A 144179-nucleotide genomic window follows, 5' to 3' on the forward strand; every position below is an offset into this window, starting at 1 on the left:
TAATCAACCAAGGAAACTGACCTCAATTGCCCAGACAAAAAAAAAAAAAAAAAAAAAAAAAAAAAAGCCATGTCTTTGTTGAAGAATCTTCAAGACTGACTGGCTGATTTGAGCATCATGATTATGAAGACTGGTATTCGCAGGTCCAGAATTAAATTATGTTCAGCTATCTTCAGAACCTTAACAGGCATTTTTGGTCCATCTCCCTGGCTAACCTACTTTGTGACTGTCAGGTAAAACCTGTTGGAAGAGATTAACAGACTACAAGCTCCCACTAACCCTGAACTAAGAGTATCTTTAGACATCATCTGAGGCCCATACCTCACCTGCTTGATGCTCCCACAAACAAACTTGAAAATATCTTTAATTATTGCTTTCTTTTGTTAGTAACTTTAGGAACTCCTCAAACTCTTTCCATGTTAGAATATATTATTTGGGGTAAAATTAATCCATGCCCTAGGCCGTGGTCAGTCATCTTAACTACGAACAAAGTCTTATTCTCTTTGAACCCTGAACTGATATTAACAGGTGACCACACAAATCACAACACTAAGAAGTGGATAATAAGACTGTGATGATCACTTACCGTGACTGTCTTATACCTGGTCCTAGGCCCATGAGGAGCTTCATGCCTAACATTAGATTGGGATTTGAGGATTCTTCCTCCGTCTTGGATGAGGAAAGGAATCCCCCAGACAGCTTACAAGTGATTTACTGTTTTTCCCTCACATCTTGGGATTCTAACTTCATTGGTCAATGTCTTAATACATGTAACAAAGTACCAGAGATCTGGCAAGTTAAAATCCACAGAAATTAGTTCTTCGCATCCTCAGGGTGCAGTGCCTAAAAAGCAAGGCTTTGGCAGAGTCAGTGTCTGGAGAGGTTCTGGTTTCTCATCTTATACAGCCATCTTTGTTTTATCTTCTTATCATTCTACCATGAAGGCAGAAGGGAGCTCCCTCTCTACTCTTTAAATGGTCACAGCTTGGTATATGAAGACTCCAGGTATATTTCAAAAGCCCCAACCCTCACTATTCTTACTTTAGGGGCTATCCAACAATGGAATTTGGGGTCCCCCAAAACTTTATCAGGCAATTTAGTTACTGCCTTGGTGTTTAATGGTTGGGGGGTTAATTAAGGGACCTTAACTGTGACTTCTCTTTAGATTGGATGGCTGCAGAAATCAGGGTCACTTAAACTAAAAAATCTAGACCTGTATCTTCTTAAGGAAGACCTTTAGGACCTTTGGGGCTGGATAGAAGGATTTGGACTGTAATTTACATATAGTATAGGCCTTATGCTGACAAATTTGGAGCTTGGAAATGATATGATAAGAATTGAGTTTCAGGGAGATAAATTTGGCTGTTTTGTGCAAGAGTGGTTAGCTGGAAATCGGGGACCAGGGAGGAAGCTATCACAAAAAGAAATGTGTAATGAAGGCATTTAATGCAAGACAAGAGCCAGGGGGAGATTCCAGATCCTAAAAATACTTCAGCTCAGTAGAGCAGGTGCTGTGGTCTGAGTCGCCTGGGGGCAGGAGGCAGCAGGCTTATAATTAGTCTGCATAAGTTCTTCCTGGAGGACAAAAGCAGCTGGTATTTTCCTTTCTAATTCTGGCAGTGACTTCCCATTTCAACATAACAAAAGGATTCATTGGAAGGAGAGTGGGACTCCAGAGATGAAAGGCCATGGGCGGGAGTGGGGAGGGTGTCCAGTTATTCAGAGGCAGGCCAGATCCAACACAAGCATTTATAGTGAATGTCAGTCAGGGGGCTGCAGCCACCTCACCTCAGGCTAAGTAGCTAAATTGCCAGGGTTGTTGGATTGTCCCTCTTCCCTTTGATCATAGCAAATAAAAATTGCTGTTTATCTTCAACAAACTTAGACACAGGCACACATGCCCATTCTCATGGTGAAGATATACTGTTTGATTTCTTTTATGTAACACTCTTAAAATGGTGTGAATACAGGAATGGAAAGTAGACACCTGACTGTGAGGAATAAGGCCAGGACTTGGGGGCAGACACTGCAGGGAGGTGTCGGTTAGCATGAAAAGCCATGGGAAAGACCCTTGTGGTTCTTAACATACTACACAATATGCATGGATAGAAGAATCACATCCCTCAGGATTACAGGTTCAATCATTATATTTCATGTGGCATTGAAGACAAATTTAGTTTTTATAAACATGCTCTGTCTTAATTATGGTGATAGACACATTAACTAGTATGTGTGACAAAAATCAAAGAATTAAATGTACTCATACCAGGATGTGTGGGGATATAAGTCAAACTGGGAAATACAAGATTGGTGGGTTCATAGGCTCCAATATCAACATTCTGCTGTGATTTCATGCACTTGTTTAGCAAACTAGAAGGAAACCAGATAAATGGAATTCTTTGGTTTTATTTCTCAGAACTGTTTGTGAACCTACAGTTGTCTCAATAAAAATTTCAGTTTAAAAATCAAGCAGAGCCAGATGTAAAAGTGTGTACCTGTGATTCCAGCATTTGGGAGGCAGAAGAAGACATCACAAGTTTAAAGCCAGCCTAGGAGTAGATTTAAGACTAGGCTGCATAACAAAACTTCACTCCAAAAACACCAAAGTCTAATAGAGTAAGATAAGTGTCACATGTTCTCTTTTATTTGTTTGTCCTAATGCCAAATCTTTAGATTTTTTTTTTTTTCCGTACAGAACCTGAAGTAACAACAGAAGCCAGGAAAGTAGCCAGGAGAAGAGGACCACAGGGGAAGGGGGGCAGAAACTCTAGAGACGAGGATAGTAGCTATATATCTGGAGTCAGGGTTAGCTGTTTGGGTGAGTAGGAGTTATCTGAAGTGGGGGACATTCCTGCTGCAGCAGGAACAGGTGGCAATGGGCTGGGTGCCCTTTCCTCTGGAGTCTTCCAGATAAGCCAGTCCTATGCAGATGAAACAGGTGGTATAATCCATGGCAGGATGAGGTCTTCTGGACTAACCCCTCTTTCTTCTTCGGAAAATGTCTCTGAGGGATGGATTCTGCTCCCGTATTTGTTTGTTTGTTTTTGTTGTTGTTTGTATTGTTTTTGAGACAGGGTTTCTTTTTTTTTTTTTTTTGAGCTGAGGATCGAACCCAGGGCCTTGTACTTGCTAGGCAAGTGCTCTACCAGTGAGCTAAATCCCCAACCCAGAGACAGGGTTTCTCCATGTAGTTTTGGTGCCTGTCCTGGATCTCACTCTGTAGACCAGGCTGGCCTCGAACTCACAGAGGTCTACCTGGCTCTGCCTTCCCAGTGCTGGGGTTAAAGGCGTGCGCCACTGCCACTTGGCTCTGTTCCCATCTTAACTAGCTTATTCTTGAGGATTCATTCATGTTTGAGGCTGCATGTAGCTTTCTGGAAACCATTGTCTCCATTACCCATCATTCCTTGAGTGGACAGGGGCTGTGCCTGTGGTGGCATATTTTTCACTGGTGAGCTGCCACTACCTATGATGCAGTCTACATAGGCCAGCAAGCTATTCTTTGCATCACAGATGGTTCTCCTGTGTGGCAAGGATGGCCCTCTGTGAGTGTGATCTTGACTCTGTCCCTGGTGATAGATCAGACCCTGACATTTTTTGTGGCTTCTTAAGGTTTGCTGCTTCACAAGTTGCACAGCAGCAGTCGCCGAGTTTCCTTTGCCAGGCAAAAGAGGAGCGAGCACAGAGTCACTGGGGTAATTTGTGTTGCCAGTTCCCCTTGTTGGGGTATTAGTGGGAGTAGTGGTGACAGGGTGTGTATGATGTCCCTTACTGCATATTTGTGGAAATAGCTTCCCAAATTGAGCTCTAAACTGCAGATGCATAACAGGTCTTAGGGTGTTCTGAGGTTGTGGGTGTCCTGTCCTCTGCTCACTCCCCTCTCCACCTTCTTCTGTTTATAAACTCATGTTCTCTTCACGAGAAAGAGACTTTGATCTAATTGAGTTGCCTGGTGTGATGGAAGCTCTAATTGTCAGCTTGACACAACCTAGAATCACTTAGCAGGAGAGTCTTAATGAGGGACTGTGTGCTGGGTTGGTTTGTGGGCCTGTCTGTGGGGATTTTCCTAATTAAGTTAATTGATGTGGAAAGACCCATCCTACTGTGGGTGGAACCTTCTCTAGGCAGGGGTCCTGAACTACATAAATAGAGAAATTGAGCTGAGCATAAACAAGCAAACAGCCAGCATGCACACACTCATTTCTCTCTGCTCTGGACTGAAGATGTGATAGGACCAGCTGCAACAAACTCTACAACCATGACTTACCTGCTATGATAGAATCGTAAGCAGAACAACTTCCTTCTCCCTAAGTGACCTTCAGTCAAAGTGTTTATCACAGCAGCAGAAATGGAGCTAGAACCCCAGACCAACCAGTTACTTGTCATTTCATACAGCACACAGCGAGTCAGCAAAAATGGCCTCAGACAGAATTGCTTTCCAGGTGTTCCTGACTCTTGGATCATGGGGTTTAGAATAATGTGACAGGAAGTGGGACCATTTAGTTGTCTCCATCTTTCGTTTTGTTTTGTTTTGTTTTGTTTTTTCATAGTATTTGTGGACATCTTTTAAACAGATGTCAACAGCAGATCCTAAGATTCTGACTTGTACTTTGGCCTGGATGACTTTGGGGTAGCTCTGCAAAGGAGAAGCTTGCTTCCCACTCTGTTTTCTACTAGCTAAGGATTCAACAAGTAGATGGACTTCCACAACTCAGAAGCACACATGCACTAGAACCCAGTCATGCTGGAACCTGGTAGCAGACTTCCAGCCTCTAGAACAATGAGAGATAAAGTTATGTAGAGCTGTAAGCAGTTAATCACAAGTAATAGTACATGTGAGGTGGGCATATATGTGCATAATACACAATGTCCTCATGATATCAGCTAGAGTTAGGTTATTAAGGAGAGCAGCATGTCTCACCAAGGGAATTTCAAACACCCTCCCCTGCTCTGTCAGGCTGAAGAAACCAGCAAGCACCCTTTTGGCAGGAGAGACAAGACCCTCTTGGAGAAACAGTCATGAAGCAGTGCAGTGCTTGGCATTGCTTGGGCCACACCACATGGAAATAGCACCACCCAACAAAAGAAAAAGAAATCTGACACATGGAAATATGATCCCTGCTTGATGTCGCTTAAGAAAATAACCATGCTTCAAACCACTATCTTATGGGAATTTGTTACAGCACGGTTTACCTGGGGTTGATGTATACACAGAGATGGCATAAGTTACAGAGACACTGTCCCTCCTCATGTGTGGGCTGACTGTGAAGATGATTGTGCCTGTTGCTGCTTCCCCATCTTCTCCTCACTCCAGAGAAGGCCAGAGGTACTCTGCTAATCACAAGCTGCAAGTTCCTTCCTGGCTCTTTAGAATCAGACTGAGAAAATCTCCCTGGTCACTGGATCCCTAATAATATGAGCCTAAAGTCTATTCTCTCAGTTTCCCTGCCATAGACTTCCCTTTGCCTAGGAACCAGCCAGCAGCTCAGCTCTCTGAATAGCTCACATATGTATGGTGTCTATGAATATGTATATATGTATGATTTTAATGTTTAATATTTTATATTTGTTGAACATATTAGCTGAGGCCAGAAATATTTCAGGACATGCATATAGAATGTATTGATCAATCTAACATCCACACCCATAGACACCACCTTTCTAATCTCTAAGAATCACAATTATATATTCATACAGGTGTTTTTCTATCTTTCTTATACGAACAAAAATATGCAGTGCTTGGCTTTCTGTCTCTGACTTACTTAATTTAACATAATATCTTTAATTTCCATCCATTTTGCTGGAAATGCCAGAATTCTCTTTTATGTCTGCATAGTACATACTGTCATGCATGCCATATTTCCTTTATCCACACATGCAATAATGGGAATTTATCCTGGTTTCATATCTTGGCATTTCTAAATAGAGCTGTAATAAACATTGGCATTTAATGATTTTTGTTTGCTGATTCATTTCCTTTCAATATATAAGGATATGAATGGTCATAAAGTAGTTTCAGTTATTGTTTTTGATAATGGTTGTGCTGATTCACATATCAGCAACAGTGTATGAGAACCCCATTGTCTCTAGATCTGAGTTTGAGAAGTCAATTCTCCCCTTCTGTCATGGGCTCTGGGGACCAAACTCAGGACATCAGGCTTGTTTGACAAGTGCTTTTACTCATGGAGCCCCGTATACTTTGTATCCTGCCTTCCATGTGCATACGTTTTTTTAATGAGTTTCTAACAGAAAGGTCCAGAACATGCCAGTGGGGGTGAGGAGTGAGGGGTGTGGGAAGGAATAAAAGAACCTTTGAGTTGTGTTCAAACATCTAACTGCTTTAGGCTGCCTGTGCTTTCACTTCAAAGGACACAAACATTTTCAAACTCTCAGCCCTAGCCATGGTAGTGCTGGGACAAACTCACAGCTGCATTTGGCGGTGATGAGAAGGAGGTGATGAGAAGGAGGTGGTCCATTCCCTGTGCTGACATCCAGGCCTGCTCTTATCTGCAGCTGGAGCTGTGCCCACTGTTAAGTGTGTCAATTCTTACTACAGAACCTGAGTACTTAGAAAGTTCTCCTGGAAATATACCACTTCAAAAAAAGTCATCCTTTCACTCATGTGTGCAATATTGTGGAGACTTGTATTAGTGAATAAAACTGTCACTCCACACGCTATTCTTGAAATACTTCTCTTTTGATGTCCTAAGAATGTCTGATATAATCTGCCCCTTCCTGTTTGGGTGTCTTTGCTTGAGTCCCCAGGGATGGGGAGTGCCCTAATTCATATCCTCTGCTTTCTCTGCTGCTGTATATGATCAGAGAATAACAAAGGTTTGCTGGACGTGCCCTTCCCCTTGATGTTCTCTTTTTGAAGATTTTAAGAATTATTTAATGATTTAAGCTGTCACTCTTTGAGCACTGTTTTTTTTTTATGAACTACCCTTCAACTTCTCTGGTCACAAAGAAAACTTCAAGAGAGCCTTCAGGAGTATGAGTTGTACAAGCAAGGAACATAGTGTTCATGCAACCCAGTCATCAAAGAGAGCTTGCTTCATGCAGCAAACAGTCTGGTATTTGGTGAGTTAGTTTTGCCCAGAGAACACCTCTTTAATCTTTTCTTTGTACTGTTGTTTCTATGTTTATTTAGTGATGCTGCATTTCCAGATGTGGTAGATCCAAGGGGAAAGAGAGCTAACATGCAAAGGTCTGCTCACATCACAGTAACTTGAATTTCATCCAGCCCAAGATCATCTCTAAATGTAAGCCTAGGCAGTGAATGTTAATTTTGCAGCTTCCCTCAGAGGAAAATGAGAAGGGTGTTGAGTAGGAGGCTGAATTAGCCAAATCCCATATCTCTTATGCCACCAAGGGCTTATGTTAATCAACAGAGGAAATGTATTTATGTTTAGATAAATTGGTAGAAGATATGTTTGGAAAATAACACAACTAGAAATATAACTTCTTAAGCATCATAAAATCTAGTCATTAGTAGCCAAAAATCTGGAATTTAGATGAAAAATAACATAGTTTCCTGGGAAATAATTATGATACATGTTCTATGAAATATGCTAAGCCCCCTCTAACCCATAAAATTTTGAAAGTTGAAGTCACAGGAAGTTGAGAACAGAATGGTAGTTACCAGAGGCTACAGGAGGAGGGTATCAGTCAGCAAGTGCAATGTTATAGTTAGGAAAGGTCTGTGGTTTGCTGCACAGAATGGTGATGGCATAGAATGTTGTTAGTGTTGACAATTTCAAAGGAAAACAGAGAAGAAAGGGGTTTCACCATAAAACATGATGCATCTTTTTTATGTGGATTAGGATGTTACATGATGTACACATGTATCAAAACATTTCATAGCTGGGGAATGTGAATGAGAACAGTCCTTGTCCTGGACAACATATGTATCAATTTAAAACTTTTTAAAAATTAAAGGAGATAAATTTGCTTTTTTAAGAAGTCAATGGAGCCCATAGAGCTCACAGCATTAAATAAGTCTTGTGAACACCAAATCCAGAATATAAAGAGAGTGCTGTATGCTATCACCAGAGAGAAAAGCATGCAGAGTAATCAGTGTTATACACTAAAAACATCACTTTAACTTTTCTCATAGAAAAAATGTAGAAATAACAAAAACCCTTTTACAAGGTAGTGGCTGTTTAAGGGTCTGCCTCTTGAGGCAGGATCGTTCTCCTGGCCTTCACAGGCGGTCCACACAGACCTCAGAACATTTTTTAAAACAGGTGTGGTAGCTCACCAACTTGGCATTGTAGAGCCTTCCTGGCTTTTTGGCTATATCTGATGAAGATGCTGAGCCCTAAAGATCAGCCTTAACTTTTGGAATCTGGTGCCTGTGGTGTGACACCTTGCACAGCCTTGGCGCAGTGGGAAGGGGCTTAGACCTGCTTAGGCTCAGTGTGCTGGGCTCTGCTGACTCCCCATGGGAGACCTCGATTTGGGGTATGTGGGGATGCAGGGTGGCTTGGGAAGGAGGGCTGGGGTGGGAGGAAGGAAAGGGGGTCTGTGGATGCATGTGGAGTGAGTAGAAAATTTCTTAATAAAGAAAAATGAAAAAAAAAAAAAAGATCAGCCTTGAATCATATGGCTCCAATCAAGGATTCCAGGGTGTGAACACTCTAGATAAAAGGTGAGTAATGATCTCCACCCATTTACCTGTGGATTTTGGTTTCATTTTTCTTTATAGATGAATAATATCTCATTTTGTAAACATACCATATTTTCACTATCCAATCATAAGCTGATGGGCATCTAGCACGTCTCCTGATTATTATTACTAGAGCATCAATGGAAAATATGGAAAGGTAGAGCACTGGTGATGTGCTATTCAGTTTTTGGTCAACTTGACAGTATCTGGGTTATCTAGAAAGAGGGAATCTCAACTTCTTTAAAAAATGCTCCCATCAGATTGGCTTGAAGGCAAGGTCATTTTTCTTGATTAATGGTTGATGGTGGAGGGCCCAGCCTACCGTGAATGGTGCCATTCCTCGACATGTGGTCCTGGAAGGTGTAAGAATGGTAGATGAACATGAACCTGGAAAGCAAGCCAGGAAACGGCATTCCTTTGTGGTCTTTGCTTAAATTCCTGCCTCCAGATTCTTGTCCTGCTTGAGTTTTTGCCTTGGCTTCCCTCAGTGATGGACTGTGATGTGGATAGGAAAGACAGATAAACTCTTTCCTCCAAAACTTGCTTTTGCTCATGGTGTTTAAACACCGCAATCAAAGGTGAATTAGAAAATATGGTATGAGGTGGGGAAGGAGAATAGACAACAACAGAAAAGAAGGGTTAGGGGGGAGGGAGAGTGAAGGGGAGATAGAGAAGAAAGTATGGGAAGGAATAATGAACATAAATGACCTTTGAAAATGCAACATGGCAACCTACTACTGTAGAAACTTCCCAAAATATACATGTAGATAGGAAAATGAAGTTTCAATAGAAAATTCAGATTATTGTATTGCTCTAGGTGGCCCTTCTAAATGTAAGATCTGTTGCTGAAGTCATCATATACTTGATATGGAGAAATCAAAGTGATATGGACCTTTTGGTCCATATGGATGGTCAATATGGATGACTCACCCCTATTGGCTAGCTGTTTTTTTCATAGTACTGGAAGGTGCTTTTTATACCATTGGAGGAGAAAAAATTATCAACAACCTTTAAAAGCTGCAAAACCTGTATGTAAGCTACAATAACCCCTGGCCTATCAATGTCTGCCCACAGGTGAAATAGCAACATGGCCTTATGAAAGTAATCAACCACTTTCTGGTTGGATTTAAGGCCTGCTCCATGAAATGGAATGCTGATCTGGCACTGTTAACAAGGTGAAAAACAAACAGATAATAGGTCAGAGGCTCTAGGGAAGGACATACTACTATTATCTCCTAAGTGTATATAGGATTTAACTGATTCCTAATGACTCATGCTATACCCATAGATCAGTGCATAAAAGAAAACTCTCACAAGAGAAGTTTCTTATTGTAGTGTATGATGATAAACAAGAGACCAAAAACTGGTCAACATGCAAGGAGACTTAAGAGTGTTCAGTTCTAAATGTGATATCTATATAACATGGCTTCCCTCAAATTTCAGGATCTTCACAGAGGAGTGGGTGGAAAGATTATACAAGCTAGACATGACTTCAAGAACATAGTGTTTTCCAAACACAACAGGGCATTTGTACATATAATTCATAGTCATTGTAATAGCATGCATAAGACCTACAAAAGCTTAAACAAGAAAAAAAAATCTTAGCATAGAGGGAGGAATAATGTCTTACTCATATCCAAGGAGCTGTTGAAATTCAGTTTTCTTCAGTGGTGTGACAGATACCTGGCATAACAACTATACTCCAGGGCAGATATCTAGTAATTGAGCCACACAAGCTGGACTATGTAGGTTTTTAAAAAGAGAGAACATGAAGTTAGGTGGATAGGGAAGAGGGTTAAATCTGGGAGAAGGGACAATACGATCCAAATTCATTGCAAAAAATTCTTTAAAAATTAATAAAATTTGTATTTAAAAAACACAGTCTAAAACAATTTTGTCTGGATGATGTTTTGTCTGATGTTCTATATGTTTCAACTCAAAAAGAAGGAATTCAATTTTATCTCTGACATGTTAGTGACATATGCTAGTCCATAACATTAGAACCTATGAGTAGCTCTGAAATCCTCAATGTTGCCATTAAATTGGGCATCAAAACCCATGAGCTAGCTGAACCCAACATAACCAATTGAAAATCTTCCTGAAGGCTTTATTATTACTGTGTTGAATATGGACAATTTGCAGTGCTGCAGAAATACCAATGTGTTTGATTATATGGTATTTGCCTAGAAACTGCTAGACAATACATGTCTGATTGTAAACCTGTGTTGTAAGTTTGGCATGAATAATGCACATTTAGAGATGACAATAATAATATCTACTACAAGATTTAGTTATCTGCAAAGTTATATTTACCTGCCATCTACAGCTGATCATAAGTATTTAATGCTGTAAATTGTCCCATAAGAATGAAAAAGCAATTGTGAGCAATTTTGCATGTTAATGATGGTTGGTCACTTTTCTCATTCTTATTCTACAGTTAAGTAGAAGTAGGATTAATCTGTAGTAAAGAAAATTGTCTTTGTGTAATGGAGGAAGTGGCTTATTGTATAGCATTGAACATACCTTCCTAAAAATGCCTTTTTCAGGCACCATTGGGAAAATACAAGATTGCTTACACAAGCATTTGGACAGAAAAATCATTACTGCCATGAAATGTTTAACTAAAATGAAACTGTGGCTCACATATATTTGAATCCATTCAGCTTCCTCACCTCAGTTCCCAGTGGCCCAAAAGCATGTTAATAAAACTCATGGAGGTTTTCGTACTTTCACAACCATCATTTCTGTTACTGGTAAATGTGTTGTTCATTCTATTTTCTGAAGCTTTTGTTAGAAAGCTTCACAAACTTCTTTAGAAGGTTACATTAGAAATTTATCTTGAACTGGAAATGTACCGCCCAGTGTTTATCAGAAGTCCTTTGATCTGACAGTAGACTGCACTGGTGAAAAGCAATGGGTCGTTTACAAATATTATTTCTGGTAGGATCAAGAGTTCCGTGAAAATGGAATTTTCTCAAGAGATTTAGAAAAGTTTTCTTTTTCTAGCCTAGGTTGAAAATGCTGTGAAATCCGCAGGAAATGGAGCATGCTTTCTAAGATGTCCAGGAATGTGAACAAAAACTCCCTCATCTCGAAGACCATGTCAACAGCCTCCAAGCCAAATCAAATAGCCAATTAAAACACACACATAGGCTTCTATTCTAGCTTTTTTTATTGAAAATAGATTTCATCATTTCAAAAACTGTGTGATGCCCATCTAAACAGAAGACAAAGGTTATCAAAAGTGAAACAGTGATGCATTTTACCATCTAGACATGACATCCTCAATGATGTGCTGATACATCCTTAGCTTTACAAATGCACGCATGTATGTCATTACAACTGTACTGAAATGAACCTCTTAGTTAGGCTTCCTATTGCCACAATAAAGCACTGTGACCAAAAGCAGCTTGGGGAAGAAGGGATTTGTTTGGCTTATGGACTACAGTCTATTATCAGGAGAACTCAAGAACTAAAGGCAGGAACTGATGCAGAGACCACGGAGGGTGCTGCTTACTGAATTGTTACTCATGGCTTACTCAGCCTGCCTTCTTAGACACCCAGGGGTGTCTTCGTGCCTAGGGGTGCCACTGCTCACAGTGGGTTGGGCCCTCCCATATCAATCACTAACCATGAAAATGACCTATAGTCTTGCCCGCAGGTCAGTCTGTTGGATACATTTTTTCAGCTGAGGTTTCTCTTCCTAGATATGTCTAGACTATTGACAAAAAGAAAACAAAAGGAAAAAAAAACAGCACATAATCTAAAAGCTGACAATAAACATTTGACTTTTTAAAATTATACCTATAAAATATCTAATTATTCAATTGTCTGAAAATTATCCTTTATAATTCTTTTATTAACTTGGACTCCAGATTCACATGCATGTGTTAAACTTAGTGGGAATGACTAGCTCCTCTCTATCCATTTGAAACAGTGTACCTCCTGACCATATTTCTTTCTCTTTTTTAACAATTTACCTTTATTTTATGTGCATTGGTGTGAAGCTGTCAGAGCTCCTGGAACTGGAGTTACAGACAGTTGTGAGCTGCCATGTGGGTGCTGGGAATTTAACTCAGGTCCTCTGGGAGAGCAGCCAGTGTTCTTAATCACTGAGCCATCTCTCCAGGCCCTGTACTTCTTTCTTTATCAATAGATATTTGATTTTCTTTATGACGCTAATCTATGGAAGAAGAAGTTCAGTCTGTCTGAAGTAAATATTCAGTCTTCTGGATTAAATGTGGAGACCCAATCGTCATCATGAGTTCAATCTCTGGCTCTGGTAGTTTCTGTAAGTTGGAAGCTAGTTCTGAAGATCAACAGATCCACACAGAGATGACTGGCTGGCCTTTGTCCCTTCATCACCTCAGAAGGCATGACATCTTGCTGACCATGGTTAGTTAGTGATGGAAACCAACAACGGAATTAGAGTGTGGACAAAGGAGCCCAGAAGTGCCATTCACAGAGTCTAACCTCCCCACAGTCTTTGAAATTAGTCTCTGAGGGTTTATTTTAGAGCCACTGAAGCACCAAGTTATCCCCAACAATGGTTTTAACACTACTTAATAATCTTTAGGATGAACAATGTCATGAAAACAGTTTTAAAATTTTGATTCATTCTATTTGCTGCCATCTCATATAAATTAAGGTTTTGTGCACCACCTAAGGGCTTCAGTCACCTCATGCACAGTTCTAATGGAAACATTAAAATGAGGAGACCAGTTTTGAAAACAGTGGTATGAGTTTTAATTATATTCTAGCATTCCTTTTCTGAGGTTAGTGGTTGAATGTGTTTCCTTTTAATATAGTAGCACTTGGGTCCTTTCTTTGTGAGTCCCTCAGTCTGTGAATGGTTTTTATGTTGTTTATAAATGGTACCTTATACCTTCTGATGTTTCTTATACCAGCATTTCTTGAGGGACCAGATATTTACTGATAAATAACTGAAGGAGATTAAGTTAAACTCCCAAGATCTTTGATTAAATGGTAATTTTTAGGGGCTGGAAAGATGGCTTAGTGGTTAAGAGCAACAGCTGCTCTTCCAGAGGTCCCAGGTTCAATTCCCAGCACTCACAACTATCTGTAACTCTAGTTCCAGAGGAACTGGTACCCTGGCAGAGACAAACATACACACACACACACACACACACACACACACACACACACACACACACACAAATAAAATAAAATCAGTGCATATAAATGGTGATTTTAGAACTAAATCAATAAGAAGTTACAAGTTATCTATGTCAATTTCTATCGACTAAGGAGGCCTGAGGTGCAGAAGGGTTAGTCATTACTAGAAAACTCAAGTTGATTATTCAGAGCAATCTCATCATATATACTTAGTAAATTCAGGGAAAATTAATATTTCTTTTTGCTAAAAAAAATTTAAATTGCTTAAGAAAATTCTAGACATGAACCAGTTTAAGCTCAGATCTTTAATTCCTCTCACTGAAAAACTGGATATAGACTCCCACAACTAAATGCTCAAGTCCATCTGTCCCACCAACGTGCTTAGAATATTGAGTTGATTTAATGGGAGGCAATTTGGAATAGTGCAGCCAGCTGGACGTGGGACCCATGAGAAGCGGAAGGCAGTGCTCTACAGAAAGGATTGTCCAACAGGACAGAATTAGCCAAGTAGCTCCTTGAAGTCCACAACATCCCCAGTCTTGGCAACAGATTTCATTCAATATTTGGAACATAACCTTAAAAAATGGGGTTTTATCTGAATTAAAATGCTTCTTGTATATAATCTGACACTACAAAGCTCACATCCTTCCAAAGTGGCAAGGAGGAATCTGGAATCCTGTACAGACTCTGACTGACTCAGCCACCTACCTATCAGAAACTTTCCCTGTCTGCTGCTTAGGTCTCTCTAGTTGCCAGTTCAGTGGGATCTAATGTTGGTATTCACAGCTTGTCTCTCTTTCCTACCTTGATTTATGCACTTTCAGATCCTATGACCCTAAACAGTACACCCCATCCCATTTTTCTCTGTCCCCAGTTAAGCACATTATTGGCTCTAGCTGTGCACAACCTAATCCATATTTCTAGTGTTTAACCCACATATTGGTAACCTAGCTGAATTTTACTTGTGATATATGCTGTGTTTATCCCAGGAAGAGTAACAGATTCTGTTTATATGTCTATTCTGCCTAGTGACAAGTGTCTTTCATTATAGTATGTCTTGTACAGGGTTTTATTATTTACTTTTTATAAGCAATAGGTCAGACTGTCTATGTCCAAAGATAAATAAGATGAATGGCTCTGATGTTCGGTCTGCTCACACGGCAACTGAGTCAGCTTGATGGACACACAGTAGAGTTACTCAGAGAGGTGCTGGTTCTTTATTGGCATTGTTGCTTTTTTTTTGAAAATCATTGCCATGACCCTAGAGTGTCTGATTCAATTTCTGTGGTATCTGACCCAGACAACTGTGTATTTCCAAGTTTTCTGGCCATCCTAATGTGTCTCCCAGTTAAGAACTGAACACATAAAACTGAGTAAAATTCCATCTAAGCATTATACACAAAGTTATGGGACATCCAAATCCAGCCAACTGAAAATGGAAGAAATTAATTCTGGGGTGGAGTGGGAGTGGAGAATTCTTGATAGGATTTTTAGACAACTTTACCCTAAAAACAAAGGGGATTATGCACAGACAAAAAAATTGTAGCATGAAAGGATACATAGCATGTTCCAGAACTGGCATGGCAGAAGGTTCCTCAGACAAGGTAGACATGAGCTTTTCAGCCTGAAATGCTTACACTGGCCCACTAGGTCATTATAGTTTCAGGAATCAAGCACAATATAGTATGCTACAGAGTGAGTTCTGTGCACATTTTTGTTTTATTTGGGAATATGTAAATAATGATAAATAATCCAGAGATGGCCTAGATTAGGATGGTACAAGCTTCTGGGAATCACAGATAATTGATAGGGATGAAACACTGAAGGATGAGAAACAACAGCAGCCCACAGATAAAGATGTTTCCCAACTGGACGCTATTCCCAAATCAGATGGCACATCAATTTCCACATTCCAGAACAGTGTAACTTTATCATGCAGTTGCTTCCCCGTGGCCAAGGTCATGTGCACATACAGATCTCAACTACACCGCACTTCCTTGCTCTTATGCCTCATAGCTTACTTGGCCTTCTCTTCCTGGTAGCTGAATGGCTAAGATAATTTCCTCTATGAATAATGTAAAGAAACCTGAGAATACAACAGTAGATAGATGTTGCTGAAATTGTCTTCATTGATGATAATGTGGCAAAACAATTTTCTTCTGTAATTTCTTACCAGACAGAAATGCCCTATGAATATTTCCTTGTTTCATCATACCATCACTATGATCATCACTATACTTAAACAACTTTGAGCTCACAGCAAGATGTTGGCCACCCTCTAGAAGGCCTTAAAAATGTGATAGACACATTTGCCCTTTTTGCATGCAGATTTAGAATCCTATAGGCCACATTCTCACTATGGTGATTATTGTGTACAGTGAATCCGTGGTATGCTCCATGGGCAGTTCTGAGGATATAGGAAGAGACAAGAATGTGGGGAAGTTGAAAATCAGAGAATAAGATGCGGGGTACACTACAAGCAAGAAGTCACTTACCCAGACAGCTCTGTAGGTCACAGATGAAGTCCTAAGTAAATGTATATTATTGACAAAGACCCCAATGCCTCAGTCCCATGGAAATGGAAAAGCTTCCCCCTGGTCTGCGTTTGGATGTTGACAATCTGTGCAGAAGATGTTGAGTGTAGCTCCCCTTTGCCTGATGTTTATAGCCTGAGACAGCTCTCCCTGCTGAGATCATTGAAACCTGCCTCCTTGTTCAGCTATGTACATTAACCCACTTCCTCATTCAGCTCTGTACACTAACACCACCTCCTCAGTTCAGATCCACAAAATAAACACACTGAGTTTCTGGGCTGCACTTGATGCCTAGACACCAGAATGTATGACCCACCCAATTTCAACTTTTCTGTCTGTCTGTCCTGTCTTCATTCTCTCATTGCCCAGGCCAGGGTTCTAGGATCTAGTCGCTTGTGTCACAGCACCATCTGCATGAAGGGCTTGCTTCCAAAGAGGCACAGAAAATCTGGAGAGACCCTTCACCCAGCTGCCTTCTACTTCAGCAGTTTCATGCGTGACAACCTTGATAGAGCTGGAAGTATAAGAGAAAAAATAAAAGGAATATCGCAGATAAATGTGGTTTTTTTTTCAGTAATTAAAAAAAACATAATAAATAATCCTGTGTAAAGTTAGCAGGCTTCACTTAATCCACAACAATCATCTAACTGATGACATGAAAATTAACATATTGCTGGATTTCTTCTTTACTATTTTGTTGAACACACAATCCTTTTTTCATAAAATACAAACCACTCATGGTATGTTGAGTTGGAATCAATATGAATTGAAATTAGATGTCTTCTGTGTCGTTCTATGTGAACAATTTACAATGTTTTCAGCTAACCAACCAGACCCATTTCCAATGCATGGATGATCTAATGAGTGGCTTTACAGATGATAGGAAAGGAAAGGGCTCACCACGTGGTCACCTCAACTCATCACAGTAAACTTAAAATGTTACCAAAAATAGCTGTCCTCTTTTCCTCAGTGACCCACATGCCCCAATTTGTACATTTGCATTTCCAGGTGCCTTAATGGGAGGCAGTCTATTAGCCTGAGAAAAGATCTCTTCAGGGAAGAATGCCTGACAAGGACTAGCAACCTAGAATCTGGTGATGCTCTGAAGAGAGAGGCACATCCCCTGTACAACATGAACTTCTTCCCCAGGGGATCCACTGGCCAGGAAGCTAAGGTGGGGGGTAACTTGTACTAATATTAATATTCCTGAAGTTCAGTGAAGAGCTTCTTCAGTCTTTTGTTTTTTAAAGAAGCTAAAATGAGCTCTTTCTTCACCTCCAAGATTTATTTATTATATATAACATGTATGCCTGCAGACCAGAAGAGGGCACCAGATCTCATTATGGATGGTTGTGAGCCACCAAGTGGTTGCTGGGAATTGAACCTGGGTCCTCTGAAAGAGCAGACAGTGCATTAACCGCTGAGCAATCGCTCCAGCTTCTTCAGTCTTTACAGTATAGGAACCATCTCACGATTTCCTAATATACAAAAATACAATTTGCATCTGCCTCAGCTGGTTGGTAAATTAATAAAGTACATGGCAGCAGCTTCAAAGTGAGACATTTTTGTGTGATGTCCTTGCCTCTATTTTATTATAATAGTAACTGAACAGATGTGCCAAGCTTTGAGGCCTAGTTTCCCACATCTGTGACCTGGGGCAAGGGGAGGTTACATTTACTACATCACAGGGTTCTGATGAGGAACAAACAAAATAATGTGAGTTCTTGTTGTAGCTCTGAGAGCCTGTGATGTACAAGGATGCCAAGAGCTGGATGTGGTGGTACGGCACCTGTAAGCCAAGCTGTCAGAGGCTGAGGCAAAAGGATCATGAGTTTTGGAACAACCCAGTCTATATGATGAGATCTTTCTTCAAAATGGAAGGGTGAGGACGAGAGGGAAGAGAAAGGGAGGAGGGAGAGGGAGAAGAAACAGTGGCTATAGGTAAGGAAACAGAAATAAACAGAAAAGTAAGCCCACTGCCACACTTACAGGTTCTGAGAATGTTCTCCATAAGCGCAATAACCTCTACATGCTGAAAGTCATGTAAGCTATAGGGGAGAAACCCTGTCTCAGCTATGTGAATCTCTCCATCTTGGTTATGTGAACACCATTTTCAAATATTTGTTTTGTTGCTGTCTCTGTTTGAAATAGCCTCTGTAGGGAAGTATTCATGATTTTCTTGAAAATTTAATTCCCCTAATTTCTGTTTTCTTATGAGGATGATACTTATATATGTGTACTAAAGTTTTAATTGAGAATGCTACAAAAACTCTTTCAAGAAACTTACAAAGCACTTGGCAGGATGGATTGTACAGTGAGCAATTCAACTGAAAGCCCAATTTACTTGTGCTCACTGCCAAAGGGATGTTGCAGAATAGACCACACAACCCTACAGAAGTAAGTGCTTCTGACATGTCTCATCTCAAGATAGATTCCTAGGAACTCAAAACATGCTTTGACTTGTTGTGACAGTACATTGTATCCATGGTGTATTAATCAGACAAGGTAGGAATAAACAGCTCAGAATCCAGGAAATATTTGTCACCATCAGCCTTTTTGGATGTCAGTCAGGCTAGCAAAAATTACACTGATACCTCAACTCAAGCTACATAGTCTGTTGTGGTTGGGAAGCAGTGTGTTCAATATTTGTCAGTCACTCTTAAATACATAGCATTGCCCCTGACACCCCCTCAGCTCATGTTTTAACAATCAAAGCAGGCTACACTGCCATCCTAACTTCCAAGGATGGAGATGTACCCGGAAGAGGGAAGAATTAATCATCAATTAGTATCTGTCAGAGACCACTATCTGTTACGTGCCTCATTCTACACAGAGAGTCAACACTCAGCTCCTCTTGACAGGACACCCAGTACCTCGGTGTAGCATCAAGGACAATACACAATGCTGGCTTCATCACTTTGAGCTCCAAATCCATGAGTTATTGAAAGTTTCTGTCCTCACTGAACCATTGCATGATGATATGACATGGTCAGGACCCATGGCAAAAATTCCCTTTTGGAAAATACTCGATGACTGGTTCAGAATACTTTTGATTCTGCTGAAGAGTCATCTGAGCTGTGAGCATGAACATGGTAATTCTTCCCTCAGGAAGAAATCTACACTGCTCTCCTCAGAACAGCCTCTCCTCATTGTCCCTGACTTTAGCTTGCAGACTTTCCCTTTTTATATCTGACCTCAACCACAGCAGGAGAAGTGCTGAGGTGGAGTCCCTCAGGATGGAGGGAGTTAGGGATAGTTGTAACATGTTTTACATGCCCTATTTAGATGCTCAGGCCCTGTCTGGCTTTACATCTAGAACAAGCCCAACTTTGTGGTTCCCTTGCCTCAAAGTAGCTAATTTCCCTGGTCTTGTATACCAGCAAGGATCTGTGTCATTTGCCATGCGTGTTGCTGTTGAGACGGTCTCCAGAGTTGCTCTCCAGGCGATACCTAGCTTAATGATGCTTCAGTGTATGGTTTTGTTTTTGTTTTACTTTACAATGATGTAAACACACATAAGCTTGTAGTGGGTAGCCATCCCAGCATTGGCCTGGAAGTTCCAACCCCCACTGAGGCTTCGGTAATGGTCACGCCCACAAGGCGGAGCAGAGGAGGAAGCGGAAGACAAAGGATCGGGAAGAGCTCTGTCTCTTGGTTCTCGGACTCTGGACGCTGGAGGTAGACCGAGCAGAGTTCTCCAGAGAACACCGCCGGACTGCGCTATACCCTTGCCAGACCCTGTAACCTACCCCTTCATTTGTAAGTTACCCCACAAAATAAACCTCCCTTTTAACTACGTGGAGTGGCCTTAATAATTTAACCAATATAAGCTCATCTCATTGGTAGTATAATATTAAATAAATTGCAGAAGACATTTTATAATTTGTTAAAAATAGGCTTTGTATGAGGTGATTTTACTGTTATAGAATAATGTGAGTGTCCAGTGTACTAAGGCAGGCAAGGCTGCTGATTTCCTACACATTTTCCTGGCTTAAGTGACTTTGATGTCTGCAACAGCAGGAACGAGGTCTCCAAACACGGCAGTGATGTGCTACACACACACTGAAGAACAAAGGGCAGTGATGCCTGGATTTAAGAGATGCAGAACTCAGTTTTTATATGTCTCAGTCCACTTTGGATTTGAGTCAATTTATGGTCTACTATGCATCCAGGTAAAGGAATATCAAGGTATCTTTTAAGTGTGTTCTTCATGTCTAAGTAAAGCATGATTGAGAACTTTCATCCTGTCCTTGATGTGTGGTCTTTATATGTGCATAATATCACTTATGGCCACTGTAAGACATAAACACAACAGAAGTATGTTCTGTTATGTCCCTAGAGACAGAAAACCAAAATCAGTAGCAATGAGATAAAATCCAAGTAGCAGGAGGGCTTAACTCCTTCCAAAAACTCTGGGGGATGCTTTCTTGCCTCATTTGGTTCCAGGTGGCTGTTGGCATTTCCTGGCCTTTGTTAACTTCCATCTAATCTCCAAGGTCAATATATTTAGTTCTCTTTCTGCTCCATCTCCTTTCTTCCTTCTTAGGATGGGAAGCTCAAAAATGTCACTGCTTCCTTTTCATAGGGACAGTAAGCTGCATTTGGAATCAATCCAGACAACCCAGGATGAACTTCTCACTGGTGCCTGTATTTTGGGGTGTTTGCTTTTGTTTTACATTGTTTTCAGTGGAGAGGCATAACAAACAATACTCTCAAATTCTAAGGATTATGATATGGGTATCCCTTGGGAAGGTTTTTTTGTTTTTGTTTTTTTTTTTCTACATAGTGTGGAGTTTCTCACTGCTGTGAAAAGACAGCCTGTGATCTCACATTTCGGGGCAAATACCTATAATCTTAGAACTCAAGAAATGGAGGCATATGGACTGTGAGGTCAGGCCAGTCCAACCTATGTAGTTAGAGCCTGTCTTCTGACTCAGAAAACCATAAGACAAATAACAAAACATTTTAGCATAATTTCAAAGAATACAAGGAATTAGGAATCAAACTGTTAGTATTTTTATGCAAAGCTAAGGTTTTTTTCTTCTCCAAATATATTTTCCCTCCAACACTTTGAGTTTGGTGACATCCAAGGGCAAAGGTTAATTATAACTGCCGCTAATGAGAAAGACTATTGGCTTTTAAAATGCCAACTACAATTCAATTGCTTATAGTAATAACGAAATTAGTTTATTTTAAAGAGGAAAGGGCATTTGGGTTTCTGGTTTCACAACACCCATGTTTTCACAGGGCAAAAGACTTTCTAATACAAAGGCTCCCTTTCCTTTCTGTATGTAACTGAACTCAGAAAGCATTCTCTAAGCAGAATACTTGAGCTGTAGTACAAACACAACTCTACTCATTCTGAATTTTATCTGTTTTACTTTTGAAATAGAGCCATTTGCATCTATTCATGGGCTGTGGATGTGAGAGGCACTGTGATTCTTCAGTGTGTTAGGAGAGCAGAGTCTTTCCATTAGCAACAGATTTCTCTCTGACAAAATCATGGGCAAGGAAGCAAAGGATGCTGTGAATAATACCGAATGCTCACAGAGATCCAGGAAAATCTGCAAGTGCCATACATTTCCCATGATGTTAGACTCTTTTTAAAGCTCTTTGGAACATGCTTTATTTAGAACACCATCCTGTTATTTTGGGGCAGAGAGGCATTTCCACTGAGAGTGAGGAAGAGAAAAGAAAACAGTGAGGAGGCGCCTTTTGTCGACACACTTCTAACCTCACTTTCCTTGTCAAGTGTTAGTTGGTCTTGCTTTCCTCACTCCCAGGCTTCTCAAAATCTCCCACTCCACATTTGCTCCAGTTCTAGGATGGGTGTTATTTGCATGTCGGAACATTTCGGAAGTTGAGAGCCTTCTGTGCCTCTGTGCCATAGGGAAAGGAAGGACAGTGATGTCCCAGGCACGTTCTCTTCTATTTGTATAAAAACAGCCAGGGATAAGGCCTGGTTTTCATTCATTTCTCTTGTTTTGCTTTGCTTTACAGATTACCATTGGATTTATGTTGCCTTCATTGGCCGTTTCTTAATGAATTGGCTTGTAAAGCTATTTTCTAACGCTACTTGTTAACTGAAATGTCCTTCAGGAGAAGACATTTGAATTCTCCATGGGAACCCACTGGCTGTGTGCAATGCTTCACACCATAAATCACCTGCATCCCCACTGTCTGGTAAGTGTTGTGGAGGTTCTTGAAAAACAGCATAGCTATATTGCTATCCAAAGAGAATTCTGCCACATGCCCTTCTAGCATGGGAAAGCTCTTAGGTTTCTGTATGAGAGCTGACAATCACCCAGGACTCCAGTCGCTGGACTGTATTGCTGACCTGAGACTCATGGATGGATCTCAGCTCAATCTCTGCTTTCTAGCCAGAGCAGTCATAGATGAGAGGATCACTCTTAGATGTTCTCTCAAAAGCCATGGAGCTAATTGCTAATATATCTGGCTCAAAGCTAATGCTTCTGCTGCATAGACAGGCCCATAGGATGTCACTGGCACGAGGCTGCTGGAATAAATTATTTTTTTCACTGATTTAAAGAATAAAAAGCCAGGAAGAGCCAAGCCTCAGCACTCAGCCAGACTGTCCTGAGAGTCAGCCCGGGCAGAACAATCAAAAACGAATCATGGACCTGAGTCCACTAGGACGTTAAGTGGTTTTTCTGGGTTTCGTTTTTTATGTTTGAAGAGAGATGAGTTCCCTTTCTTCCTCGGATTTGGCTTGTTGGGCATTTTGCGGGACAATGAATAATCCAGACAAGCAAAGGGGATCTGGTTCTTCCCACAGAAGCCTCCTTCCATTTGAAAAGTGGGGCGGGGAGCAGCTGCCAAATCTTTGTCTCAGAGAAAGAACATAGGCAGGAAGTCAGCTGGATTAAATGTTGAAGCGAAAGGTACATGAATATTCTTAGCTCCTTTTCCCCTGTCCGTCTGCCTGCCAGGGATCTGTTTAATTCCTCGTCTCTCACATACAAGAACTCAAGAAAGAAGCCACTGTGCTTCCTTTTCCCTTTAGTTCTTCAATCCAGATATAGCTTGGGTCAATGCACAGGTTGCTTTTATCTTGTCTGATGGGGTCCTGTTGGCAGCCTATGTAATTAAACACTGAACAGATTTGTTTTCGAACTCTGTCACATCAATCAGAGTGCCTGAACCTGACATACTCTTGAGGTACAGAGCCAAAAGTCCTAATGATGAGGCTGTGAAAGGGAGATCTTGCTAGGTGACATTATCCATGCTTTGTCAAGTAGTACATTTGTTCATATCTTGTGAACCAGCCAGTGCTGTCCTTGGTTGGATTCTTTTCAAGCTATTTATATAGCACTGTCATGGAAGATGGCAATCATGGGTATGCGGAACATGAAAAATAGGCTAGATACATAAGATCCAGTCTGAGAGACCATCACACACACACACACACACACACACACACACACACACACACACACACACATTGGTGTCACTTGGCTCCCAAGGCTCAGAAAACTATCACAGAGATGCCATACTCTGGCTGCTGCTCTCTCTGTGCAAGATAGATGATGTGTCTCTGGTTGGGGAAACTTTGGCACTCTGCCAGTGTATGTCACGCTACACAAAGCCAGAACGTAAGTTTGCGAGTATGGGGAAATCTTGGGTCCTTCATAGTTCTTGATACAAAAGAGAAGCACTTTGGCTTTCAGAAACATGCTATGCAGACCCAGTTCAAGAAAACTGAAGCTGAATTTAGCATGATGGAAATGCAGAGAGGGTGTTTTTTCTAATAGTCTTCAATATGTGTCAAAAATTATACTATTGTAAAGGTGACAGTTCAAAAATCTTTAGCATTAGATATGAAAACAAAGGTACATATTTGTGCTTTTCACATCTGATAATGGTCAAAAGAAATTCAGAAAAACCTTTAATCTGAAAATGCCAATGAGATTTAGACTTCAATGTTCACTATAGAAATGAGGAAAAGGGGGAGAATTTGGAAAATATATATTGTCACTATAAATATTTTAAGTATGAAATATCTATTTTTGTCTGAAAGTTCTCGTTATCCTAGAAGTAAACCACATAGTAGATATAATTTTGGATTTAAAGATTCTAATTTTGTTTCAAAGATAACTGATTGGTGATATCTTATATCACCACTGTTACAATGTATGATATTATATATCATACAATGATGCAATAATAAGCTTGAGACTTCTAAATCAGAGAAAGAAAGAGAGAAAGAGGGGCAAGAGAGGGAGAGAGGGACAGCCACCATAAGCTCCTTTCTTTGCTTCCTGCTATGATGTGAAGCTCTGCCTCAATGGTGCTTACCACACTGGACCTCACTCCTTTCTGTGAGGTCCTCATTTTGTTTATCTGACAATGTTTTTTCTCTATACAGCACCCACAAATGTTTCTTTACTCAATTACTGGTAACCAAGCAAAAGAGAAAAACATAATGCAGTCAATTCCCACTTTCCACTATCATTACATTCTTCTACATCATACTATCACCATTGCTTTCAGGGGAAAGAAAAGATCAAGTTTCTACAGACTTCTGCTCACATTTTTTTTTTTGGTCAACTTATGAATACATCACTATTTTAAGTGAGCATTTATTTATATATGCCTCATTTATCAAGCCCCAGAGGACATTATGGGGGAAAAAAGATATAGAAAGATTATAAGGGCTGGAAGATGGAGAAGAAAACTAAGAAGCTCAGACTTCTGACCATTACATGGCCATCTCATTCACAAGCATACAAAAGATGATGCACACATACACAAGCCATGGCAATGGGAGAGAATAGACAGGAAGGAAAGGTAATAGGAGAACAAAAGAGGATCACTGTGAACTCGTTACTATACATTCCACACATCTTTATAGTAATCAAAACTAAGAACTGAAGAAGGGCAAAATGTTCTGGTTTGAAGTGCTGAATTTGGAGTCAGATAGCATCAGTTCTGCTTTTGACACAGTTCTCTTAACCACACTTATCTTCATAAAAACTGACATTAAAGAAATGTTACAGCCGGGCGGTAGTGGTGCATATCTTTAATCCCAGCACTTGGGAGGCAAAGGCAAGCGGATCTTTGTGAGGTCAAGGCCAGCCTGGGCTACCAAGTGAGTTCCAGGAAAGACACAAAGCTACAATGGAGAAACCCTGTCTCGGAAAAAAAAAGGTTACTATGTTAAATAAAAGAGAAGCCTTATTTAGTACATGGGGCTGATTTCTTAACACTGAGCTTCTAGGTAATGGTCCATAATACATGCAAAGTCAAAAGACTTTCAAAATTATGGATTTTCTCTGTGAAGCACATCAAAGCTTTTTTGCACTCAAGAACACTCGAAAACAATTTTGGTTGAAGTCAGGGACTAGGAAATGCCAGACAAGTACCCTATACCTGTGTTCCAGATCTGCCCCAGATCACAGCTTCTGAAACATGATCATGAATGCACTTAGGATCTGAGAAATGAACGTGCGAGCTGTCAAGACTTCGGCTGTCAAGTGTTTCTGAAAGCACAGGGGCCAAAGAGTAATACAAAATAGAATTTATAATAGATTCAAAGTTTTAGCAGTACTTGTCTATGTTTTATCAGGTACCTTCACTACAGCCTGAGTTTTGAACACAGCCTATGGCTTTCTACAGCACATGACTTCACACCCCAAAACACCAACGCATGCTGCCTGAAATACCTCAGTTCAGATTTGAGAATATAATACATTATACTATTGTTTTATGCACAAAAGCCTTCTGCTTTTATAGAAACATAATTACTTAATTGTAGAAACAAAGTTTTTAGTATTTTCTACCATCATTCCTTAGCATGTATGGATCAAATCCAGTTTTAGATTCTGTTAGATTGAAATGTTTTATTTTTAAAACTTAATGTTTCAGTTGTTGACTTGAGTTTACTTAAAAGGCATTCAATAAAGTTTGCTTGAGATTAGGACAACATTCCCAATAATTCCTGAAATGATCTGAAACACAATTTTCTCATTTTATACCATGTATATGTGCAAAGCAACATTTCCAGAATTAACAATTACTAGTGAAAATATCAGTCAATTCTGAAAACAGTTAAAGATACTCCATATCTCATAGCATTCAGTATTCAGCCAAGATTTCATTCCTTATATAAAAATAAATAAGCATATTCATCTCCTTAATCAGTAAATATCCCTTCATCTATAATAAATGCTAAAATTATATATTTTTAAAATAATTATTTTTTCTTTTTTGTGATTTAATTTTACATATCAGCCACAGATTCCCCTGTTCTCCCTCCTCCTGCCCCACCCCACCCTACCCCCATCCTCCCGTCAATCCACCCCCCCATTCCCATCTCCTCCAGAGCAAGGACTCCCCTGGGGATTCAGCTCAGCCTGGTAGAGGCAGTCAAGGCATGTCCAGTTGTAGTTAGAGTTTTCCTGCCTTGCCCAGTCAGGACAAATCTCTCTTACCTGCCAGTCCCACAATCGCTCAGACCCAACCAAGAAAGCACACAGAAACTTACATTGTTTAGAAACTGTATGGCCATGGCAGGCTTCTTGTTATCTACTCATTCTATCTTAAATTAACCCATTTCTGTTAGTCTATACTTTGCCACATGGCTTGTGGCTTACCAGTGTCTTTACATGTTGCTTCTCATGGCGGCGGCTGGCGGTGTCTCTCTCCAGCCTTCTACTTCCCAGAATGTTCTTCTCTCTTGTCCCACCTATACTTCCTGCCTGGCCACTGGCCAATCAGAACTTTATTTACACAGAGCGATATCCACAGCACTTCCCCTTTTCTTTTTTTTTATTTTTTAAGGAAGGTTTTAACTTTTACATAGTATAATTACATATAACAAAACAATTATCAAGCAAGAATTACAGTTACAATATTAAAGAAGATATCCTATCTATCTTATATTTGTGAGTCTAAGGTTTTATATCTAACTTATCTTTTATCATAATTGAGGAAATTATAACTATCTAGCCTTCAATCACATCAAAGACCTCAGAAGGATATATTACCTGAGAACCGGGAAAAGGATGCAAGCATTTTTCGGGAGTCTTGCAAGAGTAGACAGAGATGGCTGCCAGCCTGGACAGTCACCTAATGTTTCTTTGCAAAGTTGGGGCATTTATCTTCAGCCCACAGGGCTAGAGTCTCTTGGTCACTTTTCTCAGTGTCCTATAGAATATCTGGCAGTTTCCTCTGTGAAGCAGGAACCTGAAGGACCATTTTGTCAAGCAAAGTTCAGTGGTCACCTTTCTATGGGTCCTGCATGTCCAGTTGATCAAGTAGTCCAGGCAAGAACAGTTTCTTGCCCAAATGGCTATTTTGGCCAAGGTGAAGATAAACTCCATATGAAGTGTCTTCAATGCCCTTCCTCCTCTCTGAAGTAAATTGGTGCTGCCAGGAGCAGACATGTTTCACTGTCCAGAAAGTCTAAATTTTAAGAATAGTTTAAATGCCATATTCTGTAGACCTTTGAAGTGTTTGAAGATTACCTATCTATCTGAAATATCTCTGTGTATACCTAGAAGACTTAACTAACATGGCTACGAGTATGATTATCATAGATGACTAATTATTAATCTATTTTTAATTATCGATTATAATTTTAAATGAGCTGTACAAACACAATACTTTAAACAAGAGTAGAAATATATACACAGTATAACAAAATTAACTTTAAGTTTATATCAATAGACAAAAATCTATACCAATGTAAAACATTTTAAACAAGTTGTTGCTCTTTAGAAGTTCCTTAATCTACCCTTTCAGACTATTATATCTATATCATATCCCCTTTTCTTCTTTAGAAAGAGATCACGTTTATAATCAACCTGCTTTAAATAAAAATATTGGTTTTTCTCGGTCCCACACCAGAGGGCTCTTCTGATTTGGGACACAAGAAGCTCTTAACCTTTTCTTTTAACAATATGCCTGGGTTTAGAGAAGGAGTGAGCCAATTCCATCTCCAAAGCCAGCTGGGAATTTGGGCATAGTTTCTCTTACTACTTCCTGCTGGAGTGGGGTACTGTATCTTATGGGAACACAAAGAAAATTTTAGGATTATGGAGTAGTCCATGAGGGTAAACCTCTGAGCCAGTTGCCTTGAAACCATTTTGGATGTTGGATCATCTGGGCCATGGTGTCATCGGAGACCTTTCAGGTGGTCTTGGCTGATCAAACCTGATGTATCTTAATCTGGAACAAATCCACAGCCTCTGGCTTTCTGTGGAAACAAAAGCAGAGACTCTTTTCCAAAGCAACATATCCTTATATTCAAATTTTGAAGTCAAGGTACCTTTAAAATTTACATATTTGTTTAACTCAACAGCTTTTACAATTAAATCTTTTTCTGCAGTTAAAACTCCCAAAGACAAGACAAACCAGATTCTCTGTGTAATATCCATCTTTGTAAGACTGAAACGCTGCTCCACCCACCTCAGCTTCCCAATATGGCGGTGGTACAGTTTGCTACCAGCTCTGGGTCTGGAGCCATGTGTACCATCAACTATCAGAAGCAGTTCTATCAAAGCAGCACATAGCCCAGAAACCATTTTTTTTTTTTTTTAACTCGCAAAGGCTAAATCCACCATGCAGCAGAGCAAAGTGCTGCTTGTAGACTTCTCATTCCCACCACAGGGCAGGTCAGACAAACATGCCAGAAACCCGCCACAGTAGCTCAAACCTGCAGGCTGCCACTAACTTGAGAGAGACAACTAGGAAGCTGTTTTTAGCTCCATTTTAGAATATTTTTTTTCTCAGGTTTTAGGTGGAAACTCTTGCCAACAAGTTGGGTGCCATTTGTAGTTAGAGTTTTCCTGCCTGGCCCAGTCAGGACAAATCTCTCTTACCCACCAGACCCACAGTCGCTCAGACCCAACCAAGAAAGCACACAGAAACTTACATTGTTTAGAAACTGTATGGCCATGCAGGCTTCTTGTTATCTACTTCTTCTATCTTAAATTAACCCATTTCTGTTAGTCTATACTTTGCCACATGGCTTGTGGCTTACCAGTGTCTTTACATGTTGCTTTTCATGGTGGCAGCTGGCAGTGTCTCTCTCCAGCCTTCTACTTCCCAGAATGTTCTTCTCTCTTGTCCCGCCTATACTTCCTGCCTGGCCACTGGCCAATCAGAACTTTATTTACACAGAGCGATATCCACAGCATCCAGTCCCCTCCTCCCTTCACCTAGGCTGATCAAAGTGTCCCAGCATAGGCTCCAGGCTCCAAAAAGCCAGCTCCTGCACTAAGGACAGGTCCCAGTCCCACTGCCTGGGGGCCTCACAAACAGTTCAAGCTAATCGACTGTCTCACTTATCCAGAGGGCCTGATCCAATTGGGAGCTCCTCAGCTATTGGTTCATAATTCATGTGTTTCCACTAGTTTGGGTATTTGTCCCTGTGCTTTTTCCAATCATGGTCTCAACATCTCTCACTCAAACAATCCCTCCTCTGTATTGTTGATTGGACTCCTGGAGCTCCACTTGGGGCCTGGCCATGGATCTCCATGCATCTGCTTCCATCAGTCATTGGATGAGAGTTCTATCATGAAAGTTAGGGTGTTTGGCCATCAAATCAAGAGAATAGGTCAGTTTGGGCTTTCTCTCAACCATTGCCAGTAGTCTAATGTGGAGGTAACTTTGTGAATTTCTGGGAACCTCTAAAGCACTTTGCTTCTTCCTATTCCCATGGGAGTCTTCATTTATCAAAGTCTCTCTTTCCTTGTTCTCCCTCTCTGTTCTTGATCCAGCTGGGACCTCCTGCTTCCCTATGCTCTCTTTCCCCTTCATTAACCCACCTCATGTCCAGTTTGCTCATGTAGATTTCATCCATTTCTCTGTCATTGGGGGATCCTTGTGTCTTTCTTAGGGTCTTCTTTACTAGGTAGCCTCCCTGGAGTTGTGAGTAGCAGTCTAGTCTTCCTTTCATTTACATCTAGTATCCACCAATGAGTGAGGACATACCATGTTTGTCTTTCTGAGTCTGGGTTACTTCTCTCAGTATGATTTTTTTCTAGATCCATCCATTTGCCTACAAATCTCATAATGTCGTTGTTTTTCTCTTCTGAGTAGTACTCCATTATGTATATGTACCACATTTTATTTATCCATTCTTCAGTTGAAGGGCATCTTGGTTGTTTCCAGGTTCTGGTTGTTACAAATAATGCTGCTATGAACATAGCTGAGCATGTGCCCTTGTGGTATGATTAAGCATTTCTTGGGTTTATGCCCAAGAGTGGTATAGCTGGGTCTTGGGGGAGACTGATTCCCAATTTTCTAAGAAAGCACCATATTGATTTCCAAAGTGGCTATTTTGCATTCCCACAAGCTTGCATTCCCACCAACAGTGGAGGAGAGTACCCCTTGCTCCACATCCTCTCCAGCATAAACTGTCTTCAATGTTTTTGATCTTAGCCATGCTGACGGGTGTAAGGTGGTATCTCAGAGTCATTTTGATTTGCCTTTCTCTGATAATTAGGTATGTTGAGTAATTCCTTAAATGTCTTTCAGTCATTTGAGCTTCCTCTGTTGAGAATTCTCTGTTTAGCTCTATAGCCCATTTCTTAATTGGACTGTTGGGAATTTTGATGCCTAATTTCTTGAGTGCTTTATACAATCTGGATATCAGCCCTCTGTTAGATGTGGGGTTGGTGAAGAACTTTTCCCATTCTGTAGGCTGTCGCTTTGTCCTGTTGCCCATGTCCTTTGCTCTACAAAAGATTTTCAGTTTCAAAAGGTCCCATTTATTAATTGTTTCTCTCAGTGTCTATGCTATTGATGTTATATGTAGGAAGTGATCTCCAGTGTCAATGCATTCAAGGCTACTTCCTATTTTCTCTTCTATAAAGTTCAGAGTAACTGGATTTATGTTGAGATCTTTGATCAACAAGTTTTGTGCATGGTGACAGATATGGATCTATTTGCAGCCTTCTACACATTGATATCCAGTTATACCAGCACCATTTGTTGAAGATGCTTTCTTTTGTCCATTGTACCATTTTGGCTTCTTTGTCAAAAATCAGGTGTTCATAGGTGTGCACATTAGTGTCAGGGTCTTCAATTTGAATCCATTGGTCCATATATTGGTTTTTATGCCAGTACCAAGATGTTTGTATTACTGTAGCTCTATAGTCAAGCTTTAAGTCAGGGATTGTGATGCCTCCGGAGGCTGTTTTATTGTGCAGGATTCTTTTGGCTATCCTGGGTTTTTTGTTTTTCCATATGAAGTTGAGTATTATTCTTTCCAGGTCTGTGAAGAATTGTGTAGATATTTTGATGGGGATTGCATTAAATCTGTAGATTGCTTTTGGTAAGATTGCCATTTTTACTATGTTAATCCTGCCTATCCATGAGCATGGGAGATCTTTCCATTTCCTGACATCTTCATTTTCATTTTTCAGGGATTAAAAGTTCTTGTCAGCCAGGTCCTTCACTTGCTTAATTTGAGTTACCCCAAGGTATTTTATATCATTTGTGGCTATTGTAAAGGGTGATGTATATCAACCTTTTTTGTCTAATGTATATTGGAGGGATACTGATTTTTTTTTTTTTTAGTTAATCTTGTATCCTGCTACATGGTTGAAGGTGTTTATAAGCTGTATGAGATCCCTGGTAGAATTTTTGGGGTCACTATGTATACTATCATGTCATCTGCAAATAGTGAAAGTTTGACTTCTTCCTTTCCAATTTGTATCCCCTTGATCTCCTTATATTGTCTTATTGCTCTGGTTGGAACTTCAAGCACTATATTGAATAAGTATGGAGAGAGCGGACAGCCTTGCTTTGTTTCTGATTTTAGTGGAATCACTTTGAGTTTCTTTCCATTTAATTTGGTGTTGGCTGTTGGCTTGCTGTAAATTGCTTTTATTATGTTTAGGTATGTTCCCTGTATTCCAGATCTCTCCAAGACCTTTATCATGAAGGGGTGTTGGATTTTGTCAAATGCCTTTTCAGCATCTAGTGAGATGATCATGTGGTTTTTTCTGTCTGTTTGTTTATATGGTGTATTACATTGACAGACTTTCATATGTTGAACCACTCTTGCATTCCTGGGATGAAACCTACTTGATCATAGTGGATAATTGTTTTGATGTGTTCTTGGAGTCTGTTTGCCAGTATTTTATTGAGTATTTTTGCATCAATGTTCATGGGGAGATTGGTCTGTAAAAGTGTCATGAAGATCAAGGCAAGGATGTCAGAGAATTGTAATGGTTAATCTTCATTGGCAACTTGACTAGACCTAGTATCTTCATATAAATATACTGTGGTTGGTTGTTTTTTTAATCTTTTGGGGGACCTTCCACCCAGCTCCGAAATAAATCACACATGGAGGCTTATTCTTAATTATAAATGTCCAGTCTTATCTTGACTTGATTTTTGTCAGCTCTTCTTAACTTAAGCCCATCTATCTTTTGCTTCTGGGTTTTTTCCTCTTCAAACATCTATATATCTTACTTTCACTCTTATTCCATGGCTGGCCTCTGATGTCCTCCTCCTTGATCCCTCTTGTTCTTTCTTCTTTTCCTCCCAGATTTCTCCTTCTATTAATTATCTTTGCCTGCCAGGTCCACCTATTCTTTCTCCTGCCTCAATATTGGCTATTCAGCTCTTTATTAGACCATCAGGTGTTTTAGACAGGTAAAGTAACACAGCTTCTTCACAGAGTTAAACAAATGCAACTTAAAAAGATGTAACACATATTTGCATCATTAAGCAAATTTTCCACAGCATAAACAAATATAACACGTCTTAAAATAATATTCTATAACAATATACCTCTTGCTATTTCTAAATAGTATTTCCAGAAAGAGTCAATGAAGGAAGGAAGGTAGATAGCACCATGCCATTGCCTGGGGTCCAGGACTGAATAAAAGGAGAAAGTAGGCTGAGCACCTCTTTCCACTTCTGCACTGTGATTGCAATGTGAGCAGCTGTCTCACACTTTTGCTGCCATGACTGTCCCCTCATGCTAGAGTGTGCCATCAAACTGTGAACCAGCATAACCCCTTCCTTCCTTAAGAACTTTCATTGGGAATTTTGACACAGCAGCACGGGTAGCTAATACAGAAAATAAAAATGTCATGGTCGTAAAGCAGTTTCTGATTTGTGACTGACTTTTCAGTGTATGAGTTTTTAACTTTAAAGAGATATGTATCCCATAAAGTCATACTTTGAATTTGAATCTTTTCTTATACTAATGATGTGCAGTCATGCCCTTCTGTGGGATGATGTGAATGTGTCAGTGTTCTGAATTTGTTGAAGGCAGGCTTGGCTAGATTGTGATGGTTGGTATGTCAAATATATTAGTTTTTTACTTAAGAATCATTCTAATCTGTGGGTTAATCAGTATATAATTCTGTTGTGGACATATTGAGAAATATACTTTGAATCTGTGACAACGAGGACCACACCCAAAATAGAGGATACACATGCCCCAGGCCTCATCCAGCAGGCAAGAGAAGTGCTTTGTTTGGCCAGTCCAATCTAAGGGAACAGATGGCAATGGAATTGAAACTGAGCACCCCAAATTCATTATTCTGCAAGGAAAAGGCAGAAAAAGCTGTCCACCACAGTAGTTGGGATGTGAGGTGGGACAGGATGCTATCCATTCTTATAGATGCAGATGGAAAGGAAAGATACTGTTCCTATTGAAAAGAACCAATGCTGACCCATGCGTTGGTTCACCCCTTGATGAATGAAACACAAATAATCACAACCAGGAGGTAAAAGATTAAAAAACAACAACAAAATGGACTAGTTGTAACAAATAAGGAAATACTAGAAATATTTACCAATGCATTGCTTTCCCAAAAGAAGCAAGGGACTTTTACTGGGGTAACCTCACACAGTCCTATAGGAAAGAAACCACCAGCTACAGGGCCTAGCATGTTCCTGAGGCTTTATAGTTAAAGACTTCTGCTATATATCCCACATTTGAAATTGGCAGCCAAAATGCTCCCAGTTGGAGAACTTAGCATTGCAATGTGATTAAAATAAGTAACATTAGCTGTCACCTGAAAGAATATTGGATAGGAAGGACTTCCTTGAGCCAGGTGCTTGTGTTTGTCTCTGGAAAGCCTGAGCCAAACAAACCACAGCTCTGGACTGTGAAGCAGACCAAGACCTTTATTTAACCACAACTTCAAATTCTCTGGACTACAGTCATGGGAGTGGGGCAGAACTGCAGATCTGGGAGGTACAAGAATGGAGTTCTGGGCAGAGGCAGGCAGGTCGAGTGGTGGGATGGTGACTGCAATTGCAATAAAAACCAGAAACTGAGCTACCTACCACCCGCTGAGGAATCAGTGAAAACAAGCTCATAATCAAGAGCTTGGAACAGGGATGCCTTTAATCCCAACACCCAGGGAAGGAGGCATCTCCATGGGACAAGACCAGAACGGATCTATACACTGTCTGAGGCCAACCCAGGGCCAAGCTGCCGATCCTGTGAAACCCAACAACTTGGAGGTGTTGCTGAGACTACCCTACTCAGCTGAAATCCATCTGGGAGAGGAGTCAGAAACCTACAGTTTGCAGCCTGAGGAAACAAGAATAGCTGAGAAGTTGGCAAATGAGCAAAACATGACCTAAGAACACAATAGAAGGCACCACCCAGCCACCGAACCAGATCACCAGAATGCTAAGTATACACTTCACCAACTGAGAACAGGTAAGCTCCCATCTCCACACCAGCAGATCAGGTCTCTAACTCCTAGGCCCTACCCAGTGGAGACCCAGCAACCAGACAGCTACCTTTCCCTACCCCCCCCCCAAAAAAAACCAAAACCAAACCAAAACAAAACAAAAAAACTAACCCCTATGAACCAAACAATCACTGAAACCATAAGCACACCCTATACCAACCGGGAACAACTGCTCCCAGAGACAGAACCCACTAACACTGATTTGACTAAGCTGATCCCAAAGAAACAGAGCCCAACAGCACCAATTTAACAAAGAAATCCTAGTGAACCAAGACTAACAATTAGAACAAGAGAGGCACCTTCAGACACAGACACTGCCTTCAACGAACACAGGAAGAGATGAGTAGACTCCAGTGCCAAAACACAGGTAACAACATGAAGACCTATATGACAACGTCACAACCTAGCGATTCTACACTTACAAAACCTGAACATACCAAGGCAGAAGACACAAAAGAAATCAACCCTAAAAATGACTTTATGAAGATGATAGAGGCCCTTAAAAAGGAAATGAAAAACTCCCTTAAAGAGGAAAAAAAATTCCCTTAAAGAGGAAGTAAATAATTCCTGTAGATGTAACTGGCTTGTTAAATAAGAAACACAGAACCGATTGCAGAGTTAAAAACCACAAGGTCAGAGCAAGAGTGGAAAACCTTACCCTTCACTGCTTCTGCTGTTCTTCTTCTCTGCCAGAGACCTACTTCTGTGTGTCCTGTCTATTTAAAGACTTTCTGTTCTGTTTTCTCATTGGTTGTAATCCCAGCCACATGACCTCCTTGTCACTGCCTGTTTGTACAGACCTCCAGGTCTTCTATGGTTGGTATTGAGATTAAAGACGTGTGTCTGCCATGCTGGCTGTGTCCTTGAACACACAGAGATCCTCCTAGCTCTGCCTCCCAAGTGCTGGGATTAAAGACATGCCCCACTACTGCTTAGCTTCTGCTCTGGCTTGCTCTGACCTCAAGGCAACTTTATTGACATACAAATAAAATCACATTTCAATACAAATAAAATATCACTAAATTTCCCCTTTTCTATTTTAATAAAAAGAAAAAAGGAAAAAGTTACAACTAATATAAGAAAAACTATATACAAAAGTACAATAACTATATATACCGTATATACAAACAATAAATACCTAAACAATGTCTAGTCCATTTGTATTTGACAAATTCAGAGAAAATAATTCCATTATCTATCCTATTTTGGTAAGTCCAGAATGTACCTGATTCACTTTTTATCCTAACTTATATAGCTAACAGAACTGTCTTATAACGTCTTTCAAATTTATACACTTTACAGCTCTTAGTGAGTTTTTCTGAAATCCTTAACAAAGGTAATTATAACTATAACTAACTGATCTTCAACTCCCTCAGAGACCCAAGAAGGAAATAATACTACGTAATAAAAAATAAAAACAAGAAGTGCATGCAAGCAGCTTCCAAAAAAAAAAAAAAAAAAAAATGTGAGTTGACAGAAACAGCCAGCTGCCTGGACAGTCACCTGAGGTTTCTCCACAGTGTTGGGGCATCATCTTCAGCCTATAGGCTTTGTGTATCTGACAGACTCTTTTGTGAACTAGGATGTATACAAGGTCAACAGTTTGACCTCACATTTGGTGAGAGCAGTCCATGTACCAGAAACACCTGAATTTCATTAGTGTCATATCTGATTAAGGATTTTAAATTCTGGAAATTATTGATGTCTTTTCAATTCAGCTGTCCATTTTTCTTGGCTGTGTATATGTGGCTTCATCTTGGCATCCTGTTCTTCTCCACATCGCTCTATTAAATGCCAGTCTACTATTGAGAGGGGTGAGCTTAGTTATTCTTCAAGAATAACTGTTTCATCTGCTGTTCCATTGCACATCAGAAGCCATTGGCCCACTCCCTGTTCAGCTGCCTTCGAAGAAAAGGGCACGGTACCTTTTACAGATTGCAAAGGTCACTCACTTCAGAGATGGTGCCATATTGTCCTGGCTTCAGAAGATGCCTTTTCTTAAAGCCACAACCACACTTGTTTTGGCAAGAATTGGTAGTCCTTGGTTTAATGTCCTGTCTGTCCTGTTTGTCAGCAGTTGATTAGAGGATACTTTGTTGTCCAGTGGCTAACTTTTGCCACAATGAAAGTTAATTCCACATGCAGTTTCTTCAATGCCCATATTTTCTCTGAAGTAGATTGGTACTGCCAGGAGCCGTCATGTCTCATAGTCATAGCAAAAAAGAAAAATTCTTAAGTTATTAAAACATTTTAAATGCCATATTCTGTAGATCTCTGAAGGGTTTGAAGATGACCTGTCTATCTAAAATATATCTGTTTGATCTTGAAAACTCACCTAATATGACTACAAGTTCAATTGTAATGTCTAACCACTAATTTTCATTTTTACATATCCTAATAGTTGGTAATACTAACATTCAAGGATTAGCAAATTGTATTACATTGTTAAATGAATAGTATAAATACAATATCTCAAGCAAGATTAGAAGTACATGTATGGTATATTCTAACAATCTCAATCTCAATAATAATTTGTATACAATATAAAAAAATCCAATTGAATGTAAAGTATTTAAAACTAGTAATTGTCTTTTTCTTTTTAACAAGCACCTTTTGCCTAGCCCTTTTCCTAACCCTTAACAACAACTTGTAACCAACCCTCCTAAACAATGAAAACTATCCCAGACCCAATACCCATAAAAAGACCAAAAAGCCACCCACCCCACACCACCCCTTTTGGAATGTGGGCGTCGAATTCTTAAAATAGCTTCCTGCTGGGTATGGGTGAAGTTATCTTTTATTCTGAAAAGAAAAATTTGGGGTTAATTGACAAATTCTAGGAAAGGTAACTATATTCTTTGTTATCCATAATGCCAAAGTTCAGGGTTTATCTCAAGTCCTTATTCAAGTAGTCTTTGAAACTGGATCATCTCAGCTAGCCATCTCAGAATTGCTCTAAGCACTTTGTAGTCCAAAGCTGAACTGTAGATGATGTTTGTCAGCTTAGTGATACTATTTTCCACGTGGAATTGTCATTGTGGGGCCCCATCCTCTTCCTGGAGATTTCAGTTGAAGTTAGGCCTGGCCGTGATTTCCTGCAGAAAACTGAAAAGAGACTTGAACACAAAGACATGTATAGGCAGCTAATCGAAGGCTTTTCTCTAGAATTAATTAGTGCTCTATATGACCATTATTATCTTAACAAAGTTTAATATATATATATATATATGATATAAAATTCATACTTTAAGAAAAGTTTAAAGAATCAGAATAGAATCAAAGAATTGAGATTAGTAGTAGACTAGTCCCTTAATTAATTTGGTTTTTCTCCTGTCCCATGTCAGAAGATGGCTCTTTCTTCTGGTATGATACAGGGAGTTTTCATTTTCCTTTTAACAACATGCTTGAGTTTAAAGGAGGAGAGAGCCATTCTCCAACTCCAAAATCAGCTTGAAGCTTTAATTGAACTGAGACTACAAGAAGACTAAGAGTATTAATTTTTTAGAGAAGAGCAGAAACAAACATTTAGAAAGATTTATGAAATTTTGTAGATGATATACCAATAGGCCATTTTACTCTTTTTCCTGGGACAGATGATTTGTCCTTTTTCTTCAGTTGTCTCATTTGTCCAGTGTTCTTCAGATTCCTTAGCCTTCATTCTCCTAAAAGACAAAAACAAAAACCCTTCCCCAAGACTAATTTTGGGGAGGTCCCTTTTGGCAAGTTACATCTGATTAAATGAAAAGGCATGTATTGATGGCATAAGTGAGTTTAAACTGGATGGTCATGTTGGTTGATGAACTACCACCTCCTCTAATTAAGAGGTCTCTCTTGTACAAATCGAACCTTTATCAGTTTTGATGGTACCCACAGCTTATCTTCTCCTGCAGAAACAAAAGCAAAACATCGTCCCCAACTTAACACATACCCTGGTTTCCATTCTGAGGTCAGCACATCCTTGAAGTATATAGGCTGATTTAATTCTGTTGTTTTTTCTATTAACCAATATCTCTCTGCAGCTGTTGTTCCTTTCTCATTAGCATTGAGAAAATTCAAAGTTAATAGAGCATTGTGCAGTCTATTTCTGGGGGTTTTTGTTACCCCTTTCTGTTTATTTATCATGTCCTTTAGAGTTCTGTTGGATCTTTCTATAACTGCTTGGCCTGTAGGATTATGTGGTATACCTGTAATATGCTTTATATTATAATAAGCAAAAAACCGTTTCATTTTAATAGAGACATATGCTGGAGCATTGTCAGTTTTAATTTGCGCAGGTATACCCATGATGGCCATAACTTCTAGCAAATGAGTGATTATAGAATCAGCTTTTTCAGAACTCAAAGCAGTTGCCCATTGAAATCCTGAATAAGTATCGATAGTATGGTGTACATATTTCAATTTTCCAAATTCTGCAAAGTGAAACACATCCATCTGCCAGATTTCATTCCTCTGAGTACCCTTTGGGTTACATCCTGCTGGTAATGGTGTCTGATTGTAGAAGGAACAAGTAGGACATTTCTTTACAATTTCCTTGGCTTGTTGCCAGGTTATGGAAAAATCCTTTTTTAAACCTTTACTATTGACATGATGTTTCTTATGAAATTCTGAGGCCTCCAGCACATTTCCTATCAATAATTTATCAATCTCATCATTACCTTGTGCTAGAGGGCCTGGCAGACCAGTATGGGATCAGATGTGAGTTTTATATAAAGGGTGACTCCTTTCCCTGATTGTATCTTGTAATTGAATAAATAGTGAAGTTAATTCTGAAGCATCAGGGATAAATTCTGCAGTCTCAATATGTAATACCACTCTTTCAGCATACTGAGAGTCAGTAACTATATTGAGAGGTTCTGAAAAATCCATTAATACCAACAGAATAGCATACAATTCCGATTTTTGAACTGAATTATAAGGACTTTGAACCACTTTACTTAAATTTTCTGATTTGTAACCTGCCTTTCCTTGTTTGTTGGCATCTGTATAAAATGTCCGAACTCCAGATATGGATTTTTCACGTACAATTCAAGGCAAGATCCAATCAGCTCTCTTTATAAGATCAATTCTATTGCTTTTAGGATATTTGCTGTTAATTTCTCCCAAAAAATTACTGCAAGCTCTTTGCCAAGGTTCACTTTCTGTCCATAATTTTTCAATGTCCTCTTTAGTTAAAGGTACAACAATTTCTGCTGGGTCTATTCCTGCTAACTGATGAAGTCTCAATTTTCCTTTCAAAATTAAGTCAGAGAATTTTTTCACATAAGTTTTTAATTTTTTATTTGGTAAAAATATCCATTCCAACATATCTTCTCTCTGCATTAATATTCCTGTAGGAGAAGGTAAAATAACCAAAATGCAATCCAGCTTTGGATCAACACGATCTACATGTCCTTCATGTACTTTTTTTTCTACCAAGGCCAATTCTTTCTCAGCCTCAGGTGATAATTCTCTTGGACTATTTAAGTCCTTGTCACCTTCTAAGGTTTTGAACAAATTATTCAGTTCATCATTTTTTACCCCAACAATAGTTCGTAGATGAGAAATGTCCCCAAATAATCTTTGAAAGTCATTAAGAGTCTGTAGGCGATCTCTCCTAATTTGTACCTTTTGAGGTCTAATTTTCTGTAGCTCTATTTTATATCCTAAATAGTTAATAGAATCTCCTCTTTGTATCTTTTCAGGAGGAATTTGTAATCCCCAGCAAGGCAATATTTTCTTTACTTCTTCAAACATTCTTTCTAAAGTATCTGCATTTGAGTCAGCTAGTAAAATATCATCCATATAATGATAAATTATAGATTTAGGAAATTTTTTACGTATCACTTCCAAGGGCTGTTGTACAAAATATTGGCACAGGGTTGGACTATTCAACATTCCCTGTGGGAGGACTCTCCATTGAAATCTTCTAACCGGTTGAGAATTATTGTAAGTAGGCACCCTGAAAGCAAATCTTTCTCTGTCTTTTTCTTGTAGGGGTATTGAAAAGAAACAGTCTTTTAAATCGATAACTATGAGAGGCCATCCTTTAGGTAACAGAGTAGGCAAAGGAATTCCAGATTGTAGAGAGCCCATTGGCTGAATTACTTTGTTAATTGCTCTAAGGTCTGTTACCATTCTCCATTTACCAGATTTCTTTTTAATAACAAATCCAGGAGAATTCCATGGGCTAGTAGATTCTTCAATATGGTGAGCATTTAACTGTTCTTCTACCAGTTCTTTTAAAGCCTGGAGTTTCTATGTTGTTAAAGGCCATTGATGAACCCATACAGGCTTGTCTGTTAACCATTCTAAAGGCAGAGCTGTTGGTGTCTTTGCAAGATCATCAGTTTTTGTGCCCTGTTCTTGTATAATATGGATGGCTGTTGACCACTCATTAGAATAATACCTTCTAATATTTCTCACAGAAACATGTGCTAGTTTATGATTTATTTCTGAGGGTGGAGGGATGTTAATCTGAGTATTCCATTATTGTAACAGGTCTCGACCCCACAGGTTCATGGCTATGTTAGCCACAAATGGTTTTAATCTGCCTCTCTATCCTTCTGGGCTTATACATTCGAGCCATCTTGCACTCTGTTTAACTGGAGATAATGTTCCAATTCCTAACAGTTGAACATTTACTTCCTGAAGAGGCCAAGATGGATGCCAAAATTCTGGTGCAATTATGGTAACATCAGCACCTGTGTCTACCAGACCAGACAACAAAACACCATTTATTTTTATTGTTAATTGTGGTCTTTGTTCATTTATAGAAGTTTGCCAAAAAATATTCTTTATGGTTTCTCCTGAATTTTCTGTTTTCTCTGTCTCAGTTGTTCCATTACTCTGAGTAGCCTGGTTTATTCCAATAGGCATTTGGTTATTTAACTGCTCTGAGTAGGGGTCTCCTCTATGATTGCAGGAAAAGTCTGTACTGGATTCACTGTAGGGGCCTGCCTGAGGCCCCTCTGGGAGTTTCCCAAAGACTGAGGCAAAGTATTACCTTGTCTGTCCCTTGTTGATCTACATTCATTGGTCCAATGTCTTCCCTTACCACACCTTCTACATACTCCTGAAGGAAGGGGCATTCTGTTGCCATTGTTCCTTGAAGAAACATTGTTTCTAGAAGTGCCCTCTTTACAGTGCCTTTTCAAATGTCCTTGCTTTCCACATCCAAAACATCTAACATTCCTCAAACCTCTTGAAATTGCTTCTCCTACCCACATATTATCATGATCATGAGCCTCAACATTAACCATGTCTATAATCCAATCTTCCAAGGGTGCAGATCTCGCCTTTAATGGCCTGATTATTCTCTTGCATGCTTCATTTGCATTCTCAAAAGCCAAAGATTCAATTATTATCTGGCTAGCTTCTGAATTTGGGACCATTCTCTTTACTGCTGAAGTCAGTCTTTGTAAGGAATCTGTGAAAGATTCTTTTGGGCCCTGTATAACCTTTGTAAATGACTCAGTTTTCTTCCCTGGTTCCTCAACTCTGTCCCATGCATTCAAGGCTGCCATTTGAAATAGAATTATAGTTTGGATATCATATAAACATTGTGTTTCTACTGTAGCATATTGGCCTTCTCCAACAAGCTGATCCTGGAAGATTTGTATACCTCTATCCCTACATTGTTTTGCTATGTTTTTAGCTTCCTGTTTGAACCACATTTGCCACTGGAGCTGCTGTCCGGGTTCCAGAACCACCTGTGCCAGCCCCCGCCAGTCCTGCAGTATAATCCTATTATAAGTTGACCAGGAGTTTAACATTTGCTTTACATATGGAGAATGCATGCCATAAGATACTATTGCTTCCTTAAACCTTTGTAAGTCTAACATTTCAACTGGAGTCCAAATATTTTGTGTATTCACTTGACCAGGTTGCTATTGTATGGTTACCGGATAAATTAAGGGTGATTGTGTGAAAACAGGCTTTCTTTCTGTAACCTTATAATCCAATCCTGAAACAACTTCACTGTTAATTTCTTCTGTCTGAATCTGAATTTCTTTATAATTCATTTTAACAGGTTTAACAAGTTTTTCTAAAATTTTTATCCTGGCACTTAAATTGACTGTCTTTTTAAATTGTAAAATAAGGATAAGAAGAATAACAATGTACACAATTCGATCAACATTAATCTTCTCATATAGTTGTTCCATTACCATACTGCCTAAAATTTCAAACAAAGCCCAATTTTCTTCCAATGTACACATAAAACCCATTTTTTTTAATGTGGAAAAAAATCTCTTTTAAATAGTTTCCTTTAAAATATCTGATATAAATGACTTACCAATTCTGCGTAGAACAGTAGAAATCCAAGGGAATTTCCAAACAGCTACCTATCGTCCGAGGTGGGAATCCAGAGAAAGAGAGAGAGAGAGAGAAAGCAAGAAAGCGTAGCCACGTTCTGGCTAAAAGCTTGAATCCAACCGCTTCAATGTTCCGATCTGAGCTGAGTCAAGCCTGGGCTCTGGCTTCCTTAAGCTCCAACCGACCACATGCGCTGGCGTTTCAGTCAAAAGCAGCCTATCTGCAGATGTGTGTAGCTCCTGCAATTAGCAGTAGCTCCCACAGGCCTGAGTTGTTTGTAGCACTGGCTTTTTAAGTAAGTAACTCCAGCTGTGGCGGTAACCGCTTGTGGCTAAGGTAGGTTGGGCCTGAGTCCTAAGCTGAGCTAGGCCCGGGTTAGGCACAAGCTAGGCCAGAGTGAGGGAGCTGGGCCAGCCCAGGTGGGAAGCTGGACCCACTGCCAAGGCAAGTGGTTTTTTAATGAATTCTTGCCCCACATTGGGCGCCAAATGTAGATGTAACTGGCTTGTTAAATAAGAAACACAGAACCGATTGCAGAGTTAAAAACCACGAGGTCAGAGCAAGAGTGGAAAACCTTACCCTGCTTCTCTGTGTGTTCAAGGACACAGCCAGCATGGCAGACACACGCCTTTAATCTCAATACCAACCATAGAAGACCTAGAGGTCTGTACAAACAGGCAGTGACAAGGAGGTCATGTGGCTGGAATTACAACCAATGAGGGAGGAGAACAGAAAGTCTTTAAATAGACAGGACACACAGAAGTAGGTCTCTGGTGGAGAGGAAGAACAGCAGAAGCAGTGAAGGGTAAGGTTTTCCACTCTTGCTCTGACCTCATGGTTTTTAACTCTGCAATCTGTTCTGTGTTTCTTATTTAAGAAGCCGGTTACATCTACAAATTCCCTTAAACAGGAAATGAAAAACTCCATTAAAGAGGGAGTGAAAAACTCCCTTAGAGAGGAAATAAAAAAATTCCCTTAAAGAAATGGAAGAAAAAACAAACAAAAAATTGGAAGAAATCAAAGAGAGCAAAGAAAAAGTAATTAAACAGAGGAAGGAAACAATCCAAGATCTGAAAAATGAAATTGAGACGATAAATAAAACACAAACTGAGGGAATGCTGGAAATAGAAATCCTGACTAAATGAACAGGAACTACAGAAACAAGCATAACCAACTGAATGCAAGAGATGGAACAGAGAATCTCGGACAATGAAGACACAATAGAGAAAATGGATGTATCAGTCAAAGAAAACACTAAAGGCAAAAAAGTCGTAACACAAAACATCCAAGAAATTTGGAACACCATGAAAAGACCAAACCTAAGAATAATAGGAATAGAAGAAGGAGAAGAATACCAACTTAAAGGCACAGAAAACATATTCAATGAAATCATAGAAGAAAAATTTCCCTAACATAAAGAAAGAAATACCTATGAAGATACAAGAAGCTTATGGAACACCAAATAGGCTGGATCCAAAAAAAAAAAAAAGTCCCCTCACCACATAATAATCAAAACACTAAACAACTAAACATACAGAACAAAGAAAAACTATTAAGAGCTGCAAAGGAAAAAGAGCAAGTAACATATAAAGGCAAACCAATCAGAATAACACCAGACTTCTCAATAGAGACTATGAAAGCTAGAAGGTCCTGGACAAATGTTATGCAGACACTAAGAGACCACGGGTGCCAACCCAGACTATTATACCCAGCAAATCTCTCAATCACCATAGATGGAATAAACAAAATATTCCATGATAAAACCAGATTTAAACAATAACTGTCCACAAACTCAGCCCTACAGAAAGCACTAGAAGGAAAAATCCAACCTAAAGAAGCTAAACATACCTATGTAAACTTAAGCAATAGATAATCACACATCAACAAACACCAAAGGAGGACAACACAACACAACCACAAAAATAACAGGAACTAACAATCACTGGACATTAATATCCATCAATATCAATGGTCTCAACTCACCTATAAAAAGACACAGACTAACAGAATGGATGAGAAAATAGGATCCATCCTTCTGCTGCATATAAGAAACATACCTTAACTTCAAAGACAGACACTATCTCAGAGTAAAGAGCTGGGAAAAGGCTTTCTAAGCAAATGAACCTAAGAAACAAGCTGGTGTAGCTATCCTAATATCTAATAAAATAGACTTCAAACTAAAATCAATCAAAAGAGATCAGGATGGACATTACATACTTATCACATGAAAAATACACCAAGATTAAAACTCAATTCTGAACATTTATTCCCCAAATACAAAGGCACCCACATTCATAAAAGAAACATTACTAAAGCTAAAAACGCACATCAAACCCCACACATTAGTAGTGGGAGACTACAACACACCACTCTCACCAAAAAGACAGATCTACCAGACTGAAACTCAACAAAGAAATAAAGGACCTAACAGATGTTATGACTCAAATGGACTTAATAAATACCTACTGAACATCCCATCCTAACACAAAAGAATATACCTTATTCTCAGCACCCCATGGAACCTTCTCAAAAATTGACCACATGCTTGGTCACAAAACAAATCTCAACAGATACAAAAACATTGGAAAAACCTCCTGTATCTAATCCAACTACCATGCCTTAAAGTTAGACTTTAACAACAACAAAAATTATAGAAAGCATACAATCTCATGGAAACTGAATAACGCTCATCAATGGGTCAAGGAAGAAATAAAGAAAGGAATTAAAGATTTCCTAGAATTCAATGAAAATGAAAGTACAATATACCCAAACTTATGGGACACTATGAAAGCAGTACTAAGAGGAAAATTCATGGCTCTAAATGCACACATAAAGAAGACAGAGAAATCTCAAACCAATGAATTAACAGCACAACTGAAAGTGCTAGAACAAAAAGAAACAAACTCATCCAGGAGAAATAGACACCAGGAAATAATCAAATTGAGGGCTGAAATCAACGAAATAGAAACCAAGAGAACAATACAAAAAAATCAATGAAACAAAGAGTTGGTTCTTTGAAAAAATCAACAAGACAGACAAACCCCTAGCCAAATTAACCAAAAGGCCAAGAGAGAGCACCCAAATTAACAAAATCAGAAATGAAAAGGGAGACATAACAACAGACAACAAGGAAATCCAGAGAGTCATCAGGTCATACTTCAAAAACCTGACTCCACAAAATTGGAAAATCTGGAAGAAATGGACAATTTTCTGGGTAGATACCACATACCAAAATTAAATCAAGACCAGAGAAACCATTTAAATAGATCAATAACACCTAAAGTAATAGAAACTGTCATCAAAAGTCTCCCAACCAAAAAATGCCCAGGACCAGATGGTTTCAGTACAGAATTCTACCAGACTTTCAAAGAAGAACTAATACCAATACTCTTCAAATTATTCCTCACAATAGAAACATTAGGAACACGACCAAACTCTTTCTATGAAGCTACAATTACCCTGATACCCAAACTAAACAAAGATGCAACAAAGAAAGAGAATTACAGACCAATCTCCCTCATGAACATCGATGCAAAAATACTCAACAAAATATTGGCAAACCAAATCCAAGAATACATCAAAAAAATTATCCATCATGACCAAGTAGGTTTCATCCCAGGGATGCAAGGACGGTTCAACATATGAAAATCTGTCAATGTAATACACCATATAAACAAACTGACAGAAAAAAAACCACATGATCATCTCATTAGGTGCTGAAAAAGCCTTTGACAAAATCCAACACCCCTTCATGATAAAGGTCTTAGAGAGATCAGGAATACAAGGAACATTTCTAAACATAATAAAGGCAATTTACAGCAAGCCAACAGCCAACATCAAATTAAACAGAAAGAAATTCAAACCGATACCACAAAAATTAGGAACAAGACAAGGCTGTCCACTCCCCATATTTATTCAATATAGTACTAGAAGTTCTAACTAGAGTAATAAGACAACAAAAAGAGATCAAAGGGATACAAATTGGAAAGGAAGAAGTCAAACTTTTACTATTTGCAGATGATATGATAGTATACATGAGTGACCCCAAAAATTCTACCAGGGAACTCCTACAGCTGATAAACTCCTTCATTAAAGTGACAGGATACAAGATCAACTCAAAAAAATCAGTAGCCCTCCTACACACAAATGATAAAAGGGCTGAGAAAGAAGTCAGAGAAACATCACCCTTTACAATAGCCACAAATAATATAAAACACTAACTAAACAAGTGAATGATCTTTTTGATAAGAACTTTAAATTTCTAAAGAAAGAAATTGAAGAAAATACCAGAAAATGGAAGGATATCCCATGCTCATGGATAAGTAAGATTAACATAGTAAAAATGGCAATCTTACCAAAAGCAATCTACAGATTCAATGCAATCCCCTTCAAAATCCCAACACAATTCTTCACAGACTTGGAAAGAAAAATACTCAACTCATATGGAAAAACAAAAGACCCAGGATAGCTAAAAGAATCCTGTATGATAAAGCAACTTCTGGAGGCATCCCAATCCCAGACCTCAAGCTCTACTATAGAGCTATAGTAAAAACAGCAACTTCTTGAGGCATCACCATCCCTGACCTCAAGCTCTACTATAGAGCTATAGTAATAAAAACAGCCTGGTACTAGTATCAAAACTGACATATGGACCAATGGAATCGAATTGAAGACCCTGACATTAATCCACACACATATGAACACCTGATTTTTGACAAAAAGGCCAAAATCATACAATGGACAAAAGAAAGTATCTTCAGCAAATGGTGCTGGCATAACTGGATGTCAATATGTAAAAGATTACAAATAGATCCATATCTGTGACCATGCACAAAACTCAAATCCAGGTGTATCAAAGACCTCAACATAAATCCTGTTACACTAAACTTAATAGAAGAGAAATTAGGAAGTACTCTGGAACGCATTGGCACCGGAGATCACTTCCTAAATATAACACCAACAGCACAAACACTGAGCACAATAATTAATAAATGGGACCTCTTGAAAGTGAGAAGATTTTGCAGGGCAAAAGATATGGTCAATAAAACAAAAAGACAGCCTATAGAATGAGAAAAGATCTTCACCAACCCCACATCTGACAGAGGACTGATCTCCACACTATATAAAAAACTCAAGAAATTAGACATCAAAATACTGAACAATCCAATTTAAAACTGGGCTAAAGGGCTATACAGAGAATTCACAAAACAAGAATCACAAATGGCTGAAAGACATTTAAAGAAATGCTCAATGTCCTTAATCATCAGAGAAATGCAAATCAAAATGACTCTGAGATACTACCTTATACCTGTCAGAATGGCTATGACCAAAACCACTAATGACAGCCAATGTTGGAAAAGATGCGGAGCAAAGGGAACACTACTCCACTGTTGGTGGGAATGCAAACTTGTACAACCACTGTGCAAGTCAGTATGGCGGTTTCTCAGAAAATTGGGAATCGAACTCCTCAAGAGCCAGCCATACCACTCTTGGGCATATACCCAAGGAATGCTCAATCATACCACATAGATACATGGTCAACTATGTTCATAGCAGTATTATTTGTAATAACCAGAACCTGGAAACAACCTAGATGCCCATCAACTGAAGAATGGATTAAGAAAATGTGGTACATATACACAATGGAGTACTACTCAGCAGAGAAAAACAATGACAGCATGAAATTTGCAGGCAAATGGATGGAACTAGAAAAAATCATCCTGAGTGAGGTAACCCAAACTCAGAAAGACAAACATGGTATGTACTCACTCATAAGTGGATTCTAGATATAAAGCAAAGAACAATCAGACTGCAACCCACAGAACCATAAGGCTATATATATGGCATGGAGGACCCTAGGATGACTGTTGCTTATAATAAGATTTGGTTTTACTCAATTACTGAGCAACCCTCAATGAAACATTACACTATTAAGGCAAGAATTTATACTGTATCAAGCTGATAATAGAAAAATTAATTAATTAATCTAAAAAAATAAAAAAGAAAATAAAAAATTGAACTATTAAAAAAAACAAACAAACATATTTTGCTAAAGCAAAAAGGGGAAACTAGGGGCCCTTCATTCCTCTCCACATTCTATTCTTTCCCTTGTATTTTATATTTTAAATTTTTTATCAGTGGATTCTGCTGGAGTATCCACCACAGACAAGCAATGGAGGGCTCCTGTTGCAAATCACCCTCTGAAGTGATGGAAGGATCTTTCTACTAACACTTGGAGGGTAATCAATCGGGTGTTGGTGTGGGCCCGGAGTTCTGCTTATGTCTTTCCTCAGGACAATGAAATTCCTCATTGGGTTTCTGAGCACTGAGTGCACCCTGTGGCTGCAGCTGAAGCCCAATATGGCAGAAACCTATTGGGCCTTCTTGAAAATTTCTCCTCTTCTGATGCCAATTGGGATTAAAAGCCCAATAGGGCCAGCTTTGGCAAGCATTAACATAAGCCTAGGAACTGCTGTGGTGGTATTGTGTTCCCCAAAATATTGTGTACACTAATAAATTTATCTGGGGTCAGAGAACAGACAGCCACTAGATACAGAGCCAAAAATGGTGGCTAGAAAATGGGTCAGAGCAAGCCATAGCAGAAGCTGGGCAGTGGTGGTGCACGCCTTTAATCCCAGCACTTGGCAGGCAGAGCCAGGGGGATCTCTGTGAGTTCAAGGCCACATTGGAAACAGCCAGGCATGGTGACTTGCACCTTTAATCCCAGAAAGTGAGCCTTTAATCCCAGGGAGTGGGGGCAGATAGAGAAAGATTATATACGGCATGAAGACCAAAAACCAGAAGCATTTGGCTGGTTCAGCATTTGACTGGTTAAGCATTCAGGCTTTTGAGCAGCAGTTCAACTTTCAGCTGAGTTCCATTTGGATAAGAACTCAGAAGCTTCCAGTCTGAGGAAACAAGACCAGATGAGGAACTGGCAAGGTGAGGAAGATGTGGCTTGTTCTGTGTCTCTGATCTTCCAGTGTTCACCCCAATAACTGGTCTCAGGTTTGATTTTATTAATAAGACTCTTTAAGACTTATGCTACAAACTGCAGCCATGTGGTTGGATTCTCCAGAAGGTAATGTATGGTAACTGCTTTTTCAAGTATGTTTGAGAATGTGTCACCCAGACACCTAGGAGATTAAGGATAACACTGAAGATCACTGACCTCCATTTATTAACAGTAGCATGCCAGCTAAGCATTTTCATTTTCACAATCCTATTCAAGCTAGAGCAGTACCTACTTCTCAGGAGTGGCTCTGTGCAACATTTTTTGGCCTCCTGAAATTCATTTAGCCCCCTTTGAAGATACCTTAAAATTTGTGAGTCTGAATGTAGCCATTATGAAATGATTAGTTCTGCTCCTTGTGAGCTGCCTGTTTTTCCTTTATGGTTCTTAGTTGTTCTTTTGCAGAGCTACCAGCATAAGTCATGCTGGCATTAAGAATAATGGGCCTCTGTGGTTCGTATTCCTGGAGTTGTGTCCACATGCTTCAGAAGAGAATTTGACATCAGTGCTGCTGTTGTTGCTGTTATAACAGTGATGACCACCGCTACTACTGTTTCTGGGATTGCCATTTCATAATTGGTTACTACAGCTAGCACAGTGGAGAACCTGGCAGCAAAAATAGCTACCACAGTTAATTATTTTTCATTCTATTGGGCATGACAAATTTAAATCAATCATTATATACATTTCGATTGGCTTTGAAAGTTATAAATTTACAAACTCAAGTTCCATTTGCTCTTGGGATACCATCTTAACAAGACTCCAATTTGCAGTAAGGCTTGTTAAGGAAGGGAATGCCTTTAGCCTACTGGGTATGGGTGGGTTAAGACTTCTGTTGGTCTTTTCTGTGTCAAACACAGATTGCAAGCCCAGCGCCACTTAGAGATCTTTGGCAACAGTTAACTCTGCAGCTCTCACATGATTGAGCCTGTATGATAATGAGTATTCAGAGACAGGTAATTTTTGGGGGGCACTCACCAACCTAAGACAGAACACCTTTGTAGCCTGGACAGGTGTCTCCATGACAGGCATGCAACCTAAGTCATTTTTTAGTAAAAGGGGGGATGTATAGGTCCCTGGCCCCCATTTTGGGTAACTGTTGCATTGCTTGCAGACCTTGACCTTGATATCCTCCCTATGCTACTTCCCTGTGAGATTGCACCCTCCTGAATGCTTAAGGGAAGCTCCTTGTCTGTGTATCCAGCATATTGGGTGTTAACAGCTTAGATGCAAGATTATAAAACATCAGAAGTAGGGTTGGGGATTTAGCTCAGTGGTAGAGCGCAAGGCCCAGGGTTCTATCCTCAGCTCCAAAAAAAAAAAAAAAAAATTCAGAAGAGAACTGCCCTCTGGGATTCTCCCATTGTGCTGTAACCCTGTATTTAAGACCTCCTCCCTCCTTCAATATATGGCATTTGGCATTCAAAAAAATAAGAAGAAAAAGAGGGGGGTCAAGATCATGATGGGGAAACCCACAGACATAGCTGACCAGTGCTAGTTGGAGCTCACTGACTCTGGACTGACAGCTCAGGAACCTGCATGGGACCGAACTAGGCCAGCTGAATGTGGGTGACAGATGTGTGGCTTGATCTGTTTGTGGGGTCCCTGGCAGCAGGACCAGGACTTATCCCAGGTGCATGAACTGACTTTTTAGAGCCCATTCCCTGTGGTGGGATTCCTTGCTCAGCCTTGATACAATGGGGAGGGGCTAGGCTCTCCTTCAACTTGGTATGCCAGACTTTGTTGACTACCATGGGAGGCCTTACCCACTCTAAGTAGTGGATGGGGGTAGAGTGGGAAGGAGGTGAGGAGATGGGGAGGGAGGGGGAACTGGGGTTGGTATGTAAAATGAAAAAAAATTAATAAATAAATACATTTGAAAAAAATGGAATTTTGGCTTTGACAGCATTAACCAGTTCTCACAAGTTAGCAAAGCAACAGTCATAGGGAAAGTTGCACTCCCCTCTCCTATAATAGAAGCCTTCTTTTATTCTTCTTCACCCCACGGGCTCTGGTTTCACCACAGGGCAGCAAGACTCCATAGTAGAATGCTAATTTCTACTCACAAGTAATGGGATGGTGGCAGAAGAACTTGAGCTCTGTAATTGCTGCTTACAGGATAATTAAGAGCTTAATATTATGAAAGTTAATTATAAAATTATATTAATTAATTTTAATAGCCCAGAAATCCTCTTGGAATTGGTATCTGAGAAGAGTGCAGTCTCCAGAGAAGCCAGCCCAGCAGTCAGAGAAGTTGCATGCCCAGAGCGACACCAGCCTTGATCTGAGCTTATTTGCAGAAAATGCTTGAAAGACACAGAAGACACATACATGACATGAACATGCGGCCTCCTAGGGATGGTGTAGGGTGTGTAGATCAGCAGCAGCTGCTTCCATACATGCCCTGGTGGCTTGAGAACACTTCCACAGACCAAACAGTAATTCTTCTTTACAGCTTATAAACATTATCAGGGTTCCATTATGCAAGTGGTGATGGTGATGATGCTAGTGCTGTGTGCCCATGAGCACACACTCTCATGAACACACATAAGCATGCATGCATGTGGACACTAAACATTGATGTCAGGTATCTTCCTATGTTGTGATCCATTGTATTTGTTGAGGCAGGGTCTCTCACTGAGCTTAAAGCAAACTCACTGAGATAGCTGGACAACATGGCCAGTGAGTTCCAGGGGTCTCTTTTCTCCAGGTCCCCTGCACTGGAGTTACAGTCAAGCATCGTGGTGCCCAGCTTTTTATGAAAGGGCTATGGACCCAACTTCAGGTCAGCCCAGGCTTGAACAGTAAGTGCATTACTGACTGAGCCATCTCTTCGGCCTCAAAAGTGGTATTTTTTAAATAGGCGTGATTTTTTTTCCTAAATGTGAGATTTGATGATGCAATCACCGTGTATGTTGTTATAATAACAACCCAGTGACTCATTTCTAATAAAATGTACAGATACATGGTATGATGAATTCACTTAATGCTGAAACACGTTACACCTTCCCTCAGTCACAGGCCACAGTCAAGCTTTGTCAGGTGACTTAATGCATTCTCCTTGTGATACTAATCAGTAGTCTTGCTTATTTTGTGAAATTTGTGGTGATTTGTCTGAGGATTTTTTTAAATTTCCAGTTTAAGGAAGAATTTTGATATCTCATTTTTCAACTAAAAAGAGATATCTGCTAGGAAAAATATAATGATAGCTTAAGAAGCCATAGTGGGAAAATGATTCTTGAAATGCAATCAGCGATATTGTTTTAACTGATGTATGTAACATAAACACATTTGAGAAATGCAATGAGGAATTTACTGATCCACTTACCAAATGAGAGATAATGAGATAGAAGAACCCGGGACAGCATGGAATACAGACTTGGGGTAGGTCAGAGGTCACCAAGAAAACTTTCAAGTTTGATGAATCAATAGGACTGATTTCTAACAGTTACAGTTTATGTCATGAAAAAATGAAAATTAAAATCAAGTGCAGGTAAGGGCATGCAGGGAAAAGTCCAGCAGAAAAAAAGGCAGAATTTTCTAACTTGTTCATTCCCTGAAGGAAAGTGCTCGCTCGATTCTCCCAGAAGTGGTGAGCAATACAGGTGCAAAGCGCTGCTACTGTTTGACCTTTCCTGGGGATATGTGAGCATGGATTTGTTCATCTGAGACATATCACTAGTGACAGAACCACAAGAATGATTCTGCCCAAGTCTAACCTGGTGAACAAGTGAGCTGCTTTGGGTTACTGACAGGAGAATATGTGGGATGCATCATTAGTGACTCAAGGGTAGCTGCATTATCAGAGAGACCACTGGAACGAGTGACTACTAGGAAAAGATGTGTCACTAGAGCTCTCTGCTCGACTTTCAAGAAGTCCCACTAGACAGTCTCCTCTCCTCCAGCAACCATTTATTGTTCAGAGAATCTTGATGAGGGACATTAAGAACCTAGTCATTACTTGAGCTTCCCCAACCCTTTAAGTTTCATTAGCTTCTTGAGTCTTCTGAACCTTTAGGAAGGAAAAATCTCAATTTAGAGAACACAGCTACACAACACTTTCATCTAGCTCTTACTTCATTTGCCTCTTTCACATGAATCTTGGAAGGTCATACAGTTGTCTGATTATTTTCTTTCATGTTTGAATGAGCACTGAGCTACTATACCACAGCAATAGTCATTTAGTCTCAAGAGCTCAACCAGTTATGAGAATATCTGCAACAACCACATTCACTTAGATTTTAAAAAATGTTTCCCTTCATAACTGACTGAGGTTTACAGCAGCAGTCATCTGTGAGCATAACGTAAGTGTTTATAAGTCAATTTGGTAGGTACATCACATCCATCTAACAAAACATTGGGAGTTGCTTCCCTGCTTGTACCATTTACCTGTCCAGCCATGGGTTTTTGTCATAAAGTACCAATAATGAGTTATTTCCTCTGGAATAAGCCTTAAATCCAATTGTAAAGCAATGGTTGTACCGACAAGTACTGTGCCACTATTGTTCCTGCAAGTCCATCATACTTGGCATGTTGGTATTGTTACACATGGGATCCATGTCCAAACAGGACTGTCAGCAACAAGTCTATGCTGGCAGATAGCACCACAAAGGCAGCAAACAAGAGTTTCCAGCTTAGTCACACACTGATTTATCTATGTCCTACAACCTAGTGCAGAGTCTTTAGCAATAGGTACTTACCACCTAGTAATAGCATGCAATCAACATGAATAGCAATAGCTTGTATGGTGTAGGGCCTCAGAAACTTCCCTATACCAGAAACTTATATAGGGAGGTAGTCTATGCCTTATACTTGGAGTTTTCATACTCTATGATTCCTAGAAGTTCCTTTTCCCACTCATAGTGGTGCCTTCATTTAAACTCCTTGGGTCCTGTTTTTAGTGTCTTTACAGAACCTTTTCCAAAGCTACAAGACACTCACTGGTTAGCAATATATAACAACCTTTTCACAGAGGATGGTCAGGAGCTCTGAAGGTCTACCACTCTCCACTCTAAGCAAATGTCAATTAATCTTTAGTGACAAGAAAAACAAAACAAAACAAAAGTTAAGAAGTTGCAAAACAGCAGGAAAAGATTACAGTATTTTTGTCAATTGTTTACTTAAAGTGTTGAATACAACAGCATGGGTGAGAGACACTGCCTCATACAGTCCTTCAAGAACATAGTCAATCTCTATCAGTTACCTTGCTTTCCCACTTTGGGATACCACTACTGTCATTGGATCTACTGCAATTTTTCTACCCCCAGTGGTCTAAGCGGAGCAAGTTTGCACTTCCTGTTCCAATTCAGGCCCCAAGGAGAACAAGGTCATAGTTTAGCCTGCCATGACTGCCACTGGCTCCAGATCAGCACGATAGACCTTTCCTTTTCATCAGCCACAACTAATTACTGAAAAAAAAAAAACCTCCAGCTAAGCAAACAGTGTACCTCCCAGTGTTTTCATGCACAGTAGAAACATGCACAGTATAGTTTAGGATGATAAATACTTCTATGACAAACTTGATCTTTTTCACTTGCATTATTTTATCACTTGTGTCTTCTGTCAACTGTTGGTCAGACTTGTCAAGGCTTCTAAAAGTTTCCTAGCACAGTATTTGACTTTCTGTTAATATTTTTCTTAGGAATTAGGTTTAACACAAACCTAGACACATTTGCCTTTGAGTAACCTTTACAAACCCCTTTCTGTGCTTTGCCCTTCTCTCATCCTGTTTTGGTTGCTTTAGCATTTTATGAGTATGATTTTCAATCTAAGTCATTCAGATCAACCAGAGCCTCCTCTACTCTGCATTAATTTTCTGTTGATGTGATAAAACACCATGAACAAGATCAACTTATCAAAGAGTTCATTTTTGGCTTACAGATTTGGGGGGGGGGAGCCTATTATGGCAAAATGTAGCAGAGATGGTAGTAGGAGCAGAAAATTTAAAGATCTACTCTCACATCAACCTCAAGTAGGATGCAAAGACTGAACAAGAAGTTAGGCCAAGCTATGAGCTCTCAAAGCCCACCCCAAATAACATACTTCTTCAGCGTGACTCCACACTCAAAATTTCTATAACCTTCCCAAAAAGCACCACAAATCCAGTGACCAAGTGTTCAAATATGTGAGCCTATGGAGGACATTGCTCATTCAAAGTACTACATACTTTATAAGCATCTTGTCCCACCATGGAGTTGAGCAAGGCACTAAAAGTTCTAACAGCACAGTTGAGTCAATCTCTTATTTAACTCCCCTATACACAATGTCTTATCTGGTTGGGCAAACTGCCCTTTGAATCCTTTTTATTTATCAAAATCTCAGCTAAGGCAAATCAAGCATCCCTAACAGCTCATATGTGGCAGCGCAACAGGGACTGACTTCCACTGTGCTGCCTTGGGTTGTACAACCTTTGTCTCAAGGATGGAGAAGTGGTTTTGAGTCATCTTCTCTGCCTCTATAGCACCCAGACTTATGTGACAGGTACTCCAAATCCTCATGAGTCAGGCTGTAGGAGACTCTCACGTCTTGCTTAAAAGTCTTCCCTGATTTAAGCAATGCAAATAGAGCACATGCTATTTGTCATCTTCTGTACCAGGCCATGGTTAAAGGCCGTGTCTGTATTCAGAGTCATCGGTTTTCTTTTCTTCTATGCTAAAAGTGGGATCTAAGGGCATTCTACAAAATATGCTTTATTCTCTTCCTCCTCGCTGCCTGATAGTCCCTCAGTGGCTTTCAAGTATTTTATCCAGAGAAGGACTCTTTAGCATAAACTGTGTTTATCATCCATTCCCCATGCCTTGTCAGCTGGAAGAAACCGCAAGTCATTACATGAATCCTCCCCCCTTTTGCTTCACTCTCCCTGCCAACTAGAAGCCACTGGAAAAGAAAACTCCTTCATGTTTTTCTGGCACTTAATTCCTCCCTCACAGAGACACATTCTTCTGTATTCAGGGTAGACAGCTGAGTCTCCACTGCATTTTTTTTTACCTGTAGTGTGAATCTTAAAAGATCTCATTAATGAAATAAAACCTGAAGCCAGGTATTGGGGTGAATGCTGGAAGATCAGAGAAACAGAACAAGCCACAGCCTCCTTACCTCACCAATGCCTCAGCTGAACCTGTTTCCTCTGACTGGAAGCCTCTGTGTCCTCATCCAAGTGGATCTCAGCTGAACTGCTTCTCAAAAGCCTGAAAGCTTAACCAGCATAGTTCCTGGTCCTCATGCCTTATATACCTTTCTGCTTTCTGCCATTACTTCCTGGAATTAAAGGCATGAATGCCTGGCTATTTCCAGTGTGGCCTTAAACTCACAGAGATCCATGCCTCCAGAAGGCTAGGATTAAAGGTGTGAGTGCCATTATTTTCTAGCCTCTGTATCTAGTGGCTGTTCTGTTCTCTGACCCCAGATAAGTTCATTAGGGTGCACAAAATATTTTGGGGAACACAATACCACCATACTTACCCATAGGAAAAGTCATACAAGTGATGCCACAGTCTGTGTGTGATCTTGTTACATAATTCTAATTTCAGCAATTGAAATATATTTTCTTCTTCATCAGTCATTTGGAATGTATGCCTATACTCATAAAATGGACCTCATTCATCAGAGAGGAATGTCACCCCTTACCATATAGAGGGAGATGACAACCCTGGAAGTTCCCTACAAACCTAGTAGTCTAAAGTACTCAATCACATTGTATATAACCATATATGGGAGATACAGAAGCAAAACATGTAGAAAAGCCTTAATACTATAATGTTCAGGACTGTTATGTGGTGTATTATGTTCCCCAAAATATTGTGCACCCTAATAAACTTATCTGGGGTCAAAGAACAGAACAGCCACTAGATATAGAGGCTAGAAAATGGTGGCACTCACACCTTTAATCCTAGCATTCCAGAGGCAGAAATACCTCTAGATCTCTGTGAGTTCAAGGCCACATTGGAAACAGCCAGGCATGGTGACACACTCCTTTAATCCCAAGAAGTGAGCCTTTAATTCCAGGGAGTGATGGTAGAAAGCAGAAAGATATATAAGGCGTGAAGACCAGAAACTAGATGCATTTAGCTGGTTAAGCTTTTTGGCTCTTAGCAGCAGTTCAGCTGAGATCCACTTGGATGAGGACACAGAGGCTTCCAGTCAGAGGAAACAGCATCAGCTGAGGCATTGGCGAGGTAAGGAGGCTGTGGCTTATTCTGCTTCTCTGATCTTCCAGCATTCATCCCAATACCTGGCTCCAGGTTTGATTTTATTAATAAGACCTTCTAAGATTCCTGCTACACTGTTACCTTTGGATATAAATCTGCTAGAAGCCTAGCTGCCAGCACAATAAACTACATCCTGGAGGAAAAATGTCAATGTCTTGTTCTCTGTCCTGAGTAACCCATAAAACCCAGGTAGGACACTAGTGACACACCAAAGGTACACTCTCACTGTACTCTAGCTTGATGATCCAATGAGTTTATTGGAATTACATACAGAAGCATGGTGACTCAAAGGCAGCTGCATCACCAGAACTTCACCCCCACCTCCAGCATGGTTGGTGCCTCATAATACCAGAAACCCAACCTTGCATGGTTGATGTTTCACAATACCAGAATGCCACCCCCCCATGCACACACATAATTGATGTCTAGACACTAGAACACCTCATTCTATATTGATTCCTCACAATAGCAGAACCCCACTCTTGCATGCTTGATGCCAAGCTTCACTGCTGTAGCTCACTAGCCAATTCTTAGGTAGAGGCAGTCTCCTTTCTTGCAGCAATTTGCTTGCTGTTGGTATGACCTTCCGACATGTGAGTCTTGAAACTTTCTGAGTTTCCCAGCCCTTGTGAGTTTCCTTAGACCTCTGGGCTTCTGAGCTCCATTCCTCTCTCAGGAGGACATGCTTCAGCTTAGAGGAAACACCTGCACAATTTCCAAGCAGGTATATTCTAATGGTACATATACATATACAATGGGACATTATTCAATTGTAAAGAAGAATGAAACCATGAAATTTGCAGGTAAACAGGTAGACCTAGAAAAGATGATATTGAATGAGGTCACCCATACCCAAAAGTGGTTTTTTGAGGGGCATGTTGTAATCATGACTGACACCTGTTACTCAGTCTACATCCTGCATTATTAAAACTAATACAGCTTGGTGCCAGTACTCTATGTGGCCCTAGGACCTGTTAAAGCCAATTCCTTCCTTGCAATGCATGAAATTTGGGCACCCAAGCTGCTCAGTTAGCCCCTTTCCGCACATTTTTTTCCGCCTCCTTGAAATTTGTTTCCCTTTTTGTTAGTTTTTTAAACAGCCTACTTACAACAAAAACAAAACATCTATAATGAGTTCAGAACAATGTCCATTCCATAGTAACAATGTGTGTGTTATTACTTCTCAAATGTCATTTAAAAAAACATGAGGAATTTGGTGAGGCTCTGAGCTTTCTTTTTGCTTTATTCATCACAGACATGGAGATAAATAAGCTGGCAAACCAGAAATGCCAAATGGAGCTGACATTTAAAAAAAAAATCATACACGGTCAGATCCAGCTCAAAACATTTTAGTCTTGTGTGCTAGGGGTATGGAGTCTTCAGCAATAGGGGATCATCCTCAAGCCTAGAGTAGTAACCAAGGTCTACATCCACAATCTATGTTGTTTTAAGAGTTACTTAGACTACCGTGTCCTATCATGCCATGCCTGGTACTGGGGATTTGTTCATCTATGGTTCTTGCAGAGAACATTGCCAGCCCAAAATGGCTTAACTCTTTTAAGATGTGTGTACATATGTGTGTGTGTGTGTGTGTGTGTGTGTGTGTGTGTGTGTGTGTGTGAGTGTGTATGTATATGTACATACACTTACATGCACTATGTATAATTTCAGGTAAAATAATATGATTTAGGTAAAAATAATATGAGTCCTTGAGGCTTTATCAAACAACCTTGGTGTTATTTGTTCCTCATCCCTCATTCTTCTTTATTGACCTCCCTCCCTCCATCCTGGTTTCAGGCCCATCTCTGTTTTTCTGTTTTCCACTTCATAACACTTGCCATTATATCTTGCTATTCCCCTGTCAAGGCCACCTGCCTCTGGCCTATGTTATTACTTCTTATATTTTGGTTGTGAACGTAACCTTTTAATGGCTGAGCTGTCTCTCTAGCCCATGTTATTACTTCTTAAACGTCATTTTTTGAGAACAGGAGGAAGATGGTGTCATTTATATTTCCCTGGTTTCTGTGGTTACTCCATGCTATAGACACACATATGAGGATTTGTAGCTAGGAACTGCATGTGAGAGAGAATATACAGCATTTACCTTTCTTGGTCTGGGTTACCTAGCTCAATATAGTGTTTTCTAGGGCCATCCATTTTTTTTTCTTTTCATGATTTTATTTACAAATGAATAATAGTCCTTTGGGTATGTGTACCACATTTTCAATATCCAACATCTGTTTAGACTGTTTTCATTTCCTAGCTACTGTGAATAGGGCAGCTCCAAACATTACTGAGCAAGTATCTTTATGGCAAAATGTAAGTCCTTTGGGCACATGTCAAGAACTGGTGTAACTGGGTCATACGATAGATTTATTTTTAGTGATTTGAAGATTCATCACAGGGATTTACAGAGTGGATGCACAAATTTGCATTCCCACCAACAGTGCATGATGGTTTCTCCACAACCTCACCAGCGTTTGTCAGTTGTTTTTAATCTTAGCCATTCTGACAAGGGTGAGATGAAAACTCAAATTGTTTTAATTTGCATTTCCCTGATTGCTAAGGGTAATTAACACTTTTTTAGGTATTTCTTAACCTTTATTATTATTATTATTATTATTATTATTATTATTATTTATTATTTTGAGAACTCTGTGTTTAAACACTTTCCCATTTTTAATTTGGTCACTTGCTTCCTTGATTCTTTTTTTTATTATTTGTATATTCTGGATATTAATCTTATCTCAGATGTATAGCTAGAAAAGATTATCTCCTCTTTTCCTGCAATCTAACTTCCATGGTATTAGAAAATACTGTGTAAGCTGCCAAGGGAATGAAGCAATTAAGTAGTCATATCCAACTGCGACACCTATGAACCACAAAAATCACCATCACAGAAAGATAGCTCTAAATGTGAAATAAGTGGCGTTCACATATTGGTGGTAATCAACAGCTGTCTAGTTGGACTTAAGCCCCACTTAGCAGTAGAGAAATAATACTTGGTACTGAAACACTTGCCAACTTCCCAGGACTAGTGAGATCATAGACATCAGGAAAGGATCTACTACCACTACTTACTAGGTCAGCATGATTTCTTAGTACATTCCAAGTCTTATCCTTATACCCACAAGTAAGAGTAGCTACCATCCCTCATCAAAGAAGTATCTCTTTACAGCAAATAGATGCCATTACAGAAGTCTGCAACTGGATGCAGTGCAGAGATCAAAGAATCTTAAGATTTACCATTGAGTTTAGCTACATCATAGCTACTGCCTCTATGGCCCAGAGAACATTAAGGAAGATGAGTCATAAAGATTGTAAGACCCGGGCTGGAGAGATGGCTCAGAGGTTAAGAGCACTGTTTGTTCTTTCAAAGGCCCTGAGTTCAATTCCCAGCAACCACATGGTGGTTCACAACCATCTGTAATGAGATCTGGTGCCCTCTTCTGGCCTGCAAGGATATGTGCAGACAGAACACTGTGTATATAATAAATAAATCTTAAAAAAAAAAGATTGTAAGACCCAGAATACCAGGAAGTCTGCTTTGCAACGGTCTCTCTTAGAAACAGTTACACAAACAAGAACAGAACAATGGCAGACACTTTCTAAAATATAAACATACATATATTTTTTAAAAGAGATTAAGTGGGTTTACCCTATTACAGATGACAATACCCCCTATTAGACTCCACAGGCCAACAAATGAAAAACCCAGTGGCAAGAATGGGTTGCCTCTATTGGAGTTGTTGGCCAGTGAGGTCCTATAAAGCCTCAAATGTTACAGGCTTTTGCCATTACTCTTGCTTACTTTCTAAAACTTGATGTAAGACCTTCATGCTGAAAACAACACGTTTGAGTGACAGAGCATGGGGAAATCAAGCTGGTATTGATCCGCAGGCTCTATCCCTACTGTCCAGCTTTTATAATAGTGGAAGGTGCTATGCAAGCTATCAGAAGAAAGTAATAGTCAGTTTTACCCAGCTGTGAACCATGTGAGCTACAATAATGACAAGCTTGGAAAGATGTCCCCACTAGTTCAACAGTGGAAGGAACATCATGGGAATAACCAACACCTTTGTGATTAGATTTAAAGCCCACTCCACAAGATGCACCCTATACCTAGCACCATTATCAGAGCCAAGAATCTCTGGCTAGAGAGGTGGCAGGTCCTAGGGAAAAGCCCACTACTATTACTCTGGTAAAGGCATATACTATTAAACCAACTCCTAATGGCTTACTGCTATACACAATGATTAGTGCTTATCTCAGTGATCATCAGAGAAGCTTCTTTTTGCACTAGCTGGTGATTGACACAGAAACCCACAACTGGTCAAGGTACAGGGAATAAAAGACTGCTCTGCCCTAGCTGGACATCTATAATATAGCCCTTCTCCCGAGGCTCAGTGATCACAGCATCAACGGAAAGACTGTGGGAGCCAAAGTTGGTGGATGACTACAAGAAAACAGTGTTTTCTGAACACAACAGGAAAGTTACACACATGAGCTCACAGTGATTTGTGACAGCATGCATAAAACTTGTGCAAGCTCAAGCCATACAAAAGTATCAGTATTGATGGGGGAAATGGTCATAAAGACCCATCCCTAACTAAGGAACTACAATAACTAATAGTTTCTGGAAAATGGGGAATAAGTTTTTCTTTTTCATTTGGGTTCCCCTGGGGGGTCACACACTCATGATTATATGACTAGTACTAATTAAAATGGCTGGGGTTTTTTTTCTGTAAATTAAGAGACAAATATGGGTGCATATGAAATGTGAGTGGATCTGGGAGAAGTCAAGAAAGTGATCTAGATCAATATACAATGTATTAGATTCTCAAAGAATTAATTAAAATGTGTATTTAAAAAACACTGTGGTTAAGATTCTGAATGACAAAGAGAACAGATCTTGAAAACAGTAACAGAGAAATAACGTCTTATAAAGGGAAGCCAATTTGTATGAGCGCTAACTTCTTGAGAAAAACTAAGAGAAAGACCAAGTGGTTTGGTATTTCTTTCTTAGGAAAAAGTCAACCTGGATTTTTATATCTACCAAGAGAGGACAGAGTCCCAAACAATCCTTACCCAAAAGGCCACTAAAAAAATCACTGATATTTATGTCTTTTCATCTTAGTTAAGGTTCTCACTTTGTGCCATGGGGTACAGTTCTTACTAGAACAGTGGTGATGTGATGTCTAGACACTTAGATAAAACCCAGGGGATACATTTCTTAAGCTGTACGAGGCAAAGGTGGTGCTAAGGAAACTAGTATAACCCCAGCACCTTTCCCATGCTGCTTTCCTTCTTAATTCCTGTATCTATACTACAGGACTTCAAGCTACAGCATGTGTGCAGGCTGGAAACACTTTCAACATCAGGATGAGTCTGCTTTCACAGATCTACATCACAGAGGTCATCACCTAGTGCTGTTGTCCCAAGGCTGTTTAAAATTAGACCAACTTCAATTGTTCTGTAGTCCACTGGCTAAAGTGTCAGTACACCTAACAATTCATTCTCCCATCCCAGCAAACTGGATCAACAGTGAGATTTCTCAGTGGTCTCTAACTGCTTTAATTCTGAGGACTCTTTTTGTGAAACATGCTTTATGTGAATCATGAACTTCATGTGTCTTCACTGTCACCATAATATAGCAAATCTACTTTTCTGTAATATATTACAGTTTTCCCAGGTCTCTAATTCTCTTTCTGCCACAAAGTACACTGGAAATTGATATTAAATCTCCTATGAATGCTTTAAGGAGGAAATAAAAAGCAAATCTTTGAAACTTCATGATATGGTATAAAATACATAGCCCTGGTTAAAACAGCCTCCTCCCAACACATATGCTCCCACATAAGATCAGGTAATATTCAACATCTTCAAAATGGTCTGTGGGCTTTTACTTAAATGTAACAGCCTTTTATTGCAAGGTTTTCATGTTTGTTTTCTTCCTAAATTCTTTCACAGTGCCTGCATGCAGTCATTTAGAACTGGTTACTATATTTAGCACAATTTTAATTGGAAAAGTATGCATAAGTGCAAACAAGGAGACTTCAATGAAGTTATCAAGATAAATTTTTGTAATTAGGTTTAACTATTTCTGCTCCATAAAAGGTTTCACTCAAATAACAACACAAAACATTAATGTATTCTAGAGATTCTGGGTTTCTGGCATCAAATGTAAATCCAGAGTCTGGAAATAAGCTCAAGTTCCTTGGGCAGAGTATTGGCCTATGCTTTGTTATAAGGGCCATGATCTACAAACAAGCATGTGAGATCAAATTTAAGAAAGTGTTCTGTTGGCTTCAGCAGGTAGAGCCAACACAATAAGGCCAGGTTTCCATCTAAAGTGAGTGAGGAAGACCCAAAAGCCTGCCTTTACTACTGTGCCCATGGTGTCATTACTAGCTCCAGGATGCAATAACCTGGACTCCTTCAACATCTGCTCCTACCTCATCAGATCAAAGACAAGGCTTTAATGTGCTATTATATCAACCAGAGAGTTCATTGATGCACAGTCCTGAGCCACATCTTCAGAGGTTGTGACTCATTGGGTCTCAATAGGATCCCAAAAGTCTGAATTTTGAGGAGCCCTCATGTCATTGAGGACAGATGTTCCATCATGAACCACTCTTTGAAGTGCTTAAACCAAAGTCTCCTTTTCTTCACAGACACTGTAATATGAACTTTTAACAATTTTGAAATGGATAACATGTACAAGAAAATTATACAAACATCTCAGTTTGGTCTCATTAACCTTGGGAAAATTACTTGTGGTCTTTAATATTATGATAGTCTTCTCATGCTGTTGTAATTGTTATTGTCTTGATCCCCTCTTCACTGACCATTGCCTGTCTGGCAACACATTCACGGCTCTCATAAAAATTCATACATGTGGCAGAATAAGGTTTGACATATGACTTTGTGTACTATTGCAGTGAATGTGTCTAATGCAACTAAAAGCGTTTTCTCCATCTTTTGTATCTTGAAATATCACTATTCTTTCCTTTGCTTTCTCTTCCTTTTTTTCCCTTCTCCCTCTACTTTCCTTTCTCCTTACTGTAATTAGGGTAACAGGACTTGCCTAGAGCATTGACAAGTACATTCCCTGGAATAAGAGAAGAATTTGATGACTAAGAAAGACAAGACCAGGTTGCAAAGAAAGGTAAAGCAACCGAATTATACATTCTGTATGGGAGAGATCTAAGGCTAGAAGTCTGCTCGGCTGGCTTGGGTGTTTTGTCATGACAATCATGCTTAGCTATCCCCCTTCCATGGCTTCCAGCTGTTTCCCATTACAGTGTCTTCCAGGATCCCAACACCACCATCTTGGGGAGTCCTTTTCATTTTTCCTGTTGCACTTCTATTAGCGTAGCTCCTTCCAGTGTCCCCACTCAGATTCACATTGACTGCCAGCAGATGGAGTGATGACTGCTATAGCTACTTAATGCTGGGAGGGGGTGGGATCTAGGGGGCTGCCAATGAAGTGGGGAAGAGGGAATGATTTTCCTACCTGTGAGGTAGGCTTTTGGATTGTTTCAGGTGGAGTTGCAGTAAAGTTCTGGTCTGAGGCTCCAACTGCAAGATCTATAGGCTCATGGAAGCTAACAGAGAGAAGAGGGGAATGTTAGAATCCATTCCAGTAAGACTAATACACCCAGTGTGGAGTGATAATCCGCACATAGTAACAGTCAAGTCAGGGAGAGTTGTGAGCAGAGCAAAAGAATACTATTCATCTAGGACTTAGATGAATATTTCTTGAAGTGCAGTCTGAAGTCCTATAGCTGTGCACAAGATTTTGAGTCTTCTTTTGGAGAGACCCTTTCTAAGTTCTCTTCAGATGGAGACTATGTAAAGTGTCCCTTTCTGACCCTGGTGTGATAGATCCAGGAATTTAGGTCAGCCCCTTTTACTGTGTAGATATGGATAAAATTAAGTCATAGAGGCCCTCCCTAGTTGTACTTGGAAAGAACATTCTTTGATTATCTTGACAATAATTAGGTCTGCAGGACATAATGTAAAAGCCTCCACGTCCCTCATTGCTAGGCTACCTTGTTTAGTCCCAACGAACTTGGAATGTGCTTAGCCAAGTTGGGTGATATGAGTGGTTAGTTTCAGGGTTATGTAACAAACCCCTTAACAAGGAAGGCCTGTCACACAAGGCTTTGAAATGGCCAAGTGCCAGTTTTCCTGGGGTAATCCTTAAGTACACCAGGTCTATGGATAGCAACTTTGTCCAGGGGGTTTGAGTTCCTTACATTAGTTTAGTGAGGTGCCTTTTTAGTAACCAATATATTTTTTCTACCTTTCCAGAAGATTGGAGATTCCAGGCACAATAGAGATAAAATTAAATCCCCAAGGCCTAAGAGACTTTTGAGGTAACATCTGCCTTGAAGGCTGGTCCACTGTCACTTTGTGTGTGCTTGGGTACCCCAAATCTAGGAATTACTTTATTTAGCAGAGTTTTCACTGCCTCCTTTGCCTTTTTCCATTTGGCAGGTAAAGGTTTCAATCTAGCTAATGGAAATATATACCTATAACAAGTAAAAGATTTCCTCCCCAACCCCCCAACTCTGGCAAGTAAGTAAAATCTGTCAATCCTCTTCTGGATACTTTCCTTGCCTCTGCATCCAGGGGGAAACAAACTATGATTCTGTGGGGTGTGCTTCATATCTCTAAACTATCTGAGGGATGGAATCCTATATTTCCCATCTCATAAACATTCTTTTAGAAAGTTGGATCAATCCCCACCCCACCCCCCATGCAAGATGATGATATAATTAATGAATAGACTTTAAGAATTTCCATTGTAAGGATGCATGCAGCCATAAATAATTGTTAGGGGCACCTCACCATCTACAGTGGTTCACAATACAGTTGCCCTTTGTGGCCTCCTTCAGAGTTGGTATAGAATGGCCTCACAGCAGGTAAGAGGGAGTCTTCTCATAGGAGAGGGAACATCCCCTCAGTTCTCAGCTTTAGCAATGGTATCTGCTATGTGGTTACCCAAGGTTATTGAGTCCCTTCTCTTTTACTGTCCCAGATAGTGCATAACTGCCATCTCCTGTAGGAGCTGAACTGCTTCTTCTTCTATAATTTCTTTGGAATGATTTTCATGGGTCCCAGAGGTGTTAATAAACTCCCTTCCTTCCAGATAGCTGCATGTGCATACAGTACCAGACTTGTGCATTTGGAGTCATATAGATATTCATCATTTCTCACTAAGGATCAAAAGCTGAGTAGCAGCTCTATTTGTTAGGCACTAGTATTAACTTCAACTCAATGAGACTCAAGAGTTTCATATTCTTTTAGAGCATCAAATCCTGCCTTGGAAATTCCAACCTGAATCAATGAACTTCCATCTATAAACAGTTGGAGGATAGTCTTTAAAAGTGGTCCTCAAGGCATAGGTTTCCTCAAGGCATAGTTCTTGGTATAAATTCTCAAGACTTTCCCCACCCAGTATTTAAGAAAAGGACAGATGACAGTGGTCACTTTAGGTCTCTCTATTTGGAGCCTGATATTCTATCATTCTGCTGACAGCCATTAGTGTTCTTTAGAATTAAGTATTTCCACAATGTCTTGGGAAGTATGTATAGTGAGGAGGTCTACCAGGGTTTATTTATGAATCTTTGTAATCAGGAACTCCATGGCTGCAGTTGCCCTCAGGAATCTTGGACATCTTTTAGACACCAGATATAACTTGTTGCTAATATCACTGATTGTGGCATTAGGTACTTTGAATGAGTCAGGATCCCCAAGGCAGTCTCCTTTCCTCAGGGACATGTAGAGAACATTGGACTGAGTGGGCAGTCCCAGAGTAGGGCTCCAGTAAGCATGTCCTTGAGTTGTTAGAAGGAGCTATCAGCCTTAGATTCCCATACTGGAAAGGGGGTGTGAAAGATGCTTTGAAGCCTCACTGAGGAGGTGGTAGAGAGGCCTGGTCAGTTCTGGAAACTCAGAAATCAAACTTCGGCAGAAGACTACAACTGCAAGGAAAGCTCTCAGTTGCCTAACTGTCTGAAGAGGGGATAGCTCAAAGTAGCCTGAGTCTGATTAGAACTCACTCGATTCCCTGAGAGAGTCTATTCTCAGAAGTCCCATGTAACAGCTCATCTACATATTGGAACAAGTTTGCATGGGCACTTGACCAGTCCATGAGGCCATGTGCAAATAAATGGAAGATGTTCTTAAATCCTAGGGAAATAATAGTTGAAGTGACATGTCTGTCTTACAAACGGAATCCCCAAAGGTAAATAAGAGATGACTATCCAGGTGCAAAGGGATTCAGAAGAAGGCATCTTTCAAATCCAAGACAGAATAGTAAGTTTTTCCAGGTAGAACCTGAGTCATGAGGATGTAAGGATAGGGTCAGGGTAAGCAGGCCACAATCTCATCAACTAGTCAGATATTTTATACCAACTCCATTTGGTTAGCCCCTTTTGAACTCCCAGAATAGGTGCAATATGGGGGCTAGAACATTCTCTCAAGTCTGTTTTTTAAGGGCCAAGATGAAGGAATTAAGTCCCTCTGTCACTTCAGGCTTTAATGATTACTATTTCTGGTGGGGAAAATGGGATCTTCTAGATGTGTATGAGCAAGGGAAGTGGCAATAGACCACCCTGTAGTCTCCCTGTCTGTCTATACTGAGGGGTCTATATTGACTTCTACCTGGGGCAAGCATAAGTTCCCTCCCAGAGGCAGGACAAGTCCCACCTGAAGCTGGGAGAGACTGTCACTATCCAAAAGAGGAACAGGAGTCTGAACAGTGAGAAAGGAGTTTGGGAAGAGGAAGTAATGACATTGACAAGCAAATGGCTATGTGACAGCCTCTTCAGGGCCTGTCCTGATATGTCCTAAAGGTGTTCATTTACAGAGACTGAGGACCCAGAGAAAATAGCAACAAAGAATATCAGATGCCCATGTCTTTTAAGAAATTCAGGGTGCGCTGTCCTATGTGTAAACTTACCTACTATTGGCCTGGCATTACTGGGACCTGAGGAAATGGTCTAAGAACCCATCAATGTTCAAATGAAGGAGGTGGAATCAAGACCTAGAGTTTAGGGGACATCCTACCTTTCAGTGATTGCCTTGAAAGTTGGGACAGAGTTCATGTGAATGCCAAGACCTATGTCTGGCTTTCTTCTGGAAGTAACTTGTCTGTTCACAAAGGAAGCATGTCCTGGAGGGTCCCTTCTGGATAGCCCTGCCCTGGATAACTTTTATAATGGTTAGTCAGTCAATATAGCATTTTTCCTTTGTCCTCCTTTTCCAGGTCCCAGCTAGAATACACTGACATAGCATTTAGGACCAGTTTGTCCAGCATCTTGCCTGGCTCAGCCACCAGCCTTTGTAATTTTCTCCATATATCTGGGACTGACTGAGTCAGGAATTTGTTTTTCAGGAGACCTTTTTCCTCCAAAGATTGTGGTGTTTCATCAGTAATTTTTCTGATACCTCCTTCAGTCTACGGAGAGAGGTATAGTAGGGAGTTCATTTTTCTCCCTGGCAAATAGCCATCAGCTGTGAGTAATTAAGAAGTATGAACCTGGCTTTCTTTAAGTCCTCAAAAATACAAAAGATGAAGTACTTCTGTTGTTTGAATCTTATATGGTCTTTTAATAAAAAACCCAGAGCCAGATATCAGGGTGAGAGCTGAAAGATCAGAAAAGCAGAACAGCCAGCCACTAGTTCTTACCTCTAAGAAATCCTCAGCCTAAAGAGGGTGAGTTCCTGTTTCCTCATGCCTTATATACCTTTCTCTGCCCACATATCACTTCCTGGGTTTAAAGGTGTGTGTGCTTCCCAGTACTGGAATTAAAGGTATATGCCACTACTGCCTGGCTCTGTTTCCAGTGTGGCCCTGAACTCACAGAGATCCAGGTGGATCTCTGCCTCCCGAGTGACAGGATTAAGGGTGTGTGTCACCACTGCCTGACCTCTATGTCTACTCTAGTGGCTGGCTCTGTCTTTTGATCCTCATGCAAGTGTATTAGGGTACACAATATATCACCTCACACTTCCTTTCCTGTGACCTCCAGGGTAACTGACATCCCAGGATGGACCCCTCAGAGGAACAACCTGGATTCCTGTGAGAATGTGGGCCTGTGAGTCTTAGCTCTGGGCATGTAGCAGTCATTACTAACCCCTACTGCCCTTCCAGTTATCCACAGTTTTTCACTAAGGTCAGGATCAGGTCATACCAACAGGCCTTGTAGTAAAGACTTGTTTAGATGTCTTGGAAAGTTCTAGTCATACACATATTGGTCAGAATTCTCAGTGAAACTATGTAATTCTTTTTCAATATCTTTAAGATCTTCTAATGAAAAGGCTCTGTGAGCATATGTGTATCCTGAGCCAAAATGTGGTGGGCAGGATTATGGAGGGGGCAAAGCTGAACCTTAGACCAAAGCAGGATCATGCTGACGATTATGGGTGATTTTGAAGGTAACAGACATTGAACACAAGGAACCTCAGACCTTTCTTTCTCTTCTACACAACTGGTCAAATTAAAGAATAATATTATAAGTAAGGATCTCTTGATGTCGTCGTTTTTGTCACCCAGGGAGATGCTGGGACTGTACTTCCTAACAGAAGAAAATCTAGTTTTGTGTGTGAAGAGGGTTTCTGGGTGTACAATTTTGTGTTTGAGTGTATAATCCCGTGTTTAAGAAGACAGTCAAGTAGCAACTTCTTAGGAAGTTGAAGGAGAAAAGTTAGAGACATCATGGATTAGGGCTACCCTTTCTCTACCATCATTCCCTGGTCCACCTTGATGGGCATGTACAGCATGGACTGTCAGCAGGGAGCAGCTAGTCAGGTCTAGTCTGTCTTGGGGAAAATGCCCAACTATGCAGGGGAATTTCCACACCTTACCCATGGCTCAGTGCCCTGTTGTATCCGTTTCTTCATTCCTATGCTCCACACAGGCTCTAAGAGGGAACAGAATCACCATTTACCAAATTAATTTGAGCAGTTGCTTTGCTCCAGTCTAACTCATCCAAGTTCACAGAACTGGGGACAGCCAGATGCAGAATCAAGGCAGCTAGACACCAAACTGATGCACTAGTGGATCCCAGGAGTCATGTATGCCTCATTCTGGTACCCATCCATCCACCTAACAATTCAAATATTCTAGTCATTTGCAGAAAACAAGTGGCAATTAGAATTCTAATTCCAAGAAGTAATAACCAGGGTATAATTATAATCAGGTCAGAGCAAAACCAAAGTCAACAGTGTAAATAGCTGGGTGTCCACTATCTGGGATTCCCTCCAATCTAACAGACTAATATTGTCTTGTTAATGTCTGGATGTGGTGCACACACAAGTCTAGACACACAAGTGAACCCACTGAGGGGGAATCTATGAACTTGGCAGCTACATGCCAATAGTAATAAAAAGAGACTAAAGAGTATAAGAAAGACCTTGCTGCCTAAGACCTCGAAGTTCCTTGTCATTTTTATGAATAAATTATCCACGGTGAGATTCAGAGGTTTTAGTCAGCTGAATTACTCAATATCCTCACACATCAATCCATGGATAAACACTAAAAAAGATTTAACTGTTGAACTAAATCAAAATGAAAGGAAACAATTTTCAATAGATATAAAAAAGCACTTTAACAAAGAGCCCAGAAAACCTAAACTTTTCTTTTCACCCTATTTCCTAAAGAACTCTGAAAGGACAATAGGAAAATGTCTACTCAGACCTCAGGTAACAACAACCCAATGTTTTCAGTATTTGAAGTAAGTGATGAATCTTTTAAATGCCAGAGCCCTTTTCTAATGTGAAGAAATTAGTGATCAATTCAAAATCAGGAGCTAATATTTGTTTTTAATGAATTTGTCAGCATTTGCATGGTATCAACATTCAGTCATAGTATTTTTTTCATGTGTGTGTGTGTGTGTGTGTGTGTGTGTGTGTGTGTGTATTAGTATGTGTACGTGAGAGTGTCCACAGAGGCCAGAAGAGAACACTGGATTCTCTGGAACTGGAGTTATAGGTAGTAGTGAGCCACCTGACGTGGGAACTGAGAACTGAATTTGGGTCATTTGTATGAGCAGTAAGCATTTTTAACTGCTTAGCCATCTCTCTGGTCCCTCATTATCCCGTTTTTGTCCTTTTGTTTTAAATATTTGCTTGTTTAGGCACATTATTTATTGAGGTACAATTAATACTCAAAAGTTGTATGTATTTGATATGTACAATTAAATGATTTCAAACATATGTTTACATCTGTGGCATCATCACTACAGTGAAGGCATGGCATGTATCCACGATACCCGTGTGTTTCCAAGACTAGGGACTAAACTCAGGACATTGCATGTGCTGGGAAAGTTCTGTGCTACCGATATACATCCCAAGCTCTTTATTCATTTCTAGTTTAAGACAGGGTCTCACTAAGTTGCTCAGGCTGGTCTTAAACATGATATCCTCGGGCATATCAGATGTTGCAGGCAGGCAGCAAAATGACCAGCTCCTTGTGTTTCTTTCGGTGTGCTTGTGTGTTTGTGTGGCAAGAGGACTCAACAACAGTCTGTCCTCTTCCAATTGCAGATGTTATGATATTTATCAAATCTCCAGAACTTACTTGAATACAAATAAAACCTTATAACCATTGAACAAGGCAGAGTATATGAACAATGTTTTATGTTTGGAGAATTTCAAACTTCGTATTCTAATTATTTCCAATTAAAATACTCCACACACTAACTAAGACATTTGTACAATAGAAAATTTCACTTAGATCTCATCTTTATCAATTAAGGTTATTTGTTAGAAAAAATGTTGATATAAGAGAAATTTTGATATAAGCAAAGAAACTAACTACTAAACCAGTTTCGCATGAAGTTGAGTAGGTGTAAACAAAACAATGGAGGTAAACACATTTGTGACAAATTGCAAAAGGAACTTTAGGGTAAATGACACAACTGTTTGATTCAAGCTTTATGTTTAAATCTTCTCTGATACAACACAGCAGAAAAATATTAAACATCAATCAAGAAAACACGTTTGCATGTGAATAATAGTACTGCAATTATATTTGGTTTTTATGCAATGTTATTTTTATTGAGATATAGTTGGCTGTTAAATTGCATGAATTTAATGTTAAAAACGTGATGATTTGCTACATGTATGCATTGTGGAATAATCTCTTTAAACAACTAATTATCATATATCACCTCACATAGTTTCCACTTTCTTCTTTTTCTTCTTGATGAAGAGACAGATCTGCCTTCCAACATAGGTCAAGTACACAATAAATATTGTTAGTGATCATCATGCTTTTGTATGTTGAGCCTCCAGAACAATGTACTCATGTTTGTAGGAACATCATCAAAGAATGGAGTCCTGTGAGGAGATTTTGGAGTACTTATGAGAAAACTCTAAGGAATCAAGACAAGTCTTGTGACCTTGGTTTCTTTAAAAAACAGAATTGTTCTTGGAAGATGCTTTTGTGCCACTCCTAGGTGTGGCAGATATAAGTGAATTTATTTCACATTACTCATTATAACCAGCTATTGTTATTTGTTTGTATGCCTCCACCAGGGAAAAACATGTTTTTGCCTCATGAGGCTTACACTTCACTTTTACCTCCTCTTAACCTTAAAAGTATAAGTTGCCTGATGTCCTGAATAAAGGCTATTGCATGAGACTTTAGTCTGGCTCATGAATTTGCTCCATTTTCCTAGGTAGTGTGGTGATAATGTTGTGTAACTGAAAGCATGTACCCCTTGACCAACATTTCTCCACCCTTTCCCACGACAGAAAAGAAAATAATTGTTTTATTCAATACATAAAAATATGTTTTAGCTTGCACCCAAAGATGTTTGGCACAGAAGCTTTCTCTCACAGGATGCATGTTATGATCCAAGTGATGGAAATCAAAGAGTTGCACTGTCCAACATGGGTTTCAGAGGCCTGGATAATGAAGATATAATGCCCAACATCATGGGATCATGGGCTTTGTTTAACCAAACACCATTTCTGTAACCACTTTCTGGGTTTATATGAATTCATTCTTGGATATAAATTCAAATTTGACTCCTTTTTTTGAAGTCTTCCTTCATCCTTTTTTTTCATCAATCATGCATCACCCTCAAACTTCCTTTAGACAGAATCCATCACTCTTATCAAGCCCACAAATGCTGAAAGCATACCTCTGTGTAGCCTCCATTCTTCAGCTGTTGCCATTTGTTGGAATCTGACCTCTTGGAAGGCAGATTATTCAATTACTCTGTGTCTTTGAAGAAGCCCTGGACCTCAGAGGATATTCCTAGATACATCTAAGATTGTTTTGAACAACAGAGCTGTCTTTTCCAGGCTACTGTCTATCCTTGTGTCTGGCCACAGATCTAGCTACCTTTCTATCTTCCTAGTATCACAGGGTGACTTTGCATCAACAAGGAGCATTTAAATAGGCCTCTTGTGGAAGAACTTGTGAACCAATTTCTCATTGGGTGAAAATCAAGGAATATTCTTTGATCACAAATATTGAGCACTTGGCCCACTACTTAGCCCCAGGACTCTTCTAGCCTCCTGCTTCAGCATGAGGTTGGCTGGTCACTAGGTTTTGAGATAAAGTGTTTGAGCTGCAAGGCTGTACTTACTTGGTCCAAGAACCTCGGTGATTATAATGCTGGGTCATCAACAATCATTGTGGTGGGTCAGTTCATGAACCCATACAGTGCCAGAAATAAACCTATGCAGTGCTCAGAGCTCTGGGTTTTCTTAAACTCAACACCAATGAAAGCTGCATGTCAGAAATTACTGGAGATTAAATGAAGCCAATATTGAACGTTGACCAAGAAGCAATCCACTGAATTAAACTGCCCCAGAACATGTGATAAATGAAGTCCAAATCCTCACCTCTGACATAGCATTTTCTTTTTCAGATAATTTTAATATAACTCAATATTTAGTTGGTTTTTTTCCCATGAGACTTTACAAGTCTTTTTTCTTTAGAATATTTTATCTTTGTGTATCACCGGAACAAAGAATGGTTAGAAATAAATAAATCTGAACCAAAGCATCTGATCACAGTTTAGTGTGAAAAGGAAAAAGTATTTTTCCTTCTTAGTAGTAAGGAAATTCTAATTTTACCCACAAGCAATGGTCTCCTAGGAGACTCTGTGTGCATTATCACCATGGAGACCAACTCAGGGGTCCTCTCTACTCCAGACAATGTGAATCATTTGTGAAAGCTTGTTTGGGGAACTAAAGGCTAGACACATGTGCACATGCTCTACACACTGTGTGACACTTCCCAAATCTATCTGAGGCATCTCAGGGGGTTCACGCATTGTGCCCTGCAAAATTCCTCTTATACTAAGAATATATAGAACAGTCAGAAACTAGGAGAGTGGGCAGATCATCAGCCCCTATGGGAAAATGAACCACACCCATTCAGACTTAGGGAAAGACCTATAGGAAGCAGCCAGCAGCCCTCTGTGTAAGTAAATTTGTTGCAACTCTGTAAGTTTGGTCCCAGGTTTTGGCACCAAAATGTGAGTTCTGCAACTCTGGGTAAGGTATCCTGCTGGCTGGAGCTGCAAAGAGACAGCTCAGCTCTGGAAGGGAAGTTTTTCTGACTGTTTGGGAGAGTCAGGCCTGGAATTGCTCCAGCAGGGAAGGGTATCCTGACTGCTGGGGAGAGTCAGGCCTGGAGCTGCCAGGAGCTCTGCAGGGAAGGGTGTACTGACTGGGAGAGTCAGGCTATACCTAGTGTAGTCGGGGGTGGTCTACTTGCAGAATATAGCAATCCTGCTCCTCTCCTGGAGAGCCACTACAACTGTGCTTTGCTCAGCCCCCTCTTGAGGGGGCTTCCTGCCAGAGCTCTGATTCTCCAGCCTAAGAAATTGCAGACATCTCTTTCAGCCCTCCCTTGCTCTGTCCACTGAGGGACTGCAGCAAGGATCTTCACACCCAAAACTTTTGAGAAAGATTTATTTGGGAAGGAGGAGTCCAGGAGAGTAGCTGCCTCCACCAGAGTGGAGAGTATTCTCCCCTTTTTAACTGACCAGGCAGGGAAGGTTATATAAGATATCTTGGGGCAGAGTCAATAGGGATTGACTTGGGGCCCAAGGTTCTACTGTTCTGCTCTGTGATTGGTTGGTTTCACAGGTCAGTTGTCCAGGGGCAGAGATGGCTCTGATTTGAGCCAAACTGTGTTTCTTTCACTGGCCTTGTTTGAGCCATCTTTCCCTAGTTCTGGGCTCCAGGGTCAGGGTGGGTTTCTTTAACCAACCCCTTTTCCCTATACTCTGTCCATGCACCTCCTCTTTCCTCAACAGTTCCAAAGGCTGAGGAGGATCATAGCAATGCAACACATTAGTGTTGTGCAGAGGGGAATATGGGAGCTTCTGTTTTTCATTTAGATTCTCAAAAAATCACTTTTGATTACAACACAATTGCCATCTGAACAATTCAAATCACACTGATTACCACAACTATTTAGTGAATCTTTCCCTTTGTAGAGCCAAACATTGTGCCATCATGTTAGCCATGGAATCACTGTTGACTGAGAACAGGACCCAACTTCATGCCTTCCTTCCTCTCACCACTTTGTTTTAGGGATCTCAGTGAAGAGGTACCTGGCTGCGTGGAGATTATGAAGATTACTTGCTTCTAGAGCATCAGTGAAGTGTTACCATTGGTCGGTATGCCACACTCAGGAGCTGGCATGAGAACGAAAGAAAAGAGAGGAAGAGAATATCAGAGTACTGGTCATTCCATAAAGCACAGAGAGAAGAAACCATTGGGTCTCTAACAAAGGACACTCAAGCTTCATGCATGAGGTCAGAAAGCACCTTTTTCTGCTAACTCACTTTTATTCGTATGAGCTCAGATGCGCACATGTACATGCTGCTACTAGCCCTTTCTGGATTTTCTGTTACAGATTATTTATTATTTCTCCCACTTCTCTTGGACATATAAAAGCACTTTTCCACATGAGAAAAGTGATGTTCTGTGAGAAGTAATATCGCCTCCTATGTGGTGCTTTCCAGACTGGCACAGTTATTTTCCTTCACCATCGATAATGTGCCTATCACTGTACCATACTTGACTTCCTGTGGCTTAGTTATGCATGTTATTGATTTCTCAACTGATTTGTGGGTCAGGTAAGAAAGGTCCAAGTATAAGCTATCTCTGAATCCTTTCATCTGGTTCATCTAGTCATCAGTTCAAAGAAAAAAAAAAGTGCCAAGCATCAAATGCACTAAAGCAACCCCTTGAATACAGGCAGTTGAGCTAATGAACCAATGGGTCTAAGAGGACCAAGGAACTTTCTGGGTTGCAGAAGGTCCAATCCACCATCTAATAGTACATTAGCAAAACAAGGAAATAATACAGCTGGACATTCAAACTGAGCCATCTGAATGTCAGCATCTATCAGCCTTGTAAAGAGACAAGGAAAGAGATGGAGACAGAGAGAGACAGAAAGAATAATAATTCCCCAAAGCATGCAGCCAAAGGTAAGAATGAGTGAGCAATCCTGGGTAGTGGATGGATGGGGACTTTCTAGAAGCTAGGGCAGCCACTGGTGGTTCTGTATCCTGAGATCTGGTGAAAGGCTTTGACTCCAGATGAGATGAAAAGCTGGCCCATGAGGGCATTCAGCAAAGGGATCTTCTCCTGTGGCTTTTCAGAATGGGCACTTATTCTTGTGACTAGTCTATATGGAGACAGGAAGATAACCCAATCAGAAACTATGGTCAGGCTCAACCATCATTGCACTAGGATGGGAGAGTTCTTCATCTTATTATAGTGCCATTGGGACCCTGGAATTTATTTTGTGAGTGGCTGCTCAGAACCCAGGCTACTGGTCTAGAGAAAACCAGCACATGTGAAATGGAAAATAGTCTTAAAAGGAGAATTAATTTATCCATGCCAGGTGGTATGCTGTGAGTAGATCACAATGGGTTCCAAATATGTTTCCTGGCACCTTTGTGAGGATGATCTGGGAGCAAGTGAATCTTGCAATCTGCAACATCCAACCACAAACCATGCCAAGAATGTGATATTTAGATTTATCACCCCGTGAAACTACCAAGAAGCAGCAAAGACCAAGAGTGCTTCAGTACATAAACAGAATCCCCCAAAAGGATTTTGCCAGAGAGTTAGCTCAGTGGGTAAAGTATTAAGTGTGAGGATCTGAGGCCTCAAGAACTATATACATCTAGATGTGATATTTGATATCAATAATTCTTGTGGTGCTGCTGCTTCTAATGGAAAATATGAGGCAAAGACTGAAGTAGTCCAAGAAGCCCAGTGGCAAGCTAACATGCTTAATACTGCAACACACATTAAAAAAAAAAAAAACAGTTTGAATCAACTCTTTCAATCAAGATGAAAGGCAAAAACTAGTACTAGAGGTTGTACACCGGCCTCCACACACATGCCATGGCACACAGGTACACCTACACCCCCACACAAAAACAGGCATATATATGTATGCCTATCCATATCCATATCCATATCCATGCATACACACATACATACACACACAGAGGGAGAGAGAGAGGGAGAAAGGGAGAGAGAATAAATAAACATTTAAAAAAATCTCTCAAGTCACTTGTTTAGGACATGATCTCAGAGAGGACTAAGACATTTATAAGGTATAAGGAACATGAGATAGAATGCTACTCGATGTGTTTTTTGCCTTTTAGAGACTCACAACACATCTCAAGGAGCCCCCAGTAGGGGTTCACTTCTCACTTCTTATAACACGGTGTTTCTCATAGAAGGTTTGATCATGAGCCAACAATAAAATGGAATTCATTCTCAAGGGCAACCATTAGAAAAAACACTACATATTCTTCCTGCATAAGGGAAGATTTTGAGAGGTAGAGGTTGTGGAAAAAAGAATAGTACTGAAGAGAGAAGGTCAGATAATAGGAAAAAATGAAGTGATTGGAATGGTGTTTGCATAAAGTAAATATAGACAAGTACACACATTCAAAGTACTGTCACGCTACTGCCTTTTACATCTCCTGAAGTTGAGGAAAGTGGGGCAAGAATTATGGTACACAGTGTACAAAGAACACAGGAAGGCTCAGGAAACAGGGGCCTCTCATGAGGTTCTAGCAGGAAAAACAGAGCCTTGAAAGCTGACTCTGCTATGTCTGCAGGAAATGTGGTGAAACATTTTCTGCACCCAAAAGATCCACATGACTATCTTTCACCTACAATTATTTAGCATTTACTTAGTTGAATGTGGTAAATCATAGATCCCAGCCCAAGGGATGCTTCTACAGAACATCATCAGGAAAAAAAAATGGTTACAATGAAAATAACATAGGGAATAAAATGCAAAACACTTGGCGATATCTCTTCCAGCAGTGAGAGTGCCAAACAATAGTGGCCTAATTGAAACTTATTTCTCAAACAATTGAGTGAAGCAGGCACATCAGTTACAGAAAGGATCACTGGAGATTGCTGCTTTAATTATTTCATCTCTTTTGCTCTTCTTTATAAGCACAAGTAGTGCCCTGTCCCTGCTGCATCGCTTATGCCATCGTTGCCATGGTAACAAATGTGCTTTAATGACAGAGAGGCACAGGAAGATTAAAATGAAGTAATAAAAGTAAAGGGGATAAAATAGCATTGGGCTGAATGAATTTTATGTGAAGTGCTATTGATTTTATTAACATAGGTTAACGCCATATCGAGTTCATGTTTTAGCTCCTGGTGAGAGGCATAAATGGCAGATCATATCTTCCAATAAGATGTTATTTAAGGTTTTTCCTTTTCTCCTTGAGGTGCCAACTTCCCAAAGTAATAACTGCTTCTATTTAATTTTCTTGAATGAAGAAACTACAAGCTTAGAATATTTCCTATCTCCAAATTTTCTATAAATAAGTTTAAAATAAAACTAATTTTATCATCGATGTAAGTCAATTAGATATGTCTGTCTGGAAGTGATAGAATTTGAGGGCGACTTTAACTGAAGCACAAAAGCAGGAAAAAATCAATTCCAGCATAGTCGATAGCAGTAAGGTGTAAAAGGAGCCCAAAAATAAGCTCTTAAAGGGGAATATAAAAAGAATAAAGCAGGAGGAGTGGAGGATGTGAGAGAAGACACTGATGGGGTGGGGAGATCTCCCAACTCTGCTGAGTTTAGAATGTTCAGAAGTCACTCACTGAGGACCTGCAGCAAGCAGGTCACCAGGGCACATGATGCCCCCAGCAAGTACCAAAGAGGCAAGGGCAGTCTACAGGTGCCTCTGTGCTCGGCTGATACAATGCATGAGGAGAGGACAGCATTTCTTCTTCCTTTGCACTGGCACACTATACATTATTAAAACAAAATGTGAATTTTCATCTGTTTATACATCATGCAATTATCATATCAGTTGAACTGAAAAAACAGTTCATCACCATAAACATTTTTCATTTTTCTTGAAGCCATCACATTCCCAGTCTGTTGAGGACTAATTTTTTTTTTTTTTATTCACTGAAGAATTGTCACTTGGGTTGGTTTAACAAAAAGTTGAGTGGCTAATAGCTAGGCAGGATTTCCAGACAGAGAGGATGCTGGGAAGAAGAAGGGCAGAGACACGGGGGGTAGGGGGGAGAGGGGAGAGAGAGAAAGCAGGAAAGCAGGATTGACAGTATGTACGTGAGGTAAAAAAGCCTCAGGGCAGCACACAGATTAATAGAAATGGGTTTATTTAAGTTATTTTAGCTAGCTAAAAATAAATCTAAGCTACTAGTCTAGCTTTCATAATTAATGTCTCCGTGTGGTTATTCGGGAGCTGGCAGGCGGGACAGAGGTAGACTCACTACACCAATCCCCTCTCAGTAGAAATAAACTGTTAGAAATACATTGTTGCTATCTGTTGTTACCCCATTGTGTAATAGAGCACGGAACAGCCTAGTTACAACAGTATTCATTCACCAACTTGGCCTCATCTGTCTCCCCTTACCCTCCTCTGCCTCCTGTGAGATCAAATTTCGTATTTCACATATAGGTGAGATCAAAGTGTTTGTCTTTCTGTGTTTGGCTTATTTCGTTTCGTTTAATATCCTCCAGGCTTATCCATATTGGGACAAATGGCATGACTTGAGATTTAATGGCAGGGTAATTCTCCTTTTGAGTATAGGCCATTTTTTATTAATTCCCTCATGGATTGGAATATAGTTTGAGACTATATCTTGGCTATAGCAAGATATTACCTCACTCAAATGAAAGTGGCTAGCTTCAGAGATGAAAAAATAATGAATGATGATCAAGATACAGAGAGAAGAGAATGAGCATGCATTGTTGGTGGGTATATAAACTATTGGAGTCATTGTACAACAGTACAGAAGTTCCCCAAAAGAGTAAAACTAGACCTGCTGTTTGATCTAGTAGCCATACCTCTGGACCTCCTGGCATGTGTCTGTAGGAATAGGAGTAAAGATGTTGAAAGAGACACTCTCACTCCCATGCTCATTGCACCACTGCTCCCCATAGCCAAGATGTGGAGACTATCTGGAATGGACATATTGTTCTCAGTTGTGAACACTGTATTCCATGGCTACTGCAAAGACAACTTGGTATGTTCCCACTTTACGGCTAAAAATGCAGATGACAAAAATCTCAGTTTTTTAAATGAGGAAAAAGGAATGCCATGTCTAACTTTCTACCTCTGATACCATCTCTATATTTCTAACTACATAGTATAATGACTTTTATTTTGTTTAGTATTTAAAGTACACCAGCAATGATACAAAGGCTTCATGAACACTTCCTAATCTTGTCTTTTCTTTGCAATGAAAAGACCAAATGCAGGAGACATCATAGGTCCTGGTTTTCAAGTGAGAAAATCAAAACCTTGATATCTACCTGGGTTCCAGCCATGGAGCCCAGTGCTTCCTTAACACATACCCTGGCTTTACACATGCTGTCAGGTTCAGTTCTGGAATGCATGGTGTAGAAAAACATGCTAAGGAATGGAAAAGCCAATTTCATTGACAATAAAAATGCTACACAAGGCATCTGAGCCAACCACTCTCATCTGTAATGGGAAGAAAATAACATCCACCCAGTGATGTAAGTGACTATCAAAATGAAGCAGACTGTTCATTAGATGCCCTTGGTTTATTAGTGCAGCAAAGGTTCCTCTCCTTCTGGTGCAGGATCAGCTCTCCACCACATTTCCACCGCTATGCTTAGCACTGAATGTGCTGCAAGTCAAACGTGACTTTTTTTTATAGTCATAGCCTTTGCTCACATGACCCTGCCAGAAATCACTAATCCTCATCACAAAGTGACTGTAGATTCGAGGGTTTCTATATCATCCCACTACTCTGCTGAATTGGTCTAAAGGCCTGGGTTTTTGTTTGTTTGTCCATTTGTCTTGTATTTATCAGCACTGTGCTATTTTTATTACTATGTCTTTGGAGTATAACTTGAAATCAGATATGGTGATACCTCCAACACTATTCTTTTCACTCAGGATTGCTTTGGCTTTGGAATTTTTACAGAAGATTTTACTGAATCTGTAGATTAATATATAAATTAGGAACAAAATATTAATTCTACCAAATTATAAGCATGAGAGGTCTGTCCATCTGTGTCTTCTTCATTTTCTTTTTTTTTTTTTTTTAACATTTTGAAGTTTTCATTATCTTCCAATTTCTCGCTTAGGTTTTGGGGTGGTTTGAATGAAAATGGCCCCCATAGGTTCATATATTTGAATACTTGGTCCCTTGTTGGTGAAACTGTTTGGGAATCATTAGAAGGTGTGGCCCTGTTGGAGAAGGCCCTGTGTCACTTTTTGGGGCTGGGCTTTGAGGATTCAAAATAATCATTCCATTCCCAATATCTCTCTCTGCTTCTTCCTTGTGGATCAAGATGTAAGCTCTCAGCTATTCCTGCCACCATGGTTTTCTTCCACCATCACGGACTCTACATGTCTAAAACTGCAAGCCCCAAATAAACTCTTTCTTCTACAAGTTTCCTTGGTCATAATGTCATAGCACAGCAATAGAAAAATAACTAAGACAGGTTTATTATATTTGTCATAATCAAGTTACCTTCGTTCCAGGAATATAGGTTAGTTAGAGGGTCTATTGCTGTGTTAAAACACCATAATGAAAAGCAACTTGTAGAGGAAAAGGATTATCTCCACTACAACTCTCAGGTCACACTCCATCACTGGGGAACTCAGAGTTAGAACTCGGGACAGGAACTTAGAGGCAGGAACTGAAGCAGAGGCCAAGGAATAACACTTCTTTCCAGCTTGCTCCCCATGGCTTGCTTATCCTAATGTCATACAACATCCAGGACCTGCTCAGAGTTGGTAGAACCCATAGTGGGCTGGGCCCTCCCACATCAATCATTAATCAAGAAAATGCCCTATTGAGTTACCTATAGGCCAATCTCTCAGAGATATTTCTCTCAATTGAGAGACCCTCTTCTCAAATTACTCTCATTGTGTCAAAATGATATAAAAACTAACTGGAACAGCAGGATGACTGTTTTTAACAAAATCTCAATAAATAAAGACTGAGAGCCAAATGCTGGGGTAAAAGCCTGCAACTCAGAGAGGCAGAGAAAATACCCAGCTGACGACATTCCTCCTCCACCAACATTTCTGAAAAACCCTTTCTCCTTTGCCACCTCAAACCAAATACTCCAAATGAGTGTCCCTCCATTCTACTTCCTATGCATCTCTCTATCTGTCCTCCTGACTCCCTTTTATTCTCTACCATTTCTATATTTATTTCCTGTCAACTGGCTGCTTGCTCCACCTCTTGACCTAGGACTGACTTTATTTAGTCCTGTTTACAATATTCAAGCGGAAAGCTCTTCTATTAAAAGTATGTGCTAGGGCAGAGCCACACCACAACAAGAAACATGTTTATCCAGTAAATAACCATCTTGAGGTTCACAGTGCAAATATATATCCTGCCACAGATGATTCAACATATGCAAATCAATAAATATAATACAGCACATAAGTTGGTGCAAGGACAGAAATCATGTGATCATCTCAATTGAGGTAAGATCCAACACCACTTCTTGATAAAAGCCACAAAAAGACTAGAACATGTCACAACATGATAAAGATATAACAAACCCACAGTCAATATCAAGTCAAATAGAGAAAAATTCAAAGAATTTCCACTAAAATTATGAACAAGACAAGGGTGCCATTCAATTCTTATTCACTGCTATTCAATATAGAGCTTGGAATACTATCAAGAACAGTAAGGGAAGAGAAGCAGGTAAAATGGATATGCGAAAGAAAGGAAGAAGACAAACTATCCCTGTTTGCAGATGAGACAATTCTTTATTTAAGAGATTTCCACCAGAAACCTGTATGTGGTGATATTGTGTTCCCCAAAATATTATGCACCCTAATAAACTTATCTGGGGTCAGAGAACAGAACAGCCACTAGATATAGAGGCCAGAAAAAATGGTGGCACACAAATCTTTAATCCTAACATTCCAAAGGCAGGGATCTGTCTGCATCTCTAAGTTTAATGTCACACTGGAAATAGCCAGGCATGGTGACATATGCCTTTAATCCCAGGAAGTGATGGCAGGAAGCAGATAGGTATATAAGGCGTGAGGCCCAGGAACTAGAGCTTGGTTAAGCTTTTAGGCTTTTGAGCAGCAGTTCAGCTGAGATCCATTTGGATGAGGACGCAGAAGCTTCCAGTCTGAGAAAACAGGATCAGCTGAGGAACTGGCATGGTGAGGATGCTGGGGCTTGTTCTGCTTCTCTGATCTTCCAGTGTTCACCCTAATACCTGGCTTCAGGTTTGTTTTAATTAATAAGACCTTTTAAGATGTGAGAGATGATAAATGGTTTCCACAAAGTAAAGCATATAATATTACTCCCCTCCCCACCCCACCCCCGCCAAGTTAATATTCTTATATACCAGTGGTAAATATACTGAGAGAAAATCAGGAAAGCAATCTCATTCATGATTTCCTCATAGTTTTTAAATCTGACCATGGGAATCACACAGCATTGCTTCCAACCTTCTCTAGTAGACAGTAGCCACAGCACAGATCTGACCACTCCATTTGCTCTTGGGGTACTTTGCTCCACTTCACCCACCTCTTTCCTGACATTCTTGAGAGACAGTTAACTCCCTCCCACAAAAAAAAAACAATTATATATATGGCCTGCTTTGAAGTTGAGATATTTGTCCTACTAGGCATTCCTTTCCATTCCTCCCCCAAATCCAGTAATTCTGAATCTTGCTGTGCCCTGTTACCACATGGCGGACATGCCCGGGCACAAAACACACACACACACACACACACACACACACACACACACACACACACACACAGAGAGAGAGAGAGAGAGAGAGAGAGAGAGAACAAACAAATAAACAAACAAACAAACAAACAAACAAATAAATAAATAAATAAATAAATAAATCTGACAATGGTCAAGGCACTCTCAGGACAGGACACCTGGATCCCATATTCCAGATCCTCCAGCTATTAACAGCAGCTGCTTCACCTCCCCCTCTGAGCTCTGTAGCTATGAAAAATGGAACCTGAGTTTGTCCTGCTGAGTGTGGACCAAAGCTTCCATGGGGTCAGCTCTAACACAGATTCTCCCCCTGAGATTTTCAAGCTGCTGGGAACTCAAGTTTTCCAGCACTGCTCCAAACCTCTTCTCAGTGGGATTTGTATCTCCTTCCCTGGTCAGCTTCTTGTACTTTTTACCACAGTGTCTTTCACACCATCTTCACAGAAAGGCAAGAATGTGCTATCTAACAAACTGTAGATTGCATGTGGTTAAAGGTCAAAATAAGCCACAGTGACGACTAATTGTCACTCTCTGAAAATATCATAGGAAAGAAGAAACTCCTCTGGTGAGTGCCTAAGGAGAAAAGTTGTATGAGCAAGGACAAGCATTCCATTCAGCTTTTTCAAAGCTGGCCTGATAAATGCAGGCTGTGAAAGAAGACACTTTCCTCTAACAAGTATGCAGACAAGTCTCTGGAACTGAGCTAACCAATTTACAAATAAAGTGACTCCATGGCATAGTATAGTGCTGTAGTCTGTGCTGTGAGTGTGTACACAAATGAGTCATGTACAGAAACCATGAGTTCGTTCTACTCAGTTCTGGAGGCTAGGCTGAGAGTCTAAGGCCTACATCCAGTGCAGAGGCAGCATAGGGCAGCTCATGTTGACAGTTGCACATGGCACCAAAAGAAAAAAAAAAAAGACAGTGGCACATGGCAAAGACAGAGCCAGCCTGACCTCTATAAAGCAGCTGCTCTTGATGTCTCTCATTAACCCATTAACCTACTGTGCTGGATAGTTCTATGTCAATTTGACAGACGCTAAAGACATCTGAGAGGAGGAAATCTCAATTGAGAAAATGCCTCCATAAGATCTGGTAAACCTTTTGAGCACATTCTTAATTAGTGATTTATTGGGATGGGTCCAGACCCTTGTGGATGGTGCCATCCCTGGGCTTATGGCCCTTAGTTCTATAAGAAAAGAAGCTGAGCAACCCATGAGCAGCAAGCCAGTAAGTATCACCCCTCTGTGGCCTCTGCATCAGTTCCTGCCTCCAGATTCCTGCCCTGTTTGAGTTCCTGCCCTGTTGTCTTCCTTCTATGATGAACAATGATGATAGAATATAAGCCAAATAAACCCTTTCCTCCCCAGGTTGCTTCAGTCATGGTGTTTCATCATAGCAATAGCAACCCTAAGACAAGTTGGTACCAGGACTGTGGGGTATTGCTGAGGCAGACCTGACCATGTTGCTTTAGGAATGGTTGTGGAAGGAAACCCTTTCCTCCCCAACTTCCATTTTGGTTATGGTGTTTAATCTCAGTAAAAGAAACCCTAAGACACCCACTCATGAGCCTTTATGGGCTAACTACATCTTAAATCTTGATACTTCACAACAGAGATTAAATGTCAGTGGTACTTAGGTCGAGTCATTGAAACCATAGCAAATACCTAGAAAAGAACTTTTTCACTGCAGTGGGGATAAGAAAGCCCTGCTGCATTTAGCACACATTTGTTCAAATTACATTTGTTCAAATTAATAAACAGTTTAAACCTAAATTAGGTAAAGGCAAGAATATCAACCAGCAACTTTTCCTAAAACTTCACTATGGTCCTGTCAGAGTGAACCAGTTATCATTCCTTCTTTACAGCCTGCATCTCACAGCAGAATATGAAAATATGATTGTCCTTAATTTATAGATGCAGTAAAGCTTGGTAACTTGTCCAAAACAATAGTCAGTAAGTGGAAGAGTCTGGATTCCAATCCAGATCCCCTGTTTTGTAGTAGTCTACCGAACTGAACTGTATGGCTAGACCTGTAATTAACACAGGATGAAAAACTGGGAAATTCCTTGGGGGAGTTACTCTTTTGAGTGGGTGAGAATGATTTCTTATTAACATATCAATGATCTCTAAGTAAATTAGTAGTTGTCCCTGGAGAGGGCCTTTAAAACCACATTCTGTTAGGCCGACTCTAGGTTCAGCCTCCATGTAAGGAGCATCTAAGGTTACTTCTGCACCTCACCTCTGAGTCATCCCAAGCCCCACTGTGGAGATGAGAACTAATTAGATTTGACTATGTGTATTTCATCCAACCCGAAACTAATGAAACGTTAATCACCACCTCTTTTCTGATACTATCAATTTGATTAATTTGCAAATGTTTTCCCAGTGAACAGAGATCTTCCTGTCATGTCTTCCAGCCTCTATCAAGGGCATGGGAGCTACTCTACACCAATTCAGAGAGGCTGTGGATCACTACCTTTGCAACTCAGAAAGATTGCTTAGTCTGTCCTTGTCTGCTAGGTTTACTGCCTAAAAATAGAGTTAATAAGAATCGCCACATCTTGATACTGCTAGGAAGACAATGCTTACATATGGAGTTGTCTCCACAAATAATATCTGCCACCATTATTACTGGTGATGCTACACAGGTTACATTCTATAGATGGTTTGAATTTGAGGGTTGCTGTGGATCAAATGTTTTTATCCTGGGGATATTGAGATGACTGTGCAGGTAAAAGCACTTAGAGTCAAGCCTGAGGACCTGAGTCCAATACCCAGAACCCACATAGTGGAGAGGAAAGAGCTGACTCCACAAGGTTTTCTCTGTCACATGCATGTGTATGGATTATAAAATAGACAAACAAATAAATAAGATTCCTTTGTGTCCCTCAAAAGTCATGCATGGAAACCCCAATCTACCCAATGGATCCTTTATAAGAGGTTTTGAGGTCTTTATTAAAGAAGAACTCATTCTGCTCTTCACCACACCTTGGATACAATGACAAGTCAGCTGTCCCAAGCCAGAAAGAAGTCACTGACTAACACTACATCAACTGCTCCCTTATTTTGAATTTCCTTCTAGCCTCCAAGACTCTGAAAGTTGAGCATCTTTGAACACTTTGTAGCGTAGTCTATGATATAACAATGCAGAAGTCCAAGCTGTCCAGACCAGGAATAAAGAATAAAAGGAAAATGGAGGAGATGGAGGAAGAGAGGGAAGGGGGAGGGAGGGAGGAGTTGGAGGAGGGGAAGACAAAAGAGCCAAGTCCACACTATCTATAATCAGTCGTCTCTGGGAAGGTTTTAATTGTACTCTGAGAGCTCTGTCCTTTAGAACAATTGCTTGTTGTGTGGGGTCATCATAAAGAACCCTTCCTTTTCCAGAGTATCATCAGGATAGTCGCAGCCTTCCCAGGTTACACCAAGAGCTAGCTCTCCCCAGCTAGGTCAGGCTGGCAGCCACTGGAGACATCTGGAAACAGGCTCATGCTGACCGCTGTTGTCTCTAGGAGGGCCAGTCCTGTCTCTATGAATCAGTAGCAGGCTTCACGCTGACACCAAAGCTGTGTGATTTGAGCAACAATAACATTAAGAAGAAGAAGAAAAAACCCTGGGGATGATGCCAGTGATCAGGATGCTATAATTAAAAGCAAATCTAACACTACAGCCAAAGTAGGTCAGTCATCTTGGTGCAGTCTTTGATGAGAACAGAAAACAGAAACCAAAGAGGTAAACAAGTGTCTGTGAACATGTGAGCAAGAAACAGTGGGTAATCTGCCTATCCATGTCTCAGTAGACTATTAGGAGGAAGACTCACCAATGGGCCACAGCCTAGTCCGTATTCCATAAACGTAGAATTTTGTAAGATAGGGAATATTCTGTTCCAGTTCTTTTTCAATACAGTCTGATTAAAAAACAAACACATGAATCAAACAAGACAAGATCACCTCACCTCTTCCTTTGTGTGGAACCAGAATACATTATCAAAAGAGGGGAGGATGGGTTCCCTCTGCCTCCATCCAATCCACAGAAACCTTAGCTCCTTGGAAACTGCACTTACATGTGTCTTACTCCTTTCGAAGTAGCAGGTACCAGATAGGTGCTCAATGAGATCCATACTACACACACACACACACACACACACACACACACACACACACACACACACACAGGTTTAATCTGTCACAAATCAGTTGTGGAAATTGAAATAGTTTGCCAGTGGAACTAGGAAATGGTCTCTTACTTGAGAACTTTTGGTGATTCACAAGAGAAATGTGCCCAATAGGCTCAAGTATTTGAACACTTGATCCTTAGTTGGCGACACTGCTTGGGGAGATTATAGAACGTTTACAAGGTGGAGCCCTGATGGACAAAGTCTGTCACTATGGTACCTTTGAGAGTTTATATGCTCAGCCTTCCAGTTTGCTCTCTCTGCTTCCTACATGTAGATGGAAATGTAATGATACTTACTACAGCAACAGAAAAGTAGCTAATGCAGAGCCTCTTTCCATAACTTCTCCTTTAGGTGTATAGTTCTGCCCAATGGTTAGTTGTATAGCTGAACAAACTGACCACTGGGGTTATAATCCCAGAATTACGTCCTCTCTACCTAATGGAACTTTGACAAGCACCTTAAGTATCTATACTGATAAGTTAAATAATATTGTGTGTGTAATTTCATAAAATTCATAAAAAAAATTGATGTCTCTTTCATAGCCAATAATGATGTTCCATTCCTCTGTTCCCAGTTGTTTCCTACTTGGACCAAGCCAGTTGAGCACTCCTCAGGAGCAAGAAAAGCCTACTCTACCCGAGACAAAAATGAAAACAATAAACAAATTTCCTCACTGGTGCCATTATTAGGAAAGACTGAGGAGAAGAAAACCAGATGGAGCTGTGAGTAGGGTGAATATGACAGGAAGCAAGGGCAGCTCGGACGCATCAGTCTCCCAACGAAGCTGCATGTGAGCGCCATTTCCCCTTCACCTCTTTCCTGCCTGTTTGTGGATAAGATTTCACTGCCATGGGAATACCTCCCACAGTGTTCGGCTGCATTTTGCTGAGTGACAAATGCCCCTCTTTGTGTCTAGTGAGTTATTGCTACTTGAATTGTCATCCTCTTGTCATCATTATGAGGAAAGCCTCTGCTTCACTGTGTCTGACTGCAGGGTGGGGTGGGGGCAGGGAATGGGGTGAGGGACAGAGGTGGCTCAGGTTCTCTGAACTCAATTAGTCAGGAGAGAGGAGAAAGCAAATAGTCACGCACACTTTAAATTACCACCCGAAGAGATGATTTTACAAAGATAATTAGATTGGGGTTTTCCATGTTCGCTAAACTTTCATCCTGAAGGTTCTAGTTGCTGCTTCAAATGATGAGATGTGCCAAATCTGGAGGCTAGAAGAAAGTATATCCCCTGGAGCCCAGACACTAGGAAGCAAACTCAAGTCTTCTGCAGAAGTAACAGACTCTCTTCCCACTGATCCATTAACCACAGACTCCAGCTTTTCTCTTGAACTGAATATGACTATAAGATGGACTTTACCTTTATGAACATTACTCTGTAGCACACACTATGGTGATATATTGTGTACCCTAATAAAATTTGCCTGAAGATCAGAGAACAGAACAAGCCATTAGATTAAACATAGATGCCAGGCAGTGGTGGTACACACTTTTAATCCTATCACTCAGTAGTCAGGTTCAAATTCACCCTGGACTACATGAGATTGACTCAACCTAGGAGAGAGACAGAGCCAGGCAGTGGTGGCTCTCACCTTTAATCCCAGCACTTGAGATCTCATGCCTTTGCTTGGGATGCACACATGCCTTTAATCCCAGCACTAAGAAGGAAGTGATGGCTGGGCAGAAAAAGGTATACAAGGCATGAAGAGACAGGAACTGAAGGCTTTTTCAGGCTGAGGAGTCCTAGAGGTGAGATGTGGCAGTGGTTTGTTCCTTTGTCTCTCTGATCTTTCAGCATTTACCCCAATATATGACCCCAGGATTTTTATTAAAAGACCAATTTAACATTTGCGTTTCAACACACTATGATGGATGTTCAGATTAAGGAAATGTTCCCCCAAGAGATCTGCAAGGAGAAGGAAACAGCAGGAAATGTAAATGTGTTAGCTGTCTGTCATTATAACACTACAGGCAATCCACTTACAAAAAGAAAAGTTATTTTGGCTCACTGGTTTAGAGGTTACAGTCCACAAGAGGATAAAGCTGTTGCTTTCTTCTCTGTGCAGGGGCAGAACACCCCTGCTGAAGCATGGGGAAGAGCAACACATGCTCTTTATGACTACAAGAGAAAGGGTCAAAGAAGAAACCAGTGTCCCTAAGTCCTCTGCATGCACCTCCCCAATGACATGAAGATCTTCCACTAGACCCCACCCCTGAAAGCCTCTGCCACCTCCCAACAGCACCACCTTGTGGGGGCAACCATTAATAAACCAGTTTGGGAGGACAGTCAGTGTCCCCATTTTGGTGGCAAAGGAAGAAAGAAAATTTAGACAAGGTCCAGAACTTGTCTTTATGGGAGACAAGATACGTGAATACTGACCTTCACCTGGCCATATATTATGACTGGATCTTAGATTCTCTCAAGGCCAGATATTAGAGCCTTGGTCCCTAGCAAAGGTAAAGAGCTTTGTTCCTCACATGTTCCCTCTCATAATGTCATGTCTCTTCATGGGACCAGAACAGTGGGGTCAAACAGGGACTGAAAACTCTGAAACCATGAGTTAACATAGTGCTTTCCTCCTTTGACTATCATGGGTACTTATCAGAGTGACAGAAAGTTAGCACACCAATGATGCCTGGGGAGACAAACTCTCTAAAACCTCTACTCTCTAATCTAGATGTCACAAACTCTCAAGGAGCTCTGCAGCCATGTCCTCAGCAGTTGCAGGGAGAAGGATGCACTGAAACCACTATTGGCAGATTTATCAAGGATACCTACAGGAAAAAAAAATGTGGCAATGAGAAAACTCATTTTAAGGTACTTGATTTGCATCTGATATTTGGATTTGCAGACTTCAGAGTTATAAGTGAGACGACATAGCCCAGGAAGGTGCTGAGCCCTCTGTGCAGGTACTGTGTAGGACCAATGCAATGCAACTGTCTATCTCAGCTTTATATCACTGTGGCGATGTACATGAAGTGATCTATTTACATTGAAAGGAAGAAAGTTTATTTCAGCTCAAAGTTTCAGGGACTTCAGTGCATGGTTCTGTGACCTCACTGTTACAGGCCTATAAATAGACATGGCTAGTGTATGTGGCAAAGCAAAACTGTTCATCTGCTGGTGGCCAGGATATAAGGAGAGAGAGGCTATATCCCAATATCACCTTCAAAGGCACACCTACAATGATATAACATTTTCCCACTTGTCCCTGAAGGTTCCATAACCTACCAAGGAAAGCTATATTGATTCCTCTTCTGTTCCTATGATGAGACATTAAGACCAAAAGCAACTTACTAAATGAAGAGTTTATTTTGGCTTATGGTTCTAGAGGGAGAATCCATAATGGAATGGGAGACATAGAAACAGGTGACCAGAGCAGAAAGCTGGCAGATCACATTTCATCTGCACACAGGAAACAGAAAGCAAGTAGGAGGTGGGATGAGAATATAAACTCTCAAAGCCCACCCCAACCTCCTTAAAGTCCCATAACCTTCTCAAACAGCACTACCAACAGAGCATTCAAATACCTAAGCTATGGGAGGTAGAGGCATCTCACATTCAAAGACCACAGGATGGGGACCAGGCATTCAAGGATACCTGGACCTTTCAAGGATATCTAAGATCTGAACCATAACACCAAGCATCTAGTAAGGTCTGTGCTGTTAGAGATCTTTCCAGTTCATAGTGAATAGGAGTTCTGAGCTTGATTTTGCAATAATGTATATAGAACAGAATCTGAATTCTTAGAGCGTCCTATTTTTACGGACAGTTCTGGCCTTTGGAAATCCTTCCCTGCTTCTGTTACTCAATAGATGAGATGGTCAAGTTGTGCTTCAGGCTTGAAACCCTGAATTCCCTACGTGCTGGTGGATTTTTGTCAGCTTGACACAAATCCAGCAATATCTGGGAAGAGGAACCTCAACTGAGAAAATTCCTCAGATTTCCTATAGGCAAGTTTAAATAGCATTTTCTTTTTTCTGTTTTTATTTAATTTACATCCCAATAGCAGTTCCCCTCCCTCCTCTCTTCTAATTCCCTCCCCTACCTCTGCCCCACCTCCCTCCCTCAATCCACTCCTCCTCTATTTCTGTTCAAAAAGGGACAAGCCTCCCATGGCTATCAACAAAGTATGGCAAATCAAGTAAGACTAAGAGGCTTCCCTTGTATTAAGCTAGGCAAGGCAATCCAGTATGAGGAATATGTTCCCAAGAGATGGTCAAAGCATTAGGGACAGCCCCTGCTCCCATTGTTAGGAGTCCTACAAATAGACCAAGCTACACAACTGTGTATATGTAGAGGGCTTAAGTCGATCCCAGGCAGGCTCCCTATCTGTTGGTCAACAGACTGTGTGAGTTAGTTGTTTCTGTGAGTTTTCTTCTGATGTCCTTGACCCCTCTGGCCCCTACATTCCTTCCTCTTCTTTAGCAGGATTCTCTGAGATCGAGCTAATGCTTGGCCGTGGGTCTCTGCTTCTGTTTTCTTCAGTTACTGGATGAAGGTACTCTGATGACAATTGGGATAGTTACCAATCTGATCACAGGAAATGGCCAGTTCAGGCTGTGTATCTACTATTGCTGGGAGTCTTAGCTGGGGTTATCCTTGTAGAATCATGCAAGTTTCCCTTGAATAAGGTTTCTATCTGACCCCAAAAGTCTCCCCCTTCCAGTCACCTCTTTCAGTAATCTCCCCCTTCCCTGCCCAACCAGCCCTCAAGTTCCCATCCCCACCTGCCCCAGTCCACCCAGGGGATCTCTTCTATTTCTCTTTCACAGGGAGATCCATTTATTACCCCCCCCCCCCCCCCCCCCCCCCCCCCACTTAAGCCCTCCTTAATGCCTGGGCTATCTTGAACTGTGGATTGTAGTATGATTATTCCTTACTTTATAGCTAATATCCCCTTATAAGTGAGTATATACCATGTTTATGTTTCTGAGTTACAACACTAAGGGTGATTTTTTTTCTAGTTCTATACATTTGCCTTCAAATTTCATGATGTCATTGTTTTTAACAGCTGAGTAATACACCATTGTGTAAATGTACAACATTTTCTTTATTCATTCCTTGGTTGAGGGACATCTAGGTTGTTTCCAGGTTCCAGCTATTATGAATAACACTGCTATGAATATAGTTGAGCAAGTAAGTGTCCTTATGGCATGATTGATTATCCTTTGGATATATGCCCATGAGTGGTATCGTCGGGTCTTGAGGGAGATTGCTTCCCACTTTTCTGAGAAACAGCCATATTGATTTCCAAAGTGGCTGTACAAGTTTGCATTCCCACCAGTGGTATAGGGATGTTCCCCTTGTTCCACATCTTCTCCAGCATAAGCTGTCATTTGTGGTTTTGATCTTAGCCATTCCAATAGGTATAAGATGGAATCTCATTTACATTTCCCCAATGGCTAATGATGTTGAAATTTTCATTAAATGTTTCTCTGAATGACATTTTCTTAATGAATGATTGATTTAGGAGGACCTAGCCCACTGTGGGTGGTACCATCCCTGGGCAGGTATTCCTTGGTTGTTTAAGAAAGTAGAATGGAGGGCATGGAGAGCAAGCCACTAAGTAGCACCCCTCCATTGACTCTGCTTCAGTTGCTATCTCCTGGTTCCTACCTACACTTCTGCCTTGGCTTCCCCCTCCATGGAGCGTGAGGTAAGATGTGTAAACCAAATAAACCCTTGCCTTCCCAAGTTGGTTTTGATCAGTGTTTTTGTCACATTAAAAGTAAAGAAACTAATGAATATTCCAACATTTTACATTTCTTTGCTTCTAGAAGGTTCCAAGCAGTACCCTAGCTGTCACCATTTCCAAGATGACTGAAAGAAAGACAGCATCTATCCTGGCCACTGAAGTCTAATCAAACGCTTTTATTTATTTACTTTGCATATGTATACATATATGTCTGTGGGCAAAAAGCTCATGCTACCATGCATATGTGGAGGTCAGGGGATGCTTTGGAGGAATCAGTTCTTCCTTTCCACCATGAGGTTATTGGGCTTGAACTCAGGTCATCAGACTTAGTGGCAAAAGTGACTTTATCCACAAGCCATTCTCACTGATCCCAAGTAAACATGTTTTGTAGCTAAAGTGATGTCCCCTGTTTGCTAATAACCCTCTGACTAGTCATTTTCCTTAAGTAAAACTTGTCCTAAATTATACTGAAGTGGATACAGAAAGGGAATTAATAATAGCTTTCATTAAACTGAGCAGTGTTTTGTTATAAATGTCATGAGCATCCTATCTTTGTCTGGGACTCTTCCCTTTGGGAGCTTTTGCCCATAGACATCAGACAGTAGAAGGAGAGTATGGAATGGAAAAGGAAGCATAAGGATCGAAAAATGAAAAGGTCAGTTGTCTGAGGAAGACTGGAAATGCTTTGAGCATAGACTACATTAGCATGACAGAGCATGTTCAGGAAAAGCTGGAGGTCTCTAAGGGCAGGAAGAAGTGATGCTATAAAAATGACTTACAAAGAGTGGGGATGCTGTGGGCCTGGGATTTTTCAGCCTCCTATCAGTCAAGTCCCTGCTTGCTAACCCACTTCCATTCTCAGAATATGTTCCTCTTTCTCACTAAAATGTTGTCTTTCCACCCTCTCTAGATGCCCCTGGTCTGGTTTTTGTTCCCAGACACAATAACATGGAAATCTCAGTGTTTCCCTTCAGACTTTGATCACATCCTTTACAGAACCACCAGTTTCCCTAGGCACTCCCATTTAGACATGACTTTTTCTGGTGCTAAGCTGAACTCCCAAATCTAAAATATAAACCCTTATATTAAAACTGAATAGACAAGCAGCTCTTCATTCCAAGTGTTTGCCACAAGACAGTAGGCAAAGTCAACATACATCAAAGAGTCTCAGTACCCAGATGAAAGGGAAAATATCAAACACTGGCTGTTTTTATTTAATTTTTCATCACAAAATAGAGAAGTACAAAAATAGCAGAGAGATCCTGCATATCACTCACTCCATTTGGCCCAGTAATTGCATCTTACATAACAGTAGGATGAAGTGCTCCTGCTGGGCAGGGATGGGGGCTCAGCTCCAACTGGGGAACACCTGCTCTTGCTGGTGGGAAGGGCTGCAATTTTTCTTGGTGCTTAGCAGGAGTTCTTATAGAAAACTTGCTGTTCCAAAGATCTGTCTTGCCAGGAGTTCCCTTTCTTGGCTTTGGGACTAAGGACCATGTTTATGTTCTCTAACTTTTGCAAAGTAAGTCTAGGAGTATGGAAAATAGTTGGAGGAACTGAGCATCTGATGTTCCTTAGTTCCTAAGGTCACCAGTGACTCTACTTTCTTTTCTCTACATTTCAGGGCCTTGCATTTGTTATACATATGTCTGATGGCGGGAGTTCATCTGTTCTTATCGTAAGCATAGAAAAGTGCAACTGTTCTATCTTGGCCTAGAAGTGGCCACCACTCAGACAGGCAGAGGAAGAAGAAAAGACCATCTTTGGGATGGTATAAACTAACTAGCATCACTTTCTACAAGGTGGGTTCAAACCAACATCTTTGCATGTGTTAAGCAAGCCCTCTACGTCTAAACCTCATCTGCATCCCCCACAGCACATTAAAAATGCTAAGGCATTAACTACTGTAGCAAATGCTATTGTGTTGTTCTGTAAGAGATGGTAAAACAAAGAGTCCCTAGCATACTATCCCTTCCCCCAGTTCCCTTACATCCGCACTGACTCTGAATACCCTGAGCATCAAGACCATTCATGGATAGTCCTCTCTAAGTATTGAGTCTAACCACACTCACTTATGTTACAATTATGACAGCATTAAGAAAGTGTAGTATTACCAAATGCCTTAAGTATTTCACTAAACCTGTCCAAGTGTCCAGCTTCTTTTCCTTCTGCCTTCATCTACCTTGAGCTGCCAGAGACACCCACAAGACTTAAGACCAGAACCAATGTCCCATCTGGGGCTTACAATAGTCAAATTTTATGTGAATAAATGGTTATTTTTATATACTCCCTTTAAAGAGAAATTAAAAAAGAAATGATTCTCAAATGTACTAATTGATCTGAAGAGAATTAAGAAGGTTAAAATTGTGTGAAGAATTCTTGTTAGGGAATAGCATATTTGTAAGGTGCTGGGGTCCTCACAATGATGACCTGTTGACAGCAAAAGGACAGCACATCTTTATGCTGGAGAATCTGTCAGCCTCCTGCTGGGACAGGCAGATGTTTTACATGCTTCCAAGTAAGATGGAATGTGAGTGTACATCACCTATGCAGCATTTTTGCCAAAAAGTTTTATCCTGACTCTAAAAAGTTATCTAAACACAAGTGCAGTTTACAGAAAATGGCAGTTTAAACGAACATTAAAGTCTCAACAAAGAAGAAACTTTATAATCCCAGACCACTGGAAACTATAGGAGATAACTCTCAATCTTCAAAGGACAAAGATCATAGGTGGCAAAGGTATGACAAAACATAATGTTTTAAATGATGTAATCTCATAAAAACGTATGCTCATTGGTGGGAAAACATGTTGATGTTTTGGAGTAAAATTCAGTTTGTTGTACAAATTATATGACCCAAGAATTATCATCAATTTTCCTAGATATGATGGCCTTGTAAGATTATATGTTCAGTTCTTCAGAGGCGTACACTGATATTTTAGGGTGAAAAACTCATATCTTACATTCAAAGAAACATAGCAAAATTTCAACCAATTTAGAGCAAGTCTTGTGCAAACTATGGTCATCGAGTCGTTTAGACAAATGGCCTCCTTTTAACCATGGGCCAGAATATATTTCACTATTTCTAATGACTGGACAAAAATGAAACAAATAATACTTCCTGATACAGAAAAATTATATGAAATTTAAATTTGAGTGGTTAGAACATGGCCACATGTATCATTTCTATGTTGTCCATTCGCCGGTTTTGTACTACTATAGCAAAGCTGAAACAGCCCATCTGACTTCCAGAACCTTGAATATATTATTCAGCCTTATGCAGAAAGTTTGCCAACACCTGACTTGGAAGATACATAGATAGCTATAGTATAGTTTTTAACTTTCCTCTACATTTTTCGGAATATAGAATCCACCTCCCAATTGCAATATGAGCTCATCAGGAAGTGAATCTGCTTTCCCCCAGAGACATGCTTGCTTAAGGATAAGGATGTATGGGTTCTGAGAAGTTCTTCCTTGGGTGTATCCATCACTGTGGAGATATCAGAGTGTGATATAGGCATGCAAGAGGCAGCAAGCTATCATGACATCAGTTCTGGTTCCTCTTCTGATGTTACAGTGAAACATTCTGACCAAACTTTGTTTGGCTTACAATTCTAGTCACAGCTCATTACTGAGGGAAGTCAGGAAAGGACATAAAGGCAGAACGTGGAATCTGGAACCATGGAGGAACACTACCTGATGGTGTGCTCTCTTTCTGGTTCATACTCAGCTTTCTTATATAGGATCACCTGCCCAGCAATAAAAGTGCCCTCAGTGTGCCTGGCTATCCTGCAACAGTTAACAATCCAGACAACCCCCCACAGGTGTGTTCATAGATCAATCTGATCTAAACAATTCCTCAATCAAAGCTTTCCTCTCAGATGATAATAGGCTCTGTCAAGTTAACAGTTAACACTAACTAGGACACAGTGGTAAACTTTTTAAATAATCAGAATATTTTGTAACTAGGACACTCTAAGACAATGTTAAGGTCTAAGTCTGGGGTGATAGGTCAAATCATTAAAGTACTTGCCCTGCAGGTGTGAGGACCTAAGTTCAGTCCTCACAAACACATAAGAAAAGCTAAACATGGTAATGTCTACATCCCAGTTCTGGGAACACAGAGAAAGGTGAACTCCAGGGGCTTGTTAGTCAGCCTAGGCTACTTGATGAGATCCAAACCAGTGAGCAGTGAGAATCCTGCCCCAAGAAATTAAGGTGAACAACAATGGAGGAATAATGCTTAAAGTTGTTCTTTGGCTTTTTGCATGCACGCACAGCCCCACACAGAAATACATAAGCCACTAACACAATCATTTTCTGTCATTCTGAAGTACAGTATGCAAAGCATAGTTCTATGTGCTGCACAGTTGTATGACTAGCAGTGCAATTGGTTTGTGTACCACGCCATCACCACAAACATGTGATACATTGCCTATGATCTTACAAGGGCTATGATGTCACCAGGTGATGAGATTTTTTCAGTTCCATCATAATCTGATGGAACCATTGTCACCAATGATCTATCACTGACTGAAACATGCTTCCTCAGTTACCTTATAAGCAAAGAAGTTGAAACCATTGAGTTCAAGTCAGCACTTTGTTAAGCATACTCATACAGTAAGCAGAGAGATGAGCCTAGATGCATGGCCATTTTTTCACAGACACTTTTGTTCTCATGTTGAATAGGTCCTCTTGAAATAATTTTTGAAATATGTGATTTTCTTAACTGAATTCTTCTAGGAGACATGAAATATTGGGTCACAAGCATAGTGTTCAAAGTATATCCTATGTCTACAGTGTTCCTGTACCTTCTTTGCTGCAGCCTTTGTGCCACGTAATTTGATCAATGACGACAGCTGCCACCACAAAGTTACACTGACATACAATATAAAATCCTTCTTCTGCCTCTGGGATGGCAGAATTTGTACACGGACCCTGAAGTTCACCCTGACCATCTAGTAAGGGCCATGTCCCCAGATGCATCAAATATCTTCCTCAAGTAAGTCTCAGAAGTGGTAGTGAAAACATCTATGTAGGATTCCTACTATGCTCTATTAGAGACATGTGCATGCTCTATGGGCCACACCCACATAGTGAAGTGAGCCAGCTGGATTAGCATGTAGCCACACAGATGAACCTCAGAAACACACCTTGAATCAAGAAGTCAAGCATCAGAATGCGATTCATTGTATGAATTCATCATATGAAACCATTTTTGTATAACAAAAAAGAAATCACAGGACTTCCCCACTTCATTGACTTTTATGGCTATTGTGTGACTGTGTGGATATCTAGATGGATATCTATGTAAAAGGCAGTCCAAGAGAGAAAGTGAGGACTTGGGTCTTGGGAGGGATTAATAGAGGAGGATGGCAAAGTTTTTTATAATGTGCTTTTTGTATATAAGAAATTGGCAAAGAATCAATTCCTCTTTTAAGGAGGCTTGTACTTGAGGCTTTAATATGATTATGCTGACTGTTCTGTCATTCTAATAGTAAAGAAACATGATCCTGCTTGCCTAGGTGTTCCTACTCATAGATCTCTATGGACCCACAGGCCTCTTTTAACATTTTATTTCACTCTTTGATTAAACATGTGTTAACTGTACATTTTGACAGGGTGTGACAGTCAAGCATATGCATACAGCAAACCCTAATCAAATCCATTCTCCTTATACCCAACTACTACCTTTCCCAATTTCCATAACCATTATTTGTGCTTTCAGGTTAAACACTTATGGCTTCCACACAATGTGGTGTTTGTCTTTCTATGCCTGGCTTATTTCTTGTCTCACTTAATACAGTGCCCTCCAGTACTATCCATTCTGCTGCAGACAAAAGGTTTTCTCTTTTCTTTGTGGCTGAGAAATATTTCATAGCAGAGGTGCTCCACGTTGCCTGTTCACCTGATGGGTGCCCAGGCTCGGGGCTATTGCTCTGCACTTGTCCTGGCACATCAGCCTTGGGACACAAAATTCCATCATTACTGCACAGGACAGTTATCAACTATTCATGACTTATCAAATTCCTATTGATATCTATGACTAAGTGTCTAATCTTTTATTAGATTTGATTCAAATTGCCCAATTCTAAGATAGATAGCAATAATGAGTGACTCAATGATTATTTATTTTTTCATAAATATTTCTAGACAGTGAAATATCATAATGAAAGTGACAGGACAACAGTGGAAGGCAGATGTAAAAGTTATCATTACTCACATATTTATAACTACACACACAGAATTAAGGAGGAATTGGCCATGATAATCAAAGGAACAAGACACATTCATAATAACAGCATTGTCTGGGGGTGTTGAGCAGGAATGAGAGTCAATATAACATAACATTCAATGACTTTCAATCGGCCTTGTGTTCATGAGGTCATGACATAACTGAAAAAGTGCCAGACAATCTCAGCAGGTCAAGAGAAAGAAGCAAAGGGAACTCTCATATCTCTAATGCAATATAAAATTACCATTACACAGACAGCTTTGGTTTAAGCTTTGGTTGTTTTTATTTATTTCCGTGTGTGCCTTTATATCTAGATGTGCACTACATGCATGCAGGTGCTATGAGGCCAGAAGATGGCATCAGAACTACTGGAACTGACGTCAAAAATCATTGTGTGCACTGCCCTGATATGGGAACTGGGAACTGAACCAGATTCTCTGGAAGAGCAGCAAGCACTCTTCACCTGAATTATCTCACCAGCATATTACAACACAGACAGCATATGACAATATTTACAACAAAAATCACTAGACAGACCCTGCAACAGGCTAGAGATGACAGGAAAGACAAAACACAGAGTTTGTGCATTTTTTCTGTATACATACTCATAAAAAAGTCTGACTTTGGAGCTGGAGAGATGGCTCAGAGGTTAAGAGCACTGACTGCTCTTCCAGAAGTCCTGAGTTCAATTCCCAGCAACCACATGGTGGCTCACAACCATCTGTAATGAGATCTGGTGCCCTCTTCTGGCCTGCAGTCATACATGCTATGTACATAATTAATAAATAAATAATTTTTTTAGACTTATATAGAAAATTAACAATAGGTAATAATGAAATAGATTATAATAATAGATCCTTAAGCATCCACAACTTGTAACTACAGCTCCAGGGGATCCAATGCCCTCTTTTTGCCTCCAGGGGTACCTGTACACGTGTGCACATAAACAAAAAGCTAAATTTTTAAAACTATAAATTATTTAGTTCTTGAATTTTCTGTTTTCTGTTGTTGGACCTTTCTTGAGCACAGGGAATGGAACTGTAGAAAGCTGATGTATAAATAAAGAAGATCCCCTGTGCAATAATTGCACCAGTTAAGTCTGTAAGCATTATGCTTATATTTGATATAAAACTGTGGCTATTAAGCATACTGTGAATGGGTATGTACAAACAGACTTACACACAAGTGTGTATTATAGGAGGAAATATTAATGTTTCAGAAAATGGCCATAGAACAACTAGATGTCAGTGCACAAAGCAAAACAAGACATACACAACGCTCACTTCACATTTTATACAAAAAAAGTGAACTTTAAGACCAAAGGTGAAATGTGAACTACAAACAAAATAATAATAATAATAATAATAATAATAATAATAATAATAGAAAATCAACCAGCACATTTGGGTTCTGCAAGATTTCTGAGATACAACAGCAAAGCAAAATTCATTAAAAGTACATTGACGATTAGAGACCATCAAAGGTTTTCAATGTCTGCTTCACAAAAGACACTGTAAGGAGAATAAAACAAAGCCTTCAAGATCCTCGATGTTGAGACTGGTGACCTGAGTTCAATTCCCAGGGCCCACATGGTGAAAAGAGAGAACCATAGAATTGTTCTCTGATATCCACATACACTGACCCTACAAATATAATGTAAAAGATTCAGGGAGAAAATGCACATGCTTTGCAAAAGACCTAAAAGATATTATATCCAGAATATAGGAAAAATTGCCCAGACTCAGTAAGAAAACCAACTCAACAGCAAGAAAACAAAGAAGTCAATAGCTGCCACTCACCACAGAGTGGTGCCTGGTGGGTGGTTTGTGAGCACACTGGAGAGATTCTCGGGACCATCCATCACCAGGGAAGTGGAGACTGACCCACAGTAAACACTGTGGCTGAATATGGGTGAGTGTGGGAAACAGCAATAAGAAAAGATCACCTTAGAACTGGAATTGACGGCAAGCAAAGCAGCAGAGCGAGTAGAACTCTCACCCACCTGCTCAAACCGAAGATTGCCCAACCTTCCGGAGACCGTGTGCCAGCCTCTGACACAGGCAGGTATGCGTTCACCATGCAACACAACAACTTCTGGTAATCAACAGGAAAAACAAAATTGTGTACTTGAAAGGCAAAAATATTGTCTAAAATGTTTCATGGCTTTACTCGTAATTACTAAAAGCCGAGAACAACCCAAATGTCCGAATGAATGGTAAACCAACTGTATCTTTGTAATGAACCACTGCCTTACAGCAAAAGGAAAGACTGTTGGCATATGCAGAGACAGGCCCCCATCTCAAATGCAGTGTGATAACTGAAAGAAACCATCTACAAAACACTAAAGACAAAATTATAGAAACGAAAACAGACTGTGAACAACTGGCAATGGAGCTGCAGAGTGTGCTGAGCACCACAGAGCATGATGGGAGAATCCAGGTTGGAGTGGCAGGCAATGAGACTGCACCAGGGATGCTGAGGTTGTAAAACCACTGTGCGCACCTGTTAAAAAACCACAGACTGGCACTTTGCAAAGAACAAACTTTACCTTGAAAAAAGTAAGAATTCAATGGCAAATGTTAGATAAAAACATAGCATTTTCACATATCTGATTGTAAAACAAAATTTGCAGCCTCTGTGTCAACAGAATTTTGACAGCAGCTGTGGGCAGACATTCGTGAATAGCTTCTGCAGAACAATTTTGCAAAAGTTGCTGAAAATTTAACGAGCACACCCTCAGAAGCACAAAGATTCTATTTCTGAGAATTAGTTCAGAAGTGTACTTGCATACCCCTAAGACCAGCCATACAGTGTATGATGGACATGTGCAGATATATAAATCATCTATGAAAACAGGAAAAGCAGCCACAAATTGTGCCTTTCAGTTCAGCACATTCGAGGTTAAGATGAATTCTGAGGGATCTGTGTTCAGTCCAGCAATTTGCATGGCACCATCTGGTTTTGGCTCCACATCAAATGTAATGTGGGGCCTAAAATAGTATCTGTTTAATAAGTATAATTTCATTACCTAAAGCTGTGTTCACTCTGTCACTATGTCAGCACAACACAGTTCCCTCCCCTGTGTCCTAAAGCTGGCATTCTCCACAATGGCTATTATAATGTCATACTTTATTATCCACCCCTGTTTCAGCTGTTTATAACTGTTAGGAAGAAAAACCTGGTGTGTGTTCTCTGCTCTGCACTTACTTAGATAGTGAGCCTCCTCAAGTGTGCTCAAGCAAGATGGTAGGCACTGGTCAGACTCCATATCACCCTTATTCAGGGCTTCTGGAATCGGTACCTGGACTATTGTAAGATATTGAAAATGTTCTCTGAAAGTCGCATACTCCAAAAAGTCCTTTTAATTTGTCTTCCATAGAGCCCAGAGGGAGCTTCTAAAATATGCAACTCCAGCCTGCATTCCTCCAGTGCCCTGCTGTTCCTGAATGATGATATCTTACCTCCTTGAGATACCTTGTCCTGTTGTCTTCAGACCTATCCCTCATCATCCTATGCTCCCAAGCTTTCACCCCCTCCATGTAAAACTTCCTGGGTACAGCACACCTTGTAACAAGGACACTGAACTATTCTGAATTGCTGTAATAAGATCTGAACGTGGTTAGTTCATGATTTTGGAGGTTCAAGAGCAAGATGCAGGCTCATATCTTACAAAGACATCATGGCGAATGATGTGGTAGGAAATGTGTGAGAGGGAAAGATTATATGGTAAGAGCCAAGGATCTCTTTAAGTTTAAGGCCGGGCTCTCTTTTATATCAACTCCTAAGAAGCTAACTGGGATCCTGTGAAAACTGATTTGTTCAAAGGACAGAGTCTTCTATGACCTACTCATCTTCTACAGGAATCCTCATCTCAGAGAGGACCTACCATCTCTGAATGCAGCCACACCAAGATGCTGGGGACACAGCCCATCTAAACCACAATAACAAAGGCGGGCCCTCTCTTTTCCTTTTTGCTGCTTCCTTTAGTTATCTTCACATACATCTCAGCTTCTACTGTGCCCACGTTCCTTTCTAAATGTGTGAACCAAGAGACCTTCTGAGACATTAATTTAATGTTCTCTCTGTTGTCTATCTTGTACCAAACAAGGTTTGCTGAGGTCACATAATTATGTCTTGAACTTCTAACTGCTCTGTATGTTCTGGAGAGGATATTGTGCCTCAGATTTCATTCTACCATCTGTCCATAGCAAGCACTTAGAACAGAGATATTACTCAAAATTGTTTGAGTAGCTAATCCATTCCTTGGATCCCCTCAGATGATGGAGAGAACATTTCTTTATGTCAATGTTCTGTTACCAAGCAATCCTTAAGAAGGCTACATGAGTCATCATAGGGATCTACTAATTAGTTAAATGTTTTCATGAACACACCCAGAATAAGAGGAAACAAAGAAATGTTGGACTTTGAACCAAAGTTATATTTGGCCAAAAGACAGTTCCATGCTGTTTCTCGTCAATACTCAACAGATTGCCATTTTTAGCAGCTGTGACAAAATTCCAGGCTTTCCTCACACCAAGACAAAAACACAGAAATTTACATATATATAATGTTCCTCTAGAGAACCCTAATAAATACATCACTATTGGTAACTTTGTACAGAATCAAACTGTGGGATGCCTGAGATGAAACTCCAGTGTTAGGCATAAGCATTATGTCATCTAGCCAATGGACTGTGTGAGACACACAGCAAGGGCTCTTATTTGCTGAATGGAGGTGTATGGATCAGAGAATCAAGATGGCCCTTTGTCTCTGTATGTGGGAGTTACCATTTCCTTTTTAAATGAAATGAAGGAAATAATCCATGGACATAATAAGTAGAGGACTGAGGGAGGTAGCAAGGTCAAGGTTCTTTCCATGGTGTGGACCAGCAAGAGCACAGAGGACATCACTCCTTGTGCCAGAGCTAGACATGGAGGTGAACTTTTCCCAGGTACTGTCTCAATATTAGTGCTCTTTCCCCCTGTCACCCAAGGAGTACATTTAGTTTCCAAGTAAATGAGGACCTGCTCAAGGGATTCTTCAAACCAGTGCAAGAGTCAGCCCCTCACCCAGCCCTGAGGGCTCACATTCATCCAGTATTGGTACCCTTCACTAGGATGGTCAGATGGTTTCAGGTAAGAGTGAAGGCCGAAGAAAAGTGAGGGGTCTGGGAACCAGAGTGTCCACTAACTCAATGTGGTCCTTTTAACCCAGCACCCAGCCACTTTCCAGAGAGGTCTGCATCTCATTCTCCTGCTAAGCACAAGATGTACATGATGAGAATCTCCATCTACTCACCTCTCCCTTCCTGGGCAATGCCAGCCACAATGACCTTTGCAATAAGGTGGCTCATAGGATCAGTCCTGTGCTAGCTCCATACCCATTCTGCTCTTTGGCAAGGTCTACTGTAACTCTGGGACTCAAATTTTCCCCCAAAGACACAGCAGTTTTATCTCTGGGAGGAATGTTCTCATTCACTATCTTTACCTGTGAGCAGCCACAGCCTTCACTGGGGCTCAATCAGGGAGCCTCTCAATGTAAAGGAGGCCCACCAGTCCTCTGTTTGGCAGTTCTTGTCTCTGTGTAGCTGCAGTCTTATAAATTTAATCCCACTTAATGGAAGAACGTTTGACAGAGCTGAGTGGTCAAGAAGAATGATAGTTACAGGGTGGAGGTGAGTTTCCTTGATTCACTGAGTAGTGTGAGTATAAACATCTTATTTATAAGTAACTGTCTGTGAGTCCTCCTCAAATAAAGAGATGCTATTATTAAGGCTTTTTTTTCTTCACACCATTGAATTCCCTTATAAATGATACTCCTCTTTAAAGGTCTGTCTTTCCCACTATGTACTGTGGTCTATGATCTGTGTAGCATGGCTCAGTTAGCCTGGAAACTAAACAACACTCTCAGAGGTTTCAAACCTCTGAGAGCTGTGGCTCATTTTCATTTAGTCCAAGCCAATTGTTGGCAGCAATTGTCTGTGTCACCTCTGCAGGGCTTACTCACAGCAGTTCTTACTCTGGCAAAGTCCCTTCTCATTCAAACGTGCCTTCTCTATGCACTGCTGTTTTGTTTGTTCATTGGGAATGTACTGCACAGGAGATAGTACGGTGTAATTTAACTCTAAGGACAAGACAAGGAGACTCCCGATGTCTGGGGATCCTGGCCAATTTCACAGTCAATAAACAGACTAAGAACCTCGGTTTTTTTCTCCTCCCTCATCCTCAGGCCATCATGGAATGAGTGGTCACAGGTGCCACACTTACTGCTGCTGCTTGCTACTCTGCTAAAAGAGATGAGCATGCTGTATTTCTCAGGACAGAGAGGCTGCCAGGAATCCTGGGAAGAATCATGGCCAACTGTTAGGAGATTCTTGTAAGATTCTGGGCCCTCACATTCAAACTCATACCCCAGGGAACCAGCCAGGGAGTAGAAAGCTTTTCTGAGCACATAAACTCTGACACATTTACATGTACAAAAGAGAAGAAAGAAGAGTTAAAAGTGCATTGCAAATAAAGTAAATATGTCAATAACCACAGACTCACCAGACTGCTGTGCTGACCATAGAATCCTGAAGAAGACAAGAGATGAATTATGTGTATATATAACTTCCTGGTGTGTGTGTATTACTTCCTCTGTCCCAGTTTTAAGACAGCTCCTTAATAAGGCTGGAGACCTTCTGCTCATGCAGAGGACCCAGGTTTGGTTACCAGTACCTACACAATGGCTTTCCCAACTCCAGTTCAAGGAGATCCAATACTTTATACTGGCCTCTTACATAGGCACCAGGAAAACATGTAGTACACAGGCAGGCAAAGCATTCATACTCATAAAACAATGATAAATAATATTTCAAGGTGTCCCTTAATATCTATTCTATTTGGGAATATTTGTACACTCTGAAGAGGTATGCTGTGATTGGTGTAATAAAAAGCTGTACCAATAACTAGGCAGGAGTGCTAGGCGGGACTTCTGGGCAGAAAGAGGAAGAGAACAATGGAAGAGACAATGGAGAGGCAGAATGAGTCAGATACACAGTATGAGAGAGAGCTGAAAGCCATGTGGTAGAATGCAGATTAATAAAAATATGGGTTAATTTAAGTGATAAGAGATAGTGAGACAAGCCTAAGCTAAGGCTGAGCTTTCATAATTAATAATATGTCTCTGTGTCCTTATTTGTGAGCTGGCTGATGAGACAAAAAAAGGACTCATTACACTGTTCTGCTGGTGATCCTGGCTTCACTTACTCCATGGTTTCCCACCTTCCCTCTATTTACCAAGCACAGGGGTTGCACTTTTTGTGTGCATCTGTCCAGAAGATGCACAGTGCAAACTGAATGAGACACTTCCTGCATTCCATTTCTCTGAGCCCTTCATTTATGTCCATGTTCTAATGAACAGTGTGATTCATCACTGAGCCGGGGCAGAAGTCAGTTCTCATCTCCAATTCTCTTGTTGGAAAGGTAAAAACTGAAACCCATGATGTGGTATTTAAAACATGCATTGCCACATTCCCTCTTCGCTTCTTATTTTTTTTTTTTGTAACAAGGTGAAGTACAAGTACAAGTTTATCAAAGGGAGTCTAATGCCTGCCAAACCAGCAGAGGCCACTGTGAGTCCCCAGAGGACAAGTGAGGTAGAGATCACAGCGCACATCCCCTGTGAGCCATCAGCCTAGATAAAGAAAAGAGCCCTGGGTGGTGGTAATGGCAAGATACACTGAGCCATAGGCAAGATCACCTCCTTACCATTACTTGTGCATTGACATCACAGAGATGAATGGACAAGAGGTGAGCACATTCTCTACCTAAGGTGATAGAGAGAAGTTTCCTGCTCCTCTCTGGCCAAGGCAATACACTTTACTGCTGGGATTCACCTCCCAAAAGTATATGAGTGGAAGCTTAGATGATACAGTGGTTGTGGGTGGTGGTGAAGCTAATAACACAGAGTAAATCGGTCATGAGGACCTATACTTAGAAAGGAAAAGGGCTCATTCTGAGAATAGGTTAGATCTGTTGGAACTAGATTATTTACCATGAGAGCAGTTGTCGTAATGCACTTGGACCCTTCCATGTGTGATATTACTTCTGGGAATCTGATATGATCTGTTGTATTACGACACAGCATAAGGCCCTTGTCAGATAATGGTAACTTGAGCTTGGACTTCCAGCAGCTGCCAAAGTTGTGAGAGAAAATAATCCCTTTTGCTTTGTACATTTTCGATCCTCTTTAATTATAGCAAAAGAAAATGAGTGAAGACATTTACCATTGAGACAAACTTTTTGCTTGCTTGTTTGTTTGTTTCAAGACAGAGTTTCTTCATGTAGTTTTGATGCCTGTCCTGGATCTCGCTCTGTAGATCATAGAGATCCGCCTACCTCTGCCTCCTGAGTGCTGGGATTAAAGGCATGTGCCGCCGCCACCACCACCACCACCACCTCTCATTGAGACAAATTTGATAAATAAGAGTTTCTGGTTATATGTTGAAAACACCATAACTGGAACTGGACCTGGACTAGTAAAACAAGATTTAGGCATTGACAAAACAAAGGAAAGAAAAACAAAACAAAAGGCTTAGATATTATAGCTGGGATGAAGTTCAGAAGGACTCAGTTTGGAATCTCCAATCAACCCAAAGGGCACCATCTGTCCATTAATTTATCTGCAAGACTAGAACAATGGCAGGGAAGCATATATGATCCAGGAGGCACACAACAGAAATGGGATGGACCTCAAAAGCAGCTAAAAGAAATGGCCAGGATTGGTGAGTGCCAGGTCAGAGTTCAGGGACCAGCTTTAATCAGCCCTTGCAGAATTTCAAGCAAGATCTCTCACATGCAAAGTTGGGCTGCACAACATACAAACCTAGATTGCACTGCTGTCCTCACAGGTGGTCCACTTTCACGCAAGTCAGTCACTAACCAGAGAGGAAAAGTGTTGCTGCTGAGGACAGGCCGTCCACTCAAGATAGACCCAACACCTCCCATGTCACCTGGCCTGAGCTGCCAAACAGCCAGCATCTCTGTAAGCTAACACTGAGGCTTTTCCGCAGGCTATGAGGCATGTCTCTGTCTTCCTGTCTGTCAAAAACAGCTCACTGTGATTGCTATCATGAGTGAAGAAGACAGCCACCCCATCACTCAGTCGCAGACCATGTACTGAGAAATGTTTTCCTAAACTGAAACAGCAATAGCGGCATCATGAGACTTCATCTCATGGGGCCACTGTCACATATACACTGGGAGTTACAGACAAAGACCAAGCCTACTTTGTTCCTTTATTGTGTTTGCTCGGATGCTGTGAGCAATTCGGAGCTTTAACTAGTATGCCATTTATATGTGAAGTAGCTGGAGCATGTAAGAATTAACACACAAAAAGGGAAGCCTTGGATATGATGAGAGCCACTTTCAACCTGTGTGAGGCTTTCCCGGGGAGGAATGGTGAGCTTGGTCTGAAGGGTGTCAAAAACTCAACCACCGTCTCCAGAGATTTGTATTAAAATTCAATTTACAGCAAGTCTATCAGGAGTGGATTATAGTCTGGGGCTATAGCATTCAATGGGGACAAGTCAGGAGGAGCTAGAGGTAGAGATTACTCCCTTTCAAGACCCTGTCACAAAGACAAATAAATAAAATAAAGGCAAGGTGAACCACCTGAAGAAGTGTGGGAAAGCTTTAAAGGGTATTCTGTGGAAATGCCAAACAGAGGAAAGCATGCCTCTTTTATTCTGACACAGAAGATTTCACAGAAAGACATTGTCCAAGGAGATGACAGGACAGGAAATGAAAATCTGAGCTGTCAAGAAGACATATTAGTTTTAGATTTCAAGTCACCTTATGATATCATCTTTAAATGAATGAAGAAAAGCCTAGCAACATTATAAGAAAAAAATCCAAACCTGCAATAATGGAAGAGTATGCCAGCCCACAAAAGATAAAACAACAGAAAAAAAAATACACTAGTTAACCCACATGGGTGAAACCCTGCTCTTAGTAACCAGAGTACATGGTATCCACACACTCAGAACATCTAGGAAAACTAACTGCTCTACTAACTTCATAAAAGGAAGTCACACAGCACAATTCTCCCAATATTAGAACAACTGAGCTAAAAATCTACTACATAGACAACGAGAAAATTGACATGAAGGATCAAACATGTCTCTGTGATCAAAGACACAATGGAATCTACAAGATGATTGAGATGTGCAAGAGTGAAGCTACAGATGAGAGTCTAGAGGAGAGGTGATGGAGGAAAGAAAGGCTGAAGAAGAAATGCAAGAACAGCAAATTTAGGACCACCCTCCATAAAATTAAAAAAAAATAATAATAAGGAGAAGTGTGGAAATGAATGGGTTAGGAAACAAATGCTTGCCAGAGAAGCACAAGAAAGTCTTGAAAAGACTAAGGATAATAAAGCCTGGGAGGAGATGCCTGAGAAAGGGCCATGTGTCTAAGAAGGAACCATCACAGGGATAGCACAAAGCTCAGGGGAAATTACAGGCTGTTAATGCCAAGGCATTTGAAATTTTACATGAAATGGACAAACAAGAGAAGAGCATAAGGTTCTATTCATAGAACCTTGGGAATCCTGTAATTATTAGAGAAATGGAAACTATAATTATAAATCTGCCCACAAAGCAAACCCCAGGCCAGCTGGATCGCCAATTAATTCTGCCACAGATTAAAGAGCAAGCCTCATGAACCTTGCCTAATTCTTCCATGGTCTTTGTAGACAACCTGAATGTATACAGCAAATACAACTCTCAAATGATGACAGGGAAAGAGAATTCAGAAGGAAAATTACAGGTTCAACTCTTTCTTGAATTCAGCCCAGAAATGATAAGCAAAATAATAGCCAGTAAAATCTGCCCCATATATGAGATGATTCCATACCACTGGGTTTGCTTATTCCAGGGTGCAGTCAGCCATTCCCATTTCCTACATTATCTGAAGGAAATAATGTGCATGGGGCTATTTTAATATAGAAAATGACCGGAGATAGCTTAGTGTTAGAGTGCTTGCTTCCCATGTGCAAAGCCTAAATTCAAATTTTTCACAGAAAATAAATGCACGATAAAATTTAATATCCAGAAGGATTTAAGTCTCTTCTCCATGTGAGAATTGCACTTCCTCAATCAGATGAAGTAGCCATATAAATTCCATTCTGCCTGACTCTGGGAAAGGGACAAAGATGAGCCTTCTTCTCCCCTCCCCCAAGACCATTTAACAGTATTTGGGAAGCTTTGTCAAGCCACAAAAATCAAGAAAAGGAAATAAAATGCAAATGGTTAGAAGAGAAGAGATTTTTTTTTCTTTTTTTTTTTACTTATTTGTAGAAAACCCAAACAAATGTACAGGTGGGAGACTGAATTACTAGAACACGGAAAAGACAGCATGCCTGAGATGCACCTTAAGGAAAGAATTCAAATTAAAAAGATATTCCACAGAAGCCAGCCAAAAGATAGTGAAATTCTTCTTCTTCTTTTTAATTCCTGAGAGGAATGATTTGTAGCAGAACACTGTATCAATATTAAAAAGTGAATTTACACAAGAAAAAGACATCCTGAAGGCCTTCCTCATGACTTCATCCAACTTAAACCCCTCAGAAAGGCCCACCTGCACATGCCCATCCTGCTGGGATTGTAGACTTTAACTTTTTGGTGCAGATCATTTAGCATTTCATGCATAACACTGGGAGCTGACTGACATCAGATGAACACATAAATGTTGTATCTCCAGCTAGCTGTCCCTCCACCTGGATGGTAAAATGATAAATAGAAAGGGTACTTCTTTCTGTCCATCCTTTGGAAAGGCTGAACAGAGTCATTTGCAGGGCCCCCACAAGCCCAGCTAGTGGCTGAATTTGATATGAGTCACAGCAGCAAGTGCTGTGGGCTTAGGAAGAAACACTTCCCACTCACCATGTTCAGAAGTATGTCTTCCACATCCACCTGAAACATTGGGTTCCTGTGGTAACTATTCTGACTGGAAGTACATGTGACCAGTATATGTCAGCAGCAGCCACTTACCCCATCTGCCTGCATTGTGTGAAGGGCAGGTGAGCACTGGAGATCACAGCAGCTTTGTATAGTGGGTCTAATTCATAAATTCTTCATTATCAGGCTCTATCAATGACCAGTGGGATATGTATGGAAGAGAATATTATACAGCAGCGAACATGAACAGAATGGAATAGATCATGAAAATGATTGAAAATTGCAGCATTCAAAATAATGCAGGTCAAACAAGTCCCTCACTGTAACATTCAAAAACCAAGAAAAGCTTAGCTCTACTGTTGGAATTCAGGACCAGAGTCACATATGACAAGAAGGGAAAGACTAATGTCTCCCAGAGGGAACAAGGAAGGGCTCAGATGTGTGGTCAATGTCCTGCTTCCTCACCTTGGAAGCCTGTTGTAGAGCATTTTATGGAAATGGTCCTTGGTACTTTTGGCTTTGTTGTGTACCTCATTTTACCACCCAGAAGTTATAGTTAGAGGGAGAGCTAGCAAAAGACACAGAATCTGCTACACGCTCAGTTTTGTTAGGTATTTCCCTAATTCCTACTCTGGTCCTTTCAGTATATTATTCCCAATTTTAAAAATAAAGCTACATTTCAAAGGTTACGTGTAGGATGGAACAGCTTTACAAATGAAGCTGTAGCCAAAAGGAAATTTTCCCCCAGTGTACACTGCTACAGCTCTGTGATGTATTGAACCCTGTTCCAACCCCAGTTCCTTGTGCTTTGCTGTTTCTGAAGATAACTTTCTACTTAGATTTCTGTTGCTCTTAGAAACACCATGACAAAAAGAAGTTTACAGTCCATCATGGATGGAAGCCAAGGCAGGAATACAAGGCAGGAACTTGAAGCAGAAACCAACAAAAGAAGACTGTTTACTGGCTTGTTTATGGGCTCGGGTTCAGTTAGCATTCTCACACAGCCCAATCCCACCTGCCTAGGCATGACACTGGCTACAGTGTTAGGATCCTGCCCTCACTCCCACACATGTGCAGCTTGGGGGTCTTGCATCTTACAACATCAGGGGGCACTGGCAACTATGTGGTCACGAAGGCTGCACCTTAAAAAAGTCAGATGAGGACCCACCCTCTCTCTCTGTTCCCTGCTTTCTCTCTACTCTTCCCCCTGCTTTCCTCCCCTGCCAGGCCTGGCTCTCCTCTCTTTATTCCTCCCCCTTTTCCCCCTAATAAAGCTCTAAAACTAGCACTGGGTTCTGTTGTGACCGAGACCTTTCCACGTGGTAACCAGCGCCACCACCAGTGAGGCAAACAGCGCTGTTTACCTATCATTTGGTGTCGTTTACCTATCATACAGTGGACTAGGACCCTTCTGCATTAGCTAACAATTAATAAAATGCACCCCAGACTTGCCCACAGGATAATCTGATAGGATCAAATCATTAATTGGAGTTCCCTCTACCTAGGTATGTGACAAGTTTAAACTAAAGATAACTAAGATAATGATCTCTAAATAGTTGAATGTGTGTCTCAATATTGCAGGCTGTCTTAGTTTGGATTTTTATTGCTGTGAGGAGAAGCCATGACCACAGCAACTTTGATAAAGAAAACATTTAATTGAGGTGGCTTGCTTGCAGTTTCAGAGGTTCATTCCATTATCATCATGACGAGGAGCATGGCAGTGTGCAAGCAGATATGGTGCTGGAGCTGAGAGTGCTACATCTTGGCTTGCAGCAACAGGAAGTCAACTGACTGTCACACTGGGTAAAGCTTGAGAAAAGAGACCTCAAAGGCCATTCCCACAGTGACACACTTCCTCCAACAAGACCACACCTACACCAACAAGGCCACATCTCCTAATAGTGCCACACCCTTTGGGAGCCATTTTCTTTCAAACCACCACATAGGCCATACTAGTATTTGCACAAATGCAAAAATCAGTGTAGGGTTATTTGGAAAGCATATCTATTTTTAAGCATCTGAACATTTGGAGATATTCAGAAAGCTAATGTTCAAACCCTTGTTCCATCTCATTAATGGTAAATTCACAGGTTTACTGGGATTATTGAAGTTATTATTTCTGTGTCATGACTTAACCAACAAATTTCAGAAACTCCCTCAGGCTCACTATGTGTTGATGTCTTCATTTCAATGAAAGAACCTGGGGGTTGGGAAGATGGCTTAGTCTGGCTGCACAAGCCTGAGAACCTCACTTTGGATTCCTCAGAAAAGCCAGGTGTTATCCTGTGTCTATAACCCTACACAGTGGGAGCAGACACAGACAGATCTTAGAACTACCTGGCTAGTCTAGCCAATCAGTGAGGTCAAGGCTCAGTGAGAGACTGTTTGAAAGGATAAGGCAGAGAGCCATCAAAGATATTTGGTATCTGACTTCTACACACATGCACACACATGCATGCATATAAACAGAGACTGTACATACATAGGAGGTGGAGAAAGAAGCCACACACCCTCTTGTCTCATTACTATGGGAAGAAGTTTGATTGTGGGCATAATAAGGCATCATTAAAGTCTCAGAGCCTTGTGGGGATGGCAATAACCAGCAGAGAGATGAGACATGGCACTATGTGAAGACCCAGACCCTCCCCCATTTCACTACAGCAGCTGCCATCGTCCAGTAGAAATCTGTACAGCTTGAAAGATAAATGGTTCTGGGAAAGGAAAGGACAGGAAACTCTCTTTCTCTGTCCCATCTTCTAAATGAGAAAATGTGTGTCTGTGTCTTCATCTAAAAGCGAGTAAATCAAGTTTGAATATGTCAGGGGATTCTCATGGAAGAGAATGGTATAATCATTCACAACTGTCTGTTTCTCTCTGAGTTCCAGTTGCTAAATGGAACTGAAGTGCCTCACACTGCAGCTGAAAATGGATATACCTCCTACTTGAGCCTAGGAAGTTCTGCCATGTGCCAAGCATGCTACAGGCACTGGGCCACAGCATTCTTGACCATAAGGAGGATGTGGTTGATTTCAGTTCAATAAAAAGGAAACTGGTATTTGCAGAAGCGACTTGCTTAAGAAGAGACAGCAGGTGGATGATGTACAGGATTGAACCTAACTCCTCCAGATTCCTATTTGAGACTTAGACTCACATACTCTTTTGAAATGTCATTTATCACATACAAAAGTAGATCCACAAATGCACTTCCCAGCCTTTTGGCTACAGTCTAATTTACATTCAGAGAAGGCAAACTACTTATGCAAGGTCATTCAGGAAAAATTCATTCATGTTAGTTACTTTAAGAGCCTTTGTTCTGTTGTACACATGCAAAGTTCTGTACTAGATTATCAGGAACTGCAGAACTGCGGCCACAAAAAAGCTGAAGGCTGTGTCTTGGAGCACCCATGTCCCTCTCAACTGTTCAGGACTTTAATATTTCACTTGTTTGCCAAGCATGTGTTGGTTTATACATTGAGATTCTTGCTCAGCAGACATGACTAAAATTCTGGGTCTGGGTGAGACAGGTGTGGCAAGACATTTGATATCTATCATTTGCTATTCAGAGTAGCATCATTTGCTAGCCATAGTAGCAGAAATCCTGACTGAATACTCAGCTTCTCAGGATGAATTTGTGTTGTACAAATAATGAGCCCCAGCCATCATGAGCCTCTGGGATGCCCTGCAGAGACAGTGCTCAGTGAATTCACATTCTCCACAGGTCCAGGCCATGTTTTCCCTTGAAAATTATTCTGAAAGTTTAGATTTTACTTAGCTCTCCAAAAGGCCTCTAAAAATAGCTGCACAAACTGAATATAGACTTTCTTTTCAAGAAAATGTTAAAAACTCATTCTAAGAGAATCTCCAAAAAAAAATCATCTAACATTCATTAACATTCTTATTCATCTTTTAAAAATTTAAATGCAATCAAGAGATAATATAACTAATACTTAAGGAGAAATAAATCACAATATTCTCTCTAACAAACTGGTTTTCTCTACAGCATTGTTGTGGATTTCCTTAATAGAATTCTTTTCTGCATTGTTTCAGTTCAATATGAACAACTAATTTTATATGTTTAATTCTGGAATAACACCAGGTGGTGGGTATAGTTTCTGTTGGGCCATGTTAATCCTAGATTAACACTGGTAGTTGTGAAATGCCGTGCGTGGGTAGAGTTTACAGCATGTATGGGTATTTGAGTTGGGATAATGGACACTGAAGATTTCCGTGTATGGGCTACACCCTGCTAGCAGCATCATGAAACAATGCATATTGCCGATTTCAGCTATAGTAAGAAGTATCTGGCAAACCAGAAGGCTCTAACCCCAGCAGGCATGTTGTTGCCATACTACACAATCCAACTAAGTACCCTAAGTACCACTTTAGAGACCAGCTTGAGCCCAATTAACAAAGACAGACTGATGCTTTGTTATGATGATAGGATCCCAGCAGAGCTGGGAAAGAGCTACACCTTAGTGATGAAAGCCAATGATGTCTCTGTGATATCTGGAAGTTCCTCTAGTCACCCTTGTCTTGACTTTTTGAAGAGAATACTTAACTTTTATGTTGCCTTGGCCGTCATTTTGAATGTAAGTTGGATTTTCTCATACAAGAATCAGATTTCTGCTCCTTGCCTCCTCCCAGGTCCTCAGTGTGGTCCACAGTTGCCTCATAAAACATTTCCCAGTAACCACTTACCTTTGGTATAGTAGTTATAACCCCCATTATTGGCCCTGCTGATTTTCACACCATGATCTGCGGAGAAGAACAGCAGTGAAGCCCTCTTAGCACATCATGTGCCCCCAGTTCTGTGCCTTCTTACTTTCAGTCTGCTAGTGGGAAATCTGTTTGGATAATTTCTTGGACCCAAATAGAGGTGTCTACTAGCCCCTGGCTCACTTTCTCCCTACATGTTCCCTGACTTCTGGGAATATGGCCCCTGGTTATGTTATGCACCTTAAAGATGCTAAGTTAAAACAACTGAGTGGGCATTTACTAGAATTTCTATAACCCTGAGTGTTCCATTGTTTAGTTCACACAGGCACCTTCTAGCCATGTTCTACCAAGCACCACCAGGGATGTTTCTCTGGCCAAGGTCAGTTGTCAGCCACTCTCTGCATGCAACTTGCTCTTCTCTTTTCTGAACCTGCTGCTACCCACTCCATGCCTGCGATGCTTTCTGTTTCAAAGGCTAGGGTGAAAGATGCTACCCTCTCTCCGTTCTCATGCTTCCTCTTTCCTAAGAAGGACAACTTTTAATGTGTAATATTTTTGTTTATTCTTAGAGAATTTAATACATTCATACAATGACATTTTTATTTGAAACATTCAGTGGTAATATCTTAGATGAATCAAGGGGAGGAAATAAATCTGGGAAGTTAGAAAGGATGCCCAGATCTATGGAAGTCTTTAACCCTCCATCTCCAAATCCCAGGTCTCACTCCTTAGATGACTCAGTTTTCTCTCTTAATAGTCTCATTCACCATTCTCCTTCTTACTCTCCAACTTCCTTTCTTGCCATCTTCTAGCAATAAGTTAGAGAGATTCATTTTGAAGGTAATTCTGTTCACATTAGTAGGAACCTGACAGCTATCAGAGCTATCAGAGTCAACTTTACAATGCTTAACACTCTATCATAAAACTTCCAACAGAGAAAACATGTCTATCTGCAGTGAGGATGAGTCAGGACTGCATGTCTTACTAAGGGAGAACCCATATACCTTAATTGGAGAATGACCCTTCCCCAATGGCGAGGCTGCAAACCTGTTGCTTTCATCTCTAAGGTTATTAAAAGCATCTATGAACACGAAATACTAATCCTCTTGAGGATGTATCCATTACATATCTAGAATGAAGGGTGGAAGAGTACATCTTTAAATGGTCTTGATAACACACCCCTTTTACTGGAGTGCTCCTTCCCACTTTCCATCATACTGTCAGCTATTCTGATGATTTTCACAGAAGTTTCTGGCACTAAAGTCCTTTGATTAGTTTCATATGATAACCACTTAAGGCTACTATGGAAGTGCTCCAATAAACCAGGTGTGATGGCACATACCTATAAGGCCAGCACCTAGATCACAAGTTCAAAACCATTGTGAATGAAACAGAAAGAAGTAAATGAGGGGAGGAAAATGAGGGAGAAGAGAAATTCTACAGCCATACCACCCTTACTATGTTCGACCTCATCTGATCTTGGGAACCTAAGCAGCATCAGGCTTGGTTAGTACTTGGATGGGAGGCAGGAGGGAATCAGAAAGAAAGAACAGCAGCATCCAAGTAGCATCCACCATGCTCCTCAACTCAAAGTCCTACTAGATTTGGCCAATTTCAAGGAAGTCCTAGAGATGTAATGCCTTAGAAAGTCAAGATGATGCTAGTGCTCAACTCTAGCACCAAACTCCACTCCAAAGATTTCAGGCTGACTTTCTGGTCCTTGGTTATTGTCAGTCAGTACCTGGGGGGAAATGCGTGTCTTCCAAAGAAACCCTTCTTTACAACAAAGTAATATCCCATGGTCTACTTACAAATACAGAAAGAAGCCAGCAGGGAGATGCGACACTCCACTTTGACATTTGTTGTCAGAGTGCCTGATAAAACTGCATGTGCCCTATCTCTAATGAGCTATATCCTCAGCCCCATAAGTGGCCCAACACAAGCCCACAGGACATTCTGGGGAGCAGCTGCACTCATGGGGTCCATAGGCAGCTGAGAGCCATGTCCTAGAGTGTCTAGTACAGCATAATCACTGTATCCAATAACTTTCACAATACATGGATAAGAAGACCAACCCTGCAGAAAGCCACTGTTGGGTGCTGTTGCTACTTGCTCTAGGGAATAAAAAGAGCATGTGTGGCCTGCCAGTACCTCCCTGGGACTGAGGCATTCCCTCCCCAGTTTCAGAGACTGATTTTTTTCTGTGCCACATCTCTGTTGGCTGTTCTTACTTAACTGTACTTCTCTACATGCATTCTCTATTTGGCCAGGCATTTTGTTGTTGTTGTTTTTATTTTTTATTGTTGTTGATCTAGAAAGTTCAGGGAAGAATTTAAGAAGCAAAAAGGGAGTGACTCTCTCCTAGGAGCAGCTGTAATCAATGTGCCTTACTGAAATGGACCTAGGAGGAGGACATAGAGGAAGTCGAGTTAGAGATCTTTCAGAAGCCATGCAGGGACTCATCCAAACCAGGAGCATGTACATGTGAGAGAACATAGGGTACTTGTTACACATCTGACTATGAGACTACTTCTGGGTGGACTTTGTAGCAAAGAGTTTATCACAGTGAAACTAGATAAGGTCCTGGAACATGGCGCAGCTTAACCTCTTGAGCCAGCATGACATTGCTAATTGGATGGTAACAGTAGCACTGTTAGCCAGAGTTTCTGCATCTCCACCCTCCTGTTATTTGTGGCCAAATGGTGTTTATTGAAGATGCTACTTAGGCATTGGATGGTGGTTATCAGCATCTCTGGCTTGTTAGTTGCATTTCTCCTCAAGTTCTGCCACTCAAATGCTTCCAGGTGATGTCAAATGTCCCCTGAAAAACAAAACCACCCCCAACAGAGCATGCATTCTACACCAGCAGTCACCAGCACTGAAGACACACTTGCATAAAAGATTCGAGAGGATGAATGTGCCACAACACAGTGAAATACAAAGCCCCCTGGAGGACAAGGGATTGCACAGGGGGCACTATAGAAATCACCATGGGAATGCTGGGAACATAATCTACTTCAGGGTTAAAAGAAAGTTCTGTGCAATGCCACAAAGATGTCACAAGCCCTTTTAAGAAACTCTTAGAAAAGACACTCAGGAAAAAGAAGAGAGCATGTCCTTGCTTCCAAACACTTGGGCAAGTAGGAAACCTTGGATAACTACTTTCACTCTTCTGAATGTCAAGTTCCTTATCTGACAGTACCAGATGATGATAGTGAATAGCATTGTTTTCCATGGGAGTGTGAACATAGTTCACAACAATGCACAGCATTTCAGAACACATAGAAGTAAGGATATCGAATGCCTTTACCACAAAGAAAGGATAAATGTTGGGAGAGGTAGATTCACTAGTTGATCTGCTTTGATCAGCACACAATTTATACATATTGAACCAAGTATATATAATTTTCATGTTCTGATCAGAAATAATAAAGTATTGGTGAGATAGTTCAGTGGGAAAGTTACTTGCTACCAAGCCTGATAACCTGAGTTCAGTCTCCAGGAACTACATGGTAGAGATTGAGAGACAACTCCCACAGGTTGTCCTTTGACTGGCACACATGCAGGAGCACGCACACACACACACACACACACACACACACACACACACACACACACACACACAATGAATAAAAAAAAAAAATCTCCTGACGTATATGTAAGAAAGGACTGAGAGGATGTGTTAAGCTAGTGACTGACTGCTATTAACAGCAGTTCAGTTCTGTTGGAACACAGAGTGAAGTGTCGCAAAATTAATAAATTACTAAATTAATTTAATTAAGAAAAAAACACCACAAGACAAGAAGGGAGAGAACTGAGCTTGGGAATGGCTCTGACTGTGCCATATTGGGAGCACCTTGTGAAGAGAAGAGATGTGGATCCTTATATGTCAGCAAACTTGCTCACAGTTGTGTTGAGAACTGTTTTAGAGGGCAAGCCTAGAGTTGGAGATTCAATGCAGAAACATGGTACTGTGTTGGGTAGGATGGAGTATATGTCAAAAACAGCGGAAAGGGGTGCAGTAGCTCTTTGGAGAGAGAAACTGGGAGGATTTAGTGAAAGACCTGACAGGTTCTGGGGCAGAGAAAAGGGTCTGAAAGACAGAAGGAAGTTAGCAGGAAAAGAGAAGAAAAACAAAGCTAAAACCTGAGAGGACACCCTTAGATTAGAGGAAAGTACCAATAATGACCATAGACAAAATAATGCCACTTGCCTAGCAGTGTGCTAACTGTAGTCTGAATAGAACATATATAGTTGTCTGTATTCTGCTTTGGGATGAGATATCAGGCAAATTCAAACCCTCTGCTACCCAGAAATGAGCCCGAGATTCCCATGTGTTTAACCTTCCTTTCTTACTGCAACGTAAATGCTTAATGTTTAATTATTCATCAAATTTAATTATCCATATGTAGCAGTTAAACCAGAAGACAGACACTGAATATTTGAGTTAAAAGATTTGGAACCATTTATATTTCACTAATATAAAGTTTTAATTCTATTCCTCTACAGTTTTGTTACTTACTTTCTCACAAGGCTATATTCATGATGAAGATCAGATATTTAAATGGGACTAATTTTTGTTTAATAATTTATTAATCCTTCTTACTTTAAAAAAAAATGATGAAAACATAGTAGCAATAGCTTCAGAGGTCAAAAGCTCACTGGAAACTATTTTCACCCAAGCGTTTGAACGTGTTCAATGTTACTGGGATAAGAATGCATGTCATGTATTAGAAACCGGGTCAAGTCAGTCCCACTGGAAAGGAAAGTTTTAGAGAATGCTGCTTTGTCACTTACGTGGAGAAAACCAATTTCTAGTTTAACAACTTCTCATTCTCAAGCAATGAAATTAATAAAGCTGAAGAAAAATTCAACTAAATTTTAAAAGTAACTTTCATTGAAATGATGGTAACTCAAAATACATTCAAACAGCACATTGAGAAAAATTTATTCCTTTGAGTTTCTTGTTGGAATCTTACTATCTTAGTTAGGGTTTTGTTGCTCTGAGTAAATGTACATGATCACAGCAACTCTTATAAAGGAAAGCACTGAATGCAGCTGGTGTACAGTTCAGAAGTTTAGTTCATTACCAGCACTACAGGAAGCATGGTGGGAAGCAGAGCAGCATGCAGGCTGAAAAGGTGAGAGTTCTACATCTGCATCTGCAGGCAGCAGGAAGGGCCTGGCTTGAGCTTCTGAAACCTCAAAGCCCACTCCCTATGACAGTTCCTTCAACAAGACCACACCTACTCCAACCAGGCCACAATTCCAGTAATGAGCCTATGGGAACTATTTTCGTTCAACCCACAGCATTCCACTCCCTGGCCCCCATAGGCTTATAGCATTATCATAATACAGAATGCATTTAGTCCAACTTCTAAAGACCCCATAGTCTATAACAGTCTCGAGCCTGTTTAAAAGTCCAAAGTCTCCTTGGAGACTCCTGGCAATCTCTTAACTATAACCCTTGTAAAATCAAAATAAAAAAAGCAGATCACAAACTTCCAACATACAATGGCATAGAATATACATTACCTTCACAGTTACCAAATATTCATGCTAGTAACTGCTGTGTTTACTGCTGCCATGCCTAATGGGTAAAAAGATTGCTGCTAGACCAGAGAAAGCATAATATTATCTTAGCAGAAACAAATGATAAGTAATGACATGATGTCTGGGAAGAAAGTAAGTTTTTGGAAATCTGATGAAATTGGGAATATGTGTTCCTACCTGCTGCACCTAACTGTGCTGTTAGCAGTGAGTATTTTCAGCTCTACGGTTGCAAAACCATGATATATTTGACTTAAGTTTTTTGATGTGTCAATTTGTTGACAACTAGAAGATAAAGGCTGTGGTGGTTTAAATGACAAATGTTCCTGTAGGCGTCTACATTTGGACACTTGGTCCTCAGTTAATGATGCTGTTCGTGGAGGTTCAGGAGATGAAGCCTTGCTAGAGAAAGTACATACACCCCTGGGGGTGGGATTTCAAGGGTTAAAGTCTCACCCTACTTCCACTTTGCTCTCTCTGCATTGTATTTTCAGTTGAGGATATGAATCTCTCAGCTTCCTTCTGCTGCCATGCCTGCTCCTTTATCTCTCTGGAACCGTCAGCGCAAATAATAATCTTCCTTCTCTAAGATACCTTGATTGTTATTTTTTTTAATGTTCTAGAATAATCTTTATCTGTCTGTCGTTACAATTTCATCTTTTAAGTAATTGAACCTGCACATTTTTACAATCAGTACAAAGGGGAATATCATGTGCAGTTAGCTAGGCTTACAAAATGTATTGATTGTGTTATTTTATCACAGAAGTAGAAAAATAACTAAATATAGAAGTTGTTGTCAAGGAGAGGGCTATTGCTGTGAAAAACTTGACAATATTGATTCTTAGAAGAATGTAGAAGGCCTTGGGACTTTAGACGAAAGAGTCCATTGAACGTTATAAGCAGAACGTAGCGGGGTAGTCTAGTAAGAGCCTAGAAGACCCTAGTGCTGAAAGCAATGCAAGCCACGGAGGCCTCTCTCAAGAGGCTTCAGAGGGGATCAACATTAGCAATGTGACACTTTGGCTGTTTTTGCCCATGTCCTGTGAACTTGCCTTAGGCTAATTTGAAAGTAGTAGACAAAATTATTTGATAGAGGAAACCTTAAGACTATATAATGTTGAGATTGTTAGCATGGTCATCAAGAATAGTACTTACACAGGTCTACATGAAAAAAAGTAAATGAGGCAAAAAGAAATACAAAATGTAGAGTTTGGAGAGAAAAATAAACCAATGAAACTTAATTTTACATCCAAGGCATGTGCTGGAAGAGAGGCGGTACATGTTAAGGAGACTAGTGCTATTAAGGAGAGGCCGACTCTGTCCTGGAACAAAGGGAAGGTACCCTTTGGGCAAGACCCAACCAGGAAAGCTCCCAACTTGTGAAAAGAAAAATATGGTTTTTTCTGCTCCTAGAAATCAATTGATTAAAAGCTCTGTTGCTGATGCGAACTTTGAACATTTTAACAAACCACTTCTAAAAATATAGTTTGAGCACATAAAATACCTCTCCTTAGATATTCACAGAATTTGGCCCTTAGTTGGTTCATTTCCCCATTAGTCACTTCCCTTTGGGGTTATAAATGATAGCAGACAACTACTGCTCTTTGTGTAGATCTTATTACCCTCTCTGTTTGACCCTAAAAGGATTCAAGCCTGGTGACCTTGCCTTGGCCAGAGAATTGCTGCTTTGTATGCATATATAACTGAAATACCTGAGAGATTTGGGGAGAACTAGAAGACAGAAACTTGAGGAGGACTAGAAGAACAAGATGGGAGATGAGGAAGAACTAGATGAGGAAGAGCTAAATGGGATAATTAAGAGAGAATTTAGAGAGTACAGCAGAAAAATGTAGAGAGAAATCAGGCAAGAAATGAGTTAAGTATGAGAATAGAACTGAAGCTGTGTAGGTAGATTTTGACTCAGAAGAATAAAGTGAAAGGACTAAAGAGTTTTGTGTTCATAGATTCATTTGATATCATTGAGACTAGATTCCTCAGCTGGTTGTTAGATTCTTCCATGGACCCTGGGAAAAGGCTACTAGGGGCTGGACTTTGTTACTATTATATGTTGCAAGTATGTATTTGCCCTTTTATGTTATAGGAAGTTATAATTAAGAAACTGCCACCAGGTGGTAGTGGTGCACACCCTTAATCCCAACACTCAGGAGGCAGAGGCAGGTGGATCTCTGTGAGTTCCAGGTCAGCATGGTCTACAGAGTGCATTCCAGGACAGCCAGGGCTGCTCAGCAAAACCTTATCTCAAAGAACAAATAATAGTGGTGGTGGTGGTGGTGGTGGTGGTGGTGGTGGTGGTGGTGGTGGTAAATTAATTGCCTTGAGTCTCAAAAGAAAATTGGGAGTTTTAAACATTTTTAAAATGTTGAAACTTTAAAAGACTATGGTGACTTTTGAAGCTGTACTGAATGCACTTTGCATTATGATATGCTATGAGATCTATGAAGGGCCAAGGAGTGGAATGTGGTGGTTTAAATGAGAACTCTCCCCAATAGGCCCCAGTGTTTGAATAGTTGGTCCCTAGAAGTGACACTTTTGTGGGGATGCTTAGGTATAACTTTGCTGGATGAAGATGTTACTGGGGTTAGGATTTGTGAGTTTAGAGCCTCACACTCCTTTTACTTTGCACTTTCTCTGTTTTGTGCTTGTGGTAGAGGATATATACCTTCAGCTTCATCTTCCTGTTGCCATGCCTACTGCTTGCTACCATGCCTCCACCCCAGAATGATGGATTCTTATCCCTCTGGAACCGTGAGCCCAAACAATCATTTTCTTCTGTAATTTTCCTCTGCCATGGTATTTTATCATAGCACAGAAAATGTACTAAAGCAAAGACTATGAACAAATATTTTATCCACTATTTTGAAAGGCAACTGTTACTAAAGAACTTGAAGCAGGGTGGATCTCCTCAGAGTAACACTCTAGTCCCTCCTTTCCCCTGGCCCTTGACACATGCTGTCACTATGTTCCAGAACTCCAGTGGTACCTTTTGCCTCTTGCCCCATCTAGCCCATTTTTTAGATGTGGCATCTATACCCCTAAATGTAAAGGTATGCACATGAGATGCATGTAGGTCTTCCTATCATGGTCCCACGGGACGTATTTCCTGTGCCTCTCTATGTTGACAGTCCTTCCTCTCCCTCAGCAGGAGTCTGATTTTGTAGTAAATGCTTCTCCATGTTCTTATTTATAACTTTACAAATTGTCCATGTATCCCTATACATTCCAGTTCTGCTGGTCTTGGGAACTCTTACGTGGCTTGTAGGAATCAAAGTGCTATACTATGTCTTGTTTCCTTCCCTGAGCACTGAAGATCACATAGCTGACAGTGTGATATCTGCTAAAATGTGTTAGCAGAGCATCGCACAAGTGCCAACTCCGTGCTCCACCACTGGTGTTTTCCGACTAACAGTTTTGCCAGTGGGCCTATGTACAACAGCTTCTCCTTACTTTCATTTGGATTTTTCTTCTTATCATAAACCAGGCAGTGGTGGTGGTGCACGCCTTTAATCCCAGCACTCTGGAGGAAGAGGCAGGCAGATCTCTGTGAGTTTGAGGCCAGCCTGGTCTCCAAAGTGAGTTCCAGGAAAGGTGCAAAGCTACACAGAGAAACCCTGTCTTGAAAAACCAAACCAAAACAAATAAAATAAAATAAAAAATAAAGATCAGAGCTCACTTTCCTTGGTTTCTTGATGAATTGTGGTTTCTCATTTGAAGACCATCTCTTCAAGTCATTTGCTCATCTTTGCCCATCAGCCCTTTCCTTGTTGGTACATGTTTCCTTTGAAGCTTTAGATTGGGTCTTTGCAATAACTATATTCCATTCATAACTTGTCTTTGTACATTTTTAGTGGTCTATTTTTCTGACTCTTAATGGACAAAAAGATTAACACCAGTTTTAGTTCAGCAAGCTCTTCTTATGTCCAAAGCAATGAAATTAATATAACTTGTGCAAATTTTTACAATTTTTAAGACTTACTTTCAGATTGCTTTCATTGAAATAAAGGCTCCTCAAAAATGTATTTGGTTATAGTGCAATGCATATTTAGTACTTCCTGGTTTTGTGTCCTATTAAGAAATGTTTCAGCTGGGTATAGTGCACATGCTCTTAATCTCAGCAAATGGGAGGCAGCAGATCCCTGTGAGTTTGAGCCCAGTCTAGTCTACACTGTGAGTTCCAGGTCAGTCAGAGCTATATAGTGGGACCCTATCTTGATTTAAAAAAAAAAAGTTTACACAATGCAGGAAGAATTCATTGCACATTGATTATTTAAAAGTTTATAGCTTCTATGAGCATATTTGAACAAATGTCGTCATGGTATGATTGAGCATCCTTTGGGTATATGCCCAAGAGTGGTATAGCTGGAGTCTTGAGGTAGATTGATTCCCAATTTTCTGAGAAACTACCAAATTGATTTCCAAAGTAGCTGTGCAAGTTTGTACTCCCACCAGCAGTAGAGGAGTGTTCCCCTTGCTCTGCATCGTCTCCAGCATGTCAGAGAGCCTTCACCTGGTAACTGATGGAAACAGATGCAGAGACCCGCAGTCAAACATTAGACAAAGCTTGGGAAATCCTGCTGAAGAGAGGGAAGAAGAGTTGGAGGATCCAGAAAAGTCAAGAGCATCACAAGAAAACCCACAGAAACAATTAACTTGGCTCACAGGAACTCACAGAGTCTGAACAAATAACCAGGGAGCCTGCATGGGACCAGTCTAGGCCCTCTAAAAACATGTGACAATTGTGTAGCTTGGTCTGCTTATGGGACTCCTAACAATGGGAGCAGAGGCTGTCTCTAACATTATGGCTGGCTCTTAGGAACCTATTTCTCATACTGGTTTGCCTTGCCTAGCCTTAATACAAGGGGAGGTGTTTAGTTTTACTGCAACTTGATATGCCATGATTTTGAGTTGGCAAGGGCCGTGTGAGGTCTGCCTCGTTATGAGCAGAAACAGAGGAGTAGATTGAGGTGGACAGAGGGGAAGTAGGGTAGGGAATGAGAGGAGATGAGTGAGGAGAAACTGTGGTCTGGACATAAAATAAATTAAAAAATTTTAAAAAGGTTTGTAGCTTAATTTTTCTAATTTAAGTATGCATTTTTCCTGAATTGACATTTCATGTAGTGTAATGTTATTTTGTTCCAAATGAACAGTAAATATCCTAGCACCATTGACTTGTTGGAGCCATCTGTCTCTTATACTGGAGTATAAGGATCTCTCCCTGCTCAAAGTCTATTTGTCTATCTCTCTCCCATCACATTTACTTCAGGCTGATCATCATACTGACAACATGGACAGTTAGTCTTCTCTTCATGTTCCTATTCTAGGCTTTCTGTGTCTTGATATAAATTTTTCAAATAATTGATCAACTTATGCACAAACCACACTGAGATTTGCCTTTAAATTTCCTTATAGTGCATTCCAATGAGTGTGACAGATGTCTCCATGTAGGAAATTCTGCTCTGCTGTATCAGAACAGTCAATAAATACTGGGACTGGAAAGATAGATCACTTCTTAAGAGCACTAGGTTCTCTTGCAGAGGACCTGTGTTTGATTCTCAGAATCCATGTGACAGTTCACAACTGTCTATAATTGCAGTTCCAGAGGATTTGATACTTTTTTCTGGCCTCCATTAATACCAAGAACACTTGTGTTACACAGACATATATGCAGATAAAACACACAAAAACATTTATAAAGACAATTATTGTTGATTTTTTATTCTTTTTGGATGTTTTGCATATCATTTTTGAAGGATCTACTATTGTATTATTGACATTTTAATGTTATGTTAAACAGCAGAATTTTGCCTTCTATTATGGGTTTTCCAATAGATGAAGTTCCAATTGATTTTTATATTCATCCTATATACATCAGCCTATTACACTTTCATTGATTAGAGTTAATATAGGTAGATCATTCCCTATCTACACTCTGTGTTGTTCAGATGATGAGGAATCAAAACACAAGGGATGGTGTGGCAGATCTGGGCATCCATTGGTGGCTCTGTTTATTCTGCATTTGTAGTAGCCCAATGAGAGTAGCAGATGCATCTCAAGGCACAAAACCAAGAAGAGGGTTGAGATCCACACATTTCCATGTGAGGAAAGACCTTCTGGTGGCTTTAGGTTCTATTTTCTAGGACTTTTCAGGACCACCCAAAATAAGATCTTCCTATTCTCTGTAGTGTCTTTCTCCCTTTCCTTCTTATCTTCTATGGATGGTTTTTAGAAAGACTATCTCAAATGTCTTTCTCAGAGTAAGAACAACTCTACACTCCATAGTTCATTGCACTGTCATCAAAATGCACTCAATGGCTCATTCTTATTACCTAATAGCACACATCATAGGAGATAATTTGTACACATCTATAACAGCTCATTTCTATAAAGTTAGTTCTTGGGGGATCCCTATGTGGACACTCTGCTGCAGAAAATAGGTTGGAATCAATGTATCTCACAGGTGTGTGTGTGTGTGTGTGTGTGTGTGTGTGTGTGTGTGTGTGTGGTGTTGTTGCTGTTGTTGTTGTTGTTGTTGTTGTTGTTGTTGTTAACTCCGTATTTCCTATTAGGGTATGTGATCCCAAGAATATCAAAGACTTTCAGGCAGAAGGACTGCCATCTCTTCCCCCACCCTATCTGTGAGGGAGAGGAAAGGGAGGTGGACACTCACTGTCAAATTATCTTACTTGAAATAATACCATCTAACCTTCCCTTTCACATAACATCAGTACCACAGCTGTGAGGCAAGACTGCCAAAGAAAAGCTGAAACAATGGCTATGACAACTTATATAGAGGCTTGGAGATTGATTTAAAAACAGTTAAGTTCACAGACCTGGAAAAAAATAATACTAAACTTCATATGGAAAAACAAAAAACCCAGGATAGCCAAAAGAATCCTGTACAATAAAACCACCTCTGGAGGCATCACAATCCCAGACCTCAAGCTCTACTATAGAGCCACAGTAATAAAAACAGCTTGGTACTGGCATAAGAACCAACATGTGGACCAATGGAATCGAATTGAAGACCCTGACATTAACATGCACACCTATGAACATTATAATTTTTGACAAAGAAGCCAAAAATGTGCAATGGAAAAAAGAAAGCATCTTCAACAAATGGTGCTGGCATAACTGGATGTCAATGTATAGAAGGCTGCAAATAGATCCATCTTTGTCACCATGCACAAAACTTAAGTCCAAGTGGGTCAAAGACCTCAACATAAATCCAGTTACTCTGAACCTGAAAGAAGAGAAAGTAAGAAGTACTCTTGAACACATTGGCACCGGAGATCACTTTCTAAATATAATACCAGTAGCACAGACACTGAGAGAAACAATCAATCAATGGGACCTGTTGAAACTGAGAAGCTTTTGTAGAGCAAAGGGCATGGTCAACAAGACAAAGCAACAGCCTACAGAATGGGAAAAGGTCTTCACCAACCCCACATCTGACAGAGGGCTGATATCCAGAATATATAAAGAACTCAAGAAATTAGACATCAAAATGCCCAACAGTCCTATTAAGGAATGGGCTATAGAGCTAAACAGAGAATTCTCAACAGAGGAAGTTCAAATAGCTGAAAGACATTTAAGGAATTGCTCAGCATTCCTAATTATCTGGGAAATGCAAATCAAAATGACTCTTAGATACCACCTTATACCTGTCAGAATGGCTAAGATCAAAAACACAGAAGACAGTTTATCCTGGAGAGGATGTGGAGCAAGGGGAACTCTCCTCCACTGCTGGTGGGAATGCAAGTTTTTACAGCCACTTTGGAAATCAATATGGCGCTTCCTTAGAAAATTGGGAATCCATCTCCCCCAAGAACCAGCTGTAGCACTCTTAGGCATATACCCAAGGAATGCTCAATCATACCACAAGGGCATTTGCTCAGCTATGTTCATATCAACATTATTTGTAATAGCCAGAACCTGGAAACAACCTAGATGCCCTTCAACTGAAGAATGGATAAAGAAAATATGGTACATATGAACAATGGAGTACTACTCCGCAGAGAAAAATGACATCATGAGGTTTGTAGGCAAATGGACAGATCTAGAAAAAATCATCCTGAGTGAGGTAACCCAGACTCAGAAAGACAAACATGGTATGTACTCACTCACAGGAGGATACTAGATGTAAAATGAAGATGACTAGACTGCTACACAGCTCCAGGGAGGCTACCTAGAAAACGGGACCCTAGGAAAGACTCAGGGATTACCCAATGACAGAGAAATGGATGAGATCTACATGAACAACCTGGATGACAGTGGGAGTAATGAAGGGCAAGGTTTGAGTGAAAGAAAGCTTAGGGGAGCAGGAGATCCCAGCTGGATCAAGAACAGAAAGGGAGAACAAGGAATAATAAACCATGATAAATGAAGACCACATGAGAATAGGAAGAAGCAAAATGCTAGAGAGGTCCCCAGAAATCCACAATGATACATCCACTGTAGACTACTGGCAACGGTTGAGAGAAAGCCTGATCTGACCTAGTCTGGTGATCAGATGGCTAACCACCCTAACAGTCGTGCTGGAACTCTCATCCAATAACTGATGGAAGTGGATGCAAAGATCCTTGGCCAGGCCCCAGGTGGAGCTCTAGGAGTCCAATTGTCAAGAAAAAGGAGGGACTGTAAGAGTCTGAATTGTTGAGACCAAGATTGGAAAAGCACAGGGACAACAAATAGCCAAACTAACAGAAGTACGTGAATTATGAACCAAAAGCTGTGGAACCCCCAACTGGATCAGGCCCTCTAGATAAGTGAGACAATTGAATAGCTTGAACTGTTTGGGAGGCACCCAGGCAGTGGGACCCAGCCCTGTCCTTAGTGCCTGAGCTGGCTGTTTGGAACCTGGGGCTTACACAGGGACACGTTGCTCAGCCTGGAAGGAATGGACTAGACCTGCCTCTACTGAATCCACCAGGTTGAATTGAATCCCCAGGGGAGTCTTGGCCCTAGAGGAGATGGGATGGGGGGAGGGGCTGCAGGGGGAGGACAGGGGAACCCATGGCTGATGTGTAAAATTAAAGCACAAATACAATAAATTTAAAAAGGAGAAAAAAAGAAAAGAAAAAAAAAGAAAAAGAACAGTTAAGTTCACATGTATGGTGTGAACTGAATTATGCTGTAAGGTGATTAGATTAACACAGTAAATTCCTTCTCTTTACAGTGCCTCCAGTATAAAATAGCCACCTGACACTTGCTGAGGTTTGTGGTTTGCAAATAAACTTATTTTAATTTTAAAGCCAAGTAAAGAAATTTCTATCTATTCATTTCAAGAATATGTTCTTGATCCTACAAATGATGTTTTCCATAATCACCTACCAAAAGAATTGATAAAATTCTTTCACTGAGCTGACCACAATGAAAACAATCCATTAACTTCAATATCTCATTTTCATCCATACAGAAATGTCATTATGTGGCTGAAACACAATTCTATACTTTTGTCCAGCTCATTTTGCAGATAAATAAACCTGTATTCAAAATGCTTTTGTGTTCTGTGATAAAGCAATGGTACACTATTTCCTGGTGCTCCATGGCAGTCTCTGGGCAAATCGGAAGCCAGTATGCCTCTTTCCTCTGGGACTTGGGAAAGCTGTGTTCAATGTGTCTTGCCATATGACTTTAGAATTCTCATCTAGTCCCAGAAAACTTCGAGACAAAACCATCCTAAATTTTCCTTTGAAACATACAACGTACTGTGTCAATTTCATAGATACACACCTTTACACTTGGTCTTAGCAGCACCCCCATGGTGCTCTTCCAGCTCATCATTCCCCCATTGCTGGTTCTCTCTCTTCTCCCAGTCAGTTCACCTTTCAGATACCTGACATATATTTTCATGACTTTTATCCTCCCCTTCCCTTCTGTTTAAACCCCTTCCTCCCCATCTCAAAAACCCTTTCCTACTTTCATGTTGACTATACAACACACACACACTCATACTCTATATTATGAGAGAAAGCATATGGTATTTGGCTTTCTGAGTCTGGTTTCTTTCATTGAAAATTATTATCTCCAGTGCTGCTCATTTTCCCATGAACGTCTTAATTTATCCTTCTTACAGCTGAAAAAAATTTCATTGAGTATCCGTGCTACATTTTCTTTATCCATCCATCCTTGATGGATCTTTAAGATATTCCATATGTTGCTCACTGTAAGCAATGATGTGCAAGTAACTCTGTGGTGTGTTGACTTGGGTCCTTTGATGAATACCCAGGAATATATAGCTGGGTCACATGATAGATGTGTCAGTGTTTCCAGAAACCTCCACACTGATGTCCACTGCGGTTGCACAAGTTTACATTCCCAAGAACAGTGAGCAGAGGTCTTTTTGCTTCATGCCTACACTAACATTTATAATCATTTGTTTAACCGATGTTGGCCATTTGACTAGAGTCAGATGTAATATCGGTTTTGATTTGCATCTCACTGCTGATTAACGATGTCAAACACTTCGATAAATACATATTGGACATTTGTATCATCTTTCTGAGAACTGATGATTCAGTTCATTGGCCAATATATTAATTTGATGATTTCAGATATTTAATTTTAAGGGTTCTTTGTATAATATATATAGCAAAGAGTCTCTCTGATTCTGAATGTTACCACTCCTAATGCTGCTAATGGTTTATTTGGGGATCCTGTATCAGATAAGACACTCTTGCCCACCAGAACTGGCTTCACCTTAGTAACTTTTCTTTGCACACCAGAGGCCTCTCCTGGCCACACTTAGTCTTACGTACTTGGCTAGTCAGACTTTCCAACATTCTCAACACTTGCCAATTTGAATCCATTGGACTGGCTAATATTTTTGCTAGGCAGTGACTCCTGAGTGTGCTGGGAGTTGAGGAGGCAACCACAACACTGAGATCTGTAAAGGCCTCATCTTTGTACTTTTAAAACCTACTAAGCATTAACTAACCAGCTGGGGTGGTGGGTGGGTGCAACTGAGGGTACCATGTAGTCCAGTGAAGCTACAGAGCACAGGGTTCACAGCAGTGAACCCCAGGACAGATAGTCAGTTCCCAAGTTTGATCTACCCACTGGCCTCAGGCTCATGGCTAGGCTATGAAACTCAAATTGTTTTTGTTTGATGGAATCTGCTCCTAGCCATCAAGGGTGTGACAAGCTTTCTGGCACCTTTGACTGCCTGAGCCAAGCCTTCTAGCATTTTACCTAGACATCTTCATTTCTAATGTTTAGCCATGTGTTGGCTTTTTCACTTCATTTCATTTCACTGAAGTCCATCCTTTTCCAGGAATCATCAACACTTCTCTGAAACAGAGAGCAAGCATTTGGGGTCTTAGAGATGATATGGCTTCTAACACAAAAAATCAACAGTGTTGTGGCATGAAAGCAGCCATAAAATCGGCTAAATTAATGGAAGTAACTGTGTGCTGAGTGGGGGGGGTGTGTGATTTGGGAAGAGTTGGGATAGGGCAAAGAATATGACCAAAATATATTATATGAAAAAATTTTAAATAAATCTTAAAAAAAAAAAAACTTTCTTTGACAGCCAAGTCAATGAAACACGAATTCTAATTGACCAATACTCACTCAACCATAAGACATTGGACTCTACTCTGAGTTTTATTGTTTCTTCTGTATTAAAGCTATTTGTCTGAGGTAGTCTTTTATATCGCTGGTGATCAATAACCTTATGTGGACATTATTACAAATCAGTCTTCTTCTAGATTAGTACTTCCTTAGTCTACGGGGAGGGGTGAAGATACAAGTTTTCATGTAGCCAGGTTAGTCTTGAACTCTTTATGGCCATTGATAAATTGAACTTTTGACCCTCATTCCCTCCCTCCCTAATGCTATTGCTATAAGTATGCACATCTAGTTGTGTGCAGTGCAGTGGATTAAATCCAGGACTATAGGTACACTCGGCAAGTACTCCACCAATTTAGCTATATCCCCATCCTTGGAATAACATTTTTCATGAATTCTGAGTAAATTGTAACTATTATCTATTCAAATAGCACCATTCCTCATTCCACTTTTGCCATCTGGAAATTATCAATTGTATATGAATGTTTCTCTCTTAACATATGATTCATATTCTATTTCATATTTTCTGTCTTTTTTCATCCAATGATTCTTTCTTAAACTGTGACTTACATGTTGTTCTATACACCATAAATGCTTACAGTACATATTTTCTACTCTAGAAGTTATGCTTCTTCTAAAACTCCATCAGCCTTTTCTAGTTCATTATTCTTTTATGCTTTTATTTTATCTTGCATATCTTTAATTATTCTAAAAATATTTTAGCCAAATCTGGTGGTGTATACATATGGTCCCAATGCTTCAGAGGAAAAAGCAGCAGGATTACAAGTCCAAGACCAGGTAGGGCTACATAGTAAGTTCTGAGCTGACTTGGACTATGTAGTAAGACTTGGTCTCAAGAAAAATTGAACCACAGACAAAATACTTTTTATGCTATTCATCTGAAGCTCTTGAGGTAAGGATAACTGCACAGCTCTTGCTTTGCAGTCTCTCACTTTGGGTTAATTACTTCCACTTAAATCATATGATTGTGGGTTATGGTTTTTGTCATCACCAGAGCTTTGTGAGAATATGTTCCTTCTCACAAGGTTTGCAATTAATTCTGTCATAAATCCCAGGAACATGTGATGTAGAACCATGATGTACACTAATTCTTTGCTTAGAAACTGCTGAGCTACTTCAACAGTACACATTTTCAAGCCCAAATTGATGTCACTGTAGATGTGTATCATGAATGTATAATTCAAAAATCTAACAAGTATATTCACTGAGGGCTTAAAGTCTCCAGTTTTGACTTGATGTATGACTCTTCATTTCAAATATACTCTTCTCTAGGGCCCAAAGAGACACATCATATCCTTACCTTGTTTCAGCATTAAAACTCTAGCCCTTGGACTATATGCTAAAGCAGTAACCTTCCCAAAGGCAAAGAAGTTGCTGAGCTAGCTCACACTCTGCTTTTCATTCTCATTGTCTTTTTAGCCCTTTGTGGAGTTCTCTCTCAGTGTTGCTCTTTGCTTCTACTTTCTAAAAGGAAAAGAATAAGTTAAGGAATTTACCTTTATTTGGTATTCAGTACAATAGGCAGGGTTTTCAGGTTGCACATTCTTTTTTATTATTTACGGGAAGCAGTCTCAAGATGTACAACTAGTGTATCACCTTTAGAGATAACAATTCTGGATTTAAATTCGTTATCTGACATGAATTCTTTGCTTGGTCTTAACCTTTCTGTTCCTCAATTACCTCATTTATTAATCAAAATAGTTCCTACAATTATCAGTCAATTCAGTAACAGGAAAAATTTTTCATTTTCACTATCTAGTGCAGTAAGCAATCCAACACAAAGAACTATGTGCTGGCACAACCATTGACAGGGCCAGAGGGGCTGGTACACGCCTTCACCACAGGGATCAAGGCCCAAATTTGGGTATCAGGGAGCAGTGTCCTTCAGCAGTGATGCTGTTGACTGTCATGCAGGGTCATGATTGGGGAGCTAGACAATGATACAGGTATGGAACACCTGTTGATCTTGGGCAAGCAAACACAGCCCTCAATGGATAACCTGGGCCTGCTGACCATTATCAATCAACCCATTGTCTTTGTGGCTGTGCTGCCAGGTGGTCAGTATGACAGACATTACTCCAACTTCTCTGAACCCCCACGTTTTATTCTAAAACTTCTAACTGGAAAACAAATATATCTTTGCTGTGGGATGTTGTTCTGTATGCTGTGAATATGTGTTGTTCTGATTGGTTGATAAATAAAATGCTGATTGGCTTCTAGCCATGCAGGAAGTATAGGTGGCATAAGCAGATGAGAAGAATTCTGGGAAAAGAAAGGGCTGAGTGAGGAGTCACCAGCCCAACACAGAGGAAGCAAGATGACAAGGCAGAACTGAGAAAAGGTACCAACCCACATTGCTAAACATAGATAAGAATTATCTTAATTTAGTGAAAGAGCTAGTCCATAATAAGCCTAAGCTAAAGGCCAAGCAGTTACAATTAATATAAGCCTCTGTATGTTTATTGGGGTCTTGAATGGGTGTGGACCACGCAGGACACAGAAAAATTTCCAACTACATATCTTTTTATTTATTCCCTATGTAGTGTGGTGTGGAAATGGGTGGTTCCTGCTCTTCAGTCTCTGCAGAGCAAGCTTCTGAGAGAGTTGCTTTAAGGCATTCATAGAAAGGATGAGATATAATGGGTGGTAGACCAAGTGCACTCAATTGAATTGGCATGAGACAGTGCCCATTTAACTCTTAGGGCCCTGAGAGTCTACCATTTGCTTCCCAATGATGCAGGGTTTGTGTTGTGTCTGCATTGCCTGTGATTGAGCAATGGAACTCACTGATATTCACAGATGTTGATTCACCAAAATCTGATTTGTTTTTGTTTCTTCTCTGAGACAGGATATCCCTGTGTAGCCTTGGCTGTCCTGGAACTCACTTTGTAGACCAGGCTGGCCTCGAACTCACAAAGATCAGCCTGCCTCTGCCTCCTGAGTGCTGGGATTAAAGGCGTGTGCCACCTACTACTAGGTCAACACTGTTTGATTGACCAAATAATGCTGCCTGTTGGAGGAGAACCATGGGTTTCATCTATAAATCCCTGCCTCCTAGAGGCAGCATTACTTGGTCAATCAGACAGTGTTGACCTAACTGTAGCCACAGCTCTAACGTGTGGGTAACACGTGTTCCAGTCTGATAGCCAGGCACAGCACTGCAGGGAATGGCAAGGCAGCACACAGATGATCACATATAGAGCTCCCAACAAACTCTGCAGTCATCCAGTAGGATCAGCCAGGGGTGATGCTGCCAAATACCTCATGTTGTTAACAGTGCTCCTTGTTGCGTTTAATGTGAGATGCTGAATAAAGAAGAAAGATGAGGCATGAACCCTCTGGTGGAAGGTGTCTGATACAAAAGAAATAAACTAAACTAACGTTTATTTGAAATATCATAAAATAGAACTTCCCCCAACTAATCTTCTACTACACTGTGAAAGATGTTAACAATTTATAAGTAGGTCAGTCAGACCATTATTCATCATAGTCTTTTAACTTGGGAGAATTTCAAATGGACACATGGGGCAAGATATGGAGATCTCCTCTACCCTGTGACTCAGCATGGCCCAGCCTGTCTCCTCTGTAGTCCATGTCAGTGGCTCCTTCAGATGGCCACAGTATGTCCCCCTCATCTGACATTTCCACATTTATCTCAGATAATTTCCACAGTGATCCTTGAGGCAGGCCCTAGCTGGTCCCCTGATAGTCTGATGTACCACAGAGAAGTCTGCAACACTGAACAGCTTGAATGCTGACTCAGGTCACCCGTGTATTCAGGCCAGAGTCAATTGTAAGGATGAACAAAGCAAATAAAGGCAAAATATACAAGGGGTTCACCATCAGCTATTTCTGATGTAGGACATCACCATCCAGAGCAGGTAAGGGATGCCTCCAGTACACTATCTGGAACACTTGAGAATAAACACGGCGAGACAGCTCTCAAGGTCACTTTTCTTCCTGGCAAGTCTCTCATACCCAGCTACTGTTCAGAATCAGGTTCACCATTGCAGATTTCCTCTCTGCTTGCTGGATGTCTCCCTTGCCCCTAAATCATAATAGATACTGGGCTTCAGTTTCTTCTACCACATATGATGCTGAACATAGCCCGCTTTCTCTGTGCTTTCCTCCCACGTGTCCACAGACCATGTTTTCTACCAGTTTACAGTTTCAAAAGTGGCCATCACACCTGGAGGTCTCCTAAGTGAAAGGACCACTTGATAGCTTCCAAAAGACAGGTGGTGGGCCAGACCCTGCCTTCTCTGCCAGGAAACTGTGGTTTGAAATAAATTCTTCCCCTAAATCATTTCTTTATTTTGTCTCAGCCGTAAGAAAAGTAACCAGCAAAAATAACTAGTAACAAAACAATACCTAAAATCCCCACTAACACCAGAAAAACTAACAACAAGCAGTGTTTGCAAAGATGTATAGAAACTCGAACCCTTGAATGTAGATTTAGCCTATGATCCAGCAACATCAGTCCCCTGCATGTGCCCCAGGGAAATGAAAGCAGGAACAGAAACAGAGTACAAGACCACATTCTTAGCTGCCTAATTCACAAAAGTCCAAAGATTGAGACAGTCTCCTTGTTCATTGATGGAGGGGAAAGTTAACAAAATGTGATATACCCATACACCGTATCCCTCAGCCTTGAAATGATGGGAGATTCTGACATGTACTATGACACTGACATCCTACCAGCTAACTTGATAGTCAGTGGAGGAACTTTCCTCTCTCTGGTATTTTACTCAAAGCCCTAACACTAAATGATATGTAGAGACACTGATGATCAAATTTCTTAAAAAATACCTCTAAAAAGCTAAAATTTTTATATCTTACTCTCAAGAAATCCGAACTAGGGATGTTGCTTAGTGGCAAAGTACTTTCCTACCATGCACAATATCCCAGGTTTAATCCATAACATCACAAATAATTAATTTTAAAAATGAAGTGCATACTCCCACAAACCCCTGGTTTCTCCCTTTGCTTTCTGCTAAACAGACCAGACAGAAATATGTGCAAAGAGGGCACCTGAAGGCAAAACATGTCCACACCCAGCACAAAACTCTGATGGTTTGTCCATAGTCTTAGAGTTTTCAATGACGTCAGTAACAAAGCTACAACAGTAAGATCCTTGCCAGTTCCAGCCACAGGGTAGAGTAATGTTCAACACATTAACACAGAGTCAGAAATAAAGAAGGTTGGTGCTAAATGAACTGTATGTGAAAAGTATGGGTGGGGGTGGGTTGTTACATGGGAACTGAAGAGATGGAAAAAAGCTTCACCAGTGAGTCCTATCTACTGCAAGCATACTTAGTAAGGTAAAAGACATGAAACTGGTGGAAAAGTCAGCAACCTCCAACCTCTGGAAGTCTTTGATTGCAGGCCAGGTTCTAAATAGCGAGCTTGCTGACCTACCAGCTGTCAGGTATTTTTAGCCATGAATTTATTTATAACACTTTTGTTTTAGCCATTTCTAGGGGAGGAAGCCATCTCTGCATCTTCTTGTGATTTCTGTGATGTGTTTTGGAGAAAATAGCTCCAATGTATTTCACACCTATAATTTCATTGCTTGGAAAGGCCTCCAGGCTTTGGCAGACACGGTCGTAAGATCTGCCTGTGCCAAGCCTGTGACCTCCCAGGTCCTCACTCTGCACAGCCCTGCTCAAGGAGAAGAGCCACTGCATACATGTCTCTCACATAGAGAGAGTTGAATTTTGACCCTATGTTTGGCTGATATGCTCCCAGGAGAGTGGATATTCCCCAGCATGCACTGGGTTTTTGAGGCCCTTCTCTACTTCCTTTCTGTAATAGTATACTATCTATGTTTAAATCTATCAAAAGTGCACATAGCTATACTGTAGTCCCAGTGACTTGAAAGGCTAAGGTAGGAGCCTGGATCACAGAACAAGATACCGTCTTTTAGAAGTACCGTAGCCTTTTCTTTCCTATAATGTCATTTCTTTCCACCCAGTACTTCAACCATCTCTGTGTCCCTCATCATGCTGATTGATTTGTGCTTCCATACTCACTCATGATTTCTCAGTATTCCATCCATCCTCAGATGGGAACAGACTGGTATTCCTTTTTATTAATGGCAGTGCAATTTGTTTAACTTTGAAGGATATTCCTTTTATTTTATTTATAATTTTAAGCTAATAATAGGTAGAGAACACCCATCAATGTCTATCATGAGGAACATAGGCAATGCAGATGGAGCATGGCCCTAGGCTTCTGGCCCTGACATGCTCATTTTCTGTGTTTCTATTTTGAGGCATGTCTTTGGTATGAACAGAGGTGGCCCTCTGTTCACAGTTGCTGCTGAACCAAGTGGATGGAGCAGGTGCAAACACTCTAAGCCTTCTGGAATCTCAGCAAATTTGCATGTCCTTAGGCCTGTCCATCCCTTGGGACCCAGGAAACACTTTCCCTCATGATCACCTTGAACATCTACACATTGCATCCTAAAATTATCCTGCCTAACAACAACGGCAAATTCTCTTTCTGAGACAGGATATTGTTATGGAGTCAAGGTTTGCCTGAAACTCATAACCCTCCTGCCTTAGCCTCCCAAGCACTGGAATTAGGGGTGTGGATTTCCATGTCTAGAACAAGTACTCCATCTTTACTGAGCATGGCCATCCCCACTAACCACTTCCTTTATCATGCAGTCCCCTGAACCTGACCGACCGGGAGCTCAGGTTGAGCATCTGGATATTTTCTTCACCTTCCCAGTTCTGCAGACTTCTTTCCACAGCTCTGTTTCAATGACACAGCTCTTGCCCTGGTCCCCATTCCCCAGCTCCCCGGCTTTTTGTCTTTCTGTCACAGGGGCAGACGAACCAAATTCACTTTGACTTCTGCATGCTGGAGCTTTGAGATCTGAACTTTGTTGAACAAGAAGGACTACCCTCCCAGTGGCAGGAGTTTCTAGAGATGAGTTAAAAAAAAAAATTCCCTCTGAGTATCTTTTGCTGATACTAACCAACAAATCTATAGTCTACACCCAACCTCTAATCCACTGAGGCCAGGCAGATTAGTGGGCATGGCTCACACCAGATCATCTTTAAACTGGATCACTTGAGACTGCTTTCCATCCTCCAGGGAGGGGGTCAAGATAAAGGCCACTTTCCTCCCTTCCCTCAGAGTCTGAGGCCCCTACAATGTGCATGCTCTTCTCTACCAGTAACAAGTCATCCTTTTAAAGGCAGTCACTTCCTGGTCTGCTGTCCTCACCAGAAAACCATTAAAAACACCATCCCTCCACATGAATCTTTCTCACAACTCACACGAAGGTGTTTGCAAATTTTCTAAAGGAAACCACACAACAGAACTCATCATTTTCCTCATGAATTTATGATGAGTAACCATTAGCCATTAACCCTAGCTGCAGACTCCAGTCACTTCTGAAGGCACTCCTGTCTTTCCGACCATTCCTATGCACCTCACTTCTGTGCCTTGCTGCCATCCTCCACTTGATGAAGAAAACAGAAAACACCGCAGTTGAAATTCCTCCCTTCACCAAGTAGTCTGCTGCCATTTCCACTCTCATCCATGCATAGAAAAGCTGCTTTGAATCCTGGACAGAGCCTGGTCTTCCAGGAGAAGCTCCCTGGATCTTCACCATTCACGAAATCACAGTGAAGTGGTTCTTTCTTTTTCACGCTTCACTATAACTGGGCCTTCTATTCAGTACATTTAAGCAATGCTCCTCAGGACATCACCACGAAGCAATGTCTCTCAGCCGCTGGTCATGCTGACTATCTGAAGTGAATCACCAGCATGCTTTCAACGCACCTGAAACCCTCAGGTATGTACCTCTGAAGAACTAGGCCTTTGGAGAAATGTGACCAAAATGACTTAGTACATGTAGAGAACTCAACATACATCCTTATTATGGTCCAATATCCAAGTAGGGCTCTGTTGATTATGATTACCTTGCAGTTCCCCCTGTAGCTGGTTTGCATCAGTGATAAACATAAAATAAAACATCAACATACAAACAGCTGCAAGGTGGTGAATAAAAAGTGGGAATTACTGTCTAAGCTTTAGAGAAGACTGACTGTCAAAGGAGCATCAAGACAAGAGTGAGAACACTTTTCTAGATTCCAACAGTAGACCTCAAGGTTTGGGATGTGCCAGACTGGCCAGTTTGTCCCCTGACCTAGACATTCCAATGGATGTTAAAAACTTTATCAGTGCCCTAATTTGGAATTTTGTCTTTTGATCTTAGGCCTGAGCCCAGTGCTTTGTCCTTGCTAGACACATGATCTATCACTGTGCTAAACGCTTAACCCCAGAACCCTATAGTTTTACAGGTCTGGAGTCTGTACGTATCTACAGGGACAACTCCATGGGTCCAAGCACCCAACTCCAGTGGGTGGCTTGGCCTCAATCTGATTTAGTTCATCCAAATGCTCAGCTGCCCATACTTCC

General features: G+C 40.5%; 1 long non-coding RNA gene across 1 annotated transcript; it reads left to right on the top strand.

Moving 5' to 3' along the window:
- Positions 1-22354: 22354 nt before the first annotated feature.
- Positions 22355-90828, top strand: LOC118580367. Its single transcript, XR_004944522.1, has 3 exons — positions 22355-22521; positions 77121-77344; positions 90565-90828. It is a non-coding gene; the product is annotated as an uncharacterized LOC118580367 (long non-coding RNA).
- Positions 90829-144179: the final 53351 nt, after the last annotated feature.

This window comes from Onychomys torridus, chromosome 1, assembly GCF_903995425.1.
Source record: "Onychomys torridus chromosome 1, mOncTor1.1, whole genome shotgun sequence".
Taxonomy (NCBI): domain Eukaryota; kingdom Metazoa; phylum Chordata; class Mammalia; order Rodentia; family Cricetidae; genus Onychomys; species Onychomys torridus.